The sequence below is a fragment of the Aythya fuligula genome, chromosome 13, assembly GCF_009819795.1.
Source record: "Aythya fuligula isolate bAytFul2 chromosome 13, bAytFul2.pri, whole genome shotgun sequence".
Taxonomy (NCBI): Eukaryota; Metazoa; Chordata; class Aves; order Anseriformes; family Anatidae; genus Aythya; species Aythya fuligula.
In genome coordinates, this window is record NC_045571.1 from 5,995,041 (window position 1) to 6,131,865 (window position 136,825).

The following is a 136,825-nucleotide window of genomic DNA, read 5'->3' on the forward strand; positions in this document are numbered from 1 at the left end:
TTTGGTTTAATTTTAGCCGGGTTTGGGTTTAATTTCAGTAGGGTTTCTTTTTTTTTGTTTTGTTTAATTTCTGTAGGGCTGTTGGGTTTAATTCCAGCAGGCTTTCGGTGTAATTTCGGCAGCGTGCTTTGCTATAATTTCAATATTTACTTATATTTTTGGTGCGATTTCAGCCGGGTGCTTTGGCTCAACTCCGACGTTTCTTGTTTTTTCTTTGGTGCGATTCGGGCACGGCGCTTTTGGTTTAATTTCCTCCTTTCTGTCCCCCCAGCAAGGCAGCAGGCCCAGCCCCGCAGCGGAGGAGCGATGCCCCCCGGGGACACCCCCCGGCACGGCCCCCACGGCCCCTCGGACACCGGGCCCCGGCTCTGCGCCCTCCTGTAGCTCCCCCAGGCCCAGGTAAGGATGCTGGCAGCCGGCTGTGCCTCACACCACAGCTCCTTTAAACCCTTTCCCTTCCCAATTGCATCCCCTCCCTGCCTGGGAACGCTGCTTGGCACGTCTTAGGGCACGCAGAAGGCAAAGGGGGTGTTTTAATAGCAGTTCACCCCGGTAAATGTGCGTCCCTATTGGGGTCACGCCACTGGGGCTGGCTGCCCGTGCTGCAGAAGAGCTTTTTAGAGTCCAGCTGGGAGGCTTTGCCTTCGAGGTAGGTGAAGGTGGTGCAGTGAGGAAGGCGTCTGGAGTCCGGCGGTTGGTGCCGAACCTGGGGGGAGCGGGTAATTGATTTTTTTATTTTTTTTTTAACTTCTAGGAAAATGAAGGAGCTGCGAAGCTGGCAGTGTCTGTGATGTCTTCATTAGGCTGCTTAATTTAATTGAAAATTTTCTGTTGCTGGGAAGGGCTGGAAGGGGAATCTGATACCTGACAGCTGAGATCTAATAGAGCTGTCTGCCACAGCAGCGCAGGCCTTTCTCAGCAGGGGACAGCCGCTCTGCCTTTTGTTTCTTTTGTAATTAATAGGTAAGCTGGGCCAGCCTGGGCTGTTAAACTGTAAGCTCTGCTGACAAAGAAGCGTCTGTGTGTGCGTCTGTGTGTGCGAGACTCCTGTTCCAGGGGACTTGACCCACCGCAGGGGTTCATCTCTTAGGTTTGGTCGTGTCCCTCGGGTGGTTCTGGGGCAGCAGCCCCCCTCTTGTCGGTACCCTCTTTTTGAAGGCTGCCGTTGCTCAGGCATTGGCACTGTGTGGTGTTTGGGTGCCTCCTCCAAAGCTTCTAGAAACAAAAGATTAAAAACCCAGCCAAGTGAGTAAGGGTTTTTTTTTTTTTTTTTTTTCTGCTATTGAAATCTCTGCGTTTCTTATAGACCAGAAAGCTTTGCTTTAGACTGAGAGACTGGACCTTTTGAAATGCTTGATGGAAAATAGATTTTTTTTTTTTTCAGATGCCAAATAAGCTTGAAAAACAGGCTGGGCATGCTGTCACGGAGTGATGGAACAGGTCCGTTCACAGCTCCAGCAGCAGAGCAGCTTGCTGAACACCAGCAGGGCGCTCTCACGATGCTCTGGGAAGTTTTTGCTAAAGGCTGGATGAAGTCCACAGAGTAGAGTTGTTCCTCCTTCCATATATATAGATAGATAGATGGAAAATACTTAGTTACTAATTTTGTTCAACTTGGTATGTTTTTATTTCTCAGAATGGGAATTGTGGCTTTTTTTTTTCTCCAAGAGCTTCAAGCAGCACGATTCGTTACTCTGATTGCTTCTTGCATTGGCAGTGAGCAGACCACTGAGGGACCGGGAGGAAAAGTCTCCTGGACAAACAAGCCCCTTATGAGGCTCTTCCTTCCTCCTCTCACAGCATGTCTCTTGTCTTCACGCTCTCAGGAGCCTCACAGTGTTCTTCAAAGCACAATATATTCAAGTTTTCTGCCTTTCCTGCATCTCTGTGCTTCCTGCTCAGCCTGTCACCTCTATTCATTCACCAGGTGGTGGGCTCTTGGATGAGATCAGGCAAGCAAGATGCTCTGTACAGTGTCTGCACAGGACCTTGTCTTGCTTTGACAGAGGGGCAGAGTTGGAAACTGAAGAGCTCACCCTTCTGAAAGTCAGTTTGCCTTTACATAGATTGCTGTCTCCTTCTTCCTGAGTGTTCTTTATGGATTTCAAGGGAAATTTGGTCTTGAAACCTTGCAGCTGGTGCATTTCAGTGGTGTCCAGGTGAGGTGTGTGTGATGTGGAGAACAGAAAGGTCAGAAGGGTAGACATGAGGTGAACAGGAGGAGTGGGAGAAAGAGTGAGCTGTTCACATAACTGATCTCAGCCAGGAGAGAGCTGTTAGCTTCGGTTAAACAAGCTCAAAGACAAAATGGCAATTCTCTCTAATCATGTAGATTTGTGTGTGTGTGTCTTCAGCTCCTCTTACTTTTAGTGTCTTTTGGAAAGATTTAATTTATGGCTTCTCTGAGCTGTTCGTGGTGTCTGCTTCCAGCAAGACCAGCAGAGGAGCGAGAGGTCTCATTGATTAGATTAAATATCTGGGTCACTTACCATTACCTGTGTTTATCCTCTGGTAAGTTTTGATACTGGAAGAAGACAGAGATAAAAAGAACATGTGCAGAAAGATAACTACGGCTGGAGCTGCCCCAGGCAGAGGCCACTTTCTAAATGGATTTATAGATGTGCTTTTCCTATCAGCTTTGTGTCCTGCGCGGTCCTGTGTGAGGAGATAGGAAGCTTATTTGCACACGCCTGCTTCTTTTTATCCCCTCTGAGTTAGTGGGTATTCTTGAGATCCAAAAGGTGAAAAGGAGCGAGTCTGCCCTCGTGTTTTTCTTTCAGAAAGCATGGTCTTGAGCTTTGTGAGTGGTAACCTGTGGCTTGGTTCTCAGCAGTCTGCTTAGGTGGGAATATTGCACTTCAGCAGCCCCAGGAATCAGAACCTTCTTTCTGCAGCTCTCAAGCTGTTGGTGGCTCGTGCAGATTGTGGCCGAGCACCTTGCAGAACACAGTGGTTTGCATATTACTCTCAAACTGCATTATCTTGATTTCTGCTTTTTTTTTTTTTTTTTTTTCCTAGGGTTCTCAGTCTCTTCAAAATAGTTTCAGCAAATTGAAACAGCAGATTGTTTTCCATGAGTGTGCCATGTCTGTACCGATCTTACTGTTCCTACTACGTTCTTACTAACTTTTGAGATCTCTGTAGTAAGTCAGCTATGAAGGGGAGAAGCAGGTCGGACAGCTGAGGCACCAGTCTGTGCTCTCCAGATAGAAAGTGAAGGGCAGTCAGAAAACTGGGATAAGAAATTCTTCCTGTGCCTGTGTGCTGTCCAGCGATACTGAATTCCTACGTGCTCCAGATCAAAGCGTTGTTGAAATCCTGCTGGGTTTAGACCTGTCCTCTGTAACTTAATGAACACGTGACAGAGCATTTAGTGTGGTTTCACGTCTTAAAACTTGCAGGGTTTCTGCCTTTGATCGCATTGAAGCGTTACAAACCAGCCTGTGGGAAGTCACCTTCTCATCTCTGGTCAAAAGTTAACTGTGGCTGGTTACTCTTCCATTCTGGCTGTGCCCTTTGGCAGAAAGAGAGATCTTTCTCCTCCTCCTCCTCGTTGTTTTGCATACTTTTTCTAGAACTGCCCTAATTACTGGATTCCTCTAAATCTTGCTTCTGTAACCAAGGTTGATCTTCTCTGCTTCCCTGGTCAGCTCTGTCCGGGAAGGGGAAATTCATATTGGGAAGGCCAAAGAGGGGGAAAGACCTGCAGCAGGTGAGGTTTTGCCAGTGTTTTGTAAAGAGCATTGAACACCACAGCTGTCTCTTCTGGAAGTGATAAATCCTGAGATCTCATTTACTTCTTCTCAGGACTATTTTTCTGCTGGGGATTATGGTGGTCACAAAACAAGCCAGATTCCCCGCTCTCTCCTCCGTTTCCACCTGGTGTGCTTGGATTGGATTAGCTTGTTTTACAAAAATCATCACTCCCCTGATGATTAATTCCTTGCGGCTTCCATTACACCCAGTTTTTAAGGGCAACCTGTTTTCCCTTGCCAGCTTCGTGGCCCTTCTGCGTGTTGGTGTTTTCTACAGAAGTATCCGCTGCTGCTGACTGAAATTTTGCAGAGATCACCGTGTAGGCTCTGTGATTCCACCAGTAACAGCAGCACAGCTGTCTCACCTTGTTCTCCTTCTTCTCGTCCTCAGGATGTGGTGCCGGAGGCTGGCGTGCCTGCTGGGCCTGCCGTGCTGGCAGACCCGACGTGCTGGGCACAGCTCACTGGGGCTGCCCCACAGCACAAGGACCGTCCCCACTGCTGCAGCTCGCTGCCACCACACGGCCCCGGAGTCCCTGAGCTGTGCCTGGCAGCTGCACGGCGATCACCTGGGTAGGTGTGTGGTTTTGGGCCTGTTTCTGAGCTTCCTGGGGAGAGGAGCGAGGTTTTCCTGGCCTCTCATAAGTCCCTTATGAGAAACGAAGAGATGCTAACTGAGAAATCGAGCAATTCCTGAACTCTGACTGCACCTGAACCTTGCCCCGTCCATCAGTTGTTCACTGTGTGATGTTCGGGGCTCTGACTTGCAGCTGGGGTGGCTGGCTCAGTGTGTCCCCGGCTCGGTGTGTCCCCAGCTCTCTGCCTTGCCCCCGCTTGCAGATTTTGCTTAAAACAACATGTTGAAACACAGTAGTTAGAGCAGGTTTGTAAGCAGCCTTTTAGTGTGGCTGGATGGCACGAGCACAGAAGGCTTTTTGATGCCAGTCATCCCTCACTGCGAGACAGCTTAAGGAAAAGTTAAGGCACACCTTCCTTGCCGAAAGCAAGCCAGTTACAAATTCAGTCTAATGCTGCTTTGTCCTCTGGTTTTTGGAGACAACTTAGCAACCAAAGCACATTTCTCCATAGTCTGCTTCGTTTGGTACCTTCAGATACCCAGCATCAGCCTGGTGATGTCTGCTGAGGCTGGTTTGAAGGCTTGGTACTGTGGAATCCCTTGTGAGCATCTCTCTAAAGGGGATTGCTGAGTGTTTTATCGAGCATAGTGGCCCCCTGAAAAAGGATGTTGTTGTTTCATCCATTGGATACTTAGACACTCACAGATGAGCAGCAGGAAGGGCTCTCCTGTTGCCCATCCTGGCTCTGACCCCCCTCTGAAGGCCTTTGGGCTGTCCCAGGAGGGAACAAGAAGGAGAGGCTTCGTAGTAATGATAAACGGAGGTCATGGTGTTGTCTCGTGTTTGGTTTGCATGTCGATGTGATTAGTTGGTTGATTCTTGTCTGTATTGGTGTGTTGGGGTCTGCTCCTACATGGGAGGGAGAGAGGGAACCTTGTTGTGTGCAGCAGCTGCTGGTTAGATCCTAATTCTCTTCTTGAAGAGAGAAGATAGACATAAATAAATGAGCAGTGTGTGTGTTAGCCACGCTCCTTCTCCCTGTTGCAGGATGAGGCTGCCTGTGGATGGTCTTCAAGTGAGAAGCTAGCTTCACTTGCACCGAGAGGTGCTAAGTCGAACAGCCTCTGTGTCCCCTGGAAGTGGGATCATAACTTGTGGGGTTTTCCTGTTGTATTTCTCTCACTGTTCACACCGGTGCGTCTTCTGTGCCCGTCTCTTTGCAGAGCTCAGGTATGCAAACACGCTGATGCGCTTCGATTTCGTCTGGCTGCGGGACCACTGCCGCTCAGCTTCCTGCTACAACGCCAAGACGAACCAGCGCAGCTTGGACACGGCTAGCGTGGACCTGGGGATCAAGCCCAAGGCCGTCCGAGTGGATGAGACCACGCTCTTCCTCACGTGTGAGTATCAAAACACTCATCTTTCATGGGCCCACCAGCCCTGTTTGGAAGGAGGCTGGTGGATAGATCCTGCTCTTCAGGCTGCCCTCTCCTAGCAAGCCTTATCTCTAAATCAGGAGCTGTTTTGGGAGGAGATGTAGCTCTAAGCACATCTTAAACACTGCTCTTCTGAGCAGGGCTGTTGCTGTAAACACAACTCAGCCTTATTTATGTCTGGTTTTCTTCTCCCTCTTACTTTCTCCCTCCCCTCTTGAGTGCATCTCCAGTGTCTGGGTAGTTTATTGGTTTGTTTGAACGTGGGAGCCGTGCAGATAGTGAAGAGATCAGTCAAGAAATGGTTGACTATCTTATCCTTGCTCTGTCCTATTTGAACTGGTGTCTCTGATTAGAATTCACATCTTGTGTCCTTTCTCCTCTGCTTCCCAGCTGTTTAAATCGCAGCAGAACAAAGAACTTTCATTTATGGTACCCTCATTTATGGGGTTGTCATCAGTGCTTCTTCAGTGTCCTGTCACTAGAAAACAAAACCCATAAAGTAGAAACGCTTAGGCCTGGATTTGGGGTTGTTGACAATACTTGTAGGACTTGCAGCCTGAACCAGGTAATACTTTAAGCTTTCAGCAAGGTTCTAAAGAGTCTGTCATGAGGCAAAATTAGGAGGGGATTGTCCTAGACTGATGGTTGCAGTGGCTGTGATCTCTCTCGGTCTGTTCAGTGCGATTGCAGTGACCGTGACCCTGCTCGTTTGCCACAGGGCCGGACGGGCACGTTACGCGGTACGGGCTGGAGTGGCTGGTGAAGAACAGCTACGAGGGGCAGAAGCAGCGGGTCATGCACCCGCGGATCCTCTGGAACGCCGAAATCTACCGCCAGGCCCAGGTCCCGTCCGTCGACTGCCGGAGCTTCCTGGAGACAGACGAGGGGCTGAAGGAGTTCCTGCAAAACTTCCTGTTGTATGGGATCGCTTTTGTTGAGAACGTCACCCCCACCAAAGAGGACACGCAAATCTTAGCAGAAAGGATCAGCTTAATCAGGTAACGGGGGCTGCCCCAGGAAGGCCACGGGCAGCTTTGTAGAGGAGCCCTGAATGGGAGGCTGTTGCTTCCTTTTTCTTTGGAAAGGTGCTGCCCTCATATCCTACGCGTTGTGCAGCGTGGCCTGGTTTGCAGATGAAGGGTCCAGGTCATCTGCAGTCCCTGGGCAGTCCCCGGGAACAGAGATGTGGTACAGCACTGTGGGATCTGGCCTCTTTTTGGGGGGAGGCCTGGAGTCAGTAGGTTACAGAGCTGCCTCAGGAGCACGTGGTGACTTTTGTGATAGTGGGACTGTGCACAGAGAGGAGTGACTGAGGGAAGGAGCCAGTCTGGGAAGACTTGAGCTTTGCAAGGAGAGACATTTCCTGTTATGACTTGAAAGGTTAGGAGGTCAGCCCTGGCCCTGGGAGCCAGGGAGATCAAAAACAATTTGTAGCTCTCACCAAAGAAAAATACTGGGAAATTTTTCTTCTGTGTTTAAAACACAACAACAGCATGGCAAGCCTGGGTTTGAGCGAGTTTTATCCAAGCTGCACAAACGGCTAAACTTGCCATGGTCCTTTAGGAGAGGAGGGATTTCTATTGATGAATAGCCACTCCAAAGAGAAATAAAGGTCTCGAGGAATATCCAGCCAATGTTTTTCTCTAGATTCTTACCCTCCTCCTGTAGCCCCTGAGTACTGTTTGTTGCTGCTGGGTCCTTGCCTTCCTGCCATGCACATCGCAGGGGGAGGTGGGTGAAAATGGAGCATCTTAAGAACAGAGATGGGGGTTGTACTCAGGGTGGGTACAAGCGAAGGCACAGACCCGTACAATAAGGTACAAACCTGGGCTCTGGTAACTCCTAACGTTGCTCAGTGTTTCCTTGATTTGGCAGGCTGATCTTCAGAGTGAAGTTGTGTATTTGTGGAGGAGAAGACTTGTTGCCATCGGTCTTCTCAACGAAGAAATAAATTGAATACTAGGAGGAGGCATTAGAAGCACCAACTCTTTGACAGCATGAATCCTGTTACTCGGGATGATTTGCTGTTTGAATTCACTCTGTACATGCTGTGTGTAAGATAAAGGGGAGTAACCTCAAGAGGAAGAGAGAGGATCTGGTTTACCTCAGTGCTGACCCCTGCAGCGCTCTGATAACTGCCCACCTCTCTTGCAGGGAGACCATTTATGGCAGAATGTGGTACTTCACCTCCGACTTCTCCCGGGGAGACACCGCCTACACCAAGCTGGCTCTGGATCGGCACACCGACACGACCTATTTCCAGGAGCCCTGCGGGTACGTGCTGCTGCTGCTCCATACACACAGTGCAGAAGGCAGGCATCATTCACGGTGATGCAGTTCAGTGTTTTCCAGCTCTGCTGATGGGATTTAGTGGTACTAGTCACACCGTAATTCTGGATCTTGCCTGATTCCTCTGGAGTGGGGTAGTCTTTCCTGTGCTTCAAACTCCAAGGTCCTCCAGAATGAAGGCAGTGAAGGAGCTGGCTGTTAGCTTCAGTGGTAGCCTATGGGGAAGGAGGGAGCAGCTCGCCTCTGCACAGCCTGCAGCAAATGTCTCTGCCCTCCCAAGCTGCGTGAGTGGTACCAGATGTACGTGCTGTCCTCACGTATGCCCTGTGCATTTGCTCTCCTTCAAACTGGTTGGGATTTGCATTTTGGCAATGGTGCAGCCCTGGAGGTAGTCAGAAACCAGGCTTCTCCAGCCCTTCAAAGTTCACACCTGTCTGTGCTTTTATAAAAAAAAAAAAAAAAAAAAAAAAAAGTTTGTAGCTACAGTTGTTTCCCAAATGCTGTTTTGCAAACTGCTTTTCCAGTATAGCCTGCGGGCTGCAAGTTTTGTACCTGGTTGGAGAAAGAAAGGCAGCAGCCAGGAGCGTGATTCCCACTGAAGTGCAGGAGGTTTAATTTCTACCTTCATTCTCTTTTTTTGTCTGCTTTCATCTCAATGAAGAAAAGAATCAATGAAATGGCCCTGGGGGAGAACTGATGGAAGGACTGTGACTTCATATGGAAGTAGCACTACAAAGGCTAGGAGAAGCCATCTAGTCTACACCTCCTGCCCTAGGGCAGGATTAGCTCTTCCCAAGTGAGGCCGTTAAGTTGCTAAGCATCTTAATGGGAAGGGGCTGTGAGGCAGAGCTGGAAAAGTAGAGGAGGGCCAAGGGGTGGGATCTACTGCCTGCGTGTGGGTTTCAGAGCAGTCCTTCAGACCAGGAAGGATCGTGCCAGCCAAGGAGACACCCTGGTTGCCCATGCCTAATGTAGCCCAAAGCTTTTGGGTGGTAGCTTTTGCTCTGAAGCAGCAAGGTCCCAGAAGCAAGGTATGCAGTTTTTAGTGTGCTAGAAGTAGATAAATAAAACTTAAATCCAGACGCATCTTTCAAGACTGATCTAGTTGGCTTCTGTGTTTTTGGTGAACAGCTGACTGTAGAACCCATGTGCTTTCGTGGCCTGTGCAGTTACCTGCTTGCCTGACTTGTTTTAGGAGCTCACCAAATCTCCCCCAAAGTCAAACGCTGAAGTAACCAGTAATCAGAGCTTCAGCCTACAGATACGCTTTGATTAAGCTGCTCAGTGTGAGAACTACAGAGCTCATCAGCTATTTTCATACCTTTGTTTTCTACTTGGAAAAGTTCCCTTTCTTTCAGGTAGGTATATTCTCAGCTGCAGTAAGCAATGACACTGTGGACCAGGCTAGTAGGGCTAACCATTAATGCTTGCAATCCTGCAAAACCTTAGCTGTGCAGGAAGAACATGAATTTCTTGCTTTCCTGAGCCCCTATCTGCCAAAAATCCCTTCTGCTCAGACTGCTTCAGAAACAGTTTAAACTGTCTTTGACCTGCTTCCAGAGGAAAGGTGATGTTTTTTTCAAGAAAGATTTGTTCATTTGAATGTCTGCTTTCCCTACCGCTTTGGGTGAAATCAGCTAAATCTGACAAGTCTCGAGTTACCTTTTTGTAAAGGGTAGAGGAGAGGAACTCCTCAAGGCATGGGAAAGACTGCGGCATTGTCTCACTCAGTGGGCAGCAAAGAGCCTGCCTTCAAAAGAGACTTTCTCAGTGCCCCAAGCTGCACGAGAAGGTGCCTTCAAGGAGCAGAACCACAAGGGCTCGGGCATCCTGAGCTCCCATCCTTGTGGACTGACTGAAATTATTCTAAATCTTCTGTGGTTTAAAGGGTTCATTGAACCAAGGTGAAAAGGTGCCGGTGAGGATGGAACTGGGAGCTTGTGCCACATCACTTGCAATGGGACTGGGTTAAGAGGCCTCAAAGGAGATCAGGAGATGAAACCCCAAAAGGTTGTGTTTGTCTTCTGACAGGTGAAGTTAGTACACCATGAAAACCGGCAGTGCGTGGCTCAAGGCAGCTCCTGGGCATTTGTTTCTGAGAATGCAAGGTCTAACAGGCTTGGATGAAGGAAGGGAAAGAACGAATCTTTAGAAAAGTAAAAAAGCAAAAGCTGTTTAGCTGAGTTGGACAGCTTCCTGCTAGGGAGGCAGTGCCCCTGTCTGTAGGTAGGGTTCTCATTCGGGACTCCCCTGCTCCAGGCTTCTCAAGGGGTCTTTAACATGTCGACTCAGGAGGTTCCTGATTAGCTGTGAGACCCTGATTTACATGCCTTTGTGTGAGAGTCACCCTGAGCTCCCCATGCAGTTGCTGGAGACCTCAGCAGTACCACCAGCATGTCTTCAGCTGCCCCCTTGTTCTAGGGAAGTTAGTTTTGTGCTTTTGAACCTCTCCATCCTGCAGCCCAGATGGACCTTGTGGTACAGACACGTGCCTGCACCACTTCAAGTCTCCCAGCTCGCATAGTTTCATCTGGGAGATGGTGTAAGCAGTAGACCTCTTCTCAGAAGTCAAAACGCATGAGAGCTGAAGAAACATCGGGCAGAGCTGCTGCTTGCTGGGCAGTCTCCATTCCTTAGCAGGTGTTAGTGAAATGAAGGAGACAACAGATAAGCCTGTCGTAAGCGGCAGATACATCAGTATGTGTTGTCTGGGTCTGGGGAAACACATTGTCTCCACAGGACAGACATCTGAGGTCTTTTCTCTTGTGCTCTGCATCCTCTCCCCCCTGCAGCATCCAGGTGTTTCACTGCCTCAAGCACGAGGGGACGGGCGGGCGCACGCTGCTGGTGGACGGCTTCTACGCGGCGGAGCAGGTTCTCCGGCAAGCCCCCGATCAATTTGAGCTGCTAAGCAAGGTGCCCCTGAAGCACGAGTACGTCGAGAACGTGGGCGACTGTCACAACCACATGATCGGAGTTGGGCCAGTCCTCAACGTCTATCCCTGGAACAACGAACTTTATCTGATCAGGTAAGATCAGTGAGAGGGAGGGAGGCCTTGTGCATACAGGGATAGGGTTCTGTCAAAATGTAGTGGTTTGCAGAAGAAAATTCAGACAGAAAACCAATGTATGCTTGATGGAGGGAGTGAAACCACAAAAACACCGTGTGTTTCCTCCTGGGTTTTGTAATGCTGCCTTTGAGGAAGTGTCAGAACCACTGATGCAAAGAGGGGCATCGCTGCTGAGCTTTGCTTTTAGCTCCTGTTACCTTTAGCTCCGTGCCCTCGGCCCCACTGAGGGCTAGTTCAAGGGCTTGGCTTCAGGCATTTTTGCCACTGTGTGTGTTATGTAGGAGCAGCACCGTTAGATCTGGGTATGAGCAAATGCCCATCCTACTGCCAGTCGTTAGAGCCTCACTGGGGTGACCCTGATCCTGCCCCATGTGAAGTGTCCAAGCTCACGTTACTTCATTTGAGAGCTGCTTTTTGAAATTCCATCTTGGCTTAGCACAGGAGGTCATCCAGCACTATTTTGCACTTCTGTGCTAAAAAACACACTGAGTCTCATCCTTTGCTGTGTCTGTAGCACCAGCTAGAGCGAGTTGCTGGCACTAGTGCCCCCTTATCCACGTGAGCAGCCTGCCTCTGTTTAGAGCCTGGCCTTTCCTCAATAGCTTGGAGCTTCTGGCTGACCAGACAGCAAGCTGCTAGGTTGTGTGGGCTCCATTTCCACTGGGGAAAGAAGTTTTCAATATACCTCGCTGCTGATGGGCTTCTCTTTCATTCCCACTTTTCCTTTCCCACCACCGAGATTGCATGGGGCAGCCTTCCATGAGAAACAGCAAAACCTGTGGTACAGCTGGCAGCAAACTCTCCCTTGATCCAAATGCTGTGTAGTCTCCCCAGAGTCCTGCAGCATAACCTGCCCACACATCTCACAGCCTCCCTTAAATGCTGGCTAATTTGTGCCTTCAGATCTTCGGAGGCTCCCTCTGGGAACGCCTGGCTGCTCTTGGGGCCCCATAAGCAGTCTTTTTTCTGTCTCCTTTACCTCCAGATACAATAACTACGATCGTGCAGTCATCAACACGGTGCCATACGATGTGGTGCATCGCTGGTACACCGCTCACCGCACACTCACCGCCGAGCTCAGGAGACCAGAAAATGAGCTGTGGGTCAAACTGAAGCCAGGCAAGGTAGGACTCGGAGGCTCACCCGTGTTTGGTACGGGCAGGGAGGCAGGGTGCTCTTCTGGATGTTGCCGCAAAGGTAAATGCTTCAGGCAAACCCTGTGCTGAAATTTTCCTCCTTACGGCTGTTTTAAGGTGCCTTGTATTCCAGTGATGGCATCTGTTGTATGTATGTTCCTACTTTTGTGAAAGAATATACAGTTAGCTCAGACCAGGGGAGAGGAGGAAGGTATTTTCAGTCACTGAACAAGGACCCTTGGAAGCATGCACTGTTTGGCCTCTGACTTGTCCCAGAAGCAGAAAATCTTCTTTTAATTGAAAAGTAAAGGGAATGTGGAAAGCTGAATTTACTTCTATTCTGAGGTTATGTCTGAATCCCTACATTGCCAGCAAATCACAGGAGACCTGAGCTCTCCTCGCTGTCCCAGAAATATCTTAGCACGTCTTAGGACTAAAAGGGAAAAGCTCTGCCCTGGGTTTGAAAGGCCGATGCTGGGTGCAGTTTTGGAAGAGGTTGAAGGGCTAGAGCTTCATTCACAGACTTAGAGGCTTCTTCCACCAGCTGTGCCTGCTTGAAAGGGTTTTTATTCCTACAGGGCCTAGATGGGTCTAGATTCAGTGTGAACCCAGGGCCCCAGGTATGAAAGAATGAAGATGCTCACATCAAAGAGCCCCTACAGCTCTCTGTTCTCAAGGATGCCTGGGGAAAAGTGACACATTGGAGGCTGAAGATGGCCAGTTTCTGTTGCTGGTGCGCTGTTGCCCAACCTCTGCAGCACAAAAGCAAAGCAATGACCCAGAAATACTTTGCTAGCTGACCCGTTTTAACCTGTGGTTAGCAGTGGAGCCGAGCCGCTGGCTTCAGGTACTAGAGCTGTGCTAGATCAGATCAGCCATCTGCGTACGGTTTCATGCTGAACGGGAAGGTTACAGCTCCAGCTCCAGCACCTGTGGTGTCAGCGGGTCCTGGCTCAGCTGCGGTGCTCCCCCTCGTCCCGACCACCTCTCCTCTTCCCTTGCAGGCACTCTTCATAGACAACTGGCGCGTCCTGCACGGGCGGGAAGCGTTCACGGGGTACCGCCAGCTCTGTGGCTGCTACCTGACGAGAGACGACGTGCTGAACACCGCGCGCCTGCTGGGACTGCAAGCCTAGCGCCGGCCACCTGCCGCGGGGAGGCAGAGCTCCGTGCTGCTGTGTCACCACGAGGAAGGCGTTGCACGTACCTCAGACACCTCCGCCCTCTCAGAGCAGTTCTCTCTGCCTGCCCGGGAGAGGGAGCAGGTGGAAGCCCAAGGTTATGGGAGCTTTTTGGGACCGCGTTCTGCCTTTGTCCGAGCAGGGTCAGCTCGTGCTGTCTGTGCAGCCAGCCAGTTTGTCTCAGCTGCAGTGAATCGGGGTTAAGCATGCTGTGAGAAGTGCTCCCGGCACCTGTTGATGTGAAGTGCTCCTCTAATCAAGTGCCTTCAGGATCTGAAATCTGTTTCTCTCTGTTGTTCAGCCTTTCCTGTCATTTCTATGTTTTTTTTTTGTTTGGCATAGCAGAGCAGAATGGATATACCTGGGGTCTCGTCTCACCCCAGGCTGGACTTCAAACTTCTAGAGAAAATGTAAAGTCAGGACTTTACACCTTCTAGAGAAATTTTTTTCTCTAGGGGGGGGAAAAAATTCCTTATTTTGATGGAAGTGCCACTACTCAAACTGAGGGCTGTTGGCATGTATCAGTGAATTCTTTCCTCTTAAACATACTGCGTACCCTTATAACAGGCACTGATACAATCCGTGCTGCTTGAGGGGTGGCCTGGAAAGAGAAGCTCTTGTACTTAGGGTATTTCTGAAAAGGCTTACGGTAGAAGGAAAAGGGGAAGTAGTAAAATCTGCATGTTGGGAAGGAGAGGTGTGTTGGATGGGGGGTGTGTTTCTCATGTTTTCTTGACCTCAGTGATGTAATGCTGTCTGGTGTTCTTTCTGCCTGTTGCACCATGCTTATATTGAGAGTCAAGGCTCAACAGCCGCAGTGTTTACTGACATTTCCCACTGTGCCTACTCTTTCATCTTTTCTGAAGGAGGAATTTGTCTTAGGGCATCTTTACACTGGCTGCTGGATGAGGCTGACTCTTTTTCACCAGATTTTTCTACATATGAAGGTAACAAACACAGAGGTGCCTTTCAACTCGTGGTGGTAGGGAGGATAAATTGGAGAGTTTGGCACACTGAACAACCATAGTGCAAGGAACAAAAATAAATCCCATATTACTAGAAAAATAGAAGCTGTAAAACCAAGAGGGGACTTCAGGTTTTATTCTTCTGTTCTTCCTTATCTTTGAGGATATCCACTCTGCTCTGACTGGACCTGAAAGCAGGGCTGGTCCTGTTCCCTCCTGGCTTTCCTGTGCAAGCAAAATGCTGTTATGCCTAAGGTACAAGTGCAGTGCAGATGCACGTGTGCTAAACCTGCTGCCCTCATTGAATCTAAATACTGAATGTATAGATCCTAGTGCTAGGAGGCACTCTTAAAAGCTTCTGTTCTTGTGGACTGAGCTACCTTGTGCTGTCTTCTGCAGCACGCCCTGCCTGCAGTGAGCCGTCAGGAGATGAAAGGGGTTTCAGAGCCAAGGCTCAGGAAGCTGTTGATCAGAGGACACGTAAGGAAGTGAAACCTGGGCCACGTGGCAGCAGGCACGGAGCGAGCTGGCTTCTGTCAGGTCCTGTTCTCACAAGGGCTGCGGATGGCATGGGCAGGAGCTTGAGTTTTCCTCTAGGCTGAGCCACTGGGTTCCTCAAGCAGCCTCCAGTATACATTACTTCTGTTACTTTTCTTTGCCAAACACTTGATTTATAGCTTCTCCTCTAGATGCCAGTTATGCCAGCGTAACTCGAGTATGAAGTTTTGAAAGTCTTCATTAATCTCGTTGAAGTAGCAGCCCCCTGTGGTTACGTACGCTTCTTGCACAACCCATCTCAGATGCTCCAGTGTGGTTCCACCTTGTACTTCTGGGTGAAGCCAAGGCCTGGAGCATGTGAGGAGAGGTCGTGACAAAATCAGCCTCTGTTAAATGACACAGGAGGGGACAGAAGAGCCTGATCGGTATTTCAAAACCTGTTGAGGGTTCCTGAGTGGCTCTTGTCTCCCTGTGCTCCCTGAGAATAAGAGGGAAAAACACTTGGGTTCATGTGGAACCCATCCCTTAGTCACTGAGACCAGCTTTACCTTCCTCTGTGCAGGGGATCTCTGTTTTTATCAGCTGCAAGCCAAAAATCTGCCGCTGCCCCGAGCTGGAGCGTGCAGGGCAAGGCTAGCACAAAGGAGAACTGACCAAACCGTGTTGACAATTGTAGCGATACCTGTGCCTTTGGTGAGGAACGTGGTTATGGTATCTGCCTCCCGCTGAGCGGTGTGGGGCTGCCAAGAGCTGTGGTCTTCAGCAACCAGACTCCTCTTCTGAGCCACCTCCAAGCCAGCGCAGTCCTCAAGGTGATTGTGTCATGCGTTTGGGGGAAAATTATCCACCGTGAATGTAGCAGACACACATTTTCTCATAGGTGTTCAGCTTAATTTAGCCACTTCAATAATAAAATGGGGAGGGGAGAGAGCTTTCTTTAGTGTTACATTCCCCCTCTTCCCCGCTTCCCAAGTGGACTAAGTTCTTCCTAAGCATCTTGTGAGCAGCAAAGCCTTATTTGTAGAAACAGGAGTTCTGGGCAATTGCAGTCTGATGTGGATATCTGTTGCAGAACTGGTTGTTTGCTGTAATGAGATCGGATCAGTTTTTATAATCCAGCTCTTTCAGTCCTTTCAGCCAATAAATGATGAACTGCTTCCTTCTCCCTCCCCGTGCACTAGGGTACCACTGTATGTGTTTTTAAGACATTTTTCAAAGGTAAGAAATGGAGTAAGTGGTGATGTATTTTACTAAATGAGTTATATAGTGGTCAGGTTAACAAGACCTATATTTCAAGCAATCTTGAAGTCTGTATTACCCATCAAAGGTGAAATAAATCTGAGAGGGGTAAATCAATGGCTTCTCTGTGGTCATTCTCTTCACTGGCCACATGATGGCAGAAGAGGCAAGGAACAGTGTAAAAATGAGTAATAAAAACTGAGTGACACCTCACATCCACCTGTGACTCTAGGCCTGAAGCATCTTCTGTTTCTTGCAAAAGATAAAGGATAATAAGAAGGGTTTTTAAAGTATGTAAACAGTAAAAGGAAGACTAGGGATAATGTGGGTCCCTTGCTGAACAAGGGGATGTCCTGGTAACGGGAGATGCCAAGAAGGCGGCGATACTGAATGCTTTCTGTGCTTCAGTCTTTGCTTTAAGGACTCCCCCCAGGATTCCTGGACCCTGTACAGAGGAGAAAGGGTCTGGGAAGTGGAGAGCTCCCCCGTTGTTGACAAGGGAGTGGTTTGGGAGCATCTGAGTGGGCTCAGCACACAGAAATCCATGGGTCCCAATGGGATGCATCCACCTGTGCTAAGGGAGTTGGCAGAGGTGATCGCCAAACCGCTCTCTTATCTTTGAAAGGTCCTGGAGAGCAGGAGAGGTGCCTGAAGACTGGGGGAGAGCCAGGGTCACTCGTGTCTCCAAGAAGGGCAAGAAGGAGGAACTACAAACTACAGGCCAGTCAGTCTCACCTCTGTCCCTGGAAAGGTGTTGGAGCAGCTTGTTCTGGATGCCATCTCCAAGCAGTTGGAAGAGAAGAAGGTTATGAGGAGTGGTCAGCATGGATTCACCAAGGGGAAGTTGTGCTCGACCAACCTCGTTGCCTTCTATGATGGCATCACCAGCTGGGTAGATGGGGGGAGAGCAGTGGATGTCATCTACCTTGACTTTAGCAAGGCTTTTGATACTTTCTCCCACAACATCCTGATAGGAAAGCTGAGGAAGTGTGGGATAGAGGAGTGGACGGCATGGTGGGTTGAGAACTGGCTGACTGGCCGAGCTCAGAGGGTGGTGATCGGAGGAGCAGAGTCTGGCTGGAGGCCTGTGACTGGCGGTGTTCCCCAGGGGTCAGTGCTGGGTCCGGTCTTGTTCAACATCTTCATCGACAACCTTGACAAGGGAATAGTGTCTGCCCTCAGCAAGTCCACCACTGACACAAAGCTGGGAGGAGTGGCTGACACACCAGGAGGCTGTGCTGCCATTCAGCGAGACCTGGACCGGCTGGAGAGATGGGCAGGAAGAAACCAAATGAGGTTTAAGGAGAGCAAGTGTAGAGTCCTGCACCTGGGAAGGAACAGCCACATGAATCAGTACAGGTAAATTTCCCACCCGTGCATGTCCGAGGACCTGCAGTTTGCCACAGGGTCCATCTCTCCCTAAACACGTGCACCTGAACTCATTCCCTCACTGCATACACACCTTCAGTTGCCTCTGCTTGCCCTCTGGTCCCTTCTGGACACCTCCTTTTGGCCTGCAGTGACACCCACGTCTTTCTTTGGTGTCTTGTCCCCTTGGCATCGTTCAGCTTTTGGTGCTCCCTAGAGCAATCTCTCAGTGAAAGCAAAGCCTCCCCCTGGAAAACATCTTTCAGTTTTGTGCTTGCCATCCTGAAATCTTCTTTACTTAGCTGAAAGCCATTTACCATTTTACTACTTGAAAACATAGAAGCTATTTTAACAGGCTCCTTTATCTAAGTAAACTGGAAAAAATATTACCTAGAGTTAATTATTAACATAATTAAAACACTTTAGTTCAAACCAGAACTGTCAGGATCACGCAGACACGGAGGGATTTCATGGGGCTTTCATATTGCTTCATGGGGCGATACAAAGTCACAGAAGAAATGAGGTGGGAGCAAGTCTGGAATATTTGGAAAGTATTATGATTTTGAGAAAAGACGGATGGGTCAGGAGGAATTCCTTGTGATGAAACTCAGATGCTCAGGGAGGGCGGACTGCTGCTTATAGTATGGGAAATGCTACAAGTGACGTGCACACCATGCAGTAACCATGACAGGAACCAGCTGGCCCTGAATCTCTTCCTTTCACCTCCCATTTTACAGATGCTCTGCAGATTCTTAAATGATCCACAGGGATACAGATGTCTGAGTTGGTACTTTACAGCAGCAGCGTCAGCAGTCTCCATCCAATGGGCCCTTTGTATAAAAATATAAAACATAAAACGGCCCTGTGGAGTGGTTTGGGAAAGCAGGGAGAATTCTGCACAAAGAACGATGCCAAGCCTCTCATCACTGAACTGAACAGGTCTCAGAGCAAGGGTCCTGCTGCAGCCCGGACCTACGGTGTGATTTTAGTCGTGCAAAAGCTGTGGTTGGAAACACCCCACCCACGCGCTGCGAGGGTGGCGATGGAGCTGGGCGAAGGTGGCACGGCTGAACCCAGCACCCCGAGCCTACCACCCAAAGCCGTGGAGATCACACGTCACAGCTGCAGGCTGACCTGCGGGAGGAAGGTCTGAAAACCACCTCGACCGGCTGTGAGCAAAGGGCTGAGTTACAGCCAAGTATGGAGGGGTGTGAATTTTCTGGTTGGTGCTGAAGCTTTGTTGTTCGAGCTGTGGGTGCTGCGGCTTTGAAGTCCCCCACAGCAGTCAGCCACTCTTCCCTCCCAGGTGAGCTGTTTGACCAAGTGAAAACCAGAGCCCGGTGCTGAGCACTGGGAATGGGAGAAGAGATGTGCAATGGGTACCGTGCGCCGGAGGTGGGATGGCCGTGCATCTCTTTCGTCTGCTGTGAAGGCTGAATTGTGGAAGGAATGCACGGGGCACAAGAAATGGAGAAGGATGGTGGCCCAAATCCTGTGGTCCTGACCAAGGAAGCCAGGACTCCAAGCCAAGATCTCAGCAATGATCTGTTTGCGAACGAATTAATATTAAGAACAATAATAGTTCTAATTCTTACAGCTCCTCGCTCTTTGTCCAGTTCAGAGCTTCCTAAAATCCTCCTAAACTTCTGCTGCCCCAGCCTGCAAGCTGCCACCAGCACGCTTTGCTTGCAGCTCCCTGCTGAGCTCCCAGCCCCTTTGACCATCAGCCATATCCTATCCTACCCACTGCAAGCGTGCTCAGTGCAACAGGAAGGAAGAGGAAGAGGGAGGATAGTGTGAAATCGCTCACCATCAGCAGAGCACTGCTCTTGAAGGTGCAGGTTGGGGGACCTTTGAAGCTCTTGGTGTTTTGCAGAGCTCCCTGCTACCCCAAATGTGGTCAGTGCCTGCCAGAGTCCTTGAGGTCTGCGGCATCTGAGGGTGAACTGCAGCAGGAGGTAGAAAAGCAAAGAGAGACATGGTAAAGGTGAGGGAGAGCTCATCCGACATGGTCCATGCTCACAAACCAGCAGGTCTGTGCCCTCTGCCACGCTTCTGGAGAGACGGCTCCCTGGCATCCTCAGTGCCCCTGCGATATCTGGGCTGCTTTCGGGTCCTTTGCTGCCACCAGTGCTTCCCTTCCAGCTGCCATTCTTGTAGCAGTTGTGGGGAGCGTTGCACATCTCTGCCTGTCAGCTGGCAAAGAAGAAAGATCCAGGGGAAGCTTCTGCCTCTCCGCCTGTGCGCAGGTTGCCCGTGCGTCCCTGTCAGGAGCCCTTCCTTTCTCCATTTCAATACCCAGTATGTTTATATTCCAATAAATATCTGTTATATTTATATTCCAATATCTAGCAATAAACATTTCCAAGAGGGAGGTACAGCTCCTCACCGTGGGAGGAAGCTGCTCTCTTGGGAAGCCCAAGGACCAAATGGCACCGAATGTTTTCACACCAACAGCCAGGGCTGGGCTCCCGTGCAAGAGGCTTGTTTCAGAGCACCACCCTTACCAACCTGTTGGCAGACTGACCTCCTCCCTGAGACGGTCTGCATGCAAATTCTGAGGTCAGCACAGATGCTCAGCTTGTCACGGAGACAGCCTGAGTGCAGCCAAGGGGACGGGATGTCTCCGCAGAGCTGCGCCGTTGTCTGCCTCAGCCTGATGCTGGTGGGTAAGTTGGGATGGGGCGAGTGGAAAGCACCTTGGGTGCTGTGGGAGCTGCGGGTGGGGTAAGCTTGAGCTGATGGAAAGGAAGGGAAAGGAAGAAGCTGGTGATGACCGTGGAGAGCTCTCCTCAAGCACAGATGGCTAGGGACATTAGGGGAAAGATGACTGGGTTGCTGTGCTCATTCCCAAACATCGGCCGAGGGCTGGACCCAGCACAGATGTTCATGGAGCTCCTGCTCCCTGCTCGTGCTGCTGTGCAAGTGCTGCTGCTCCCTGGGTGGCCTGTGAGGGGGGATACCTGCAGGATGGCCGTGCCAGCTGGAGAGCTGCATCCCGTGGGCATCCGACCACCGGGGATGCGAGAGATGCATTTTGCTGAGAGCCAGAGGAGGTGCGTGAGGAAGTGGTGGTGGGGCAGGGGGGGCTGCGAGTGCTGTGCTGCAAGGGGAGAGAATCTGCCACTGATCTGCCTCTTCCCCTCTGCAGGGCGAAACCTGGGCGTCCTTGTGGAAATCCTGCAGGATGCAGTCACTGGCACTGTGGGGCAGTCCGTGCTCCTGCCCGTCTCCTACAGATGCAACAGCACCCCTTGCTTCCCACTGTCAATTAGGTGGATGTTTGGTCACACCTCACAAGTAATCATCGCTTGCTCAGTGCAGAAGTGCTCCCTGGATGATGGGGGGGCTCCCAAGAACTGCACCAAAAAGTGTTACCCCTATCCTGTACATTGGGGCCGTGTTGAGCTCTTCCCCGAGAACGCATCCCTGCTGCTGCGGGACCTGCGGCTCAGTGACAGCGGGGTGTACACCGTCAGATTCCTACAGCACCAAATACAAAGCAGGCACATCACCCTGACCGTGCTTGAGCAACCTGTCACCCCAGACCGTTCCAGCAAAGGTAAGTGTCATGGGGCTGCAGCACCACCTGAAGCAGTTCCAGCAGCAAAGCGAGAGCAGGGAGAGATTCCCAGAGCTTCTGGCTGGCCCCAGGTGGCAGTGGCACCTCGCAGGGGGGCTGGAGACTCCAAAGGCTGCTTTTGTGGGGCAGGGGCTGGGCGGCTGCTGAGGCTAAAGGGTGACAGCTGCAGGAGGGCCCGGTGAGCCATCGAGCTGCATCCCCTGGAAAATCCCCCCAAAAATGGGGATGCGATGGACGCATTTTCTGGCAGCTCCCTGCTGTGAGCGTGGAAGGTGCTGGGGCAGAAGCAGCGCCCGCAGTGGGGGCACAGGGGACACCCCACAGCCCCCTCTGTCCCCGCAGCCCCAAAGCGTGCAGGTGGCACAGGAAGGAGCCGGGGCTCGCCCGCCCGCCCGCAGCGAACCCCACGGCGCCGAGGGGCTGAGCGAGAGCCTCCGACTTCCTCCTGGCCCAGGCGAGCGCAGCAGCCGCAGGCGATGTGTCCCGGCCGGCGCTGCTGGGGCCTCGGCTCCCTCCTGCTGCTGCTGCTGCTGCTCGGTGAGCTGGGGACGGGGCCACTGCGGCTGGAGAAGCCAGCGGGGAGGAGGCTGGGGCCAAGGGGGTGTCAGGGCAGGTGATGCAGGGAGCCCACTTTCCGGCAGCTACATCCAGTGGGGTCCCCAAAATCAAGGGCACCGTGCTGAGGTCTGGGCGTGAGGCTCCTGTCAGGGGGCGGTGTGCTGTGCTGCGTCTGGCTGGGATGTTAGCTTTCCCTGCAGCAGCCCACACAGTGCTGGGCTCTGCACTTGCAGCTGGAACAGCAGTGGGATCAGCCCAGCGTTGTGTCTGCTGCTGAGCAGAGCTGGCACGGCACCGGGGCTCTCTCTCACCCTCCTGGGGGTGGGCAAAAAGGGAAAAAGGAACATCCCCAGGGCAGCTGCCCTAAACCAACCAAAGGGATACTCCGTACCACCTGATGGCACACTCAGCAATATTGGGTGGAAAAAGGAGGAAGATGGGAGGTCTGGGCTCTTGTTGCGAAAACATCGGTCCTCTTGAACACCGGCTACGTGCGCTGAGGCTCTGCTGCAAGGACGTGGTCAAGCACTGCTCACTTGTGGGAAGTAGAGAGTAATTTCATTCCTCTGCACTTCAACATAGCCTTTACAAGTTTTTTACAAGTTTTGTTTGGCTTTGTTCTTCCCCTTTCCCCCTCCCTTTTCCCCTTTCCTTTTTTTCCCTTTAGCTGAATTGTTCAATTAATGATAACCTTTCCTTCATAATTATTTTCTCCCTTTAATAAAATGATCTTTATCTCAACCCGCGAGTTGTTCTTTCCTTTACTTCTTCCCCTCCTCTTCTAAGGAGGGGGAGAGACAGACATGTTGTGGTGTTCGCTGCCTAGCACGGTAAAACCAGCACACGGGGCAGGGTGGGCTGAGCGCTGTGCTCCAAGGGGGGAGAATCTGCCGCTGCCCTGCTGAGCTGCTGAGCTGCCTCTTCCCCTCTGCAGGGCGAAACCTGGGCTTCCTCGTGGAAATCCCGCAGGATGCAGTCACTGGCACCGTGGGGCAGTCCGTGCTCCTGCCCGTCTCCTACAGATGCAACAGCACCCCTCACTTCCCGATGTCTATTAAGTGGACATTTGGTCACCCCTCACAAAAAATCAGCATTTGCTCTGTGCAGAAGTGCTCCCTGGATGATGGGGGGGCTCCCAAGAACTGCTTCACAAACTGTTTCACCAATCTTACACATTCAGGCCGTGTTGAGCTCTTCCCCGAGAACGCATCCCTGCTGTTGCGGGACCTGCGGCTCAGTGACAGCGGGGTGTACACCGTCAGCTTCTTACAGCAAAGACAAAGCAGGAACATCACCCTGACCGTGCTCCAGCAACCTGTCCACACAGAACCTTCCAGCAACAGTAAGTGTCCCTGTGCTGCCCTGGCAGCATTCCTGCCCCTCCTGATGGGGACAGCACGGGACCCCTGCAGAGGTGTCCTGGGGAGGTGGCAGCCTCCCGATGCCACATCTCCTCTCTCCTACCGCAGGCACTTCTCAAACAGCAGGAAGAATAGCCACACGCATCCCTTGCTGCATCCTCGGAGGCTGCTACTGCTTCATCCTGCTGCTCCTGCAGCTGCTCTTCCACCTGTGCTGGCTGCGGGGCAGCCGTGGGGAAGCCTGCGGCTGCTGCTGGGGAGAAGGGAGCCAGCGTGCGGGAGCAGCCAGGGCCGGGGCAGAATGAAGTGCCCACAGTGCCCGGGCACAAGGAAGGCGCTCAGCTGCTGCCTCGGGGCTGCTTTTCCCTCTGGCACCTGCCCCTCTGCTGGGCAAACCGGGCTCCAGGTCCCTGCCTGTGCCCAGGCACCGTCCTGCCCCCAGTGCACAACCACTCCCCATGCTCACATACCCCTGCTGTGAAATTCCTGCTCCTGCAGGCAAATAAACACCTTTCCTCTGGCATCCCTGTCTCCAAAGTGCCTGGCATGGGGCTGCAGCACCACCTGAAGCAGTTCCAGCAGCAAAGCGAGAGCCGGGAGAGATTCCCAAAGCTTCTGGCCGGCCCCAGGAGACTCCAAAGGCTGCTTTTGTGGGGCAGGGGCTGCTTGGCTGCTGAGGCCAAAAGGTGACAGCTTCAGGAACATCCTCCAAGTGATTGAGCTGCATCCCATGGAAAATCCCCCCAAAAATGGGATGCGATGGACGCATTTTCTGGCAGCTCCCTGCTGTGAGCGTGGAAGGTGCTGGGGCAGAAGCAGCGCCCGCAGTGGGGGCACAGGGGACACCCCACAGCCCCCTCTGTCCCCGCAGCCCCAAAGCGTGCAGGTGGCACAGGAAGGAGCCGGGGCTCGCCCGCCCACCCGCAGCGAACCCCACAGCGCCGAGGGGCTGAGCGAGAGCCTCCGACTTCCTCCTGGCCCAGGCGAGCGCAGCAGCCACAGGCGATGTGTCCCGGCCGGCGCTGCTGGGGCCTCGGCTCCCTCCTGCTGCTGCTGCTGCTGCTCGGTGAGCTGGGGACGGGGCCACTGCGGCTGGAGAAGCCAGCGGGGAGGAGGCTGGGGCCAAGGGGGTGTCAGGGCAGGTGATGCAGGGAGCCCGCTTTCCAGCAGCTACATCCAGTTGGTTCCCAAAAACAAGGTCACCGTGCTGAGGTCTGGGCGTGAGGCTCCTGTCAGGGGGTGGTGGGGCAGGGTGGGCTGAGCGCTGTGCTCCAAGGGGGGAGAATCTGTCGCTGCCCTGCTGAGCTGCTGATCTGCCTCTTCCTCTCTGCAGGGCGAAACCTGGGCGTCCTCGTGGAAATCCCACAGGATGCAGTCACTGGCACCGTGGGGCAGTCCGTGCTCCTGCCCGTCTCCTACAGATGCAACAGCACCTCTTGCTTCCCACTGTCAATTAAGTGGATGTTTGGTCACACCTCAAAAGGAACCATCACCTGCACCATGCAGAACTGTTCCCTGGATGATGGGGGGGCTCCCAAGAACTGCTCCACAATCTGTTTCCCCAATCTTACACATTCAGGCCGTGTTGAGCTCTTCCCCGAGAACGCATCCCTGCTGCTGCGGCACCTGCGGCTCAGTGACAGCGGGGTGTACACTGTCAGCTTTGTACAGCAAAGACAAAGCAGGAACATCACCCTGACCGTGCTCGAGCAGCCTGTCACCCCAGACCATTCCAGCGAAGGTAAGTGTCCCTGTGCTGGGCACAGGCACCTCCTGCACTGCCCCAGCAGTGGGAAGCATCGGGCACAGACAGAATTTCGGTCCCTCCTTCCACGGGGCCAAGCTGCTGCAGTGAAGAGAGGATTTCCAGGGGTGTCCTAGGTGCTGCTGGTTGTGCTCCTCCAGTTGTAGCTGGAAGCCCAGCATTCCTCCCTCTGCCACCATTAGCTAGAAGTATGAGTGAGTGCCTCTTGCACAGCCGATTGTCTCTGCAGGAGAAAGGCTCCACAACAGCGTTGCCTTTAGCTGAAAGGAATGGCTGCAGAGAATGAACGGGAGAGGTGGGTTCAGGAACCCAAGCACCAGGTCTGGGTCCTGTACTGGGGAAATTGTTTACGTATTGGGCAAATATATTATGTACTGGGGCAAATATTTCCTGGGGAGAATTGGGCACTTGGGGGTAAATCAGCGGCCACAGAGGCTGAGAAAAAAATGCACCAAATTCTCTCCTACCACTTTGGTGCAACCCGACATGCAACATCCATGAAATAATCACCACGGCAGTACCTGCTGCCACTGCTTTCCTTTAGGAAGCACTTACAGCACCTGTTGTCTTCTAAATGCCAGGCACCCGCAATCAAGACCACATACGTAACTACATAATTGGAGCTTGCTCATTAATCTTCCTCCTTCTGCTGTTCCTGGTCTTCTGCGTTTGGCGCTGGGGTAGGTGGCTCTGCTCCTGCATTGCAAACTTTGAGGTTGCACCTCTGGTTCCTTCGGGCATATTCCCTGGGGATAAAGGTAGTGGGGGGGCTCTGGAGAGGTTCTGCTCTTCACACCAGAATTATTCCTTTGCTGTGAGGTTCCCTTCAGCATACCACCTCCTTCCATCTGTAAAGAGTCACAGTTTCTAGTCTGTGATGCAGCTGAACGAAGCAGAAGCACAGCACGGGGCTGTTGCAAAGCTTTTCTGGAGAGCCCATACCTTCTGGAAAATAAACCAGCAAGGTGCCTGTCTCCATGGCTCCCATCAAAGCCTTCACCCCCGAGGATGCCTTTGTCAGGAGACAAGTTCATTTGTTTCCAAGGGGGAGATTTCACCCGTGCTTGGCTGGAGCAGCCACAGAACTCTCCGTCTTGATGGCAAAATCCTCATCAACCCCCTGGTGAAAGTGCCAGTGTATTATCTCTGGTCCTCCAGGGCTAGGATGGGGAGGGTGCAACCTGTCGGTAACAAAACCTTCTTTTTCTGAGGTGCAGTGCAGAAGAAGAAGATGAGAATCGTTAAACAACAGCAGGTACGGAAAAGAAAAAAAAAAAAAAAAAAGAAAGCTCTTTGATTAAATGCTAACTGCTGGCTTGAATAAGATGCACTGAGCTACAAGAATTGGTTGCTGAATTTAAAATTAGGATGTTAATTCCGTGTTGTAAGGGCAAGCTGCAAAGTGGTAAGTGACCCTGGGGTACTGCTTTCTCCCAGCTGCACCCTTCCCCTTTGCCTCCCTCCCTGACTCCAAAAGGACCTGATTTTACCTTCGTGGCTGAGAAGCCTAGGGACAGCTTTGGCTGACGGCAGCAAGGAGGGTGCAAAATGGTTAAATGCAGAGCAATGTGCAGATAATCACCCTTCCCTGCCTGGCAGCCTCACGGGTTTCTGTCAGGGCACTACTTGAGGGGTCTCTGTGGGCCGTGCAGACAGCCAGGATCAACCCCGACCCTCCCATGGGCAAAGCCACCTGGGCTTTACATAGCTCCTGCTCCTGCTGAGTCCTCCTGGCTTGCAGTTAGCAGCTCCAGACCCCTCCTGATCCTGACATCCTCTGGAGAAGGCGCTCTCTCACCCTGGGTGTTTTCTCTGTGCTTCTCAGGAGCCCCCCGAGGATAACACTGCGGCAGGGGAAATAACAACCATTTATTCCAGAGTCGGAGACAGCTTTGAACATCCAGGGCTGAGAGAATCACCACAGGTCATCTACTCATCCATAACCTCCCTCAATTCCTGAGGACAGGACTGGGCACCACCAGCTCCTGCTTTGGCTGCGGGAGCTGCCCGCAGAGCTCTGAACTTTGCAGGAGAGAGCCCTGCCGCAAAGGTGGCAGGTGATTTTGTCACTGACCAGAGAAAGGGGCCCAAGGTAAAGGCAAATCAGCAGTGCATCCGTGGGAAGCCTGATTCCACTGACTCACCTTAATCTGAGGGCTAACGGAGAGCACTGGATGTATTTCAGTCCTGTGCTCCAGGGTCACTTACCAATTGTCTTGTCATACTGAAAGAATGCATGAAGAAGACCTTTTGACCTGGAAAGCTGTCCATATTTTTAGGAGTATGCCAAGTCACTGGAGAGCAGACCCTTCCTGCCATGAAATCTGCTTGGCCTTGGGATCCCAGGGCAAATGGTTCCTCTGCTGATCATTTGAAAAGTCCCCTTGAAGGGCAAGGAGTTGGGGCTTTCTGTGCAATGGAGTTCCTGGCACATGGTGACGTTCCTTTAAAACTGTACAGGTGGAAGAAAGCTGCGATGCCTAACTCTGTTTTAAAATTAAAGGCCACATCTCCCCTAGCAGCACCAGCTTTTTTAAAATGCAGTAAGGGCATAAATTGTTTTGGTTTTGCTCCGGGCTTCATGGAAAACAAGAGAGAACATACCGAAACGTGGGGCCCCATCAGTAATAAACGGATGCTAGGACAGGACAAGAGTGCTAGGCATCTCCCGACCACAGCCTGACCCAGAGAGGGTACGGAAACTGCTGCTGCTGCCTTTCTCTTTGTGTGCTCCTGTGTTGGCTGGGATGATGTTCAAGAGGGACAATGATGATGACAGTGGTGGTCCAAGCCCCCAGCATCAGCAGCCCCTCCCCTGGCTCCAGGTGAAGGACGTGGCTGCTCTGCTCTTGGAAAGCCCTGCTAACCTTCACGACAGCAGAGTTTTTTTTTCTCCAGAAGATAGAAGCTCCTTGTGACTTAATAAAACCGCAAAAGCTGAAAAGTTGCCTTGGGTATGCACAAAGCTTTTGCAGTGGTTACCGTGAAGCCTTAAGTAGCAGGAGAGAAGAAAGTACTAAAAAATGTGAAGCAGTAGAAGATAATTGCACAGGAAATGTGACTATCAGTCCTCAGCCATATGTGGTCACTGGCTGTCCCCTCAGCAGACCTCATGTTGTTCCTGACCCCTGCTGAAGGATTTGGAAACACCGTCCCCGGAGAGCACGGCAGGACAAGGGAGGACTGCTGACATCTGCTCCTCCACAGCGGTGAGTGGAGCCCACCCCCAGCAGAAAAACCTCTTGATCTCCCTGGTGCCTGCTAGAGCACAAACTAACCTGCAGCAAAATGAAGACCGAGGTCTGAATTTGGACGCCCAGAAACACAACCACCCCTTTCCGAGCTTTGTGTGTCCCAGAGCAGCTTCTTCTCAGAGAAGGCACCTTTGGAGAGCCCAGTCCCTGAAACGTCATCTGCGAAGAAGACCTGCAAGGCAGGGGGGATTAAATCCTCCCTGTGGGACCAGGGCCTTGGGGGGGCACCAGGGAGCCCTTGCAGGAGGTGATGTCCTGCTGCACCCATGCTCAGCTAAGGCACAGGGAGCAAAGTGCCCCTTCTGCTTCCACGGGTTTTCTCAGCTAAAATAAAGTTTTGCAAGAGTTCCCAGACTTTTGCCTTATTCTCCTGCTCTTTGGTAGCATTAAGGCACGTTGTGCTTTCTTTTTGGCAACTCACTTGCTTTTGAACTAAAATTCTCTTTCTGACGTCCTTGGTCTCAGGCAGGTGAGTTTGCCCTGCTGGACCAGTGCCATGCAGAAGGGGCTGCAGAACTTGGGGTGCCAGAGGAACTGCAGTGCCCAGTTCTGGAGGTTTTGGGAAGCGTTTAGTCCATGCATCTCGAGAGAAAGGCCAGTGTCTGCTGGTGCTGCATTGGCACTGATTTGGCCCAGTTTTGTGCTCGCGAGGCCTGCTGAGACCTGCCCTCCAGGGTGGGCCATATGCAGAGGGGATCCCTGCATTTGTGGCGTGATGAGGTTGAAACTCCACACTTTTTGGGGGGCTACACGTGTAGGCCAGGGGAGGGGAAAGCAGGCCCCATGCGTGCCTCACACAGCAGCACAGTGCAGGCAGACCTCACAGCAAGCCCACAGCTCCTCTCGTGACCCACGCTGCGTGCAGAGCACAAAGGGAACTGCAGAAACCGAAGGGAAAAAGAAACGAGCAGAAGGGGGCTGGACGGCCACACAGGCTACGTGGTGCTTTGCGTGCTTCCCTGTCCCTGCCTGACTCTCCCCCCTGCTTGCCCCAAGCTCCCACCACCAAAGGCCTTTTGTTCTCACCCACACCGCCTGTCTCTGCCTCTAGCCCCCACGCTGCAGCCCCGCCAGCTGCCTCTGCCGTTTCATTTCCTTCTCTGAGCGGCTTCCTCGCAGGCCTCTATCTCCCAGGCCCCTCCTTTGCTTGCTCTTTGCAGCTCTTAAAGGTCAGTGTGGGTTTCTTTGTGGCTGCAGGCGGCTCGGTGCTTGCAGGTCTTGCAGGTGCTTCTCAAACACTCGCTAGCTACACCTCAGAGCAGCTTCCTCTGCTGGATACACGCGACCTTTGAATTAACGATTCAGGTAGTGCACCGGTCCTCTCCGTGGCCTTGCCGCTCATCCTAGTTTATTCTTCCATGGTTTAGTCACAGAATCACAATATTAGGGATCGGAAGTCCATCCCACCTGTCTGAAAGCCATCTTCTGGGGCTGACAATGAGTGGGGCAGGGGGCCTGGTAACAAGAGGGGTGGAAAATGCCAAGGTACCCAGTGCCTTCTTCACCTCGGTCTTCACCAGTACTTGTGTTCAGCGATCCAAGGGCCTGGAGAAGGTCTGGAGCAAGGAAGGTGTGTTCTTGGTGGGAGGGGACCAGATCAGGGAGCACTGAAGCCAACTGGGCATATATAAGCCCATGGGGCCTGAAAGGATGCACCCACAAACTCTGAGGGAGCTGGCTGATGGCAGTGACAGGCCACTGCTGATCATCTCTGAGAGGCTGTGGAGAGGTTTCTGAAGGCTGGTGGAAAGCAAATGTCACCCCTACATTCAGAAAGGGGCAAGGAGGACATGAGGGAAATACAGGACGGACAGATTCACCTCAATTCCTGGGCAGCATTTCCCAGCACATGATGGGCAAGAAGGTGATTGGAAGGAGGTAGCATGGATTTAGGAATGAGAAATCCCATGTAACCAACCCAATAGCCTTCTGCAATGAAGGGGCTGATTGATGGACGAAGGGAGAGCAGGGGATGTCACCTATTTCTGTATCAGTAAGGCTTTTGACACCATCTCCCCCAGCGGTGGCACCACAGCATCCTCACAGAGAAGCTGACAAAGTATGGGTTTGATAAGTGAATTTATCAGTCTGGTGGGGCTGGAAACTGGGTAAACAGCCAGGCCCAGACATTCAAAACCCAACAGGACATGGTGGTGGGTAACCAGCTCTAGGAGACCCTGCATGAGCAAAGGGTAGACTAGATGACCTCCAGAGGTGCCTGCAGACCCACACTCTTCTGCCTTTCTTGGACTCTGGTGCTGTTTGGTCAGAGGGAAAGAGTGTCCCAGGGCTTCACCAGGACTGATCAGGTAGAGGAGTCTCTTTACTGGTTTTTTTTTTTTTTTTTTTTTTTTTTTTTTTTTTTTCCTTCCCCTCTCATTTAACCCTAGATGGAGAATTTAGGAGTGTTCTGTGTGAACAATCAGCCGAGCACCTCCTTGGCAAAGTCCGAGGTCCTCAAAACACTGCCGCAGAGACGCTGAGATCGACCAGCAAATGTAATTATCTTTTTTACTCAGGCATTTCTGTTTTCTAGCAGAAAACAATGACCATCCCTTCACAAATATTTGGGTTGCGGCAGTGTGTGAGTGGGAGAGAGAGGCCTGGTGCTGTGCTTTTTGATAGGCTGTGGCATGAGATTCGCATCTGCTGGTGGTCAGACACTCTGCTCATCTTTCTCCAACCGCAATAAGCTGCACTGCCCCGAAGCAGCATGTGTGGAAAATCTTCCTCACAGACAATATTTATAGTGTTGTGCTGCTGTGTTTGGTGTTTAATCTCTTCCATCCCCTTGAAAGGTGCAAGTGCAACAAATGCCAGAAAGTATGTGCCAGAAAAGCTTTTAAAAGTTCATGTGAAAGGAGTTAGCTTGCCTCGTTTTTCCTGCAGTTCATCCAAGATTAAGTGGAAAACATAATTTTAAAGTTTTCTTCCAAAAAGTTGTGGAAGGAATGATGCTAGAGTAGCCTGATACAGAAAAATGTCTCTTTGGAGCGGTGGGTCTGGATGATGGGGGCATGGTGGGACAGGTGGGTGGACTACCTTCATCTGCGACAGTTCATCCTTCCGGCAAACAAGTAACACATCTGCCCAGAGATAGAAAGCTTCATCCTGTCACATATTCTTGAAGGCAACTTCAGCTGAATTGTCACCCTGATGGCTGTTGTCGCACATTGATGCATCCATTGCAGCTGCAAGGGGCTACCCAAGCGATGTGCTTCTTTAGGGAGGGGACAGAGCTGCTTCTCCCTGTGACAAATCACATTTTTCTGCTGCTGTTTTGCACCAGCACCCTTACACTTCTATCAGTTGCTTTTAGTTTTGCAGCTCTCCAAGCTCACAGGATGCAGCAGTGCTTCACTATGACAGAATGCACATGGCCTGTGCTGTGACCTTACGTGGAGGAACCAAGATGGGAACAGAGAGCCTGCACTTTGATAGCCACAGGGAGAAAGAGAAGTTCACTTAAAAAAGAAAATACGGAATTGTGAAATGACTGGCTGCACAGACAGCTGTCTTGGCTCAGCATCCATCTTGCTCCAGTTTTGGTGGTCACTCTCGGCAGGGCAGGAAAGCTTTCTTTGCTGCTCTGGGGCAGAGCTCCAACCTTCCCGAGTCTCTCATCTCTCTGCTCCTCAGCCTAGAGCATGAAACTTGGTCCTTAGGTGCTCCTCCAGTGCAAACCCCCTTAAAATGAAATTCCCTTTGTGGAAAGCTTGTGGCACATGAGTGATCCCATTCTGCACCTGTCTTGGTGGAGGAGAACGCCCCTGGCAGTGGAATAAGTGTCTCTGAGCCCCTGCCAATGCTAGAAGCAGGTTAGAGGACCAGAAACAGGCTTAGGGAGCTGAGGCCCTCTCCCAGGGGCAGGATGGAAGATGCTTCAGCTGCAAGAAAGGGATGGGGATGATGGATCTTTGGCCTCAGGGCATGGAAACAACCTTGGGCATCACCTGCAATTTATATTGCTGCCAGCATGGACATAAGAAACCCCTCCTAGGAGAGAAGTCAGATGGGTTCTTCTCCCTGGGTTTTCCTGGCCAGCAGGCACTGCATTTCTTGTGGTGGGGCCGCTTCTGGGGTGCAGCGCTGCTCTGCCCAGCTGCAGCCTGGCTCCTCGGAACGCAGTGCCACTCCTCCCCGCAGGAACAGCAGCGGCTTCGCGGCACGCCGGGGCGGGAGTGGCTGCTGGCAGCAGAAAACCTCCCAGGAAAGAGGAGAAGAGGCAGCAGGAACGGAGAGGAGCCATCAGCAGGGAAACGGTGAGCCTGGCGCCAGCCCACCCTCGGCACTGCCCTCCTGAGCATCAGCAATCCAGCCCCCTGCAAGCAACTACCTGACTTGCGATCATCATTACTTTCAAAACACAGGATTTTTTGAGCCTTTTCTCCTTGGCAGATGCAGCTGCACCGTCCCATAGAGCTGCTGGGGACCAGCTGGATGCTCCTGGCAGGTAAAGTAGGGGATGGTGCCACCCAGCAGGCTCGGGGCTGGATTCTCACCTGCTGCAAACCAGCAGAGGTTTCAGCAGAGCTTTGCAACTGTGCATGGGTAGCGCTGGTCCATGTGGATTAGGCTTTTTAAATGGGACAAATTGCTTGTCCTGCAAGGACAGGCATCTCTGCTCCACTATCCAAAGGCAGAGGAGGTAGAAGCAACTCAGAAGCATGGAACCGGGAATAAACATCCTCTGCGGGTAGGTTTATCTGAGACCAGGATATGTAACAACACAGAATTTATTGCAGATATGGAAATAATCTCACTGTGGTCTTTATCAAAGCACCGGCTGGCTTGAAGCACAAATGTACAAAGCTTTTCAGGGTGAGCAGCTGAAATGGAAACCAAACCTGTTCAGGTATATGCAGTGTTTGCCAGATGCCATGGTGTCAGGGAGTGCTGAGTATCTACAGGAGGAGTTTTGCGTATTGCAGGCGTACAGAGATGCTTGTAATTAAATATTTTCTCTTATTTTGTGCTGACAATAGCGTGTAAAGAGTGCTCTTCTAGAGCATGGGGATTTTCAATTATAAGCTTGTTTCTTCTCCTCGCACACATCTCTCACAGTTTGGGGGGCACAAAAATAAAAACCGATGGCTGTTCCTAGAGGTCACGAGCCTGAGAAGTGCAGAGCCGACAGCAGGGCTTTTTTTGCATTCTTACTCCTAACGCCTGTCCTTGCGCTGCAAAATCACCGGGAGAGATTACCGGCCGGGGCCAGTTCCCAGGGGCTTTGCAGACAGCAGGCGGCAGTGTGAGGCACGCCAGCAGCTGCGAGAAGGGAGGATGCTGAGCCTGCGCTGCCGGCTGGGGCTCCTGCTGCTGGCCCTGCTCCGAGCATCTCGCCCGGACACTCAGGGGCAGCCTGGCAGCCCCGAGGGGAGAGGAGCTCGGGCAGAAGTCCCAGCGTCTCCATCAGGAGAGGCACAGGACAGGAGCTCTTGTGGTGCTGGGATTGCACCGGCCATTTCGCAGCTGGTTAGTGAGCCTACCAGGAGTGGCGCCCCGCTAGACCTTCTCTTCACAAACAGAGAAGGACTGGTGGGAGATGTGGTGGTCAGGAGCTGTCTTGGGCAGAGTGACCACGCAATGGTGGAGTTCTCTATTCTTGGGGAGGTCAGGAAGGGGACCAGTAAAACCGCTGTATTGGACTTCCAGAGGGCTGACTTTGAGCTGCTCAGGACACTGCTTGGCAGAGTCCCTTGGGAGGCGGTTCTGAAGGGCAGGGGGGTCCAGGAAGGCTGGGCGCTGTTCAAGAGGGAAATCTTAATGGCGCAGGAACGGTCTGTCCCCACGTGCCCAAAGATGACCTGGCAGGGAAGAAGACCGGCCTGGCTGAACAGAGAATTGTGGCTTGATCTTAGGAGAAAAAAGAGGGTTTATAATCTTTGGAAAAGTGGGCAGGCCACTAGGGAGGACTATAAGGATGTTGTGAGGCAATGCAGGGACAAAATTAGGAAAGCCAAAGCTCATCTGGAGCTCAATCTGGCTACTGCCGTTAAAGATAACAAAAAACGTTTTTATAAATACATCAACACAAAAAGGAGGACTATGGAGAATCTCCATCCTTTACTGGATGCGGGGGAAAACTTCGTTGCAAGAGATGAGGAAAAGGTGGAGGTGCTCAATGCCTTCTTCGCCTCAGTCTTTAGCGGCAATACCGGTTGTTCTCTGGATACCCAGTACCCTGAGCTGGTGGAAGGGGATGGGGAGCAGGATGTGGCCCTCACTATCCATGAGGAAATGGTTGGTGACCTGCTACGGCACTTAGATGTGCACAAGTCGATGGGGCCGGATGGGATCCACCCAAGGGTACTGAGGGAACTGGCAGAGGAGCTGGCCAAGCTGCTTACCGTCATTTATCAGCAGGCTATCGGGGGAGGTCCCAGTTGACTGGCGGCTAGCAAACGTGACGCCCATCTACAAGAAGGGCCGGAGGGCAGACCCGGGAAACTACAGGCCTGTCAGTTTGACCTCAGTGCCAGGGAAGCTCATGGAGCAGATCCTCCTGAGAGTCATCACACGGCACTTGCAGGGCAAGCAGGCGATCAGGCCCAGTCAGCATGGCTTTATGAAAGGCAGGTCCTGCTTGATGAACCTGATCTCCTTCTATGACAAAGTGATGTGCTGGGTGGATGAGGGAAAGGCTGTGGATGTGGTCTACCTTGACTTCAGCAAGGCTTTTGACACCGTCTCCCACAGCATTCTCCTCAAGAAACTGGCTGCTCTTGGCTTGGACTGGCGCACACTTCGTTGGGTTAGAAACTGGCTGGATAGCCGGGCCCAAAGAGTCGTGGTGAATGGAGCCAAGTCCAGTTGGAGGCCAGTCACTAGTGGCGTCCCCCAGGGCTCGGTGCTGGGGCCGGTCCTCTTTAATATCTTCATCGATGATCTGGACGAGGGCATTGAGTGCACCCTCAGTAAGTTCGCAGATGACACCAAGTTAGGTGCGTGTGTCGATCTGCTCGAGGGTAGGAAAGCTCTGCAGGAGGATCTGGATAGGCTGCACCGATGGGCTGAGGTCAACTGCATGAAGTTCAACAAGGCCAAGTGCCGGGTCCTGCACCTCTGGATGCAATAACCCCAAGCAGAGCTACAGGCTGGGAGATGAGTGGTTGGAGAGCTGCCAGGCAGAGAAGGACCTGGGAGTGATGGTGGATAGTCGGCTGAATATGAGCCAGCAGTGTGCTCAGGTGGCCAAGAAGGCCAACAGCATCCTGGCTTGTATTAGGAACAGCGTGACCAGCAGGGCTAGGGAGGTGATCGTCCCCCTGTACTCAGCTCTGGTGAGGCCGCACCTCGAGTACTGTGTTCAGTTTTGGGCCCCTCGCTACAAGAAGGACATCGAGGTGCTTGAGCGGGTGCAGAGAAGGGCGACAAAGCTGGTGAGGGGCCTGGAGAACAAGTCCTACGAGGAGCGGCTGAGGGAGCTGGGCTTGTTCAGCCTGGAGAAGAGGAGGCTCAGGGGCGACCTTATCGCTCTCTACAGGTACCTCAAGGGAGGCTGTAGCGAGGTGGGGGTTGGTCTGTTCTCCCACGTGCCTGGTGACAGGACGAGGGGGAATGGGCTTAAGTTGCGTCAGGGGAGTTTTAGGGCGGATGTTAGGAAGAAATTCTTTACTGAAAGGGTTGTTAGACATTGGAACAGGCTGCCCAGGGAAGTGGTGGAGTCACCATCCCTGGAGGTCTTTAAAAGACATTTAGATGTAGAGCTTAGGGATATGGTTTAGTGGAGGATGTGTTAGTGTTAGGTTAGAGGTTGGACTTGATGATCTTGAGGTCTCTTCCAACCTAGAAATTCTGTGATTCTGTTATTCTGTGATACTGTAATTCATTGGATCCGTGCCTGGGTGGATAACTGCTATGTATTTAATGGCTATTTTTATTTCTAAGTAAACAATTACCCTTCCTTTCATTTCCTCTGCCTAAGCCAGATCGTTCCTCCTAAGCTCTTTGCAATCATCAATTTTGTTTGCTTGTTTTTAAAGTATCCGCTGTACAGGCTGGGATTTTAGCAGTGATTTTTGCCTGGCTTTTCCCAAAAACTCTTTTTCTCCACTCGGGGCTGGGCGCTGTGACCGCTTGCAGTCCTTGGAGCGTCACTTAGAGCCCAAGCTATGACAAAGCCATAAACTGCCAGGCACCTGGGGGAAGCAGCTCCATCCTGCTCAGGTGTTCACAGGTAGATGTTTTCAGCTCCAAAGAAGACCAGGTGCTGGGGATGAGATGCTTGGGAAGCCCCTTCTAGGCACAGACGGGGAGGGGAGGCCACCCCCACCCCCACACAACTCGAGCAGAAAAGGTCTCAGCCCTGCAGCCAGGCTTCTTCAGCCACCCCTAGCAGCTCAGGCTGGGATGCCTCACTGCCTGCTGACGTGATGGTTGCTGGCAGTGCTTTGTGAGACGTGATCACCAAGCTGTCCAGGAGCCACCTGTGTGCCCTTGGCACAGCTTCTCCCAAGACTTGCTCCAGCTCCCAGCCCTGTCTTCTCTCCATCCTCTGCCATCCAGGGCTGCTGGTGCCTTTGCAGCAGGCCGCGGAAGCAGAGGGAGCCCTGCAGAGAAGAGTGGTCGTGGTGGGATCCTCCGTGCTGCTTGCTGGGCCAGCTGATGCTGTGCACATCCACTCCGCGCGCTGGGAGTTCCTCAATGGCTCCGTGTCCCGCGCCGTCGTGCAGTACGATGAGGGGTCGCACTCCGTGGCCATCCACCCACCCTACGTGGGACGAGCCCTTTTCCATCCACCCAATGGATCTCTCCTCCTGGAGGACCTACAGGAAAGCGACAGCGGCATCTACAAAGTGACCATCAACCTGGCAGAAAGGGAGAGCCTGAAGGTCTTGCTGGATGTCCTCAGTAAGTGGTGGGCACGGGAGGGAGGAGCGGGGTGATGGATACAAGCGGAGGAATGTTTCTTGGCTGATCATGAGGAGCTTGGACCAGCCATGGATGGAGACATGGCAAGGGGAACTTGGGGCAGAGCCTCCTGGAGACCTCTGGGCGACCACCAGGTCTGGTGGTGCTGCCCTGAGAGACCTCCTGGAGCTGTGACAAAGGGCTGGCCCCCATCCTGGAAGGTCCCTTCCATCCCCTGTTCTCTGCTCTCAGTGGAAGGACGGAGGGACCGGTGGGATTGTGTCCATTGCTAGCTCTGCAGCATCTTTAGCAAGGTTCTGGTGGGACTGATGGAGCGAAGCCCAGCAGGGTGCTCTTTACGGAGGAGTCACCAAAAACCTCCCCCTCAAACCACACTGGCTGAGCAGCTGTCTGCCATTTGCAGGCGCCAGCCGCCGTTGCAGAGCTAAGAGCACATTGTAAACAACACAGAAGCTCGTCCTGCTGCTCCTGCCAATTCCCTTAATTTGCTCATGTGCTCAATTTCCTTCCTAATAAGGCTGTGATCATGATGCTACCGCAGCTCCCCACCATTCATTTTCCCTTTCTGTTACACAGAAGTCTGCCTGGGGACTGTCTTACAGTTAGGAAAAATTAATAAATACCAGAAAGCACAGCAGCTCCCAACAGCGCAGGACCTTCTGGAGGAGGGCAACTGTGATTGCATCCTTGCAGACTGAAGGATGCAGTGGGGAAACCTGCTCCAGCTCATATCTGAGAGAAGTGCTGGTGTTTCTGTCCTCTTCCCAGAGCCCGTGTCTCGCCCTCAGCTCTGGAGCAGTGGCCTGGTGGCCAAGGCCACCGGTGAGGTGCTCTGCGAGGTGGTGGAGGGCAGGGTGGACACCATCACCTGGAAGAAGGACGGGCAGGCGCTTCCCCGGGGCAGAGGTTTCCACGTCTCCGGCAGCCTCAGCATTTTGCACCTGAGGGCGGTGAAGAAGTCGGACTGCGGCTCCTACTCCTGCAACGCCAGCAACGGGATAAGCTGGCAGGAGACCTCCCTGAACGTCACTGTTGCAGGTGCTCACCAAAACGACGGCTCAAGTGGCACTTTCCATGGGCCCAGGGAAATGGGGAGATGCTGCTCCCCAGCTCCCAGCACTCGTCCTGCTCTCCACCCATCCCCAGCACCCCGGAGTGCTCCCAGCCCCTTCTTCTTCCCCCATGCCCCAAGGCCTGGCCCCCATCCTGTGAGGCGGTGGCCGACACGTGTCATTGAGTGGAGCTCCCCATCGTACGATGCTCAGCAGCAACTCCCCGTCTCCCTTCACACCTCTGCCTGCCCCCAAGTCCCGGATCTTGGCGGGGTGGGCAGCAGGAGGTTGGCCATTCCCTCTTGGAGGAGGTCCCAAGGCCCTTGGCCAAGGCGATGGTGGGCAGGATGTGGGCAGAGGGCGGTGGGCAGGGTGCCTGTGGGCAGCACACAGCCCGGCGTGGGTGTTTCATGGAGCAGGGCCTCTAGCAGAGGCTCTGATCCACCAGCTGGCAAAGCAAACCCATGGCAGCCACGGTGGATCTCCACGGCCCAGCAGTGCCATCCGTGCTGGTCCTGTCGGTGGCCTCATTCCCAGAGCCGTGGGTTGTTTGTTTCCAGGTCTCTCTCCTCCCCTGAAGGATGTGCTGAGGATTGCAGTGGTCGCCGTGGTCTTTGCTGCTGTCTCGGGATGGGGATTAGTTTTTCCTGTCTGCCAGTCCGAAAAGCTGCGAATAAGTGAGTCTGCAGCGAGGGGCAGCCGAACCCCCAGTCCCCGTACCCAGCGGGGCAGAGCCAGGAGCGATGCTGCCAGAGGAGCCGGTAACTGGCTCATTCCCCTTCCAGCTGCCCGAACTTCTCACCTTCTCCTCGTCTGGCAGGTCTTTTAAGAGTAAAGAGAGAAACCTTCCTTGGTGGATTTTGTTTTTAAGGGAGAAAACTTGTTTTTCTCTGTTTTCAGGCTAGGTTAAACCCTGGCATTTCCTACGCATCTTTGCTCAGAGGATTGAAACGACTGAGTGACACTCATAGAAATGAAGCATCTCAAAGCATTATTTTTACGAGAAGGCTCCATTTTAATAGTGTTTAGCACACGCTGTGCCGTGGGCACAGAGCCCCTCCCAGCTCCCCTGCCTCCGGAGCAGGTCAACCCCTCCATGCCCCCGGCAGGGACCCCCCAATGCTGCGTCCCACCCAGGGGAGGGCTGGGGGCTGGCGTGGGATCCCCCGTGGGGACACGGATGTCACCTTGCACTGCTCTGGGTGTCTAGGGGGGGAGCTGTGGCGGTGGCTCAGCGCCTACACCTGCGGGCTGGTGTGCGTCTCCTCCATCCTGGCTGGCACTGCCGGGCTCCTCTGGATGCGAGAAGAAGGTACGGGGCGTTTTGGGGGGCGGTGCGGCGCGGACCCCTCTGCTTTCCCCCATGCAGGGTGCAGCATGCAAGAGCAATCCTTGCTGTGCCATACAGGGAGCTGCTTGCAGGGAGAGATTAAAAAGGCCTGAGGGGTGGGAAGGGGAAGAAGTGATGCTCAGCCCTGAAACGTTTTCTTTCAGGCCCATCCATTGCCGTCATATTGCCAGAGATTGTCCTTCTGTACGTGATTGTGGTCACCTTCCTGGTGGCCGCCAACGTGACCTTCCAGCCTACCAAGCTCATCCAGCTCAAAAGCACAACAGGTGAGCTGTTCAAGCATGGCAGGGATGGAGATCAATAAAAAACAGGTGTGGGGAGGTGTTCTTTTGTGCAAAATCTCATCCTTCCTGTGCCAATTCATGCCGGTGGGTCCCCAGCAGACTGTGGTCTAAAGGAGCCCTCGTCCACCTCTGGCAGCACACGCTGACGTCTCTGTGTCCTCTTTTTCACGGCCAGCACAGCGCACGATGGGCTACGCAGCTCCCGGCGGGGTGCTCTTGGTGGTGCTGACGAGCAGCTTCCACATAAAGAACATCCACCATCGCCACGGTGAGAAGCTTCTCTGCAATAGCCCTTCCACGTGGCCATCCGGAGCTGGAGCCGCTCAAAGAAAACGCAAAAGATTGCTTTTATTTTTCAGGACAATTTCACTTTTTTATATATACGCACGTTCTCACAGTGTCAATCCGCCTTTCTCTTTTCCTTTTGACCGAGTTTTCTTCTGCTTTTTTGCCTGTCTGACCTCAGAGGACGGCTGCACGGCGTTTGTGGACGTGACTGCCCTCGCAGTGAGCACGGCAGCAGTGTCAGCCCTTCCGCTCCTCGCCATCTTCCTCTGCTGTAAGTGCCCCCTCCTCCACTTCCTTCTCTACCTCTGCGGTCTAGCAGCAGTGTGAACTACACACAACTCGGCTTTCTGCTTTAGAGAAGAGCCCACAGCCTCTCTGGTGACCGTTTCCCTTCCCCGTTTGAGCCCCGGGTGCCGTCCCCCAAAACGCTGTGCCCCGCAGGCGCTTTGCCCAGTGCCCACGAGAGGACTTGTCTTTTTGCAGATCACACCACACAGGGGTGGCAGAATGAATGTGACTCCAGCTGTGCCGAAAAGGAAAGGTAGAGCCTTCTTTGCCTTTTTCTGTATAAATTCACACCATCCTGGAGTGCAAAGAGCGAGATATGGAAATTATCCCATGCCTTGTTTTAAGTCCTAGACCCCATGAAAGGTGCAGCCCAGCTCTGCCCTCCCAGCCCCTGATTTTACGCAGGATTTGGAGTGGGATGCTCCAATGGGGTCCGTGCTTGAGCACCTGCTCAAATCTCTCCACAAATGCATCACTCGTGGCCCCAGCTTGAAGATTTAAGCCTTAATTCCTTCTGGTTTCATCCACGCCCTTTGGATTTTGGTGGTGCTGTAGGCTCATGGGGGCTTAGCCCTGGGGTAAAGCCCCCAGTGCCCGTCCTGCTCATCACAGCCTCAGTCAGCATCTCCGTGCCCCAGCCAAAATCATCCGGGGCTGGAGGAACAAGTGTTAGACCCATGTGTAGGGTCTTGTTGGGTTTTGGGGCCATGCAGGGGTGGGTGAGAAGAGAGGCCCCCACAGCTCACGCCTCTGCCTGGTGTGGGGCAGGTCTGGACTGATGGACCAGACCTTTGGCTCCACTGATGTTCAGCACGTGGGATTACAGCACGGTTTGGGTTGGAAGGGACAATTAGAGACCATCCCGTCCATCCCCCTGCCATGGGCACGGACATCTCTCCCAAGATCAGGTTGCTCAAAGCCCCGTCCAACCCAACTTTGAACGCCTCCAATGATGGGGCACCCACAGCTCCTCTGGGCAGCTGTTCCAGTGCCTCACCACCCTGACTGTGAAAAATTTCTTCCCTGCAGGTCCTCCAGGTCCTTTGAAATGTCCCTGCCCAACATCAAGTATCCTGTTCCCACCTGCTAGACACTGGGGGTGTTTCACACTTGGCTGACTCAACCCAATTTCTCCCCAACACTGAGTTTCAGTAGGTCTGAGTCTCCAATGTGTTGGTGATAAACAGCAAATAAATTAATTAATTCTGCCTGTTTTTTATATTTTTATTTTTTATACAATGCAGAACCAGCGGGTCCAAATGCAAACTTCCTCTTTTATTTTCCTCTTTAAAAGCAGGACATGGGGGAGAGAAGGGCTTTTAAGAGTAGTTGCAAGTGTCTCTCTCAGTAGTTCATTGTTTCAATGCGGATGCAGCTGTGTGTGCCGTTAACCCACCCCTTCCTTCTGGTGTGTGAGGCCACACTCCACTGCTCGCTCCCCATGTGCAGATGATTTCAATGTGCTTTGGAAGGGGAGGTCAGGCCGCTTTCCTCCACATCCACAGCTCTGTGTCCTCCCTGTCCACCCCTGATGCCCTTTGCAGATGGGACAGCATCTCCAAGGACCACTGTCCCCACCAGCAGCAGCACCCACACCTGCAGCGACCTTGGCGTGCTTCTGAAGCTATTTGCTTAAATGCAAATCCCTCTGCAGAATTCCCGCTGTCACTGCGTGTTGACAGTAGCTGCTCTGTTCTCTTATGGGTTTTTCTGCCCAGGAGGGAAAATATGAGGTATTATTTTGAGGGGGCATCATGGAGGCCAGGCTTTGGGTGTTGCCATGCTACAGGGCTGGGGAAGGTAAGGGCTCACTCCATGCAGTCAGCAGGAATCAGGGTCCTCAACCATGCCTTGTTGTTTTTCCTGCTCCTCCCGTCCGGTTATTGTATCAGCTAGAGCAGGAACCATATTTCCTTCCTCCAAACGCAATCTAACCTGGCACGAGAAAGCAACTGAACATAAGCAATTGAATAAGATGAGAAAAATATGCATGAGAAAAAAGCATGAGAAAAATACACACTAAAATACACACTAAAATACATGCTGAAATACATGCTGAAATACATGCTCAAATCAAAAGTGGAGGTTGGATTCTGAGCATCATGGGTTCCCCCCTCAGCTCAGAAGTGATGCGGGGCTGGTTTTAGCTGCTAGGAAACAAACTGCAATGTGAGATACTCTCAGGTTGAGTCTTCTGATTTCAGACACGTTTATTGAGCATTAAACTGAGAGGTCACAGAGGTCACTATGGCCTCAGCCAGTTGCACAAAGCAAGGTAACTCATGGACTTAGCAAATGTTGAAAGGCTTTTTAGGCCAGACGCCCCTATCCCATCAGGATGCCGGTGCAATATTCATCTTTTTGCTGGTACTTGAGAGCAGCCTCTGCTCTACCAGACTGCAGCTGTTTCAGGGGTAAGGGTTAATAATTCACCCACTTTTTTGGCTTTCTAAAGTTTGCCTTTCAGTGCCCCCGACCCCTAAGTATTCCCGCAAAGGCAGCTGGGCCCTTGTAGTTCTGCACGTGGGAAACCTCCGGGCTGGCCAAGGGGAGGCAAACACAAATCAGACAGGTGATGAGGCCTCGCTGCCCTTTGTGAGGGTGATGTACTCCACGTGAAAACCAAGGTAACAAGATTTGGTTGGTCACGGATGGCAGTAGCTTCTCCAGGGGGCATGCGCCATGTGTGCTTATCTCCAGCCTTCTGTCACAGATCCCGGTTGCCCCGGTACCACTGAGTGTCTGAATTATTTATTCACTTTGTGTTTGCTTAGCTTTTGTTAGCAGTCTTTTGTTTCTCTGCAATTCCATTTAGGTAAGTGTTGGACAATACTGGCCCCCGTATCGACCCCTGGGAAGCACCGGTAGTGACTGGCCTCCAGATGGACTTTGTGCTGCTGCTCCCAACCCAGCTGCTCAGCTGCCTTTCCGCCCACCCCACTGCCCCCTTACCAGCCCCTGCTTTGCCAGCTTGTCTGTGAGGATGCTAGGAGAGACGGTGTCCTTAACGCATCTTGCCCAGCGCCATGAGGACAGGCAGAGTGTACCTAGTGAGGTCCCTGGGAGCGGGTTGGGCTGGAGATATTTCCTAGAGCCAGAACTTCTCTCGTGGGGCAGGAAGCCAAAGGTCCAGGTCCACACGGGGTGGGCACTTCGGTCAGAGCGAGCATCTCGGTGCGTGGCAGAGAAGCTGCTGCTTCCCATTGCTTAGCAAGGGCGGGAGCCTGGGGGGAGCCGGGGCTGAGCCCAAACCTGCACACGGCAGCTTTCAGGACCTCTTGCCACCATGGAGCTGGCTTTGGGTAACGCTGGTGTGTTGGCTTTATGTGCCAAGGTTTGGTATGTGGCTGCCAATTGGGTGATGCTGATTCAAAGATCGAAGCCAAAATTTCTAAGTGACAAAGTATCCTTTATTGTCAGCGCTGGATGCACGGGGGATCCTTCCACCTAACATGCATGTTCGAAGTAACAAACTATCTCATATTTATACAGCATAACAATGAATATTCAATTAACGCCTATACATATTCATTACTGAAACCCGCCTACTCTCACTTCGTATGCTAATTAGCTTATCAGTCCTTGTGCTTACACAAAGCCTCCCAAGAATTGTGGGCAGGGATCTTTGGGACGTGGGCAGTGGTATTTGGGAGTTAGACTGTAGGTCTTGCTCCTGATGTACTTTTCTTCTTTTACTAAAGAATGCCAAGTTGGCTGAATCAGTTGTCTTCCAAGTCCCAGGAACGCAGACTTTGCTCAAGTTAGCTCAAGTTTCAGCATAACTGAAGTTTGACATATAACGAGATGTTGAATATTTTGTTCTCATTACATTTTCAACTACAAGATTTATTCTACCCTAAAGTGAGTTTATACAACATCAATGCTGATTGTGCCTCGGGGAGAACAGACTTCAGAAAAGAAAGGAAAAAAAAAAAAAAAAAAAAAAAAAAAAAAAAAAAAAAAAACACAAACTACTGTGAACAACTGCTGAAAACAGCAGCTGAGAAGAGGAAGGAGGAACACAGACAGAAACAGCCTCGCAGCCCCCAATGTCAGTGCAGCAGGAGGGCAGGAGGGGCTCCAGGCACACAGCAGCAGTTCCCCTGCAGCCTGTGGAGAGGCCCCTGGTGGAGCAGGCTGTCCCCCTGCAGCCCATGGGTCCCACATGGAGCAGATCTCCACGCTGCAGCCCGTGGAGAGGAGCCCACGCAGGACCAGGGCATCTGGGGGAGCTGCTGCCCACGGGGTACCCACGTTGGAGCAGTTTGCTTCTGATGGGTGCACCCTGTGCTATGGACCCGTGTGTGGAGCAGCTCCTGGGGAGCTGCATCCTGTGCGAAGCACATCTGGGAACAGTTTGGGCGTTTTATGGGAGGAACTCCACGCTGGAGCAGGAGGAGGAAGTGGCTTCGTCCGCAGACAAACCATTTGTTTCACTATATTTCCCCTCCCTGCACTTCTGAGGAGGGGGAGGAAGGGGGAGGATTCAGTGTGCTGAATCTGAGCTGGTGCTAGGACAGCTGTGCTGGGGCTCCGCGGAACCGCAAGGTGGGGTTAATTGGTTAATGGCTGGGAGGGTGGAGCAAGGCTGCAGGGAAGGCACAGCCCTGCGCTGCTGCTGCTACTTTAGGAGAACAACGGGACCGAGGTGAGTACAGGGTTAGGAACGCAAAAAGGGGTTGGGGACAGGGAGGTGGGGACTGGGATAAAGCCAGGGGGACGGAGCCATGGGGACAGAGCGACCCCCCTGCTTTCCCCTAGGGCTTCAGCTGCTCTCCCCCACAGGGATCTGCTCCCCCAGCTCAGCTTCCCCTCCTATCCAGCCCCTTAAATACCAAATAAACACTTACTGCGTGTAAGTGCTCTGTGGAGTTCAGAGCTCATAAACGTCCCGTCTGCCTCCACTCAGCCCATTCCTGTGTTTTTCCACGGCTCCAGCATCTTGCAAGGCTTTACACTTAACTCAGAGGTTAACGTAAAAGCTCCTGACAACCATTGCTGTGTTTTCCCTGCCTCCAGCGCCATGGGTGGGACTGTGAGAAGCCTCCTCACCCCAGCTATGTTCATCATTGAGCTTACGGCTGAAATTTTGCATTAAACGTTCATGACACATTTTTTCTTTTTGCGTATTCTCTCTTTTGTTTTGACCACAACCTGCAGGATGAAAAAGAATTTCCCTGCCAGTTTGCGTTAGCTGCGAAGAGCCATGCTCCTCTACAGTTGTGCTGCTACTTTTAGAAGACAAGGCAAGATTTTTCCTTCTGTTTAATTACCGGTGAGTAGCATTTTTTTTTCTGCTTTTCACCAGTTTTGGTAGTCCTTTTTGCTCTGTGAGACAGGGATAGCTGATCTACATCTCTCTCACAACAGGGATTCGTATTTGCTAACTGGATATTTGACCTGAAGCTGTGGGATGATTTGCATCTTTTTTCATATCGGTAGAGTCCAATAGATCATTCCAGATAATTCATCTTGCAGTGATGTTTTTATGTTTGAGCTGTCAACAAGAAGAAATATTTGCCTGTATATATCTGCCCCCTCCTGATAAGCGCACCTGAAAGTACCAGCTTGTACCAAGTGCTGTGGGAAAATAACTGTGGTCCTGAGTGCAAGAGCTGAATTTGTACATAGCTACTATTTCATTCCATTATGAGGCCTATTTCTTCCCTGTCTGAGCCCTTGGTGAGGGCTGATAATGACTGACCAGGTCTGCTCCTTGCCCATCCTCTGTGCTTGCCCTGCACAGCTGCTGCAAAGTGATAACAGAAGGGAACACAGCAGTGAGGGGCCCATGAGCAATGCTGGGCAAAGCTGGCTGCAGACAATCCTGCTTCTGTCAGCCCGCACACATTTTTTTTTGATTGTTTTTGAAGCTGTTAGAGCCGCTGCAGCTGGCGCAAAGCAGTTCCTTTTTCTAAAGGCTGTGCTGGCTCCCCAGCCTGCAAAGAAAGACCCTGGGCTGCTGTTGCTCCTCTGGCACAAATAGTGTTCCTATTTGTTGGGGTGGCTGCTGGTAGTGTAGCCCTGCTCCCTGTAAGGAGCTCTTTTCAACATGCAGCTCATCCCTGCAAGAGGCTTGATAGGCGCTGCTGATGCATCTCCCGGGGCTGATAGGCTGGAAGCACACGCCTTACAAAGTACTCTTTGTGAATCACTAGCGGGCTAATGGGCTTCTGCTTCATTTTTTCCTCATGAGTGTTTTGTAGAAATGAAAGACAAGGCACAGAAGAGATGCTAATCGTAGTCTTATGTCCATCTGTCTTCATGAGCCTGTCCTCCCTCGTCTGTTGTAGCTAAAATTCTTGAAATATCTGCCCTCATCAAAAGTCTCTGTGTTTGCAACTGCCTCTCATGCCACAAATATCTGTGGGAGGTGTTTGTCTCACTGAGAATCAATGGCCTGTGTGATCACTGTTACACAAAACCACCTGCCTGCCTTATGCAGTCATTTCCTTCCAAGGGCTCTTCTCTGTTTCCCCCAGGTTTCTGAGGAATGAGATTTTATCTGCTGGAGGAGGGATTCATTTTTAAAAAAAGTCACACGAGAGCTGCATTGCACGCCCTTCTTCCAAATTTTCCTTACTCTCCGTCACCTGGGGATCCTCAGTGCGTCTCCATGAGCACAGGGAGAGCTGGGAGGGACTCCAGCCCCCAGCAGGAAAATAGGGCGTTTCCATGCTGGTTGGGATGTGCCTGGAAAAAGGAAATTCTCCATCTATAAATGGTGCCAGCTTTCTGCACAGCCACTGTTCTTACATCCTTAAAATAGTTGCATACGCCATAAACCAAAATATCTTTCCCATTTTCCTGTCAAAAACCACAACACTTTATTGCCCAAACTTTGGAGGATACCAGAGAAAAACAGCCAAAAAGTGGCTGATTGTGGCACCAGCATGGGGAAGAAGCAAGAGGAGTTAGGAATCCGTGTTTTGTCAGGAGATGATGACCTGGTGGCCATTCCACAGACATGGTGAGACAGCTCACAGGGCTGGGCTGTGGCCGAGGACTGGTATGTTCTGCTGAGGACAGGCAGGCCATCAAGGCGAGGTGGAGGAGTTGCTCTTCATGTGAGAGAGCAACTACGTTGTATTGAGTTCTGCCCAGGGGAGGATGAGGAGAGAGCTGAGAGTCTGTGGGAGAGAATTAAGGGGCAGGCTGGTGTGGGGAATAGTGTTGTGGGTGTCTGTTACAGGTCACCAGACCAGGATCAGGAAGCTGACGAGGCCTCCTACTGATAGCAGCCTCACGATCACAGGCCCTGCTTATCCTGGGGGATTTCAGCTACCCTGACATTTACTGGAAGGCCTCAGCCAGCCACTCACAGTCCCGGAGGTTCCTCCTGTAATAAATGAAGTCTCAACCGAATCTGAATTTAGTAATATTTATAAAAGGCAAGTAAACAGCGCTGAGTGCGCGGGGAGTCTATGCTCTACCAGCATGTACACACTAACATCGAACTTTCTAAATATACAGAACACTGCTTTTACATATTAACCCCGAGTATGCCTATAGATATGAATCATAAACATGGCAACGTTTTAAAAAGCAAGTGTTTCACAAACAATCCTTAAAGGCAATTACTATTAATGTCCATGACTGTGGGAGCAGAATTGGAGTTGGTAATCCTGGTTGGAGTGCTCCCATATCTTCCATCGCTTCATTAATTTTTCTCAGATCATATAACAGTCTCCATTTTCCGTTCCTTTTCTTGATTACAAACACCGGATAATTCCAGAGTTAGTCGTGGGAACAACACGTCTCACTTTCAGCCTTTGAGCCTTATGTATCCTGTTCCTCCTGGATCGAAGGGAAACATTTCCGTCTCCTTTTCAAGGCCAATAACCCTGGGTCAAAAGGCTTGTCCAGGTCAGCAGGGGGTATAACAGCAAAGGCCTGTGATGGCTGTAGTGGTGGGGGGGGCGATGGTGTAGCAGAAGGATCTGTGGACAAGCCTGCAGCTCCCTCAACTCTCTGGCAAACCCCACGTTTCTGACTGTGGTCCCACACGGCTCTTTAAGGCCTCAGAGACAGCTCACCAGGTGCCGAGCAATCCTACTGCAACCTTGTCGTTTTTAGTTGCACAGTCCCACACCTTGAACTCAATTTGGTCCCATATTTGAGGCTCATAAACTGTCTGATTGTTAATAAAAGGAATAAGCTGTAAGGTTACCAGGACAGTCTTTGTTCCTAAGGACGTATGATTCCCCATAATGCGCAACTGCTGACCAGCGAGGGGCAGTTGTGTGCACAGGTTCGCTTCTCTCAGCTCGAGCTTCTCTCCAGCTCCAGTGTGCCCATTTCCAGCGACTTTCTGTATGAGCTTCTCTGAGTGGTTTGTTGAGTTTGGCCGAACCCATCTTCATGAGCCAATCAATGTGCCTGATCCCATCCTGGTCTCTGTTCTGCTAGCCTGTCCCTATTCATTCCTTCTTTCTACTGTTGCGAGGACATTTGTTGTCGACGGAAGGAAGACACAGACGCTCAATATGAGTGATCAGTGAACTTCGATTTATTGGATAGCTCAGTCGTCTTTATCTAATTCAATATAATTAGCTCATACATATTGCAAAAGCTAAGCTCATGATTGGTTAGTGCATTTCTCTATTTTATCAGCTAGTTTCTCACTCCCATCAACCGAAATAACACAGTCAGTACTTTCCCAAACCACCAACAGATATCATGTCCTTGTGCCTGATTAGCTCCCAGGCGTTACGTACTTTCTCAGACTCATATGAGCTGCGTTCGATACTTTTTTAGCTCGCGACCTCCTAGTTGCTCAACATTCACATGACCTACTTCACTTAACCGTTCCTCCACATTCTACTTCTTTATTGATGACGTAACTTCATTACATTGTGTTGCCTTTTTATCCTGAAGGCAGGCTCAACTCTTATACTCTTTGCCCCAGTTGTTTCTTTTGAAAACAACTTTTCATTGGTCAAAGAACTTTGCATAGAACAGCAACAGCAAACACCCAGCAACTTCCATGGCTGGAGAACTTCCAACTTAATGGCTGGAGAAGAAGAAACCGGAGACTGCATGGTGTCTCCTGAATCACCCTTCTTTAATCCCTCTAAACTCTTTTACATTCCTGATGGCTTCATCGTTGACAGTCTGATATTGTCATTAACCATGTGGTTTGCCGACTGTTGCAGGAAGAACGGCCAAAAACATCACAGACGCTAGTATGGTCAGATCATGCTGCCCTTTATTACCCGAATAGCCTGACTTCTATAGTAAACTTAACAGGGGCGGATAGTGCCTCACACAAGATTATCGGTCAAAAACACTCAGACAAACAACTGCACGAAAACAACCCCACCTGCAAGAAAACAACCCCCTTGGAATTAGCAGTCACGTACATCCCGTCCTTGAAGCCAGCTGCTGGCAACAATATTTTTCTAAATTCCTCAATTGGGCTGTGTGGGAACTTCTCATAGTCGTCCTGGTAGCTTGGTTTGCTCAGCTGCAGCAAGCCATGGGATCTTTGCTGTTTCAAAAATCCTTCAATAGCCCACCCCCATGGCCACACTCCCACATCTCCCCCTTCTTTATTAATATCAACCATTTTCTTGACACGAATTATCACTCCATATATCACACTCCAGTGCACTGATGATAACTTCCAGATGCAAATGGTGGACGTGCCAACTAGGAGAGGAGCACTGCTGGGTCTTGTCCTCACCGGCAAGGAGGGGCTGGTTGAAGTGGTGAAGGTTGAGGGCAGCCTTGGCTGCAGCGACCCTGAGATGGTGGAGTTCGGGATCTCATGTGGCACAAAGAGAATATCGAGCAGAATCGTGTCCCTGGCCTTCAGTAGGGCCAACTTTGGCCTTTTCAAGCAATTGCTAGGGGAAATCCCACGGGAGAGGGTACTTGAAGGAAAAGGAGCCCAGGAGAGTTAGTTAGCATTTAGGGACTGCTTCTTCCGAGCTCAAGATCAGAGCATCCCAACAGGTGGGAAGTCAGGAAAGAGAGCCAGGAGACCTGCGTGGCTAAACAGGGAAGTGCTGGACAAACTCCAGTGGAAGAGGAGGGTCTACAGATCATGGAAGGAGGGCTGGCCACTTGGGAGGAATATAAGGGTGTTGTCAGAGAATGTAGGGAGGCAACCAGGAAAGCTCCGGCCTCCCTAGAATTACACCTCGCGAGAGGGGTCAAGGACAACAGAAAGGGCTTCTTCAAATTCATTGTGGATAACACTAACACTAGAGGCAATTTAGGGCCACTGCTGAATGAGGTGGGTGCCCTGGTGACAGAAGATGAAGAAGAGAAGGCAGAGACACAAAACTGGGAGGAGTGGCTGACAGGCCGGAAGGCTGTGCTGCCATCCAGATCGATCTGGCAGGGAGAAATTCAATGAAATATGAGGGCAAGTCCTGCACCTCTGAAACCTCATTTCTCAAAATCCTTTTAGCAGGGCAGAAGCCAGGCCATCAGCTCCATCACAGGGGTGAACACAATGTGCATGGCCTGTTTCCTCTTCCCTTGGGTTTTGGCTGCTCTTGGGGTGAGGATGCTGGGCTGGGCACCTGCTTGGAGTGATCCAGAAGCAGCTCCATGGTTGAAAAGGCTTTTTTCTTCTTTTCCTTCAGATGCTGCTCTGATGTTTGCAGGGGTCCATGGAAGCCAGCTGGATGCTGCCAGGAGGTAATGTCTCTCTGGAGTGGGCCCATCCTCCTGCACAGGTTCTCGTCTCTGCATGAGAAGCTCCTTTCCCACCAGCCTCAGGCTGTCTCTAAAACAGACCATGTCTCTAAAAAATCTTAAAAAAAAAAAATCTTAAAATCTTTGTGTCCCATCTGAGACTCTAATTACAGGTCATTACATTTTGTCCCTTTGACAAAAATATCTGCTCCTCCCACGTCATCTTTGCTCCAGTGCTTTGCAAAACAGTAGGAAAAAAAATAAAAATACTAAAAAAAAAAAAAAAAAAAAAGAGCAGTAAATTTGGTCTCTGTCATCCAAAAGCCAATGATTACATCTGAGCTCTGCAAGCCAGCCTCGAGCAGTGTTGCACCCCACTGCAAAATGTGTTAGGTGCAGACAGTTTGTTCTTGTGATCAGTTGCACAAAGGGAACGGGATGTGATTGGGGTTTTCCAAGTCACCACGATGACGGATATGGCAGGTGCAGAGCCTGCAGCCACACACAAGCTCAGGAGCTAAATCTTCCTGAGGAAGTGAGGGAGGGAGCTCAACCAGAGAAGTGTTTCTGTACAGGCAGGGGCACGGCCGTCACAGGCAGCAGCTCTACAAATGGGTGTTGAAGGGATGAGGCAGAGCTGTAGCACTGCCAAGCTGCAGTGAAGGGAGGGCTGCAGAAAGCACCAGCACTGCTGCCTGTGTTGCCATCAGCTGGCAGTGCGTGGGAAGTGCTGATGGTGCTGAGGGTGCTTTTCACGGTGTCATTCCCAGGCTGGTCCATCGCTGCTAGTGACCCTCCTGAGAGCGTTGCTGCAGAAGGAGCTCCACCCTCGTGCCGGTTTGAAAGCCCCTGTGGCTCTTTGCCATGTCCTTCGCAGGCTGTGAGTGTGAGAGGGGACTTGTCCTTGGGCTGGGTACCACCGCGCAGCCCTCCTGCTGCAGCAGACCTGGGAGAGGTGGAGAGCGGGCACCTGCAGCATTTCCACGCTCGCTTGCACCTCTGTGCTGCAGAAGGGCTGGTCGAGGCGTGAGCATCCTGGCAGGAGCCTCCCAGTGCTGCAGCCTCACCGTGCCTGGGTCCCACCAGGTTCGGGTGCTGAGGGAACTGGGTGAGGTCCGGGGGTGAAGCCACGCTGAACGTGGTCCCACTGAGCAGCTCCTGACATGCAGAAGCCCCGAAGGAGCCTGATTCCTGTTGTTTTCATTCCAAAAAGCAAGGAAATACTTGAACCAGTTACGAACCATTTTTATAACGTGCCCATAATGTTATGATTTTTTTCTTATAAAGAAAAAAGGGAGGACGGAAATCAGATGTGCACAATGGGTTTCAAGAAGGCAGTTGGGGCCTTTCCAAGAAGAGCATAAGAGCAGCTTGATTTGTCCTTTGGCTTTTGCTTAGAAGTAACCCACCCTGCTCTGGCTTCTCTCCTGTTTCCAGACCTGCTGCTGCTTTTGCAGGTGTCCTGTCTTGCAGCAGAAATGATAGAGCTCTGGGCAGAGGAGGGATCCTCTGTCACGATGCACGCACCGGCTATCAGGAACATCAGCTTGGCCGAGTGGGAATACATAAGAGAGAACATCCCCGAATTAATCCTGCAGTACTACGCAGAGTCACAGTCAGTAACCATTTACCCAGCTTACAAAGGCAGAGTGGATTTCTACCGAAACAACGGCTCCCTTGTCCTGCAAGAGCTGCGAGAGACGGACAGTGGCATCTATAAAGCAACAGTTAACTTGTTGCAGGACAAAGCAACAACAACCACTCTTAGAGTGATCGGTAAGTCAAAATTGGTTGAAAGGATGTTTTTCTCTGACCATCAGTAGGATTTGCCATCAGTAGGGTGCACAGGTATGCCTCCCGTGAAGTGGACTAGAGGAGGACTTTCTGGTTTCATTACTGCCTTGAATGACATGGACTGTCATTCAACCACTCCTGTCGGTATCCCACAGCAGCAGCAAGGGGTATGCCTATGGGAGCTGTGCCCAGGTAGAAGAGCTGCTCAGTTAGGTTGCGGAGCTTTGGGGGGAGGTGAGCAGGCTCTGGAGCATCAGGGAGTCAGAAAGGGAAATTGACTGGTGGAAGCATACTCTGCCCTCCGTGAGACAGGCTCACGAGCCTGCCACAGCACGAGTGTCTCCTGCCATGCAGAAGACAGAAGTTCCCCCATCCTGACAGGGAATAGGAGGGGACCTAGGCCAAGGGGGTGAATGGAGGCAGGTTCCTGTTCGGGGTGGTAGGCGAGCCCTGTCCTTGTCCACCTCACCCCTATATAACAGGTATGAGGGTCTAGAACACGACAATCAGAACAGCGATGTAGACAAAAGCCTGTCCCAGTTGGAGAAAGTGCCTAAGGCAAGGCAACCTACCCACCGCATTGCTACATCATCTGTCAAGAAAGACAGAAGGGTTATTGTCCTGGGGAACTCCCTTCTGAAAGGGACAGAGGGCCCGATATGCCAACCAGACCCACCCCACAGGGAGGTCTGTTGCCTCCCCGGAGCTTGGGTGAGAGACTTCACTAAGAAAGTCAAGCGCCGGGTATGGCCCACCAACTGCTACCTACTGCTGGTCTTTCAGGCTGGTAATGACAAGGTAGCAACGAGAAGTCTGAAAGCAATCAAAAGGGACCAGGGGCACAGGTTGTGTTTGCCTCTGCCCTTCCAATAGGGGGGATCGATGCTGACAAGCGGGCTCACCACATTAACATGTGGCTTTGCGACTGGTGCAACCAGAAGGAATACAGGGATGCTGTTCGTGTTTGCAGGGAGAAAATTTGTGTGGGCAAAGCCCAACTAGAGTTGAAGCTGGCCATGTCTGTGGGAGACAATAACAAAGGTTTTTTTAGATATGTGAACAGAAAAAGGAGGACCAAAGAAAACATAGGTCTGCTACTTGATGGGGAAGGTCTCCTCACAGACAATGACATAGGCAAAGCAGAGATGTTTAATGCCTTCTTCGCCTCTGTCTTCAACACTGATGATGGGCTTCGGGACCCAGGGTGCCCTGAGCTGGAGGACCATGACGGTGGGAATGACAAACTCCCAACCAACCCTGAACGTGTGTCGGATTTGCTGCTCCACCTGGAGCCATACAAGCCCATGGGTCCAGATGGGATCCATCCCAGGGTGCTTAAGGAGCTGGGTGATGTCATCACAGGACCTCTCTAAATTATTTTTCAGTGATCTTGGGAATCTGGAGAGGTCCCTGTAGACTGGAAGCTGGCAAATGTGCCAATTTTCAAGAAGAGCAAGAAAGAAGACCCTAGCAATTACAGGCCTGTCAGTCTCATGTCAATAAATATTATTGGTAAACTGGTAAGATTATGGAGAAGATGATTCTTGAAGTTACTGAAGTGCACCTGGGGGACAATGCAGTCATTGGTCCCAGCCAACATGGGTTCATGAGGGGCAGGTCCTCCCTAACAAATTTGTTTTCCTTTTATGATAAGATCACCTGTCTAGTTGACCAAGGGAAACCAGCTGATGTGATCTTTTTGGACTTCAGCAAGGCTTTTGACACGGTTTCCCATAAGATCCTACGGGACAAAATGTCCAGCATACAACTTAATAAAAACATCATCCGATGGGTGAGCAATTGGCTGACAGGCAGGGCTCAAGGGCTTGTGGTAAATGGGGCCGCATCTGGCTGGTGGATGGTCACTAGTGGGGTCCCTCAAGGCTCCATTTTAGGGCCAGTCCTCTTCAATGTCTTTATAAACAATTTGGATGTAGGACTAGAAGGAGTTCTGAGCAAATTTGCCGACGACACCAAACTCGGGAGAGTTGTGGATTTGAATGAGGATGGAAAGGCCTTGCAGAGAGATCTGGACAGATTGGAGAGCTGGGCGATCACCAACCGCATGAAGTTCAACAAGAGCAATTACTGGGTCCTGCACCTGGGACAGGGCAACCCTGGCTGTTCATACTGACTGGGTGATGAGATGCTGGAGAGCAGCCCTGCAGAGAGGGATCTGGGGGTTGTGGTTGACAGCAAGCTGAATATGAGCCAGCAGTGTGCCCTGGCAGCCAGGAGGGCCAATCGTACCCTGGGGTGCATCAAGCACGGCATCTGGGGTTTGACCAGTTTAAATGCAGGCAACAGTGGAGTCCTATTTTAGATCCCATGAACCACAGAATGGTTTGGGTTGGAAGGGACCTTACAGCCCACCCGGTGCCAGCCCCCTGCCACGGGCAAGGACCCCTCCCACCAGCCCAGGATGCCCAAGGTGACATCCAGCCTGGCCTTGGGCACCTTCAGGGATGGGGCACACAGAGCTTGTCTTGGCAGCCTGTGCCAGTGCCTCACCATCCTCATAATAAAGATTTTTTTCCTTGTATCTAATCTAAAGCTACCCTTTTTTAGTTTAAAGCCCTTACCCCTTGTCCTATCACTCCACTCCCTGGCAAAGAGTCCCTCCCCAGCTTTCCTGTAGCCCCCTTTAGGTACTGGAAGGTTGGTAAAAGGTCCCCCCGGAGCCTTCTCTTCTCCAGGCTGAACACCCCCAACTCTCTCAGCCTGTGTCCATAGCAGAGGTGCTCCAGCTCCTGATCATCTCTGTTGTGGCCATTCTCTGGACTCTTCTAATACGTCCATGTCCTTGTGCCAGAGCACCCCTCCACCCCACTGCTGTGCGGGGGCAGCTTTCTCCTCTTGGAAGTGTCCATAAAGTCCCCGTCATCACTTCCCAGCATAATCCCAAGGTGCAGCTCTGTCGGGTCGGTGTCCGTGGCCCCAGGGTGCCATGCCTGAGCTCCAGGGGCCGGTGCTGCCCACCCCTGGGGAGGTGCCGTGGCTTAAGGGCAGCGGCTGGGACATCGGCTCTGAGCTTGGTGGATGCTGCCCTGCTCCTGCACTGTCTTCTCCCCTGCCAGACTCAACCGAGGCACTGAGCTGAGGTGTGAATGAGAAGGGGAGGTGCTGCTCACCCCGCGTGGGGCTTGCTGTTCTGGCATTTCATGCGGGGCGGGTTTAAGGTGGGAGGAGAGGCAATCCCAGGCAGTGCTGCCATGTCGCTCTCTGCTTTCCAGAGCCCTTGCCCCAGCCCAAGCTCCTGAGCAGCTCAAACCTGGCTGGTTCACTCATCAACCTGACCTGCGTGCTGCCAGAAGGAACGGTGGCTGATGTCTCCTGGAAGAAGGATGGACATCCCCTTCCTCCCGAAAAGTTCAGTCAGATCACTGGGAAGACCACTGTGCTGCAGATCAGGAAGGCAGAGAAGTCGGATTGCGGCTCCTACACCTGCATAATCAACAACTCCATAAACAGGAAGGAGGCAGCCCTCAACCTGACCGTGACAGGTTAGCATTGCCCTGCCAGGGTGGGTCCGGTGGTTTGCCACCTTGTCACACCAGCCCTGAGCCCACAGGTACCTGGACGAGACCCCCAGCAGCTCTGCTGTGCTCCTGGGGCTGGCAGATGTTTTGTTTGTTGGCTGTTGTCTCACTTGGACCTGCAGCCTTTGTGCATTTAGGTGCCAGCTCAAGCCTGCTCTTTGAGGCACCAGCACTTTGTCCCTGAGACCCTCGCAGGTTTCAGCTGCCTCTTGTGGGATCTGCCACGCAAGGAAACCCAGTAATCCTTTAGGGTTTCGAGCTTGTTGCAGACTCCTGGGATAGCTGCTCCATGTTGTGGGGTTGTCCTCCATGCAGGTCTTACACCTCCTGCCCGTGCTGCACAGATGACGTCCGCTGCTGCGCTGGTGCTCACGGTCATCTCTGCCGTCCTCTTCATTATCCGGCTCTCTCAGCTGGGGAAGCTCAGACTCGGTGAGTGCCCACGCCTGAGCTCCTCTCTCCATGCCGTGGAGAGGGCAGGGGGCGAGGCAAGCCCCTTCTCTCCAAACTCACCGCGGTAGTTGGAGGAAGCTTGCTCGATGGTCGTGGAGTTCATGCACTTCTTCTTATGCTTCTGTGGCTTGAACAGAAAACAAAATTTCCTAGCAGCAGTAATCCCAAATGGCTTTGGGAGAAATTGGGCCACCCGCAGGTATCATGGTATGAGGCATAGGAGTTGTTCCTCTCTGTTATCAGGAGTCCCTGGGGAGAAATAGAAAGGGCAGGACACAAAGAGCTTCCTGCGTGGAGGTGCTGAGAGCTGACCAAGGGCCACGTGGCATTGGGTTTGGCGACCAAGCACACTGGTGTTTGGGTCAGAATGGTGCAAACTGCTGTGCACCCATACCCAAGCTTACGGGTTGATGTGGGTGCTTCTGTAGCAGCATGATGGTTAGCAGAAAAGAGACCATAAGACCTAGCCAACAGCAAGTCCTCCCATCTGGCTCGCATCTCATGGTTCCTCCAAAAGTCAAACAAAGCCCTTTAGAAGCCTACCAAAAGCCTTTGAAATCCACCAGCGTTTGTCTTTGAGGTTTCCAAATCTCGGGAATTTGATTCTTTACAAGGGAAATGTGTGCTTGGTGTTCACCTTCCCTTCCCAGGCTGCACCCTGGATCCCTTGGTGAGGTTCCGAGCCCTAACTCAAAGATATTTGCCTTTTTCCCAGGAAAGGAAGCGTGGGAATGGTTAGTGATGTCCATCCTGGGGCTGCTGTGCACCTCTTCTCTCCTCCTGTTGGCTGCCTCTGTCATCTGGATGCAGGAAGATGGTAGGATTCATTTAAACTGAGTTGTTCTTCATTTCTCCCGTGTCTTATCTTTGATGACACCAAAGACCTCCAGGTCTCTCCAGCAGCATCCTTGTCTGATGCAGTGCTGTTGGGTTTGGAGAATCAATGTCAGGGTTCCCTGCTCTGTAGTGTCTGCCTTGGCCAGGAGAAGCTTTCCCATCTCACCTCCTTGTTTAATTCTGCTCCCCACAGGTCATTCTGCTGCCTTCATCCTGCTCGGGCTTATCCTCTCGGCTGGGATCGTGGCCATGGCACTGACGGCGGTGGCGATGGCGCCGTGCAGACCAGCAGTGCTCACATACTTCAGGTCCAAAGACTGTGAGTTGCTGTCAGTGGCCTAAACCTCCAGTGCAAAAGGCCCAAGGAGAGCCTGGGAGCAAACTCCCCGTGCTGGCCTGCCCTCCTCTCCCATTTCTCTCCCATCCACCAGAACTTCTCCCCTCTCCCAGGGCACCATGTCATCCTGTGCATTACAGCCACGACGCTGGTAGTCAACCTGCTGTTCACCAGCCTCCTGCTCCACAACTTCCATCAGCTCCACGGTAATGGGCGGCCGGGTTGGCACCACGTGTGGCCTTGGTCGCCTTCCTTCTGGGGAGAGGTGGGGTGTTCGGGGTGGGACTGGCCTCAGCCAGGGAAGAGAAAGTCCTTGGGTGGCTTTGTAGGCTGTAGTTGATGCAGTCATGGCAAGCCTTGTGCTTAGCTGGGAGGTCACAGCAGGGCAAGATTTGCCCCTGGAGCTCCAGAGCATGAAACACCAGGATGCTCTGAATGACCTTCATGTTCTGTAGATGTTCAAGGGGGGCAGGAGAGCAACCACTGACAAGTTCTCACTGTCTCCTTGGCAGAGCGGGGCTGCTCAGAGGATGTCAATCTGACCATTGGCTTCGTCATTCCTGCTGTGGCAGTCCTCCCCATGCTGCTGCTCCTCTTCCTGTGGTGTAAGTAGCCCACTGGTTTCCATCCAGCCACACCAAGTACCTGCTCCATCACTGAGACCCCGCTCTCAGCTCCCTCCCCCTGGCAGCAGGTCTTGAGACAAGAGGCAATGTGCCTCTGCTTCACTCAGGGATGCTCAAGGAGGTGTTCGTGGAAAGCGAGTTTCTCCTCCCAAATGTGGAGGATGCTCTTCCTCTCTCCTACTGACCCAGGAGATGTGGGCTGGTGCCTAGCTGGCCACTAACCTGAAGAGTAGTGAGCCCATGGTGTGCCTCACCGGCTCCATGATGTGTTGAGGAGAGGGCGGGAAGAGGACCCCTGCTTTGCCAGGGTGTGCAGAACAATTGGGAATCTGAAACACAAGAAATATTGCACTAACCTACCAAGGGCTCGTAGGTTAGAGGTGCAGGGGCTTGCAGGCAAGGTGGGTGTCCATCTCTGTGCTGCCTTCTGGCTCTCCATCCAAAACAGAGATCTGGTTTTGGACACAGAGGGGTTTGGCCACGTGAAAGCCTCCAAAACCCATTCTTCCCTGCAGTCGCATTTTCACATGTCCCCATGAAGCTCAGGGTGGTGTTGGAAACCCAGGAGCTGATGCCCTCTCCTTCGTTTTCAGCTTTCAAGAAAAATCAGGAGAAGCAGCAGCAGCCGGACCCCCAGGAGGTCACCCACAGCTTACAGACCACGTCCACCTTGGTGACTTCCAGCACACGTTAGCTGTCCCCTTCTCTGGTTGCTGCAGATACTCGTCATGTAACAAGGAATATTTAATACTCACCGGGAAGCATCCATCTGCCTTCCTGCAGAACGGCACGGGCAGCTTTTTCACCACACGGGGATGACATCAGAAGAACCAGTCATTGGAAAAGCTGGTACATTCCTCCTAGGCCAGTCCAGAAACTGAACTAGTGCCAAAGTGTATAGTGGATGTTTTTGAGTCTTAAAGATTCTTTGTAATACATCTAGGTTAGATTGCTGCTCTTTTGTAAGGGAGCTTCCCGTAGTTCCCGACCGCTCATCTCCTGTCCTCCAGATCAGTGATGGTGCTCAAGAGCCTTTCCTGGGCCTCGTGGCAGTCCTTGCTCTTACCTCCTCTTGTTATTCCCGTATGCCTCAGACTCTGTGGTGACTCGCAACCCCACATTTCTCTTGTCTTCAGCACTCCCTTCCTGGATTCTCACTAGTCTTATCCACATTTCTAACTAAACCTACTTTTTCTACTTTTCCCACAATTTATCCATATACATGGATAATTAAACCTACATTTTCTGCATAGAATCATAGAACCATAGAATATCCCGAGTTGGAAGGGACCCATGAGGATCATCAAGTCCAACTCCTGGCACCGCACTGGTCTACCCAAAAGTTTAGACCATGTGCCTGAGTCCGATCTCTTCTTAAATTCAGACAGGCTTGGTGCAGTGACTGCTTCCCTGGGGAACCTGTGAAGAACCTCACCCTGATGTCCAGCCTAAACCTCGCTTACCTCAGCTTAACACTGTCCCCCCTGCACTGGTGTTTACACAGAACAGGTCACCTGCCTCTCCACTCCCCCTCACAAGGAAGCTGCAGACTGTGATGAGGTCCCCCCTCAGCCTCCTCTTCTCCAGGCTGACCAGGCCCAGTGCCCTCAGCCGTCTTCCCCTCTAGGCCCTTCACCATCTTCATCACCCTCCTCTGGACACTCTCCAACAGTTTGGTGTCCTTGTGCTGTGGTGCCCAGAACTGCACACAGCACTCGAGGTGAGGCCGCACCAGCACAGGGCAGGCAGGCAGGACAATTCCTTCCCTCGACCGACTAGCGATGCCGTGCTTGGTGCACCCCAGGGTACGGCTGGCAATATGTGATTACAGATCCCGCACTGGTCTACCTCTTTGCAGGTGCTCTTTCCTGGGTATTATCCATTATTGTGGTTGGGAAGCTCTCATATTCCAGTTTTATATATTCATATATATATACATATATATATATATATACATATATATATATATATACACGTATATTCTGATTTTTTATGTATATTTATAAGCACCTGTGACCTAGCCTGTGCTGATTTCCCTTACACAGGCTCTTAACTGACCTTGTGGTCACACCACAGCTGTCAGTGGCTTTACATCCTTTGTGGACTGTAGTGTTTTAGGTGGATCTGAAGGTCCCCCTTTTTTGTCCCCCTGGTATCAGCTGAGAAATATGTTCATACATGAAAAAAACTAGTGAAAGGAAAGGAAAAAAGAAAAGGAAGGAAAGAAGAAAGGAAGGAAGGAAAACAAACAAACAAAAAAAAATTACAGAAAAAGGAAGGAAGGAAAGAAAGTAAAGAAGGAAAGAAAGAGAATGAAAGAACGAAAGAAAGAATGAAAAAGAAGGAAAGAGAAAGAAGGAAAGATATAGAGAGAAGGAAGGAAGGAAAGAAGGAAGGTAGGAAAGAAAGAAAAAAGAGAAAGAAAGAGAAAGGAAGGAAGGAAGGAAGAAAGAAGGGAAGAAAGAAGGAAAGAAAGAAAGACGTCCTACCTTAGGTCACCTTTTCCTTTGCTTTGCTAGAGCCGCTGCAATAGAAGGATTCCATTTGGATCCTCTGCTGGTGTCCCCGCTGTGTCTCCTCAAGCACAGGATAGCTCAGTGCTATCTGGGCTCCAGCTCTGGGGCCAGATCCTGCCTTGGCCAGCTCTGGACCAGGTTTCTCGAGGGGGTGCGGGCCAGGGCAGACTGCTTTACAGACCAAACTAAAGCTGAGCAGTGCCCTGGGTTGCAACAAATCCCGTCCCAAGGGAAAGCGCATCCCCGGGGCAAGGAAAGCCCCTGTCCCAGCCAGGCCGGAGCACAGCTTGCCAAGATGCCTCCTCCAGGCCAGGGCAGGAGCTCGTGGGGCCAGGACCCAGGCGCTGACAAGGGCTCAGCCTCGTGGCACTTGAGAGAAGAGCAGAAAAGCTTTTCTGCTTGCCTTAGCCCCCGCCTGGGACGCACCAAGCCGTGGTGCTCGGAGGTGCCCGCAGCACCCTCCCGGTGAGGTTACGTGGTCCGAGAGAGGACAGGGGCAGCACGCGTCCCCTTTCAAGGGGTCTGGGGGGGCTCTGCAGGCCAACAAGGGCACCAGCGGTGGGAAGAGCACCGTCAGAGGCGGCAAAACTAAACCAGGTAAGGAACCAAGATCTTTCTGGCTTTCTGGATACCTGGCAGTGCGTGACCAGGTGACAGAGTCCCACACGGTGGCTCAGACTCGTCCTTCTCCTCTTTCTTTCTCCGTGCAGGAAGATGCCCACTGGCAATGACAAGCAGGGGAGAGCCCCAAGGACACATCGCCCATCTCCGCATCCCTCCACCTTCTCCCTTGGCCTGTCCCTCTCAGGCTACCAAAGTCTCCGGTCACTGATTGTGGACCACTGAGAAACGGTGAGCACAGCTTTGGAGAGGGCTTTAACCTGGAGTAGCCAGGGGAGGAGAACCTCAACCTATCCCGCTCCTCCCGACTGGATGCCAGTGTCAGTGACAGACGCCCAGAGCCTGGAGAAGGGCCTGGAGTGCACTGATGACAAATTCCTTCTCCAAGTGACAGAGGGGCCAATGTGGAGATGTGCTATGCTGGATCCAGTTCTCACCACCCACGAGTTGCAGGTGGGGAATGTGAAGCTCAAGGGCAGCCTCAGCTGCGGTGATCATGAGACGGTGGAGTTTTGGACTCAGAGGGCAGCGAGGAGGGAGAACAGCAAGCTCACAGCCCTGGAATTCAGGAGAGCAGAATCTGGGCTCTGGGCCCCCCAGCACAAATTGGGCATGGAAGTATTAGAATGAGTCCAGAGGAGGGACATAATGGAGATGATCAAGGGGCTGGAGCACCTCTCCTATGGAGACAGGCTGAGGGACTTGGGGTTGTTCAGCCTGGAGAGAAGGCTCTGGGGGGACCTTACAGCAACCTGCCAGTGCCTAACGGGGGCTACAGGACAGCTGGGGACAGGCACTTTGTCAGGGTTCCAGTGATAGGACAAGGGGGAATGGCTTAATACTAAAAGAGAGTATGGTTAGATTAGATATAAGGAAGAAATTCTTTGCTCTGAGTGCAGTGAGGCTGTGGCCCAGGCTGCCCCAGAAGCCATGGGTCCCCATCTCTGGCAGTGCCCAAGGCCAGGCTGGATGGGGCTGGGGGTAGCCTGGGCTGCTGGGAGGGGTCCCTGCCCATGGCAGGGGCTGGAATTAGATGGTCATAGAAACACAAGGTTGGAAAGGACCTACAAGGTCATCTAGCCCAACCGTCCTGCTGTCACCAGTACTACCGCCTAAGTTACTAAATCATATCTCGTAGCACCTCATCCAGGCACTTGTTGAACACTGCCAGGGACGCTGATTCCACCACCTCCCTGGGCAGGCCATTCCAGGGCGTGACCACTCTTTGAGAGAAAAAGCTTTTCCTGATACCTAAATCTCCCCAGGAGCAACTGTTGGCCATTTCTTCAAGTCCTATCATTAGTTATCTGAGAGAAGAGGCCGGCTCCCTCCTCATCACAACCTCCCTTCAGGCAGTTGTAGAGAGCAATGAGGTCTCCTCTGAGCCACCTCTTCCCCAGACCAAAAAACCCCAGTTCCCTCAGCCGCTCCTCACAGGACTTGTGCTCCAGGTCCTTCACCAGCTTTTGGCCCGTCTCTGGACACGCTCCGGGGCCTCAATGTCCTTCTTGTAGTGAGGGGCCCAAAGCTGAGCACAGCACTCAAGGTGCAGCCTCGCCAGAGCAGAGTACAGGGGGGCGATCACCTCCCTGGTCCTGCTGGCTGCACTGTTGCTGATACAAGCCGGGATGCTGTTGGCCTTCTTGGCCACCTGGGCGCACTGCTGGCTCACGTTCAGGCAAGCATCGACCAACACCCCCAGGTGCTTTCCCTCTTCACAGTCCTCTAGCCACTCTGCCCCAAGCCTGTAGCTCTGAATGGGGTTTGGCCGAAGTGCAGGACCCGGCACTTGGCCTCGTTGAACTTCTTCCCATTTGCCTCAGCCCAGGAGTCCAGCCTATCCCGACCCCTCTGAAGGGCCACCCTACCCTCAGACAGGTGGACGCTACCTCCCACCTTGGTGCCATCTGCAAACTTTCTGAGGGTACACTCAATGCCCTGGTCTAGGTCAACAATAAAGGTATTAAGCAAGATAGGCCCCAGTACTGACCCCTGGCGGACAACACTTGTGACGGGACACCAGCTGATCCTCAGAAGCTCTGCCGGAAGCCAAATACACAAGTCTTTCATACAAAAACCTCATCGACCTAGTCGATCTTGCTCTCATGCCGTCCTCTATGCCGATTAATAGCAGCAATGCATTGCAAATGAGACAACTGGGCCAAACTCCTCAGAAGAGTCCATAAGCCCGGCTCTTAGGTCTTTTTTTTTTTTTTTTTTTTTTTTTTTGACTTGTTAAGTTGATAAGACTTTCTGTTGCAGGGAAGTCCACCATCTGGACATCAAGCTCGGGCCTGAAGGCAGAGCTGGGTGCTGGGGGTGCAAGGGTGACCAGATGGATGCACTCTTTAAGCAAGATGCCAGGTTGCAAGAGGAGCTCGGCAGGCTGCAATGCATCCAGGAATCCAAGCAACAGATCAATGCGTGGTACCATGTGCTGCCGCAGGCTGAGCAGCCCTGCCTTAAGTCCTGGCAAGAGTGAGGCGTCTCCCCCTTGCCCCTCAGGTTCCCCTGTGCAACAGATAGGATGCTCTGGGGCTCACAAAAGGAGAGGGTGCCAACAACAGCAATGGTAATGCTCAAGGCCCAGGCAGGGCAACGGAGCATGCAGCTGGCAGAAGGTGGAGCAGGGGGCTCTGGGGCTCACCCCCCCCACCTCCAGAAGGTGTGGAGCAGAACATGGGCTCGGTTCGTGCAGATAAATAACGGTCTGTAAGACAGATCTCTAAGGCACACGACGTTATATCCAGCCTGGGCTGCTTTTGCAGCCGCAGAGCTCCTGGGCACCCTGAGCCTGCTGCACCCCACAGCCCCCGGCCTTGTGGTGCGTGCCGTGCCCGGCGTCCTGGTGCCCCGTGCCGAGCCCAGCCGCGTGTCGGGGCCTGAGTGACGGCGACAGGAGGCGGTGGCACCCGGTCCCGGTCCCGGTCCCAGCCCTGCTGCAGGCCGCGCTGCACCCCAGGTCTGCCATGCTCGCCCTTCCCCTCCTCGTCCTCCTGGCCTCCGCCGGGACAGGCCCAGCGGCCGGCCTGGCTGTCATAGGCAAGTCCTGGGGCTGGGGGCGGTGGTGGTGGAGGTGGAGGTGGTGAGTGTGGTGGTGCTGGTGGTGTTGGTGCTGGTGGTGGCTGTGGTAGGCCAGGCGGTGCAGGTTCCCCCCCCCACCATGGAGCTTCTCCTGGCTGCTTTTCCCACCCCAAAGCCCCTGCTGCGTGCTCGCAGCCTCAATAACAACTTTCAAAATGTTTTGGGGAGCAAATGGGTGGTTGGGAGGGGGCTGCCCTGGCTCCAGTTGCGACTCCCTGGGGCTCCTTTGCTTCCAAGCCCCCCCCATAGAGCAGGGCCAGGAGCAGGCGGCTCTCGCAGCCGTACCCACGCTTGGAAACTCCTCAGGCAGAAGCCGGCTGCGAAGCGAAGCAGTGCAGGCATTCAGGGAGATGAAGGCAGCGCCTCCCCAGCCTCCTGCTTCTCCGTGGTGCTGCTTAAAGCCCCGCCGTGAGGCCCCCCCCAAAATAATCCCGTCCCCAGCACCGCCGCTTGCGCGGGAGCCGAGCCAGGGCGGCTCTCCCTGCCCAGCTGCCTGCTGGATGCCGGTGCGTCCCGCTAGCCCCGCGCTGCGTTCCTCCCTTCCAGCCCGCACGCTCTTCCCGTGCTACTCTGCCGACCTCAAGCCGGTGTCCGAGGTCCTGGTCTCGGCCAGGGGCTGCACTGTGCTCTTCAGCGTCGAGCCGAGGGCAGCCGGCACCACGGCGTCCTGGGAGTACGAGTCCGGCGCGCGCAAGGAGCTCATCGCCACGTTCGTTCCCAACAAGTCGGCCGAGATCTCCCGCGCCTACGTGGGCCACGCCAGGCTCAGCGAGATGGACTTCTCGCTGCAGCTGGTGCTGCGCTGGTGGGACGGGGGGTTCTACCGCTTCCGCTCCGAGTCGGAGGCCACGGGCTGGTTGGAGCTGCGCGTGGTCGGTGAGTGCCAAACCCTGCGCCGCAGCCGGGGAGCTGGAGCTGCTGCCCGGGTGCTGGCACCCTCGAGGCGGGGGTGTCAGTGCCGACGGGTGCTCCATCTGCGCAGAGCCGCTCTCCGAGCCAGAAATCCTGGGCAACTCGTTCGTGGAGGTGGGAGGCGACACCAAGCTGTACTGCAACGTGCTGGAGGGGCAGGTGGACATGTACCGGTGGAAGAGGAACGGGAAGCTGCTGATGGAGAGCAACGGCCTCCAGTTCATCCACAACAACACGCTGGAGATCCACCGAGCCCTGATGAACGACACCGGCTACTACACGTGCATAATCAGCAATGCGGTCAGCCACAACGAAACCTCCTTCCTGCTGCGCGTCCACAGTAAGTGGGGTTTTCTTCCCCAGGCACGGGAATGGAAAGCTGGGGAATGGCCCCAAAATGTTCGCTCTGGCCCCGTTCCCTGAGGTCTCATGGCTTCCCAGCACAGTCTGAGATGAGGAGTGGGAACAGCAGGGCTTCATTGAGGACTTGTGTCTCTGCACCAGCCTGCCCAGTGGCAGGAGTTTTTCTTTCTCTGGGCAAAATTCTGGGAATTTTGGGTTTTGTTTATTTTTTTCAGACAACGACAGGGCATTTTTCATCCTCATCGTGGTATTCGTTAGCATCGGCTTGCTGGCAGGTGAGTGCTGGGACCAGTTTCGCAGAGGTGAAGCACCCAAACTGGGGCCCAAGGAGTGAATATGGTGGCTGAAAATAGGAAGGTCCTTGCAGGCAGTGAAAATAGCCTCCAGGCTTGAGGCTTCTTGCCTGAGTGTTGCCACTCGTTGAGCATCTTCATCCCTGGGGTGTTTAACAGAGGTCATATTTGTCCACAGGGATCTTCAACTGGTGGAGGTTGAGGAACTCCCCGGATTATGCCGTTCATTTTTGAAAATTTAGCACTGAAAAGCCAGAAGTTTCATTGTCCTCAGCATTAACCCTATGGAGATATATCTTTGGAGTGGAAGTGCATTCAGGAGGTCAAATCACATCCTATGGTGGAAGTGATTGCTACACCATCCTACACCATTTTCATGGTGAAATCCTAGCAGAGTTCTCTGTAGGGGGAGTCAAAGCTGACATGCAGAAGAACAAAATTTCAGTGAAGCTGTTTTCTTTAAAAAAAAAGAAAAAAAAAAAAAAGTTGGATATAGTTTGGTGCTTGTTTGTGTTGCTGAATGGTTCTGGCTGTGTTTGTGCTTGTTGCATTGTGGCAGGATGAGCTGGAAGGTGCAGCTGGGCTCTGCATGGCACAAGTCCTGGAAACATCCAGTGTAAAGTAGGTTGGCAGCAAAATGTCATCTCTCAACCACGTCACAAATGAAATATTAAAGGAAGTGAAGCAAACTGGATGTATTAGAGTAGTTTTCAGGCTAATTTTTAAGCTGTGTTAAAAGTTGTTCAGATCACTGCAGTGCTTGTGCGTGTTCAGGGGAGCCAAATGTTACAGAAAAAAATATATTTTCAAACTGTTTTGAGTGTTGTCTATAAATCATTTGGGAAAAGTGTAGTTTTTCATGTCTCTTGCTACAAATAAAAGCGCACATGTTCTCCCTGTTATATTGCTGTTGTCTGTGGCTATGGGAAATAAGCCCTGTGCGGCACCCAAAACCCACAGCAGGGTAGGGATGTGCAGGCAGGAGGGGCAGCCAGAGCATCAGGTGGGGAATGGGGGATGATGATGACAAAAATGTCGTGTCTGTCTGGCTTTAACAGCAGCTGGGCTGGCCAGGGCCTCACCACACACAGGTCAAAGAATTTCTTCCTTGTATCTCATCTAACCCTAACCTCTTTTAGTTTAAGGCCATTCCCCCTTGTTCTACAACTTATTTGGCTTCCGGCAGAGCTTCTGAGGATCAGCTGGTGTCCCGTCACAAGTGTTGTCCGCCAGGGGTCAGTACTGGGGCCTATCTTGCTTAATACCTTTATTGTTGACCTAGACCAGGGCATTGAGTGTACCCTCAGAAAGTTTGCAGATGGCACCAAGGTGGGAGGTAGCGTCCACCTGTCTGAGGGTAGGGTGGCCCTTCAGAGGGGTCGGGATAGGCTGGACTCCTGGGCTGAGGCAAATGGGAAGAAGTTCAACGAGGCCAAGTGCCGGGTCCTGCACTTCGGCCAAACCCCATTCAGAGCTACAGGCTTGGGGCAGAGTGGCTAGAGGACTGTGAAGAGGGAAAGCACCTGGGGGTGTTGGTCGATGCTTGCCTGAACGTGAGCCAGCAGTGCGCCCAGGTGGCCAAGAAGGCCAACAGCATCCTGGCTTGCATCAGGAACAGTGCAGCCAGCAGGACCAGGGAGGTGATCGCCCCCCTGTACTCTGCTCTGGCGAGGCTGCACCTTGAGTGCTGTGCTCAGCTTTGGGCCCCTCACTACAAGAAGGACATTGAGGCCCCGGAGCGTGTCCAGAGATGGACTACAAAGCTGGTGAAGGGCCTGGAGCACAAGTCCTGTGAGGAGCGGCTGAGGGAACTGGGGTTTTTTGGTGTGGGGAAGAGGTGGCTCAGAGGAGACCTCATTGCTCCCTACAACTGCCTGAAGGGAGGTTGTGATGAGGAGGGAGTCGGCCTCTTCTCTCAGATAACTAATGATAGGACTTGAAGAAATGGCCAACAGTTGCTCCTGGGGAGATTTAGATATCAGGAAAAGCTTTTTCTCTCAAAGAGTGGTCACGCACTGGAATGGCCTGGAGGAGGCATCTTGGCAAGCTGTGCTCCAGCCTGGCTGGGACAGGGGCTTTCCTTGCCCCGGGGATGCGCTTTCCCTTGGGACGGGATTTGTTGCAACCCAGGGCACTGCTCAGCTTTAGTTTGGTCTGTAAAGCAGTCTGCCCTGGCCTGCACCCCCTCGAGAAACCTGGTCCAGAGCTGGCCAAGGCAGGATCTGGCCCCAGAGCTGGGGCCCAGATAGCACTGAACTATCCTGTGCTTTAGGAGACACAACGGGGACACCAGCAGAGGATCCAAATGGAATCCTTCTATTGCTGCAGCTCTAGCAAAGCAAAGAAAAAGGTGAGTGTAGGATTTCTTTTTTTATTATTTATTTAATTTTTTCATGTTTGAATATTTCTCATCTGATACCAGGGGGGACAGCAAAGGACCTTCACCTGAACCCAAAAGTCTACAGCCCACAAAGCATGGAAACCACTGACAGCTGTGGTGCGACCACAAGGTTAGTTAAGAGCCTGTGCAAGGGAAATCAGCACAGGCTAGGTCACTGGTTCTTTTAAATATATATAAAAAATCAGAATATATATATATATATAATTTTATTTTTATATATATATATATATATATATATATATATATATATATATATATATATATATATGTTGCAGGAAGAATGGCCGAAAACATGACAGACACCAGTATGGTCAGATCATGCTCTCTCTTTATTACCAAAATAGCCTGATTCTCATAGCAAACTTAACATGGACGGATAGTGTCTCACACAAGATTATCAGTCAAAATGCACTCCGACAGACAGCTGCAAGAAAACAACCCCCTTGTGATTAGCAGTCACACAGATCTTGTCCTTGAAGCCAGCTGCTGGCAACAATATTTTTCTAAATTCCTCAATTGGGCAGTATAGGAACACTGTCATGGGAACTCCTCGTAGTCGCCCTCGTACCTTGGTTTGATCAGCTGAAACAAGTCATGGTCTCCTTGCTGTTCTAAAAATCACTCAACATTTATATAAATATATATATGAAAATATTTATATATATATAAATATATAAAAATAGAAAAGGAGAGCTTGCCAACCACAATAATAGTCAGTACCCAGGAAAGGGCACCTGCAAAGAGGTAGACCAGTGTGGGATCTGTAATCACATATTGCCAGCCGTACCCTGGGGTGCACCAAGCACGGCATCGCTAGTCGGTCGAGGGAAGGAATTGTCCTGCCTGCCTGCCCTGCGCTGGTGCGGCCTCACCTCGAGTGCTGTGTGCAGTTCTGGGCACCACAGCACAAGGACACGAAACTGTTGGAGAGTGTCCAGAGGAGGGTGATGAAGATGGTGAAGGGCCTAGAGGGGAAGACGGCTGAGGGCACTGGGCCTGGTCAGCCTGGAGAAGAGGAGGCTGAGGGGGGACCTCATCGCTGTCTGCAGCTTCCTCATGAGGGGGAGTGGGGAGGCAGGTGACCTGTTCTGTGTAAACACCAGTGCAGGGGGGACAGTGTTAAGCTGAGGTAAGGGAGGTTTAGGCTGGACATCAGGGTGAGGTTCTTCACAGGTTCCCCAGGGAAGCAGTCACTGCACCAAGCCTATCTGAATTTAAGAAGAGATCGGACTCAGGCACATGGTCTAAACTTTTGGGTAGACCAGTGCGGTGCCAGGAGTTGGACTTGATGATCCGCATGGGTCCCCTCCAACTCGGGATATTCTATGGTTCTATGATTCTATGCAGAAAATGTAGGTTTAATTAGCACCATATATGGATAAATTGTGGGAAATGTAGAAAAAGTAGGTTTAGTTAGAAATGTGGATAAGACTCGTGAAAAAACAGGAAGGGAGTGCTGAAGACAAGAGAAATGTGGGGGATGCGAGTCACCACAGAGTCTGAGGCATACGGGAATAACAAGAGGAGGTAAGAGCAAGGACTGCCACGAGGCCCAGGAAAGAGGAAAGCTACAAAGTGTGACCAAAACCCAGCATGGGAACAGGAGGTTGCAATAAGGTACCCACCAGCCTGAGAAATACAAGGATCAAAGGACTGTAAACGGGGCTGGAGGATTTGTGGAAGGAAAACCTCTGGAAGGAAAGTGTGTAAAAGGAGCATAGCCGGGTTGCAATAGAGACTTGATCACACGAAGAGTCTGTGCACTCGGTCACCACAAATGGCACCCAACGTGGGGCACAACGAGTGAGGCTGTAGCAGCCCATTCCAGTGGCAATGCCCAACCCAACCGCAGCTGGAGGAAAAGGAAAGGCTCTTGAGCACCATCACTGATCTGGAGGACAGGAGATGAGCGGTCGGGAACTACGGGAAGCAAAAAGAGCAGCAATCTAACCTAGATGTATTACAAAGAATCCTTAAGACTCAAAATCATCCAGTATCCACTTTGGCACTAGTTCAGTTTCTGGAATGGCCTAGGAGGAATGTACCAGATTTTCCAATGACTGATTCTTCTGATGTCACTCCCCAGGTGGTGATAAATCCACCCGTGCTGTTCTGCAGGAAGGCAGATGGATGCTTCCCGGTGAGTATTGAATATTCATCGTACCATTACAAGTATCTGCAGCACCCAGAGAAGGAGACACCTGATCTGTACAGGAAGTCACCAAGGTGGACGTGGTCTGTAAGCTGTGGGTGACCTCCTGGGGGTCCGGCTGCTGCTGCCTCTCCTGATTTTTCTTGTAAGCTGAAAACAAAGGAGAGGGCATCAGCTCCTGGGTTTGCAACACCACCCTGAGCTTCATGGGGACATGTGAAAATGCGACTGCAGGGAAGAATGGGTTTTGGAGGCTTTCACGTGGCCAAACCCCTCTGTGTCCAAAACCAGATCTCTGTTTTGGATGGAGAGCCAGAAGGCAGCACAGAGACAGACACCCACCTTGCCTGCAAGCCCCTGCACCTCTAACCTACCAGCCCTTGGTAGGTTAGTGCAATATTTCTTGTATTTCCGATTCCCAATTGTTCTGCACACCCTGGCAAAGCAGGGGTCCCCTTCCCACCCTCTCTTCAACACGTAATGGAGCCTCCTCCGCACTCATTCTTGCAGGAGATGAGAGTTGAGCACACATTTCTGGGGAGTCACACTGTGGGCTCACTACTCTTCAGGTCAGTGACCAGCTGGGCACCAGCCCGCATCTCCTGAGTCAGGAGGAGAGCAGAAGAGCATCCTCCACATTTGGGAGGAGAAACTCGCTTTCCACGAACACCTCCTTGAGGATCCCTGAGTGAAGCAGAGGCACATTGCCTCTTGTCTCAAGACCTGCTGCCAGGGGAAGGGAGCTGAGAGCGGGGTCTCAGTGATGGAGCAGGTACTTGGTGTGGCTGGATGGAAACCTCTGGGCTACTTACACCACAGGAAGAGGAGCAGCAGCATGGGGAGGACTGCCACAGCAGGAATGACGAAGCCAATGGTCAGATTGACATCCTCTGAGCAGCCCCGCTCTGCCAAGGAGACAGTGAGAACTTGTCAGTGGTTGCTCTCCTGCCCCCCTTGAACATCTACAGAACATGAAGGTCATTCAGAGCATCCTGGTGTTTCACGCTCTGGAGCTCCAGGGGCAAACCTTGCCCTGCTGTGACCTCCCGGCTAAGCACAGGGCTTGCCATGACTGCATCAACTACAGCCTACAAAGCCACCCAAGGACTTTCTCTTCCCTGGCTGAGGCCAGTCCCACCCCGAACACCCCACCTCTCCCCAGAAGGAAGGCGACCAAGGCCACACGTGGTGCCAACCCGGCCGCCCATTACCGTGGAGCTGATGGAAGTTGTGGAGCAGGAGGCTGGTGAACAGCAGGTTGACTACCAGCGTCGTGGCTGTAATGCACAGGATGACACGGTGCCCTGGGAGAGGGGAGAAGTTCTGGTGGATGGGAGAGAAATGGGAGAGGAGGGCAGGCCGGCACGGGGAGTTTGCTCCCAGGCTCTCCTTGGGCCTTTTGCACCGGAGGTTTAGGCCACTGACAGCAACTCACAGTCTTTGGACCTGAAGTATGTGAGCACTGCTGGTCTGCACGGCGCCATCGCCACCGCCGTCAGTGCCATGGCCACGATCCCAGCCGAGAGGATAAGCCCGAGCAGGATGAAGGCAGCAGAATGACCTGTGGGGAGCAGAATTAAACAAGGAGGTGAGATGGGAAAGCTTCTCCTGGCCAAGGCAGACACTACAGAGCAGGGAACCCTGACATTGATTCTCCAAACCCAACAGCACTGCATCAGACAAGGATGCTGCTGGAGAGACCTGGAGGTCTTTGGTGTCATCAAAGATAAGACACGGGAGAAATGAAGAACAACTCAGTTTAAATGAATCCTACCATCTTCCTGCATCCAGATGACAGAGGCAGCCAACAGGAGGAGAGAAGAGGTGCACAGCAGCCCCAGGATGGACATCACTAACCATTCCCACGCTTCCTTTCCTGGGAAAAAGGCAAATATCTTTGAGTTAGGGCTCGGAACCTCACCAAGGGATCCAGGGTGCAGCCTGGGAAGGGAAGGTGAACACCAAGCACACATTTCCCTTGTAAAGAATCAAATTCCCGAGATTTGGAAACCTCAAAGACAAACGCTGGTGGATTTCAAAGGCTTTTGGTAGGCTTCTAAAGGGCTTTGTTTGACTTTTGGAGGAACCATGAGATGCGAGCCAGATGGGAGGACTTGCTGTTGGCTAGGTCTTATGGTCTCTTTTCTGCTAACCATCATGCTGCTACAGAAGCACCCACATCAACCCGTAAGCTTGGGTATGGGTGCACAGCAGTTTGCACCATTCTGACCCAAACACCAGTGTGCTTGGTCGCCAAACCCAATGCCACGTGGCCCTTGGTCAGCTCTCAGCACCTCCACGCAGGAAGCTCTTTGTGTCCTGCCCTTTCTATTTCTCCCCAGGGACTCCTGATAACAGAGAGGAACAACTCCTATGCCTCATACCATGATACCTGCGGGTGGCCCAATTTCTCCCAAAGCCATTTGGGATTACTGCTGCTAGGAAATTTTGTTTTCTGTTCAAGCCACAGAAGCATAAGAAGAAGTGCATGAACTCCACGACCATCGAGCAAGCTTCCTCCAACTACCGCGGTGAGTTCGGAGAGAAGGGGCTTGCCTCGCCCCCTGCCCTCTCCACGGCATGGAGAGAGGAGCTCAGGCGTGGGCACTCACCGAGTCTGAGCTTCCCCAGCTGAGAGAGCCGGATAATGAAGAGGACGGCAGAGATGGCAGTGAGCACCAGCGCAGCAGCGGACGTCATCTGTGCAGCACGGGCAGGAGGAGTAAGACCTGCATGGAGGACAACCCCACAACATGGAGCAGCTATCCCAGGAGTCTGCAACAAGCTCGAAACCCTAAAGGATTACTGGGTTTCCTTGCGTGGCAGATCCCACAAGAGGCAGCTGAAACCTGCGAGGGTCTCAGAGACAAAGTGCTGGTGCCCAGACCTGCTAGAGATGAGAAGACAGAGCGGGCTTGAGCTGGCACCTAAATGCACAAAGGCTGCAGGTCCAAGTGAGACAACAGCCAACGAACAATCCATCTGCCAGCCCCAGGAGCACAGCAGAGCTGCTGGGGGTCTCGTCCAGGTACCTGTGGGCTCAGGGCTGGTGTGACAAGGTGGCAAACCACCGGACCCACCCCAGCAGGGCAATGCTAACCTGTCACGGTCAGGTTGAGGGCTGCCTCCTTCCAGCTTATGGAGTTGTTGATTATGCAGGAGTAGGAGCCGCAATCCGACTTCTCTGCCTTCCTGATCTGCAGCACAGTGGTCTTCCCAGTGATCTGACTGAACTTTTCGGGAGGAAGGGGATGTCCATCCTTCTTCCAGGAGACATCAGCCACCGTTCCTTCTGGCAGCACGCAGGTCAGGTTGATGAGTGAACCAGCCAGGTTTGAGCTGCTCAGGAGCTTGGGCTGGGGCAAGGGCTCTGGAAAGCAGAGAGCGACATGGCAGCACTGCCTGGGATTGCCTCTCCTCCCACCTTAAACCCGCCCCGCATGAAATGCCAGAACAGCAAGCCCCACGCGGGGTGAGCACCACCTCCCCTTCTCATTCGCACCTCAGCTCAGTGCCTCGGTTGAGTCTGGCAGGGGAGAAGACAGTGCAGGAGCAGGGCAGCATCCACCAAGCTCAGAGCCGATGTCCCAGTCCCTGCCCTTAAGCCACGGCACCTCCCCAGGGGTGGGCAGCACCGGCCCCTGGAGCTCAGGCATGGCACCCTGGGGCCACGGACACCGACCCGACAGAGCTGCACCTTGGGATTATGCTGGGAAGTGATGACGGGGACTTTATGGACACTTCCAAGAGGAGAAAGCTGCCCCCGCACAGCAGTGGGGTGGAGGGGTGCTCTGGCACAAGGACATGGACGTATTAGAAGAGTCCAGAGGAGGGCGACAACAGAGATGATCAGGAGCTGGAGCACCTCTGCTATGGACACAGGCTGAGAGAGTTGGGGGTGTTCAGCCTGGAGAAGAGAAGGCTCTGGGGGGACCTTTTACCAACCTTCCAGTACCTAAAGGGGGCTACAGGAAAGCTGGGGAGGGACTCTTTGCCAGGGAGTGGAGTGATAGGACAAGGGGTAAGGGCTTTAAACTAAAAAAGGGTAGCTTTAGATTAGATACAAGGAAAAAAATCTTTATTACAAGGGTACAGAGGCACTGTCACAGGCTGTCAGGACAAGCTCTGTGTGCCCCATCCCTGGAGGTGCCCAAGGCCAGCTCAGATGGGGTTGGGGGCAGCCTGGGCTGGTGGGAGGAATCACTGCCCATGGTGCCTGCAGCATTTGGGGTTGCTCTTAGCTACATCTGGACCTCCACCTGGGAGCAACCACATGCTCCTGAAATCTTTCTTCCCTGGATGTCCTACATGCAGGGTGCTCCTGCAGTGCTGCTGAGCTCCAGGAAAGGGCAATGCAAACCAGGGTGAGCTCTCGTTTCTGTTTGTCCTGCAGGGAAGTGCAGAGGAAGAGGAAGGCAATGCTGGTGTGAAGGGAGAGGCTGCAACGCTTGGTGAGAAATCCTGTCTCTGGAGGGCATTTTATGACATTCACCTCCTGTGAGCAGCTGCTCGTGGTGAAGGAAGCAGGTACAAGAACGGAGGCACTGAGCAGCCACGATTCCCAACCCATAGCTCAACCCACAGCCAGATTCAGTCTCAGAATACATTACAACATTTCCCAGCAATTCTTCTGGGGTCTCCAGTCCATGTCATTCAAGGCAGTAATGAAACCAGAAAGTCCTCCTCTAGTCCACTTCGGGGGAGGCATACCTGTGCACCCTACTGATGGCAAATCCTACTGATGGTCAGAGAAAAACATCCTTTCAACCAATTTTTGACTTACTGATCACTGTAAGAGTGGTTGTTGTTGCTTTGTCCTGCAACAAGTTAACAGTTGCTTTATAGGTGCCACTGTCCGTCTCTCGCAGCTCCTGCAGGACAAGGGAGCCGTTGTTTCGGTAGAAATCCACTCTGCCTTTGTAAGCTGGGTAAATGGTTACTGACTGCGACTCTGTGTAGTAATCCAGGATTAATTCGGGGATGTTCTGTCTTATGTATTCCCACTTGGCCAAGCTGATGTTCCTGATAGCCGGTGCGTGCATCGTGACAGAGGATCCTTCCTCTGCCCAGAGCTCTGTCATTTCTGCTGCAATAGAGGACACCTGCAGAAGCAGCAGCAGGTCTGGAAACAGGAGAGAAGCCAGAGCAGGGTGGGTTACTTCTAAGCAAAAGCCAAAGGACAAATCAAGCTGCTCTTATGCTCTTCTTGGAAAGGCCCCAACTGCCTTCTTGAAACCCATTGTGCACATCTGATTTCCGTCCTCCCTTTTTTCTTTATAAGAAAAAAATCATAACATTATGGGCACGTTATAAAAATGGTTCGTAACTGGTTCAAGTATTTCCTTGCTTTTTGGAATGAAAACAACAGGAATCAGGCTCCTTCGGGGCTTCTGCATGTCAGGAGCTGCTCAGTGGGACCACGTTCAGCGTGGCTTCACCCCCGGACCTCACCCAGTTCCCTCAGCACCCGAACCTGGTGGGACCCAGGCACGGTGAGGCTGCAGCACTGGGAGGCTCCTGCCAGGATGCTCACGCCTCGACCAGCCCTTCTGCAGCACAGAGGTGCAAGCGAGCGTGGCAATGCTGCAGGTGCCTGCTCTCCACCTCTCCCAGGTCTGCTGCAGCAGGAGGGCTGCGCGGTGGTACCCAGCCCAAGGACAAGTCCCCTCTCACACTCACAGCCTGCGAAGGACATGGCAAAGAGCCACAGGGGCTTTCAAACCGGCACGAGGGTGGAGCTCCTTCTGCAGCAACGCTCTCAGGAGGGTCACTAGCAGCGATGGACCAGCCTGGGAACGACACCGTGAAAAGCACCCTCAGCACCCCCCACGCACTGCCAGCCGATGGCAACACAGGCAGCAGTGCTGGTGCTTTCTGCAGCCCTCCCTTCACTGCAGCTTGGCAGTGCTACAGCTCTGCCTCGTCCCTTCAACACCCATTTGTAGAGCCGCTGCCCGTGACGGCCGTGCCCCTGCCTGTACAGAAACACTTCTCTGGCTGAGCTCCCTCCCTCACTTCCTCAGGAAGATTTAGCTCCTGAGCTTGTGTGTGGCTGCAGGCTCTGCACCTGCCATATCCGTCATCGTGGTGACTTGGAAAACCCCAATCACATCCCGTTCCCTTTGTGCAACTGATCACAAGAACAAACTGTCTGCACCTAACACATTTTGCAGTGGGGTGCAACACTGCTAGAGGCTGGCTTGCAGAGCTCAGATGTAATCATTGGCTTTTGGATGACAGAGACCAAATTTACTGCTCTTTTTTTTTTTTAATATTTTTATTTTTTTTCCTACTGTTTTGCAAAGCACTGGAGCAAAGATGACGTGGGAGGAGCAGATATATTTGTCAAAGGGACAAAATTTAATGACTTGTAATTAGAGTCTCAGATGGGACACAAAGATTTTAAGATTTATTTTTTTTTTAAGATTTTTTAGAGACATGATCTGTTTTAGAGACAGCCTGAGGCTGGTGGGAAAGGAGCTTCTCATGCAGAGACGAGAACCTGTGCAGGAGGATGGGCCCACTCCAGAGAGACATCACCTCCTGGCAGCATCCAGCTGGCTTCCATGGACCCCTGCAAACATCAGAGCAGCATCTGAAGGAAAAGAAGAAAAAAGCCTTTTCAACCATGGAGCTGCTTCTGGATCACTCCAAGCAGGTGCCCAGCCCAGCATCCTCACCCCAAGAGCAGCCAAAACCCAAGGGAAGAGGAAACAGGCCATGCACATTGTGTTCACCCCTGTGATGGAGCTGATGGCCTGGCTTCTGCCCTGCTAAAAGGATTTTGAGAAATGAGGTTTCAGAGGTGCAGGACTTGCCCTCATATTTCATTGAATTTCTCCCTGCCAGGTCTATCTGGATGGCAGCACAGCCTTCCGGCCTGTCAGCCACTCCTCCCAGTTTTGTGTCTCTGCCTTCTCTTCTTCATCTTCTGTCACCAGGGCACCCACCTCATTCAGCAGTGGCCCTAAATTGCCTCTAGTGTTAGTGTTATCCACAATGAATTTGAAGAAGCCCTTTCTGTTGTCCTTGACCCCTCTCGCGAGGTGTAATTCTAGGGAGGCCGGAGCTTTCCTGGTTGCCTCCCTACATCCTCTGACAACACCCTTATATTCCTCCCAAGTGGCCAGCCCTCCTTCCATGATCTGTAGACCCTCCTCTTCCACTGGAGTTTGCCCAGCACTTCCCTGTTTAGCCATGCAGGTCTCCTGGCTCTCTTTCCTGACTTCCCACCTGTTGGGATGCTCTGATCTTGAGCTCGGAAGAAGCACTCCCTGAACGCTAACCAACTCTCTTGGGCTCCTTTTCCTTCAAGTACCCTCTCCCGTGGGATTTCCCCTAGCAATTGCTTGAAAAGGCCAAAGTTGGCCCTACTGAAGGCCAGGGAGGCAGTTCTGCTCGATATTCTCTTTGTGCCACATGAGATCCCGAACTCCACCATCTCAGGGTCGCTGCAGCCAAGGCTGCCCTCAACCTTCACCACTTCAACCAGCCCCTCCTTGCCGGTGAGCACAAGACCCAGCAGTGCTCCTCTCCTAGTTGGCACATCCACCATTTGCATCTGGAAGTTATCATCAATGCACTGGAGTGTGATATATGGAGTGATAATTCATGTCAAGAAAATGGTTGAAGTTAGTAAAGAAGGGGGAGATGTGGGAGCATGGCCATGGGGGTCGGCTGTTGAGGGATTTTTGAAACAGCAAAGATCCCACGGCTTGCTGCAGCTGAGCAAACCAAGCTACCAGGATGACTATGAGAAGTTCCCACACTGCCCAATTGAGGAATTTAGAAAAATATTGTTGCCAGCAGCTGGCTTCAAGGATGGGATCTACATGACTGCTAATTCCAAGGGGGTTGTTTTCTTGCAGGTGGGGTTGTTTTCGTGCAGTTGTTTGTCTGAGTGTTTTTGACCGATAATCTTGTGTGAGGCACTATCCGCCCCTGTTAAGTTTACTATAGAAGTCAGGCTATTCGGGTAATAAAAGGCAGCATGATCTGACCATACTAGCGTCTGTGATGTTTTTGGCCGTTCTTCCTGCAACAGTCGGCAAACCTCATGGTTAATGACAATATCAGACTGTTAACAATGAAGCCATCAGGAATGTAAAAGAGTTTAGAGGGATTAAAGAAGGGTGATTCAGGAGACACCATGCAGTCTTGGGTTGCTTATTCTCCAGCTATTAGGGCATGGAAGTTGCTGGGTGTTTGCTGTTGCTGTTCTATGCAAAGTTCTTTGACCAATTAAAAGTTGTTTTCAAAAGAAACAACTGGGGAGAATGGTATAAGAGGGGAGCCTGCCTTCAGGATAAAAAGGCAACACAATGTGATGAAGTTATGTCATCAATAAAGAAGTAGAAAGAAGGAATGAATAGGGACAGGCTAGCAGAACAGAGACCAGGACGGGAACAGGCACATTGATCACCTCACGAAGAGATGTTCGGCCGAACTCAGCAAACCACTCAGAGAAGCTCGTACAGAAAGTTGCTGGAAATAGGCGCACTGGAGATGGAGAGAAGCTCGAGCTGAGAGAAGCGAACCTGTGCACACAACTGCCCCTCGCTGGTCAGCAGTTGCGCATTATGGGGAATCATACGTCCTTAGGAACAAAGACTGTCCTGGTAACCTTACAGCTTATTCCTTTTATTAACAATCAGACAGTTTATGAGCCTCAAATATGGGACCAAATTGAGGTCAAGGTGTGGGACTCTGCAACTAAAAACGACAAGGTTGCAGTAGGATTGCTCGGCACCTGGTGAGCTGTCTCTGAGGCCTTAAAGAGCCGTGTGGGACCACAGTCAGAAACGTGGGGTTTGCCAGACAGTGAGGGAACTGCGGGCTCATCCACCGATCCTTCTGCTACACCATCACCCCCCCACCACTACAGCCATCACAGGCCTTTGCTGTTATGCCCCCTGGTGATCTGGACGTGCCTTTTGACCCAGGCCCTATTGGCCTTGAAAAGGAGACGGAAATGTTTCCCTTTGATCCAGGAGGAACAGGATACATAAGGCCCAAAGGCCGAGTTGCTTAACTTAAAGCATGATGTGTTGTTCCCATGACTAGCCCTGGAATTCTCTGGTGTTTGTAATCAAGAAAAGGAATGGAAAATGGAGACTGTTATATGATCTGAGAAAAATCAATGAAACGATGGAAGATATGGGAGCACTCCAACCAGGATTACCAACTCCAATTCTGCTCCCCCAGTCATGGACATTAATAGTAATTGCCTTTAAGGATTGTTTGTGAAACACTTGCTTTTTAAAACTTTGCCATGTTTATGATTCATATCTATAGGCATACTCGGGGTTAATATGTAAAAGCAGTGTTCTGTATATTTAGAAAGTTCGATGTTAGTGTGTACGTGCTGGTAGAGCATAGACTCCCCGCGCACTCAGCGCTGTTTACTTGCCTTTTATAAATATTACTAAATTCAGATTCGGTTGAGACTTCATTTATTACAGGAGGAACCTCCGGGACTGTGAGTGGCTGGCTGAGGCCTTCCAGTAAATGTCAGGGTAGCTGAAATCCCCCAGGATAAGCAGGGCCTGTGATCGTGAGGCTGCTATCAGTAGGAGGCCTCGTCAGCTTCCTGATCCTGGTCTGGTGACCTGTAACAGACACCCACAACACTATTCCCCACACCAGCCTGCCCCTTAATTCTCTCCCACAGACTCTCAGCTCTCTCCTCATCCTCCCCTGGGCAGAACTCAATACAACGTAGTTGCTCTCTCACATGAAGAGCAACTCCTCCACCTCGCCTTGCTGGCCTGCCTGTCCTCAGCAGAACATACCAGTCCTCGGCCACAGCCCAGCCCTGTGAGCTGTCCCACCATGTCTGTGGAATGGCCACCAGGTCATCATCTCCTGACAAAACACGGATTCCTAACTCTTCTTGCTTCTTCCCCATGCTGGTGCCACAATCAGCCACTTTTTGGCTGTTTTTCTCTGGTATCCTCCAAAGTTTGGGCAATAAAGTGTTGTGGTTTCTGACAGGAAAATGGGAAAGATATTTTGGTTTATGGTGTATGCAACTATTTTAAGGATGTAAGAACAGTGGCTGTGCAGAAAGCTGGCACCATTTATAGATGGAGAATTTCCTTTTTCCAGGCACATCCCAACCAGCATGGAAACGCCCTATTTTCCTGCTGGGGGCTGGAGTCCCTCCCAGCTCTCCCTGTGCTCATGGAGACGCACTGAGGATCCCCAGGAGACGGAGAGTAAGGAAAATTTGGAAGAAGGGCGTGCAATGCAGCTCTTGTGTGACTTGCTGCTACTTTTTAAAAAAATGAATCCATCCTCCAGCAGATAAGATCTCATTCCTCAGAAACCTGGGGGAAACGGAGAAGAGCCCTTGGAAGGAAATGACTGCATAAGGCAGGCAGGTGGTTTTGTGTAACAGTGATCACACAGGCCATTGCATCTCAGTGAGACAAACACCTCCCACAGATATTTGTGGCATGAGAGGCAGTTGCAAACACAGAGACTTTTGATGAGGGCAGGTGTTTCAAGGAGTTTAGCTATAACACAGGTAAGGGAGGACAGGCTCATGAAGACAGATGGACATAAGACTACGATTAGCATCTCTTCTGTGCCTTGTCTTTCATTTCTACAAAACACTCATGAGGAAAAAATGAAGCAGAAGCACACTAGCCTGCTGGTGTTTCACAAAGAGTACTTTGTAAGGCGTGTGCTTCCAGCCTATCAGCCCTGGGAGATGCATCAGCAGCGCCTATCAAGCCTCTTGCAGGGATGAGCTGCATGTCAGCTGTTGAAGAGAGCTCCTTACAGGGAGCAGGGCTACACTACCAGCAGCCACCCCAACAAACAGGAACACTATTTGTGCCAGAGGAGCAACAGCAGCCCAGGGTCTTTCTTTGCAGGCTGGGGAGCCAGCACAGCCTTTAGAAAAAGGAACTGCTTTGCGCCAGCTGCAGCGGCTCTAACAGCTTCAAAAACAATCAAAAAAAATTGTGTGCGGGCTGACAGAAGCAGGATTGTCTGCAGCCAGCTTTGCCCAGCATTGCTCGTGGGCCCCTCACTGCTGTGTGCCCTTGTGTTACCACTTTGCAGCAGCTGTGCAGGGCAAGCACAGAGGATGGGCAAGGAGCAGACCTGGTCGGTCGTTATCAGCCCTCGCCAAGGGCTCAGATAAGGAAGAAAAAGGCCTCATGATGGAAAGAAATAGCAGGAATGTGAAAATTCAGCTCTAGCACTCAGGACCACAGTTATTTTGGGGGGGGTTGGGGAGGGCACATACACAGCAGTCAGATATTTCTTCTTGTTGACAGATCAAATATAAAAACCTCACTGCAAGATAAATTATCTGGAATGATCTATTGGACTCTCCTGACATGAAAAAAGATGCAAATCTTCAGGTCAAACATCCAGTTAGCAAATACGAATCCCTGTTGTGAGAGAGATGTAGATCAGCTATCCCTGTCTCACAGAGCAAAAAGGACTACCAAAACTGGTGAAAAGCAGAAAAAAAACGCTACTCACCGGTAATTAAACAGAAGGAAAAATCTTGCCTTGTCTTCTAAAAGTAGCAGCACAACTGTAGAGGAGCATGGCTCTTCGCAGCTAACGCAAACTGGCAGGGAAATTCTTTTTCATCCTGCAGGATGTGGTCAAAACAAAAGCGAGAATGAGCAAAAAGAAAAAATGCGTCGGGAACATTTAATGCAAAATTTCAGCCCTAAGCTCAATGATGAACATAGCTGGGGTGAGGAGGCTTCTCACAGTCCCACCCATGGCGCTGGAGGCAGGGAAAACCCAGCAATGGTTGTCCGGAGAATTAGCTTTTACGTTAACCTCTGAGTTAAGTGTAAAGCCTTGCAAGATGCTGGAGCCGTGGAAAAACACAGGAATGGGCTGAGTGGAGACAGACGGGACGTTTATGAGCTCTGAACTCCACAGAGCACTTACAGGCAGTAAGTGTTTATTTGGTATTTAAGGGGCTGGATAGGAGGGGAAGCTGAGCTGGGGGAGCAGATCCCGGTACCCTGTGGGGGAGAGCAGCTGCAGCCCTAGGGGAAAGCAGGGGGGTCCCTCTGTCCCCATGGCTCCATCCCCCTGGCTTTATCCCAGTCCCCACCTCCCTGTCCCCAACCCCTTTTTGCGTTCCTAACCCTGTACTCACCTCGGTCCCGTTGTTCTCCTAAAGTAGCAGCAGCAGCGGAGGGCTGTGCCTTCCCTGCAGCCTTGCTCCACCCTCCCAGCCATTAACCAATTAACCCCACCTTGCATTTCCGCGGAGCCCCAGCACAGCTGTCCTAGCACCAGCTCAGATTCAGCACACTGAATCCTCCCCCTTCCTCCCCCTCCTCAGAAGTGCAGGGAGGGGAAATATAGTGAAACAAATGGTTTGTCTGCGGACGAAGCCACTTCCTCCTCCTGCTCCAGCGTGGAGTTCCTCCCATAAAACGCCCAAACTGTTCCCAGATGTGCTTCGCACAGGATGCAGCTCCCCAGGAGCTGCTCCACACACGGGTCCATAGCACAGGGTGCACCCATCAGAAGCAAACTGCTGCAACGTGGGTACCCCGTGGGCAGCAGCTCCCCCAGATGCCCTGGTCCTGCGTGGGCTCCTCTCCACGGGCTGCAGCGTGGAGATCTGCTCCATGTGGGACCCATGGGCTGCAGGGGGACAGCCTGCTCCACCAGGGGCCTCTCCACAGGCTGCAGGGGAACTGCTGCTGTGTGCCTGGAGCCCCTCCTGCCCTCCTGCCGCACTGACATTGGGGGCTGCGGGACTGTTTCTGTCTGTGTTCCTCCTTCCTCTTCTCAGCTGCTGTTTTCAGCAGTTGTTCACAGTAGTTTTTGTGTTGTTTTTTTTTGTTTGTTTGTTTGTTTGTTTTTGTTTTTTTCTTTCTTTTCTGAAGTCTGTTTTCCCCGAGGCACAATCAGCATTGATGTTGTATAAACTCACTTTAGGATAGAATAAATCTTGTAGTTGAAAATGTAATGAGAACAAAATATTCAACATCTCGTTATATGTCAAACTTCAGTTATGCTGAAACTTGAGCTAACTTGAGCAAAGTCTGCATTCCTGGGACTTGGAAAACAACTGATTCAGCCAACTTGGCATTCTTTAGTAAAAGATGAAAAGTACATCATGAGGAAGACCTACAGTCTAACTCCCAAATACCACTGCCCCGAAGATCCCTGCCCACAATTCTTGGGAGGCTTTGTGTAAGCACAAGGACTGATAAGCTAACTAGCATACGAAGTGAGAGTAGGCGGGTTTCAGTAATGAATATGTATAGGCGTTAATTGAATATTCATTGTTTTGCTATATAAATATGAGATTGTTTGTTACTTCGAACATGCACGTTAAGTGGAAGGATCCCCCGTGCATCCAGCGCTGACAATAAAGGATACTTCATTGTTGCAGGAAGCACGGCCGAAAGCATGACAGACACCAGTAGAGTCAGATCATGCTCCATTTTATAGCCCGAATAGCCAAGAACAGAGAACTCCACCATTTCGTGGTCACTCTGCCCAAGACAGCTCCCGACCACCACATCTCCCACCACTCCTTCTCTGTTTGTGAAGAGAAGGTCTAGCGGGGCGCCACCGCTGGTAGGCTCACTAACCAGCTGCGAAATGGCCGGTGCAATCCCAGCACCACAAGAGCTCCTGTCCTGTGCCTCTCCTGATGGAGACGCTGGGACTTCTGCCCGAGCTCCTCTCCCCTCGGGGCTGCCAGGCTGCCCCTGAGTGTCCGGGCGAGATGCTCGGAGCAGGGCCAGCAGCAGGAGCCCCAGCCGGCAGCGCAGGCTCAGCATCCTCCCTTCTCGCAGCTGCTGGCGTGCCTCACACTGCCGCCTGCTGTCTGCAAAGCCCCTGGGAACTGGCCCCGGCCGGTAATCTCTCCCGGTGGTTTTGCAGCGCAAGGACAGGCGTTAGGCGTAAGAATGCCAACAAACCAAGCCCTGCTGACGGGCTCGTGACCTCTAGAAACAGCCATCGGTTTTTATTTTTGTGCCCCCCAAACTGTGAGAGATGTGTGCGAGGAGAAGAAACAAGCTTATAATTGAAAATCCCCATGCTCTAGAAGAGCACTCTTTACACGCTATTGTCAGCACAAAATAAGAGAAAATATTTCATTACAAGCATCTCTGTACGCCTGCAATACGCAAAACTCCTCCTGTAGGTGCTCAGCACTCCCTGACACCATGGCATCTGGCAAACACTGCATATACCTGAACAGGTTAGGTTTCCATTTCAGCTGCTCACCCTGAAAAGCTTTGTACATTTGTGCTTCAAGCCAGCCGGTGCTTTGATAAAGACCACAGTGAGATTATTTCCATATCTGCAATAAATTCTGTGTTGTTACATATCCTGGTCTCAGATAAACCTACCCGCAGAGGATGTTTATTCCCGGTTCCATGCTTCTGAGTTGCTTCTACCTCCTCTGCCTTTGGACAGTGGAGCAGAGATGCCCGTCCTTGCAGGACAAGCGATTTGTCCCATTTAAAAAGCCTAATCCACATGGACCAGCGCTACCCATGCACAATTGCAAAGCTCTGCTGAAACCTCTGCTGGTTTGCAGCAGGTGAGAATCCAGCCCCGAGCCTGCTGGGTGGCACCATCCCCTACTTTACCTGCCGGGAGCATCCAGCTGGTCCCCAGCAGCTCTATGGGACGGTGCAGCTGCATCTGCCAAGGAGAAAAGGCTCAAAAAATCCTGTGTTTTGAAAGTAATGATGATTGCAAGTCAGGTAGTTGCTTGCAGGGGGCTGGATTCCTGATGCTCAGGAGGGCAGTGCCGAGGGTGGGCTGGCGCCAGGCTCACCATTTCCCTGCTGATGGCTCCTCTCCGTTCCTGCTGCCTCTTCTCCTCTTTCCTGGGAGGTTTTCTGCTGCCAGCAGCTGCTCCCACCCCGGCGTGCCGCAAAGCCGCTGCTGTTCCTGCGGGGAGGAGTGGCACTGCGTTCCGAGGAGCTGGTTGCTCACCACCATGTCCTGTTGGGTTCTGAATGTCTGGGCCTGGCTGTTTACCCAGTTTCCAGCCCCACCAGACTGATAAATTCACTTATCAAACCCATACTTTGTCAGTTTCTCTGTGAGGTCTGCCTGCACTGTGCTGCTGTGTGAGGCACGCATGGGGCCTGCTTTCCCCTCCCCTGGCCTACACGTGTAGCCCCCCAAAAAGTGTGGAGTTTCAACCTCATCACACCACAAATGCAGGGATCCCCTCTGCATATGGCCCACCCTGGAGGGCAGGTCTCAGCAGGCCTCGCGAGCACAAAACTGGGCCAAATCAGTGCCAATGCAGCACCAGCAGACACTGGCCTTTCTCTCGAGATGCATGGACCAAACGCTTCCCAAAACCTCCAGAACTGGGCACTGCAGTTCCTCTGGCACCCCAAGTCCTGCAGCCCCTTCTGCATGGCACTGGTCCAGCAGGGCAAACTCACCTGCCTGAGACCAAGGACGTCAGAAAGAGAATTTTAGTTCAAAAGCAAGTGAGTTGCCAAGAAGAAAGCACAACGTGCCTCAATGCTGTAATACACAATAAATGTTTGTTCATTGTCTTTTGTATTATAAAAACAAGGAGTTCTGTTTGAGGAGCGGGAGTTGTGAGAGCTCCCTGCTGAAGTAAGGAGCTGTATAATACTTGCCTAGACACTATGAAAATTCTTTTGCTTAATATAACAAAAAAGAGAACCCCCTACCCTTATCTCCTTCTGCATCTCAGTTTCCTCTTTTGTTCAAAGACACTGCTGCAAAGCTCATGTAACCATCTCCTGATAAGCTGCTAAACTAGTGTATCAACATCCTGCCTTCCTGTCTCACACTAGGCCAACATGACCAAATAAAACAAGAAGTTGAACCACAACGCCAAGGAAGACTACGGCCTTCATCTTCACAAGCACCAGAGGGACAGAGACGACCCCCTAGCAACAGTGCGCGCAGTCGCAGAATATCCCAGGATGTGCTGCGTAATCCCGGAATTACCAAGATACAAAAAGGGACCCTGGCGGGGGTGAGGTGCGCGCCGTTGGCGGAGCCGAGACTCCCCAGCCGCCCAGCGCTGTTTTGCTTGCTGTTGCTTACTCAGTAAATTCCTTTCTATTATTAATGCAATGCTCTCTGAAAATTAACTAAGGGGGCAACTTATAACAAATGCTACCAAAGTGCAGGAGAATAAGGCAAAACTCTGGGAACTCTTGCAAAACTTTATTTTAGCTGAGAAAACCCGTGGAAGCAGAAGGGGCACTTTGCTCCCCGTGCCTTAGCTGAGCATGGGTGCAGCAGGACATCACCTCCTGCAAGGGCTCCCTGGTGCCCCCCCAAGGCCCTGGTCCCACAGGGAGGATTTAATCCCCCCTGCCTTGCAGGTCTTCTTTGCAGATGATGTTTCAAGGTATCAGGCTCTCCAAAGGTGTCTTCTCCGAGAAGAAGCTGCTCTGGGACACACAAGGCTCATAAAGGGGTGGTTGTGTTTCTGGGCGTCCAAATTCAGACCTCGGTCTTCATTTTGCTGCAGGTTATTTTGTGCTCTAGCAGGCACCAGGGAGATCAAGAGGTTTTTCTGCTGGGGGTGGGCTCCACTCACCGCTGTGGAGGAGCAGATGTCAGCAGTCCTCCCTTGTCCTGCCGTGCTCTCCGGGGATGGTGTTTCCAAATCCTTCAGCAGGGGTCAGGAAAAACATGAGGTCTGCTGAGAGGACAGCCAGTGACCACATATGGCTGAGGACTGATAGTCACATTTCCTGTGCAATTATCTTCTACCGCTTCACTTTCAGTAGGGCAGATTCTCCCCCCTTGAAGCACAGCGCTCAGCCCACCCTGCCCCACTGCCCCCTGACAGGAGCCTCACGCCCACACACCAGACCTCAGCGTGGTGCCCTTGATTTTGGGAACCAACTGGACGTAGCTGCCGGAAAGCGGGCTCCCTGCATGACCTGCCCTGACACCCCCTTGGCCCCAGCCTCCTCCCCGCTGGCTTCTCCAGCCGCAGTGGCCCCGTCCCCAGCTCACCGAGCAGCAGCAGCAGCAGCAGGAGGGAGCCGAGGCCCCAGCAGCGCCGGCCGGGACACATCGCCTGCGGCTGCTGCGCTCACCTGGGCCAGGAGGAAGTCGGAGGCTCTCGCTCAGCCCCTCGGCGCCGTGGGGTTCGCTGCGGGTGGGCGGGCGAGCCCCGGCTCCTTCCTGTGCCACCTGCACGCTTTGGGGCTGCGGGGACAGAGGGGGCTGTGGGGTGTCCCCTGTGCCCCCACTATTCTTGGCGAGGCCAGGAAGGGGACCAGTAAAACCGCTGTATTGGACTTTCGGAGGGCTGACTTTGAGCTGCTCAGGACACTGGTTGGCAGAGTCCCTTGGGAGGCGGTTCTGAAGGGCAGAGGGGTCCAGGAAGGCTGGGCGCTCTTCAAGAGGGAAATCTTAATGGCGCAGGAACGGTCTGGCCCACGTGCCCAAAGATGACCTGGCGGGGAAGAAGACCAGCCTGGCTCAACAGAGAATTGTGGCTTGATCTTAGGAGAAAAAAGAGGGTTTATAATCTTTGGAAAAGTGGGCAGGCCACTAGGGAGGACTTTAAGGATGTAGCGAGGCTGTGCAGGGACAAAATTAGAAAGGCCAAAGCTCATCTGGAGCTCAGTCTGGCTACTGCCGTTAAAGATAACAAAAAACGTTTCTATAAATACATCAACACAAAAAGGAGGACTAAGGAGAATCTCCATCCTTTACTGGATGCGGGGGGAAACTTAGTTACAAGAGATGAGGAAAAGGCGGAGGTGCTCAATGCCTTCTTCGCCTCAGTCTTTAGCGGCAATACCGGATGTTCTCTGGATACCCAGTACCCTGAGCTGGTGGAAGGGGATGGGGAGCAGGATGTGGCCCTCACTATCCATGAAGAACTGGTTGGTGACCTGCTACGGCACTTGGATGTGCACAAGTCGATGGGGCCGGATGGGATCCACCCAAGGGTACTGAGAGAACTGGCAGAGGAGCTGGCCAAGCCACTGTCCATCATTTATCAGCAGTCCTGGCTATCGGGGGAGGTCCCAGTTGACTGGCGGCTAGCAAATGTGACGCCCATCTACAAGAAGGGCCGGAGGGCAGACCCGGGAAACTACAGGCCTGTCAGTTTGACCTCAGTGCCAGGAAAGCTCATGGAGCAGATCCTCCTGAGAGTCATCACGCAGCACTTGCAGGGCAAGCAGGCGATCAGGCCCAGTCAGCATGGCTTTATGAAAGGCAGGTCCTGCTTGACGAACCTCATCTCCTTCTATGACAAAGTGACGCGCTGGGTGGATGAGGGAAAGGCTGTGGATGTGGTCTACCTTGACTTCAGCAAGGCTTTTGACACCGTTTCCCACAGCATTCTCCTCAAGAAACTGGCTGCTCTTGGCTTGGACTGGCGCACGCTTCGTTGGGTTAGAAACTGGCTGGATAGCCGGGCCCAAAGAGTCGTGGTGAATGGAGCCAAGTCCAGTTGGAGGCCGGTCACTAGTGGCGTCCCCCAGGGCTCGGTGCTGGGGCCGGTCCTCTTTAATATCTTCATCGATGATCTGGACGAGGGCATCGAGTGCACCCTCAGTAAGTTTGCAGATGACACCAAGTTAGGTGCGTGTGTCGATCTGCTCGAGGGTAGGAAAGCTCTGCAGGAGGATCTGGATAGGCTGCACCGATGGGCTGAGGTCAACTGCATGAAGTTCAACAAGGCCAAGTGCCAGGTCCTGCACCTGGGGCGCAATAACCCCAGGCAGAGCTACAGGCTGGGAGAGGAATGGTTGGAGAGCTGCCAGGCAGAGAAGGACCTGGGAGTGATGGTGGATAGTCGGCTGAATATGAGCCAGCAGTGTGCTCAGGTGGCCAAGAAGGCCAACGGCATCCTGGCTTGCATAAGAAACAGTGTGACCAGCAGGGCTAGGGAGGTGATCGTCCCCCTGTACTCAGCTCTGGTGAGGCCGCACCTCGAGTACTGTGTTCAGTTTTGGGCCCCTCGCTACAAGAAGGACATGGAGGTGCTTGAGCGGGTGCAGAGAAGGGCGACGAAGCTGGTGAGGGGCCTGGAGAACAAGTCCTGCGAGGAGCGGCTGAGGGAGCTGGGCTTGTTCAGCCTGGAGAAGAGGAGGCTCAGGGGCAACCTTATCGCTCTCTACAGGTACCTCAAGGGAGGCTGTAGCGAGGTGGGGGTTGGTTTGTTCTCCCACGTGCCTGGTGACAGGACGAGGGGGAATGGGCTTAAGTTGAGCCAGGGGAGTTTTAGGTTAGATGTTAGGAAGAACTTCTTTACTGAAAGGGTTGTGAGGCACTGGAACAGGCTGCCCAGGGAAGTGGTGGAGTCACCATCCCTGGAAGTCTTCAAAAGACATTTAGATGTAGAGCTTAGGGATATGGTTTAGTGGGGACTGCTAGCGTCAGGTCAGAGGTTGGACTCGATGATCTTGAGGTCTCTTCCAACCTAGAAATTCTGTTATTCTGTGATTCTGTGATACGGGCGCTGCTTCGGCCCCAGCACCCCTTCCACGCTCACAGCAGGGAGCTGCCAGAAAATGCGTCCATCGCATCCCCATTTTTGGGGGGATTTTCCATGGGATGCAGCTCAATCGCCTGCAGGGCCCTCCTGCAGCTGTCACCCTTTAGCCTCAGCAGCCGCCCAGCCCCTGCCCCACAAAAGCAGCCTTTGGAGTCTCCAGCCCCCCTGCGAGGTGCCACTGCCACCTGGGGCCGGCCAGAAGCTTTGGGAATCTCTCCCGGCTCTCGCTTTGCTGCTGGAACTGCTTCAGGTGGTGCTGCAGCCCCATGCCAGGCACTTTGGAGACAGGGATGCCAGAGGAAAGGTGTTTATTTGCCTGCAGGAGCAGGAATTTCACAGCAGGGGTATGTAAGCGTGGGGAGTGGTTGTGCACTGGGGGCAGGCAGGGACCTGGAGCCCGGTTTGCCCAGCAGAGGGGCAGGTGCCAGAGGGAAAAGCAGCCCCGAGGCAGCAGCTGAGCGCCTTCCTTGTGCCCGGGCACTGTGGGCACTTCATTCTGCCCCGGCCCTGGCTGCTCCCGCACGCTGGCTCCCTTCTCCCCAGCAGCAGCCACAGGCTTCCCCACGGCTGCCCCGCAGCCAGCACAGGTGGAAGAGCAGCTGCAGGAGCAGCAGGATGAAGCAGTAGCAGCCTCCGAGGATGCAGCAAGGGATGCGTGTGGCTATTCTTCCTGCTGTTTGAGAAGTGCCTGCGGTAGGAGAGAGGAGATGTGGCATCGGGAGGCTGCCACCTCCCCAGGACACCTCTGCAGGGGTCCCGTGCTGTCCCCATCAGGAGGGACAGGAATGCTGCCAGGGCAGCACGAGGGACACTTACTGTTGCTGGAAGGTTCTGTGGGGACAGGCTGCTGGAGCACGGTCAGGGTGATGTGCCTGATTTGTCTTTGCTGTACAAAGCTGACGGTGTACACCCCGCTGTCACTGAGCCGCAGGTCCCGCAGCAGCAGGGATGCGTTCTCGGGGAAGAACACAAAATTGCCCGAATATGTAGGATTGGTGACACATTTTGTGAAGCAGTTCTTGGGAGCCCCCCCATCATCCAGGGAGCACTTCTGTACTGAGCAGTTGTAGATTGCTTCTGAGGTGTGACCAAACAGCCACTGAATTGCCACCGGGAAGCAAGAGGTGCTGTTGCATCTGTAGGAGACGGGCAGGAGCACGGACTGCCCCACGGTGCCAGTGACTGCATCCTGCGGGATTTCCACGAGGAAGCCCAGGTTTCGCCCTGCAGAGGGGAAGAGGCAGATCAGCATCTCAGCAGGGCAGCGGCAGATTCTCCCCCCTTGGAGCACAGCGCTCAGCCCACCCTGCCCCGTGTGCTGGTTTTACCGTGCTAGGCAGCTGAACACCACAACCTCTCTCTCACTCCCCCTCCTTAGAAGAGGAAGGGAAGAAGTAACGGAAAGAACAACTCGCGGGTTGAGATAAGAATCATTTAATTAAAGGGAAAAATAATTATGAAGGAAAGATTATCAGTAATTAAACAATTCAGCTAAAGGGAAAGAAAAAATAAAGGGGAAAAGGGAGGGGGAAAGGGAAAAAACAAAGCCAAATAAAACTCGTAAAGTCGATGTGGAAGTGCAGAGGAAAGAAATTACTCTCTACTTCCCACAAGTGAGCGGTGCTTGACCACGTCCTTGCAGCAGAGCCTCAACGCACATAGCCGGTGTTCAGGAGGACCGACATTTTCACAACAAGAGCCCAGCCTCCCCTCTGCCTCCTTTTTCCACCCAATATTGCTGAGTGTGCCATCAGGTGGTACGGAATATCCCTTTGGTTGGTTTAGGGCAGCTGCCCTGGGGATGTTCCTTTTTCCCTTTTTGCCCACCCCCAGGAGGGTGAGAGAGAGCCCTGGTGCCGTGCCAGCTCTGCTCAGCAGCAGACACAACGCTGGGCTGATCCCACTGCTGTTCCAGCTGCAAGTGCAGAGCCCAGCACTGTGTGGGCTGCTGCAGGGAAAGCTAACATCCCAGCCAGACGCAGCACAGCACACCGCCCCCTGACAGGAGCCTCACGCCCAGACCTCAGCACGGTGCCCTTGATTTTGGGGACCCCACTGGACGCAGCCGCCCCAGGGTGGGCTCCGCACCACCTGCCCTGACACCCCCTTGGCCCCAGCCTCCTCCCCGCTGGCTTCTCCAGCCGCAGTGGCCCCGTCCCCAGCTCACCGAGCAGCAGCAGCAGCAGCAGGAGGGAGCCGAGGCCCCAGCAGCGCCGGCCGGGACACATCGCCTGCGGCTGCTGCGCTCGCCTGGGCCAGGAGGAAGTCGGAGGCTCTCGCTCAGCCCCTCGGCGCCGTGGGGTTCGCTGCGGGCGGGCGGGCGAGCCCCGGCTCCTTCCTGTGCCACCTGCACGCTTTGGGGCTGCGGGGACAGAGGGGGCTGTGGGGTGTCCCCTGTGCCCCCACTGCGGGCGCTGCTTCTGCCCCAGCACCTTCCACGCTCACAGCAGGGAGCTGCCAGAAAATGCGTCCATCGCATCCCCATTTTTGGGGGGATTTTCCAGGGGATGCAGCTCGATGGCTCACCGGGCCCTCCTGCAGCTGTCACCCTTTAGCCTCAGCAGCCGCCCAGCCCCTGCCCCACAAAAGCAGCCTTTGGAGTCTCCAGCCCCCCTGCGAGGTGCCACTGCCACCTGGGGCCAGCCAGAAGCTCTGGGAATCTCTCCCTGCTCTCGCTTTGCTGCTGGAACTGCTTCAGGTGGTGCTGCAGCCCCATGACACTTACCTTTGCTGGAACGGTCTGGGGTGACAGGTTGCTCAAGCACGGTCAGGGTGATGTGCCTGCTTTGTATTTGGTGCTGTAGGAATCTGACGGTGTACACCCCGCTGTCACTGAGCCGCAGGTCCCGCAACAGCAGGGATGCGTTCTCGGGGAAGAGCTCAACACGGCCCCAATGTACAGGATTGGGGAAATATTTTGTGGAGCAGTTCTTGGGAGCCCCCCATCATCCAGGGAGCACTTCTGCACAGCACAAGCGCTGATTTTTTGTGAGGGATGACCAAATGTCCACTTAATAGACATCGGGAAGTGAGGGGAGCTGTTGAATCTGTAGGAGACGGGCAGGAGCACGGACTGCCCCACGGTGCCAGTGACTGCATCCTGCGGGATTTCCACGAGAAGGCCCAGGTTTCGCCCTGCAGAGGGGTCAGCAGGTCAGCGGCAGATTCCCTCCCCTTGCAGCACAGCGCTCGCAGCCCACCCTGCCCCATCGCCACTTCCTCACGCACCTCCTCTGGCTCTCAGCAAAATGCATCTCTCGCATCCCCGGTGGTGGGATGCCCACGGGATGCAGCTCTCCAGCTGGCACGGCCATCCTGCAGGTATCCCCCCTCACGGGCCACCCAGGGACCAGCAGCACGAGCAGTGACCAGGAGCTCCATGAACATCTGTGCTGGGTCCAGCCCTCGGCCGATGTTTGGGAATGAGCACAGCAACCCCGTCATATTTTCCCAATGTCCCTAGACTCTTTTGAGGGGTCTGGTCCAGCTGTCTCAATTGCAATGCATTGCTGCTACTGATTGGCACAGAGGATGGCATGAGAGTAATACTAACCAGGTCGATGGGGTTTTTGTATGAAAGGCTTGTGTATTTGGCTTCCAGCAGAGCTTCTGAGGGTGTTTCCTTCCTGCACTGCTTCCTTGCTGTTTCCTTGGCATGTCCCTTTTTAAGGTGTCTTTCTGCCTAGAACCGTGGTGCCATCAGTCTCGACAGCTCTATCACCTTAGTGGTGGGATTTTTTTATATAGACTTAAAAGCATCTATGACCTAGCCTGTGCTGATTTCCCTTGTACAGGCTCTTAACTGACCTTGTGGTCACACCACAGCTGTCAGTGGTTTCCATCCTTGGTGGGCTGTAGACTTTTGGGTTCAGCTGAAGGTCCTTTGCTGTCCCACCTGGTATCAGATGAGAAATATTCAAACATGAAAAAAAAATAAATAATAAAAAAATAAAGCCTACACTCACCTTTTTCTTCACTTTCCTAGAGCCCCTGCAATAGAAGGATTCCATTTGGATCCTCTGCTGGTGTCCCCGCTGTGTCTCCTCAAGCACAGGATAGCTCAGTGCTATCTGGGCCCCAGCTCTGGGGCCAGATCCTGCCTTGGCCAGCTCTGGACCAGGTTTCTCGAGGGGGTGCGGGCCAGGGCAGACTGCTTTACAGACCAAACTAAAGCTGAGCAGTGCCCTGGGTTGCAACAAATCCCGTCCCAAGGGAAAGCGCATCCCCGGGGCAAGGAAAGCCCCTGTCCCAGCCAGGCCGGAGCACAGCTTGCCAAGATGCCTCCTCCAGGCCAGGGCAGGAGCTCGTGGGGCCAGGACCCAGGCGCTGACAAGGGCTCAGCCTCGTGGCACTTGAGAGAAGAGCAGAAAAGCTTTTCTGCTTGCCATAGCCCCCGCCTGGGACGCACCAAGCTGTGGTGCTCGGAGGTGCCCGCAGCACCCTCCCGGTGAGGTTACGTGGTCCGAGAGAGGACAGGGGCAGCACGCGTCCCCTTTCAAGGGGTCTGGGGGGGCTCTGCAGGCCAACAAGGGCACCAGCGGTGGGAAAAGCACCGTCAGAGGCGGCAGAACTAAACCAGGTAAGGAACCAAGATCTTTCTGGCTTTCTGGATACCTGGCAGTGCGTGACCAGGTGACAGAGTCCCACACGGTGGCTCAGACTCGTCCTTCTTCTCTTTCTTTCTCCGTGCAGGAAGATGCCCACTGGCAATGACAAGCAGGGGAGAGCCCCAAGGACACATCGCCCATCTCCGCATCCCTCCACCTTCTCCCTTGGCCTGTCCCTCTCAGGCTACCAAAGTCTCCGGTCACTGATTGTGGACCACTGAGAAACGGTGAGCACAGCTTTGGAGAGGGCTTTAACCTGGAGTAGCCAGGGGAGGAGAACCTCAACCTATCCCGCTCCTCCCGGCTGGATGCCAGTGTCAGTGACAGACGCCCAGAGCCTGGAGAAGGGCCTGGAGTGCACTGATGACAAATTCCTTCTCCAAGTGACAGAGGGGCCAATGTGGAGATGTGCTATGCTGGATCCAGTTCTCACCACCCACGAGTTGCAGGTGGGGAATGTGAAGCTCAAGGGCAGCCTCAGCTGCGGTGATCATGAGACGGTGGAGTTTTGGACTCAGAGGGCAGCGAGGAGGGAGAACAGCAAGCTCACAGCCCTGGAATTCAGGAGAGCAGAATCTGGGCTCTGGGCCCCCCAGCACAAATTGGGCATGGAAGTATTAGAATGAGTCCAGAGGAGGGACATAATGGAGATGATCAAGGGGCTGGAGCACCTCTCCTATGGAGACAGGCTGAGGGACTTGGGGTTGTTCAGCCTGGAGAGAAGGCTCTGGGGGGACCTTACAGCAACCTGCCAGTGCCTAACGGGGGCTACAGGACAGCTGGGGACAGGCACTTTGTCAGGGTTCCAGTGATAGGACAAGGGGGAATGGCTTAATACTAAAAGAGAGTATGGTTAGATTAGATATAAGGAAGAAATTCTTTGCTCTGAGTGCAGTGAGGCCGTGGCCCAGGCTGCCCCAGAAGCCATGGGTCCCCATCTCTGGCAGTGCCCAAGGCCAGGCTGGATGGGGCTGGGGGCAGCCTGGGCTGCTGGGAGGGGTCCCTGCCCATGGCAGGGGCTGGAATTAGATGGTCATAGAAACACAAGGTTGGAAAGGACCTACAAGGTCATCTAGCCCAACCGTCCTGCTGTCACCAGTACTACCGCTTAAGTTACTAAATCATATCTCGTAGCACCTCATCCAGGCACTTGTTGAACACTGCCAGGGACGCTGATTCCACCACCTCCCTGGGCAGGCCATTCCAGGGCGTGACCACTCTTTGAGAGAAAAAGCTTTTCCTGATATCTAAATCTCCCCAGGAGCAACTGTTGGCCATTTCTTCAAGTCCTATCATTAGTTATCTGAGAGAAGAAGCCGACTCCCTCCTCATCACAACCTCCCTTCAGGCAGTTGTAGAGAGCAATGAGGTCTCCTCTGAGCCACCTCTTCCCCAGACCAAACAACCCCAGTTCCCTCAGTCGCTCCTCACAGGACTTGTGCTCCAGGCCCTTCACCAGCTTTTGGCCCGTCTCTGGACACGCTCCGGGGCCTCAATGTCCTTGTAGTGAGGGGCCCAAAGCTGAGCACAGCACTCAAGGTGCAGCCTCGCCAGAGCAGAGTACAGGGGGGCGATCACCTCCCTGGTCCTGCTGGCTGCACTGTTCCTGATGCAAGCCAGGATGCTGTTGGCCTTCTTGGCCACCTGGGCGCACTGCTGGCTCACGTTCAGGCAAGCATCGACCAACACCCCCAGGTGCTTTCCCTCTTCACAGTCCTCTAGCCACTCTGCCCCAAGCCTGTAGCTCTGAATGGGGTTTGGCCGAAGTGCAGGACCCGGCACTTGGCCTCGTTGAACTTCTTCCCATTTGCCTCAGCCCAGGAGTCCAGCCTATCCCGACCCCTCTGAAGGGCCACCCTACCCTCAGACAGGTGGACGCTACCTCCCACCTTGGTGCCATCTGCAAACTTTCTGAGGGTACACTCAATGCCCTCGTCTAGGTCAACAATAAAGGTATTAAGCAAGATAGGCCCCAGTACTGACCCCTGGCGGACAACACTTGTGACGGGACACCAGCTGATCCTCAGAAGCTCTGCCGGAAGCCAAATACACAAGTCTTTCATACAAAAACCTCATCGACCTAGTTGATCTTGCTCTCATGCCGTCCTCTATGCCGATTAATAGCAGCAATGCATTGCAAATGAGACAACTGGGCCAAACTCCTCAGAAGAGTCCATAAGCCCGGCTCTTAGGTCTTTCTTTTTTTTTTTTTCTTTTTTTTTTTTTTTTTTTTTTGACTTGTTAAGTTGATAAGACTTTCTGTTGCAGGGAAGTCCACCATCTGGACGTCAAGCTCGGGCCTGAAGGCAGAGCTGGGTGCTGGGGGTGCAAGGGTGACCAGATGGATGCACTCTTTAAGCAAGATGCCAGGTTGCAAGAGGAGCTCGGCAGGCTGCAATGCATCCAGGAATCCAAGCAACAGATCAATGCGTGGTACCATGTGCTGCCGCAGGCTGAGCAGCCCTGCCTTAAGTCCTGGCAAGAGTGAGGCGTCTCCCCCTTGCCCCTCAGGTTCCCCTGTGCAACAGATAGGATGCTCTGGGGCTCACAAAAGGAGAGGGTGCCAACAACAGCAATGGTAATGCTCAAGGCCCAGGCAGGGCAACGGAGCATGCAGCTGGCAGAAGGTGGAGCAGGGGGCTCTGGGGCTCACCCCCCCCACCTCCAGAAGGTGTGGAGCAGAACACGGGCTCGGTTCGTGCAGATAAATAACGGTCTGTAAGACAGATCTCTAAGGCACACGACGTTATATCCAGCCTGGGCTGCTTTTGCAGCCGCAGAGCTCCTGGGCACCCCGAGCCTGCTGTACCCCACAGCCCCCGGCCTTGTGGTGCGTGCCGTGCCCGGCGTCCTGGTGCCCCGTGCCGAGCCCAGCCGCGTGTCGGGGCCTGAGTGACGGCGACAGGAGGCGGTGGCACCCGGTCCCGGTCCCGGTCCCAGCCCTGCTGCAGGCCGCGCTGCACCCCAGGTCTGCCATGCTCGCCCTTCCCCTCCTCGTCCTCCTGGCCTCCGCCGGGACAGGCCCAGCGGCCGGCCTGGCTGTCATAGGCAAGTCCTGGGGCTGGGGGCGGTGGTGGTGGAGGTGGAGGTGGAGGTGGTGAGTGTGGTGGTGCTGGTGGTGTTGGTGCTGGTGGTGGCTGTGGTAGGCCAGGCGGTGCAGGTTCCCCCCTCCACCATGGAGCTTCTCCTGGCTGCTTTTCCCACCCCAAAGCCCCTGCTGCGTGCTCGCAGCCTCAATAACAACTTTCAAAATGTTTTGGGGAGCAAATGGGTGGTTGGGAGGGGGCTGCCCTGGCTCCAGTTGCGACTCCCTGGGGCTCCTTTGCTTCCAAGCCCCCCCCATAGAGCAGGGCCAGGAGCAGGCGGCTCTCGCAGCTGTACCCACGCTTGGAAACTCCTCAGGCAGAAGCCGGCTGCGAAGCGAAGCAGTGCAGGCATTCAGGGAGATGAAGGCAGCGCCTCCCCAGCCTCCTGCTTCTCCGTGGTGCTGCTTAAAGCCCCACCGCGAGCCCCCCCCCCCCAAAATAATCCCATCCCCAGCACCACCGCTTGCGCAGGAGCCAAGCCAGGGCGGCTCTCCCTGCCCAGCTGCCTGCTGGATGCCGGTGCGTCCCGCTAGCCCCGCGCTGCGTTCCTCCCTTCCAGCCCGCACGCTCTTCCCGTGCTACTCTGCCGACCTGAAGCCGGTGTCCGAGGTCCTGGTCTCGGCCAGGGGCTGCACTGTGCTCTTCAGCGTCGAGCCGAGGGCAGCCGGCACCACGGCGTCCTGGGAGTACGAGTCCGGCGCGCGCAAGGAGCTCATCGCCACGTTCGTTCCCAACAAGTCGGCCGAGATCTCCCGCGCCTACGTGGGCCACGCCAGGCTCAGCGAGATGGACTTCTCGCTGCAGCTGGTGCTGCGCTGGTGGGACGGGGGGTTCTACCGCTTCCGCTCCGAGTCGGAGGCCACGGGCTGGTTGGAGCTGCGCGTGGTCGGTGAGTGCCAAACCCTGCGCCGCAGCCGGGGAGCTGGAGCTGCTGCCCGGGTGCTGGCACCCTCGAGGCGGGGGTGTCAGTGCCGACGGGTGCTCCATCTGCGCAGAGCCGCTCTCCGAGCCAGAAATCCTGGGCAACTCGTTCGTGGAGGTGGGAGGCGACACCAAGCTGTACTGCAACGTGCTGGAGGGGCAGGTGGACATGTACTGGTGGAAGAGGAACGGGAAGCTGCTGATGGAGAGCAACGGCCTCCAGTTCATCCACAACAACACGCTGGAGATCCACCGAGCCCTGATGAACGACACCGGCTACTACACGTGCATAATCAGCAACGCGGTCAGCCACAACGAAACCTCCTTCCTGCTGCGCGTCCACAGTAAGTGGGGTTTTCTTCCCCAGGCACGGGAATGGAAAGCTGGGGAATGGCCCCAAAATGTTCGCTCTGGCCCCGTTCCCTGAGGTCTCATGGCTTCCCAGCACAGTCTGAGATGAGGAGTGGGAACAGCAGGGCTTCATTGAGGACTTGTGTCTCTGCACCAGCCTGCCCAGTGGCAGGAGTTTTTCTTTCTCTGGGCAAAATTCTGGGAATTTTGGGTTTTGTTTATTTTTTTCAGACAACGACAGGGCATTTTTCATCCTCATCGTGGTATTCGTTAGCATCGGCTTGCTGGCAGGTGAGTGCTGGGACCAGTTTCGCAGAGGTGAAGCACCCAAACTGGGGCCCAAGGAGTGAATATGGTGGCTGAAAATAGGAAGCTCCTTGCAGGCAGTGAAAATAGCCTCCAGGCTTGAGGCTTCTTGCCTGAGTGTTGCCACTCGTTGAGCATCTTCATCCCTGGGGTGTTTAACAGAGGTCATATTTGTCCACAGGGATCTTCAACTGGTGGAGGTTGAGGAACTCCCCGGATTATGCCGTTCATTTTTGAAAATTTAGCACTGAAAAGCCAGAAGTTTCATTGTCCTCAGCATTAACCCTATGGAGATACATCTTTGGAGTGGAAGTGCATTCAGGAGGTCAAATCACATCCTATGGTGGAAGTGATTGCTACACCATCCTACACCATTTTCATGGTGAAATCCTAGCAGAGTTCTCTGTAGGGGGAGTCAAAGCTGACGTGCAGAAGAACAAAATTTCAGTGAAGCTGTTTTCTTTAAAAAAAAAAAGAAAAAAAAAAAAGAAGAAAAAAAGTTGGATATAGTTTGGTGCTTGTTTGTGTTGCTGAATGGTTCTGGCTGTGTTTGTGCTTGTTGCATTGTGGCAGGATGAGCTGGAAGGTGCAGCTGGGCTCTGCATGGCACAAGTCCTGGAAACATCCAGTGTAAAGTAGGTTGGCAGCAAAATGTCATCTCTCAACCACGTCACAAATGAAATATTAAAGGAAGTGAAGCAAACTGGATGTATTAGAGTAGTTTTCAGGCTAATTTTTAAGCTGTGTTAAAAGTTGTTCAGTTCCCTGCAGTGCTTGTGAGTGTTCAGGGGAGCCAAATGTTACAGAAAAAATATATTTTCAAACTGTTTTGAGTGTTGTCTATAAATCATTTGGGAAAAGTGTAGTTTTTCATGTCTCTTGCTACAAATAAAAGCGCACATGTTCTCCCTGTTATATTGCTGTTGTCTGTGGCTATGGGAAATAAGCCCTGTGCGGCACCCAAAACCCACAGCAGGGTAGGGATGTGCAGGCAGGAGGGGCAGCCAGAGCATCAGGTGGGGAATGGGGGATGATGATGACAAAAATGTCGTGTCTGTCTGGCTTTAACAGCAGCTGGGCTGGCCAGGGCCTCACCACACACAGGTCAAAGAATTTCTTCCTTGTATCTCATCTAACCCTAACCTCTTTTAGTTTAAGGCATTCCCCCTTGTTCTACAACTTATTAGGCTTCCGGCAGAGCTTCTGAGGATCAGCTGGTGTCCCGTCACAAGTGTTGTCTGCCAGGGGTCAGTACTGGGGCCTATCTTGCTTAATACCTTTATTGTTGACCCAGACGAGGGCATTGAGTGTACCCTCAGAAAGTTTGCAGATGGCACCAAGGTGGGAGGTAGCATCCACCTGTCTGAGGGTAGGGTGGCCCTTCAGAGGGGTCGGGATAGGCTGGACTCCTGGGCTGAGGCAAATGGGAAGAAGTTCAACGAGGCCAAGTGCCGGGTCCTGCACTTCGGCCAAACCCCATTCAGAGCTACAGGCTTGGGGCAGAGTGGCTAGAGGACTGTGAAGAGGGAAAGCACCTGGGGGTGTTGGTCGATGCTTGCCTGAACGTGAGCCAGCAGTGCGCCCAGGTGGCCAAGAAGGCCAACAGCATCCTGGCTTGCATCAGGAACAGTGCAGCCAGCAGGACCAGGGAGGTGATCGCCCCCCTGTACTCTGCTCTGGCGAGGCTGCACCTTGAGTGCTGTGCTCAGCTTTGGGCCCCTCACTACAAGAAGGACATTGAGGCCCCGGAGCGTGTCCAGAGACGGGCCAAAAGCTGGTGAAGGACCTGGAGCAAAAGTCCTGTGAGGAGCGGCTGAGGGAACTGGGGTTGTTTGGTCTGGGGAAGAGGTGGCTCAGAGGAGACCTCATTGCTCTCTACAACTGCCTGAAGGGAGGTTGTGATGAGGAGGGAGTCGGCTTCTTCTCTCAGATAACTAATGATAGGACTTGAAGAAATGGCCAACAGTTGCTCCTGGGGAGATTTAGATATCAGGAAAAGCTTTTTCTCTCAAAGAGTGGTCACGCACTGGAATGGCCTGGAGGAGGCATCTTGGCAAGCTGTGCTCCGACCTGGCTGGGACAGGGGCTTTCCTTGCCCCGGGGATGCGCTTTCCCTTGGGACGGGATTTGTTGCAACCCAGCTCAGCTTTAGTTTGGTCTGTAAAGCAGTCTGCCCTGGCCCGCACCCCCTCGAGAAACCTGGTCCAGAGCTGGCCAAGGCAGGATCTGGCCCCAGAGCTGGGGCCCAGATAGCACTGAGCTATCCTGTGCTTGAGGAGACACAGCGGGGACACCAGCAGAGGATCCAAATGGAATCCTTCTATTGCAGCGGCTCTAGGAAAGCAAAGGAAAAGGTGAGTGTAGGATTTCTTTTTTTATTATTTATTTAATTTTTTCATGTTTGAATATTTCTCATCTGATACCAGGGGGCACAGCAAAGGACCTTCAGCTGAACCCAAAAGTCTACAGCCCACAAAGCATGGAAACCACTGACAGCTATGGTGTGACCACAAGGTCAGTTAAGAGCCTGTGCAAGGGAAATCAGCACAGGCTAGGTCACTGGTTCTTTTAAATATATATAAAAAATCAGAATATATATATATATAATTTTATATATATATAATTTTATATATATATATATATATATTGTCCTGGTTTCAGTTAGCACAGAATTAATTTTCTTCCTAGTAGCTGGTGGAATGCTGTGTTTTGGCTTAGAATGAGAAGAGTGCTGATAACACCCCGATGCTTTAATTGTTGCAGAGCAGTGCTTATACTAAGCCAAGGACATCTCAGCCTTTGCTCTGTCCTGCCAACGGGCAGGCTGGGGGGTGCAGTAAGAGCTGGGAGGGGACAGACCCAGGACAGGTGACCCAAACTAGCCAAAGGGGTATTCCATACCATCTGACGTCATGCTAAACAATATATAGGGGTGGCTAGCCGGGGGGAGGGGGCCGGACTGCTCGGGGTTAGGCTGGGCATCGGTCAGCGGGTGGTGAGCAATTGCATTGTGCATCACTTGTTTGTACATACTATTATTACTTTCGTATTATCACCATTGTATCATCATTATTATTATTATTATTATTATTTTCCTGTCTTATTAAACTGTCTTTATCTCAACTCACGGGCTTCACTTTCCATTTCTCTCCCCCGTCCCAGAGAGGGAGGGGGGAGGGTGAGCGAACGGCTGCGTGGTGTTTAGCTGCCAGCCGGGTTAAACCACGACAGTCTTTTTGGCGCCCAACGTGGGGCACGAAAGGTTGAGATAACGGCAGATCTGACCAGAGTGTGTTAAACTAAAATTGGTATAAGTATTAGACCTGCTTAATAGTCACTTGTCATAATGCTGATTGCTTTAATCTCAACTGTGCTGCGCCTGTTTTCCAAATTGAGTATTATAGCACGTTATTTTCCGTATGTGCTCTCTGTCATGTTGTTTATCCTCTCCGGGCCCTGGTTTCAGACCATTATGGTACTGTGTGTTGTATCAGTGGCTTATGAGATGATGAAATATCTGGCCATGACTCTAACCTGGTATTTGTACTCAGTAACATCTTCGATTCTATACTTTGGAAACTGTATTTTGGAAACTATTAGCAATTGTATCTGTTGCCTTTTTTCATTAGGGAGTCAATCTGTGGAGGGGAAAGGGGAAGATAATTTTTCTTACTTGATCACTCTCCCTTTCTCCTTCACCACCCCTGTACCCTCCTTGATCACTCTCCCTTCCTCCTTCACCACCCTCTTATCCTCCGAGTTTATTACAATAGCTCTCCAAGATATTGAATATCCTTGGGATACTCAGACCAGCATAGTCCTGTTGTTCTGCCTCCTGAATGCACTTCAGGTTCTGCTTAAAATTAAACAACTACTTAGGAAGCTCATCCGGAGATCTGCCCGGAGGCAGTATAGTTGTGGGTGGCAGGGAGTATGGGAGGATATGGGCAGGCATCTAGACCAGTTGGCACCCCCAGTGTTTTGGAAATTCACCCCTGAACAAGTGCAAAATCCTCAAAAACTGGCAGAATGCTTGAATAAAAGGTGTCGCGATTCGGGAAGTTCCAAAGTAACACAAATCATTGTAACATGCTGGGGCCTGGCTTACGCCTATCGAGCTGCCATGGATACTGCTATCAACTTAGTGACAGACCCTGCGGCCACTCCAAGTCCCGTGACAGATCCAACGGCCACTGTGACCCCTACGGTGGACTCTGCAGCCGCTCCAGTCCCAGCTTCTGCAGATGCTCCAGTCCCAGCTTCTGCAGATGCTCCAGTCCCAGCTCCTGCAGCTGCTCCAGTCCCAGTTCCTGCAGTCGCTCCAGTTCCAGCTCTGGCCGCTACTCCAGTCCCAGTTCCTGCAACTGCTCCAGTCCCAGCTCCTGAAGTCGCTCCAGCTCCAGCTCCTGAAGCCGCTCCAGCTCCAGCTCCTACTGCTGCTCCAGTCCCAGCTCCTGCAACTGCTCCAGCTCCAACTCCAGCTCCTGTAGCCGCTCCAGCTCCGGTTCCTGCAACTGCTCCAGCTCCTGTAGCCGCTCCAGCTCCTGTGGCCGTGTCAGAGAAACGAGCTGTAGCAGTGCAAGTTGACCCTGCAGAGGGCATTCCAACCCCTGTGGCAGACCCTGTAACAAAGTCAGAGAAACGAGCAGTAGCAGTGCAAGCTGCCCCTGTAGAGAAGGTGAAAATATGGTATAGAAATTCAAGTCGTTTAGAACGCAGAGAGTCTTCTGCCAATCCAGGTAAGGCTTCTGCCAAAACTAAGTATAGAGATGACGAAGATGATGACGACGCTGGGCCGTCAAGGATTCAGGAGGAGGAAGATGAGGATGCCGAAAGAGCAACAGTAACTACCCGAAGCCTAAACGAGCGCGAGCTACGAGATGTGCGAAAAGATTTTGGTCGCTGTATAGGTGAGCAGCTTGTCACCTGGCTGCTCCGGTGCTGGGACTCTGGAGCCAATTGTGTGGAATTAGACGGCAGGGAAGCCAAGCGGCTGGGATCCCTTGCTCGAGACGCCGGCATTGACAAAGCAATTGCAGATGGAGCACGACCCACCAGCCTCTGGAGGCGTCTCCTCTCAGCTGTGAGGGAAAGGTATCCCTTCAAGGAAGATATTTTATGTCTACCAGGCAAGTGGACCACTATGGAGAAGGGAATCCAGTACCTGAGGGAATTAGCCGTACGGGAAGTGATTTATGAGGATCCAGACCTCAAACAAACATCCACAGATCCAGATGAAGTCAAGTGTACACGACCCATGTGGCGGAAGTTTGTACGGAGTGCACCGTCATCATATGCCAGCTCATTGGCAATAATGGCCTGGAAAGAGGATGAGGAACCCACAGTGGGTGAAGCGGCTAAACAACTCCGGCAGTACGAAGAAAGTCTCTCCTCTTCCTTACAGGCCTGCGTCTCAGCTGTGGAGAAACTTTCTGAAAAGGTTCACCAACTTGAAGAGAATCTATTGTCCTCCCCACCTGAACCAACCAGTGCCCACCGACCAAAGGAGAACACTTGGGAGAAACTTTCTGAAAAGGTTCACCAACTTGAAGAGAGATTATTCTCCTTCACACCTGTACAAAGCAGTGTCTCAGCTGTCAGGGGTAGGCGTTCACCCACACAAGGAAGACGATATGGTGGGTACTCACCCCGTGCCACCCTGTGGTTTTACTTACGAGACCATGGAGAGGACATGAGAAAGTGGGATGGAAAATCTACCGCGACCCTAGAGGCACGGGTACGTGAGTTGCAAAAGAAAACAATCAGGAAAAAGGGATTCTCCGAAAAGTTTGCTGCTCCAACTTCCAGCAGACAGTCCTTCAAACACAGAAACGAGGAAGATTCTGACCAGGATTAGGGGGGCCCTGCCTCCAGCCAGGGGGAGGAAAGGGACAATCGAGTTTATTGGACTGTGTGGATTCGATGGCCTGGCACATCACGCGCACAGAAGTATAAGGCTTTAGTAGACACCGGTGCACAATGTACTATAATGCCATCGAGCTATAAAGGACCAGAGCCCATCTATATTTGTGGAGTGACAGGGGGATCTCAGCAGTTGACTGTATTGGAGGCTGAAGTGAGTCTGACTGGGAATGAGTGGGAAAAGCACCGCATTGTGACTGGTCCGGATGCTCCATGTATCCTTGGCATAGACTATCTTAGAAGAGGATACTGCAAGGACCCAAAAGGGTTCCGGTGGGCTTTTGGTATTGCTGCCTTAGAGACAGAGGGCATTAAACAATTATCTACCTTGCCTGGTCTCTCAGAGGACCCTTCTGTTGTGGGGTTGCTGAGGGTCGAAGAACAGCAAGTGCCAATTGCTACCACAACTGTGCACCGGCGGCAATATCGCACCAACCGAGACTCCCTGATTCCCATCCATAAGCTAATTCGTCAATTGGAGAGCCAAGGAGTGATCAGCAAGACTCATTCACCTTTCAATAGTCCCATATGGCCAGTGCGAAAGTCTAATGGCGAGTGGAGACTAACAGTGGACTATCGCGGCCTGAACGAAGTCACGCCACCACTGAGTGCTGCAGTGCCGGACATGCTGGAACTTCAGTATGAACTTGAATCGAAGGCAGCCAAGTGGTACGCCACAATTGATATCGCTAATGCATTTTTCTCCATCCCTCTAGCAGCAGAGTGCAGGCCACAATTTGCCTTCACTTGGAGGGGAGTCCAATATACCTGGAATAGGCTGCCCCAGGGGTGGAAACACAGCCCTACCATTTGCCATGGGCTGATCCAGTCTGCACTAGAGCAGGGGGAAGCTCCTGAACACCTGCAGTACATCGATGACATTATTGTGTGGGGTGACACAGCAGAGGAAGTTTTCGAGAAAGGGAAGAAAATAGTCCAAATCCTTCTGAAAGCCGGTTTTGCCATAAAACAAAATAAAGTCAAAGGACCTGCACGGGAGATCCAGTTTTTAGGAATAAAATGGCAAGATGGACGTCGTCAAATCCCAATGGATGTGATCAACAAAATAACAGCTATGTCTCCACCAACTAACAAAAAAGAAACACAGACTTTCCTAGGTGTTGTGGGGTTTTGGAGAATGCACATCCCAAATTACAGTCTGATTGTAAACCCACTCTACCAAGTAACTCGTAAGAAGAATGAGTTTGAATGGGGCCCTGAACAACGACAAGCCTTTGAACAAATCAAGCAGGAAATAGTCCATGCAGTAGCCCTTGGGCCAGTTCGAACAGGACCAGATGTAAAGAATGTGCTCTACACTGCAGCCGGGGAGAACGGCCCCACCTGGAGCCTCTGGCAGAAAGAACCTGGGGAAACTCGAGGTCGGCCTCTGGGGTTTTGGAGTCGGGGATACAGAGGATCTGAGGCCCGCTATACTCCAACTGAAAAGGAGATATTGGCAGCATATGAAGGAGTTCGATCTGCTTCGGAGGTGGTCGGTACTGAAGCGCAGCTCCTCCTAGCACCCCGATTACCGGTACTAGGCTGGATGTTCAAGGGAAGGGTCCCCTCTACGCATCATGCAACTGATGCTACATGGAGCAAGTGGGTTGCACTGATTACTCAGCGGGCTCGAATAGGAAACCCCAGTCGCCCAGGAATATTGGAAGTGATCATGGACTGGCCAGAAGGCAAATACTTTGGGATATCATCAGAGGAGGAGGTGGGTCGTGCTGAAGAAGCCCCACTGTACAACCAGTTGCCAGAGAATGAAAAGAAATATGCCCTGTTCACTGATGGGTCCTGTCGTATTGTGGGGAAGCATCGGAGATGGAAGGCTGCTGTATGGAGTCCTACGCGACGAGTTGCAGAAGCTGCTGAGGGAGAAGGTGAATCGAGTCAGTTTGCAGAAGTGAAAGCCATTCAGCTGGCTTTAGACATTGCTGAACGAGAAAAATGGCCAGTTCTCTATCTCTACACCGATTCATGGATGGTAGCAAATGCCCTGTGGGGATGGTTACAGCAATGGAAGCAAAACAATTGGCAGCGTAGGGGCAAACCTATCTGGGCTGCTGCATTGTGGCAAGATATTGCTGCTCGGGTAGAGAACCTGGCTGTGAAAGTACGCCACGTAGATGCTCATGTGCCCAAGAATCGGGCTACTGAAGAACATCAAAACAACCAGCAGGTGGATCAGGCTGCTAAGATTGAAGTAGCTCAGGTGGACCTGGATTGGCAGCATAAAGGTGAATTATTTATAGCCCGATGGGCCCATGACACCTCAGGCCATCAAGGTAGAGATGCAACATACAGATGGGCTCGTGATCGAGGGGTGGACTTGACCATGGACGCTATAGCACAGGTTATTCATGACTGTGAAACATGTGCTGCAATCAAGCAAGCCAAACGGTCAAAGCCTCTTTGGTATGGAGGACGATGGCTGAAATATAAATATGGAGAGGCCTGGCAGATTGATTACATCACACTCCCTCAAACTCGCAATGGCAAGCGCCACGTACTTACAATGGTGGAAGCAACCACCGGATGGCTGGAAACATATCCTGTGCCTCATGCTACCGCCCGGAACACCATCCTGGGCCTTGAAAAGCAAGTCCTATGGCGACATGGCACCCCAGAAAGAATAGAATCAGACAATGGGACTCACTTCCGAAACAACCTTATAGACACTTGGGCCAAAGAACATGGTATTGAATGGGTGTATCACATCCCCTATCATGCACCAGCCTCCGGGAAAGTTGAACGATACAATGGCCTGTTAAAGACTACCTTGAAAGCAATGGGCGCTGGGACGTTCAAAAACTGGGATACGCATTTGGCAAAGGCCACCTGGTTAGTCAATACTAGGGGATCTACCAACCGAGCTGGACCTGCCCAATCAAACCTGTTACGTACTGTAGATGGGGATAAAGTTCCTGTAGTGCATGTAAAAAATATGCTGGGTAAAACAGTCTGGGCTACTCCTGCCTCAGGAAAAGGCAAACCTATTCGTGGAATTGTTTTCGCTCAGGGACCTGGATATACTTGGTGGGTAATGCAAAAGAACGGAGAGGTCCGGTGTGTACCTCAAGGAGATTTAATACTGGGTGAGAATAGCCCATGAACTGAATTGCACCATGTTAAATAGTATATTATACTGTATGTTATCACTACCATGATTACTATAGGTGACTAATTAGAATGTATGGAAAAGAGTGTAACCTGAGCATGACATAAATGGTATGGAATAAGGGGTGGATAGATGTCCTGGTTTCAGTTAGCACAGAATTAATTTTCTTCCTAGTAGCTGGTGGAATGCTGTGTTTTGGCTTAGAATGAGAAGAGTGCTGATAACACCCCGATGCTTTAATTGTTGCAGAGCAGTGCTTATACTAAGCCAAGGACATCTCAGCCTTTGCTCTGTCCTGCCAACGGGCAGGCTGGGGGGTGCAGTAAGAGCTGGGAGAGGACAGACCCAGGACAGGTGACCCAAACTAGCCAAAGGGGTATTCCATACCATCTGACGTCATGCTAAACAATATATAGGGGTGGCTAGCCGGGGGGAGGGGGCCGGACTGCTCGGGGTTAGGCTGGGCATCGGTCAGCGGGTGGTGAGCAATTGCATTGTGCATCACTTGTTTGTACATACTATTATTACTTTCGTATTATCACCATTGTATCATCATTATTATTATTATTATTATTATTTTCCTGTCTTATTAAACTGTCTTTATCTCAACTCACGGGCTTCACTTTCCATTTCTCTCCCCCGTCCCAGAGAGGGAGGGGGGAGGGTGAGCGAACGGCTGCGTGGTGTTTAGCTGCCAGCCGGGTTAAACCACGACAATATATATATATATATATATATATATGTTGCAGGAAGAACGGCCAAAAACATGACAGACACCAGTATGGTCAGATCATGCTCTCTCTTTATTACCAAAATAGCCTGATTCTCATAGCAAACTTAACATGGACGGATAGTGTCTCACACAAGATTATCAGTCAAAATGCACTCCGACAGACAACTGCAAGAAAACAACCCCACCTGCAAGAAAACAACCCCCTTGTGATTAGCAGTCAAACAGATCTTGTCCTTGAAGCCAGCTGCTGGCAACAATATTTTTCTAAATTCCTCAATTGGGCAGTATGGGAACACTGTCATGGGAACTCCTCGTAGTCGCCCTCGTACCTTGGTTTGATCAGCTGAAACAAGTCATGGTCTCCTTGCTGTTCTAAAAATCACTCAACATTTATATAAATATATATATGAAAATATTTATATATATATAAATATATAAAAATAGAAAAGGAGAGCTTGCCAACCACAATAATAGTCAGTACCCAGGAAAGGGCACCTGCAAAGAGGTAGACCAGTGTGGGATCTGTAATCACATATTGCCAGCCGTACCCTGGGGTGCACCAAGCACGGCATTGCTAGTCGGTCAAGGGAAGGAATTGTCCTGCCTGCCTGCCCTGCGCTGGTGCGGCCTCACCTCGAGTGCTGTGTGCAGTTCTGGGCACCACAGCACAAGGACACGAAACTGTTGGAGAGTGTCCAGAGGAGGGTGATGAAGATGGTGAAGGGCCTAGAGGGGAAGACGGCTGAGGGCACTGGGCCTGGTCAGCCTGGAGAAGAGGAGGCTGAGGGGGGACCTCATCGCTGTCTGCAGCTTCCTCATGAGGGGGAGTGGGGAGGCAGGTGACCTGTTCTGTGTAAACACCAGTGCAGGGGGGACAGTGTTAAGCTGAGGTAAGGGAGGTTTAGGCTGGACATCAGGGTGAGGTTCTTCACAGGTTCCCCAGGGAAGCAGTCACTGCACCAAGCCTATCTGAATTTAAGAAGAGATCGGACTCAGGCACATGGTCTAAACTTTTGGGTAGACCAGTGCGGTGCCAGGAGTTGGACTTGATGATCCGCATGGGTCCCCTCCAACTCGGGATATTCTATGGTTCTATGATTCTATGCAGAAAATGTAGGTTTAATTAGCACCATATATGGATAAATTGTGGGAAATGTAGAAAAAGTAGGTTTAGTTAGAAATGTGGATAAGACTCGTGAAAAAACAGGAAGGGAGTGCTGAAGACAAGAGAAATGTGGGGGATGCGAGTCACCACAGAGTCTGAGGCATACGGGAATAACAAGAGGAGGTAAGAGCAAGGACTGCCACGAGGCCCAGGAACGAGGAAAGCAACAAAGTGTGACCAAAACCCAGCATGGGAACAGGAGGTTGCAATAAGGTACCCACCAGCCTGAGAAATACAAGGATCAAAGGACTGTAAACGGGGCTGGAGGATTTGTGGAAGGAAAACCTCTGGAAGGAAAGTGTGTAAAAGGAGCATAGCCGGGTTGCAATAGAGACTTGATCACACGAAGAGTCTGTGCACTCGGTCACCACAAATGGCACCCAACGTGGGGCACAACGAGTGAGGCTGTAGCAGCCCATTCCAGTGGCAATGCCCAACCCAACCGTAGCTGGAGGAAAAGGAAAGGCTCTTGAGCACCATCACTGATCTGGAGGACAGGAGATGAGCGGTCGGGAACTACGGGAAGCAAAAAGAGCAGCAATCTAACCTAGATGTATTACAAAGAATCCTTAAGACTCAGAATCATCCAGTATCCACTTTGGCACTAGTTCAGTTTCTGGACTGGCCTAGGAGGAATGTACCAGCTTTTCCAATGACTGGTTCTTCTGATGTCACTCCCCAGGTGGTGATAAATCCACCCGTGCCGTTCTGCAGGAAGGCAGATGGATGCTTCCCAGTGAGTATTAAATACTCATCGTACCATTACAAGTATCTGCAGCAACCAGAGAAGGAGACACCTGATCTGTACAGGAAGTCACCAAGGTGGACGTGGTCTGTAAGCTGTGGGTGACCTCCTGGGGGTCCGGCTGCTGCTGCCTCTCCTGATTTTTCTTGTAAGCTGAAAACAAAGGAGAGGGCATCAGCTCCTGGGTTTGCAACACCACCCTGAGCTTCATGGGGACATGTGAAAATGCGACTGCAGGGAAGAATGGGTTTTGGAGGCTTTCACGTGGCCAAACCCCTCTGTGTCCAAAACCAGATCTCTGTTTTGGATGGAGAGCCAGAAGACAGCACAGAGACAGACACCCACCTTGCCTGCAAGCCCCTGCACCTCTAACCTACCAGCCCTTGGTAGGTTAGTGCAATATTTCTTGTATTTCCGATTCCCAATTGTTCTGCACACCCTGGCAAAGCAGGGGTCCCCTTCCCACCCTCTCTTCAACACGTAATGGAGCCTCCTCCGCACTCATTCTTGCAGGAGATGAGAGTTGAGCACACATTCCTGGGGAGTCACACTGTGGGCTCACTACTCTTCAGGTCAGTGACCAGCTGGGCACCAGCCCGCATCTCCTGAGTCAGGAGGAGAGCAGAAGAGCATCCTCCACATTTGGGAGGAGAAACTCGCTTTCCACGAACACCTCCTTGAGGATCCCTGAGTGAAGCAGAGGCACATTGCCTCTTGTCTCAAGACCTGCTGCCAGGGGGAGGGAGCTGAGAGCGGGGTCTCAGTGATGGAGCAGGTACTTGGTGTGGCTGGATGGAAACCTCTGGGCTACTTACACCACAGGAAGAGGAGCAGCAGCATGGGGAGGACTGCCACAGCAGGAATGACGAAGCCAATGGTCAGATTGACATCCTCTGAGCAGCCCCGCTCTGCCAAGGAGACAGTGAGAACTTGTCAGTGGTTGCTCTCCTGCCCCCCTTGAACATCTACAGAACATGAAGGTCATTCAGAGCATCCTGGTGTTTCACGCTCTGGAGCTCCAGGGGCAAACCTTGCCCTGCTGTGACCTCCCGGCTAAGCACAGGGCTTGCCATGACTGCATCAGCTACAGCCTACAAAGCCACCCAAGGACTTTCTCTTCCCTGGCTGAGGCCAGTCCCACCCCGAACACCCCACCTCTCCCCAGAAGGAAGGCGACCAAGGCCACACGTGGTGCCAACCCGGCCGCCCATTACCGTGGAGCTGATGGAAGTTGTGGAGCAGGAGGCTGGTGAACAGCAGGTTGACTACCAGCGTCGTGGCTGTAATGCACAGGATGACATGGTGCCCTGGGAGAGGGGAGAAGTTCTGGTGGATGGGAGAGAAATGGGAGAGGAGGGCAGGCCAGCACGGGGAGTTTGCTCCCAGGCTCTCCTTGGGCCTTTTGCACTGGAGGTTTAGGCCACTGACAGCAACTCACAGCCTTTGGACCTGAAGTATGTGAGCACTGCTGGTCTGCACGGCGACATCGCCACCGCCGTCAGTGCCATGGCCACGATCCCAGCCGAGAGGATAAGCCCGAGCAGGATGAAGGCAGCAGAATGACCTGTGGGGAGCAGAATTAAACAAGGAGGTGAGATGGGAAAGCTTCTCCTGGCCAAGGCAGACACTACAGAGCAGGGAACCCTGACACTGATTCTCCAAACCCAACAGCACTGCATCAGACAAGGATGCTGCTGGAGAGACCTGGAGGTCTTTGGTGTCATCAAAGATAAGACACGGGAGAAATGAAGAACAACTCAGTTTAAATGAATCCTACCATCTTCCTGCATCCAGATGACAGAGGCAGCCAACAGGAGGAGAGAAGAGGTGCACAGCAGCCCCAGGATGGACATCACTAACCATTCCCACGCTTCCTTTCCTGGGAAAAAGGCAAATATCTTTGAGTTAGGGCTCGGAACCTCACCAAGGGATCCAGGGTGCAGCCTGGGAAGGGAAGGTGAACACCAAGCACACATTTCCCTTGTAAAGAATCAAATTCCCGAGATTTGGAAACCTCAAAGACAAACGCTGGTGGATTTCAAAGGCTTTTGGTAGGCTTCTGAAGGGCTTTGTTTGACTTTTGGAGGAACCATGAGATGCGAGCCAGATGGGAGGACTTGCTGTTGGCTAGGTCTTATGGTCTCTTTTCTGCTAACCATCATGCTGCTACAGAAGCACCCACATCAACCCGTAAGCTTGGGTATGGGTGCACAGCAGTTTGCACCATTCTGACCCAAACACCAGTGTGCTTGGTCGCCAAACCCAATGCCACTTGGCCCTTGGTCAGCTCTCAGCACCTCCACGCAGGAAGCTCTTTGTGTCCTGCCCTTTCTATTTCTCCCCAGGGACTCCTGAGGACAGAGAGGAACAACTCCTATGCCTCATACCATGATACCTGCAGGTGGCCCAATTTCTCCCAAAGCCATTTGGGATTACTGCTGCTAGGAAATTTTGTTTTCTGTTCAAGCCACAGAACCATAAGAAGAAGTGCATGAACTGCACGACCATCGAGCAAGCTTCCTCCAACTACCGCGGTGAGTTCGGAGAGAAGGGGCTTGCCTCGCCCCCTGCCCTCTCCACGGCATGGAGAGAGGAGCTCAGGCGTGGGCACTCACCGAGTCTGAGCTTCCCCAGCTGAGAGAGCTGGATAATGAAGAGGACAGCAGAGATGGCAGTGAGCACCAGCGCAGCAGCGGACGTCATCTGTGCAGCACGGGCAGGAGGCGTAAGACCTGCATGGAGGACAACCCCACAACATGGAGCAGCTATCCCAGGAGTCTGCAACAAGCTCGAAACCCTAAAGGATTACTGGGTTTCCTTGCGTGGCAGATCCCACAAGAGGCAGCTGAAACCTGCGAGGGTCTCAGGGACAAAGTGCTGGTGCCCAGACCTGCTAGAGATGAGAAGACAGAGCGGGCTTGAGCTGGCACCTAAATGCACAAAGGCTGCAGGTCCAAGTGAGACAACAGCCAACGAACAAAACATCTGCCTGCCCCAGGAGCACAGCAGAGCTGCTGGGGGTCTCGTCCAGGTACCTGTGGGCTCAGGGCTGGTGTGACAAGGTGGCAAACCACCGGACCCACCCCAGCAGGGCAATGCTAACCTGTCACGGTCAGGTTGAGGGCTGCCTCCTTCCAGCTTATGGAGTTGTTGATTATGCAGGAGTAGGAGCCGCAATCCGACTTCTCTGCCTTCCTGATCTGCAGCACAGTGGTCTTCCCAGTGATCTGACTGAACTTTTCGGGAGGAAGGGGATGTCCATCCTTCTTCCAGGAGACATCAGCCACCGTTCCTTCTGGCAGCACGCAGGTCAGGTTGATGAGTGAACCGTCCAGGTTTGAGCTGCTCAGGAGCTTGGGCTGGGGCAAGGGCTCTGGAAAGCAGAGAGCGACATGGCAGCACTGCCTGGGATTGCCTCTCCTCCCACCTTAAACCCGCCCCGCATGAAATGTCAGAACAGCAAGCCCCACGCGGGGTGAGCAGCACCTCCCCTTCTCATTCGCACCTCAGCTCAGTGCCTCGGTTGAGTCTGGCAGGGCAGAAGACAGTGCAGGAGCAGGGCAGCATCCACCAAGCTCAGAGCCGATGTCCCAGCCGCTGCCCTTAAGCCACGGCACCTCCCCAGGGGTGGGCAGCACCAGCCCCTGGAGCTCAGGCATGGCACCCTGGGGCCACGGACACCGACCCGACAGAGCTGCACCTTGGGATTATGCTGGGAAGTGATGATGGGGACTTTATGGACACTTCCAAGAGGAGAAAGCTGCCCCCGCACAGCAGTGGGGTGGAGGGGTGCTCTGGCACAAGGACATGGACGTATTAGAAGAGTCCAGAGAAGGGCCACAACAGAGATGATCAGGAGCTGGAGCACCTCTGCTATGGACACAGGCTGAGAGAGTTGGGGGTGTTCAGCCTGGAGAAGAGAAGGCTCTGGGGGGACCTTTTACCAACCTTCCAGTACCTAAAGGGGGCTACGGGAAAGCTGGGGAGGGACTCTTTGCCAGGGAGTGGAGTGATAGGACAAGGGGTAAGGGCTTTAAACTAAAAAAGGGTAGCTTTAGATTAGATACAAGGAAAAAAATCTTTATTACAAGGGTACAGAGGCACTGTCACAGGCTGTCAGGACAAGCTCTGTGTGCCCCATCCCTGGAGGTGCCCAAGGCCAGCTCAGATGGGGTTGGGGGCAGCCTGGGCTGGTGGGAGGAATCACTGCCCATGGTGCCTGCAGCATTTGGGGTTGCTCTTAGCTACATCTGGACCTCCACCTGGGAGCAACCACATGCTCCTGAAATCTTCCTTCCCTGGATGTCCTACATGCAGGGTGCTCCCGCAGTGCTGCTGAGCTCCAGGAAAGGGCAATGCAAACCAGGGTGAGCTCTCGTTTCTGTTTGTCCTGCAGGGAAGTGCAGAGGAAGAGGAAGGCAATGCTGGTGTGAAGGGAGAGGCTGCAACGCTTGGTGAGAAATCCTGTCTCTGGAGGGCATTTTATGACATTCACCTCCTGTGAGCAGCTGCTCATGGTGAAGGAAGCAGGTACAAGAACGGAGGCACTGAGCAGCCACGATTCCCAACCCATAGCTCAACCCACAGCCAGATTCAGTCTCAGAATACATTACAACATTTCCCAGCAATTCTTCTGGGGTCTCCAGTCCATGTCATTCAAGGCAGTAATGAAACCAGAAAGTCCTCCTCTAGTCCACTTCACGGGAGGCATGCCTGTGCACCCTACTGATGGCAAATCCTACTGATGGTCAGAGAAAAACATCCTTTCAACCAATTTTTGACTTACTGATCACTCTAAGAGTGGTTGATGCTGCTTTGTCCTGCAACAAGTTAACTGTTGCTTTATAGATGCCACTGTCCGTCTCTCGCAGCTTCTGCAGGACAAGGGAGCCGTTGTTTCGGTAGAAATCCACTCTGCCTTTGTAAGCTGGGTAAATGGTTACTGACTGCGTCTCTGTGTAGTACTGCAGGATTAATTCGGGGATGTTCTCTCTTATGTATTCCCACTCGGCCAAGCTGATGTTCCTGATAGCTGGTGCGTGCATCGTGACAGAGGATCCTTCCTCTGCCCAGAGCTTTGTGATTTCTGCTGCAATAGAGGACACCTGCAGAAGCAGCAGCAGGTCTGGAAACAGGAGAGAACCAAAGTAGGGTGGGTTAGTTCTAAGCAAAAGCCAAAGGTCAAATTCTTATGCTCTTCTTGGAAAGGCCCCAAATGACTTCTTGAAACCCATTGTGCACGTCTGATTTCCGTCCTCCCTTTTTTCTTTTTAAGAAAAAAATCATAACATTATGGGCACGTTATAAAAATGGTTCGTAACTGGTTCAAGTATTTCCTTGCTTTTTGGAATGAAAACAACAGGAATCGGGCTCCTTCGGGGCTTCTGCATGTCAGGAGCTGCTCAGTGGGACCACGTTCAGCGTGGCTTCACCCCCGGACCTCACCCAGTTCCCTCAGCACCCGAACCTGGTGGGACCCAGGCACGGTGAGGCTGCAGCACTGGGAGGCTCCTGCCAGGATGCTCACGCCTCGACCAGCCCTTCTGCAGCACAGAGGTGCAAGCGAGCGTGGCAATGCTGCAGGTGCCCGCTCTCCACCTCTCCCAGGTCTGCTGCAGCAGGAGGGCTGCGCGGTGGTACCCAGCCCAAGGACAAGTCCCCTCTCACACTCACAGCCTACGAAGGACATGGCAAAGAGCCACAGGGGCTTTCAAACCGGCACGAGGGTGGAGCTCCTTCTGCAGCAACGCTCTCAGGAGGGTCACTAGCAGCGATGGACCAGCCTGGGAACGACACTGTGAAAAGCACCCTCAGCACCATCAGCACTTCCCACGCACTGCCAGCTGATGGCAACACAGGCAGCAGTGCTGGTGCTTTCTGCAGCCCTCCCTTCACTGCAGCTTGGCAGTGCTGCAGCTCTGCCTCGTCCCTTCAAAGGGCAGCATGATCTGACCATATCAATGCTCAAATGACCATTGCAATGATAATGTTGAATTGCTTGGTGTTGCAGCTAGAGCTATTGGCAATTTTAGTGCCAGGAGTGGCATCTGTGGCTGCTCTTAACAACTTAGAAAAATTGGTATGCTGGGCCGAGAAGCAAGCCCATGCCATGACAGAGAGCTTCCTTATCCTGGTCTGGTGACCTGTAACAGACACCCACAACACTATTCCCCACACCAGCCTGCCCCTTAATTCTCTCCCACAGACTCTCAGCTCTCTCCTCATCCTCCCCTGGGCAGAACTCAATACAACGTAGTTGCTCTCTCACATGAAGAGCAACTCCTCCACCTCGCCTTGCTGGCCTGCCTTTCCTCAGCAGGACACACCAGTCCTCGGCCACAGCCCAGCCCTGTGAGCTGTCCCACCATGTCTGTGGAATGGCCGCCAGGTCATCATCTCCTGACAAAACACGGATTCCTAACTCCTCTTGCTTCTTCCCCACGCTGGTGCCACAATCAGCCACTTTTTGGCTGTTTTTCTCTGGTATCCTCCAAAGTTTGGGCAATAGACTGTTGTGGTTTTTGATAGGAAAATGGGAAAGATATTTTGGTTTATGGTGTATGCAACTATTTTAAGGATGTAAGAACAGTGGCTGTGCAGAAAGCTGGCACCATTTATAGATGGAGAATTTCCTTTTTCCAGGCACATCCCAACCAGCATGGAAACGCCCTATTTTCCTGCTGGGGGCTGGAGTCCCTCCCAGCTCTCCCTGTGCTCATGGAGACGCACTGAGGATCCCCAGGAGACGGAGAGTAAGGAAAATTTGGAAGAAGGGCATGCAATGCAGCTCTTGTGTGACTTGCTGCTACTTTTTAAAAAAATGAATCCATCCTCCAGCAGATAAGATCTCATTCCTCAGAAACCTGGGGGAAACGGAGAAGAGCCCTTGGAAGGAAATGACTGCATAAGGCAGGCAGGTGGTTTTGTGTAACAGTGATCACACAGGCCATTGCATCTCAGTGAGACAAACAACTCCCACAGATATTTGTGGCATGAGAGGCAGTTGCAAACACAGAGACTTTTGATGAGGGCAGGTGTTTCAGGAGTTTAGCTATAACACAGGTAAGGGAGGACAGGCTCATGAAGACAGATGGACATAAGACTACGATTAGCATCTCTTCTGTGCCTTGTCTTTCATTTCTACAAAACACTCATGAGGAAAAAATGAAGCAGAAGCACACTAGCCTGCTGGTGTTTCACAAAGAGTACTTTGTAAGGCGTGTGCTTCCAGCCTATCAGCCCTGGGAGATGCATCAGCAGCGCCTATCAAGCCTCTTGCAGGGATGAGCTGCATGTCAGCTGTTGAAAAGAGCTCCTTACAGGGAGCAGGGCTACACTACCAGCAGCCACCCCAACAAATAGGAACACTATTTGTGCCAGAGGAGCAACAGCAGCCCAGGGTCTTTCTTTGCAGGCTGGGGAGCCAGCACAGCCTTTAGAAAAAGGAACTGCTTTCCCCCAGCTGCAGCGCCTCGCACACAGCTTCAGGTCTTAAAAACAATAAAAAAAATTGTGTGTGGGCTGACAGAAGCAGGATTGTCTGCAGCCAGCTTTGCCCAGCATTGCTCGTGGGCCCCTCACTGCTGTGTGCCCTTGTGTTACCGCTTTGCAGCAGCTGTGCGGGGCAAGCACAGAGGATGGGCGAGGAGCAGACCTGGTCGGTCATTATCAGCCCTCACCAAGGACTCAGACAGGGAAGAAATAGGCCTCATAATGGAATGAAATAGTAGCTATGTACAAATTCAGCTCTCGCACTCAGGACCACAGTTATTTTCCCACAGCACTTGGTACAAGCTGGTGCTTTCAGGTGCGCTTATCAGGAGGGGGCAGATATATACAGGCAAATATTTCTTCTTGTTGACAGCTCAAACATAAAAACATCACTGCAAGATGAATTATCTGGAATGATCTATTGGACTCTACCGATATGAAAAAAGATGCAAATCATCCCACAGCTTCAGGTCAAATATCCAGTTAGCAAATACGAATCCCTGTTGTGAGAGAGATGTAGATCAGCTATCCCTGTCTCACAGAGCAAAAAGGACTACCAAAACTGGTGAAAAGCAGAAAAAAAATGCTACTCACCGGTAATTAAACAGAAGGAAAAATCTTGCCTTGTCTTCTAAAAGTAGCAGCACAACTGTAGAGGAGCATGGCTCTTCGCAGCTAACGCAAACTGGCAAGCAAGTTCTTTTTCATCCTGCAGGTTGTGGTCAAAACAAAAGCGAGAATAAGCAAAAAGAAAAAATGTGTCATGAACGTTTAATGCAAAATTTCAGCCGTAAGCTCAATGATGAACATAGCTGGGGTGAGGAGGCTTCTCACAGTCCCACCCATGGCGCTCGAGGCAGGGAAAACCCAGCAATGGTTGTCCGGAGAATTAGCTTTTACGTTAACCTCTGAGTTAAGTGTAAAGCCTTGCAAGATGCTGGAGCCGTGGAAAAACACAGGAATGGGCCGAGTGGAGACAGACGGGATGTTTATGAGCTCTGAACTCCACAGAGCACTTACAGGCAGTAAGTGTTTATTTGGTATTTAAAGAGCTGGATAGGAGGGAAAGCTGAGCTGGGAGAGCAGATTCCTGTGGGGGAGAGCAACTGAAGCCCTAGGGGAAAGCAAGGGGGTCCCTCTGTCCCCATGGCTCCGTCCCCCTGGCTTTATCCCAGTCCCCATTGCTCTGTCCCCATCTCCCTGTCCCCAACCCCTTTTTGCGTTCCTAACCCTGTACTCACCTCGGTCCCGTTGTTCTCCTAAAGTAGCAGCAGCAGCGCAGGGCTGTGCCTTCCCTGCAGCCTTGCTCCACCCTCCCAGCCATTAACCAATTAACCCCACCTTGCATTTCCGCGGAGCCCCAGCACAGCTGTCCTAGCACCAGCTCAGGTGCAGCACACTGAATCCTCCCCCTTCCTCCCCCTCCTCAGAAGTGCAGGGAGGGGAGATACAGTGAAACAAATGGTTTGTCTGCGGACGAAGCCACTTCCTCCTCCTGCTCCAGCGTGGAGTTTCTCCCACAAAACGCCCAAACTGTTCCCAGATGTGCTTCGCACACACGGGTCCATAGCACAGGGTGCACCCATCAGAAGCAAACTGCTCCAACGTGGGTACCCCGTGGGCAGCAGCTCCCCCAGATGCCCTGGTCCTGCGTGGGCTCCTCTCCACGGGCTGCAGCGTGGAGATCTGCTCCATGTGGGACCCATGGGCTGCAGGGGGACAGCCTGCTCCACCAGGGGCCTCTCCTCAGGCTGCAGGGGAACTGCTGCTGTGTGCCTGGAGCCCCTCCTGCCCTCCTGCTGCACTGACATTGGGGGCTGCGGGGCTGTTTCTGTCTGTGTTCCTCCTTCCTCTTCTCAGCTGCTGTTTTCAGCAGTTGTTCACAGTAGGTTTTTTTTAATTTTCTTTCTTTTCTGACGTCTGTTCTCCCCCAGGCACAATCAGCATTGATACTGTATAAACTCACTTTAGGATAGAATAAATCTTGTAGTTGAAAATGTAATGAGAACAAAATATTCAACATCTCGTTATATGTCAAACTTCAGTTATGCTGAAACTTGAGCTAACTTGAGCAAAGTCTGCGTTCCTGGGACTTGGAAAACAACTGATTCAGCCAACTTGGCATTCTTTAGTAAAAGAAGAAAAGTACATCAGGAGCAAGACCTACAGTCTAACTCCCAAATACCACTGCCCATGTCCCGAAGTTCCCTGCCCACAATTCTTGGGAGGCTTTGTGTAAGCACAAGGACTGATAAGCTAACTAGCATACGAAGTGAGAGTAGGCGGGTTTCAGTAATTAATATGTATAGGCGTTAATTGAATATTAATTGTTATGCTGTATAAATATGAGATAGTTTGTTACTTCGAACACGCACGTTAGGTGGAAGGATCCCCCGTGCATCCAGCGCTGACAATAAAGGATACTTTGTCACTTAGAAATTTCGGCTTCGATCTTTGAATCAGCATCACCCAATTGGCAGCCACATACCAAACCTTGGCACATAAAGCCAACACACCAGCGTTACCCAAAGCCAGCTCCATGGTGGCAGGAGGTCCTGAAAGCTGCCGTGTGCAGGTTTGGGCTCAGCCCCGGCTCCCCCCAGGCTCCCCCCCTTGCTAAGCAATGGGAAGCAGCAGCTTCTCTGCCACGCACCGAGATGCTCGCTCTGACCGAAGTGCCCACCCCGTGTGGACCTGGACCTTTGGCTTCCTGCCCCACGAGAGAAGTTCTGGCTCTAGGAAATATCTCCAGCCCAACCCGCTCCCAGGGACCTCACTAGGTACACTCTGCCTGTCCTCATGGCGCTGGGCAAGGTGCGTTAAGGACACCGTCTCTCCTAGCATCCTCACAGACAAGCTGGCAAAGCAGGGGCTGGTAAGGGGGCAGTGGGGTGGGCGGAAAGCCAGCTGAGCAGCTGGGCTAGGAGCAGCAGCACAAAGTCCATCTGGAGGCCGGTCACTACCGGTGCTTCCCAGGGGTCGATACGGGGGCCAGTATTGTCCAACACTTACCTAAATGGAATTGCAGAGAAAAAAAAGACTGCTAACAAAAGCTAAGCAAACACAAAGTGAATAAATAATTCAGACACTCAGTGGTACCGGGGCAACCGGGATCTGTGACAGAAGGCTGGAGATAAGCACACATGGCGCATGCCCCCTGGAGAAGCTACTGCCATCCGTGACCAACCAAATCTTGTTACCTTGGTTTTCACGTGGAGTACATCACCCTCACAAAGGGCAGCGAGGCCTCATCACCTGTCTGATTTGTGTTTGCCTCCCCTTGGCCAGCCCGGAGGTTTCCCACGTGCAGAACTGCAAGGGCCCAGCTGCCTTTGCAGGAATACTTAGGGGTCGGGGGCACTGAAAGGCAAACTTTAGAAAGCCAAAAAAGTTAACCCTTACCCCTGAAACAGCTGCAGTCTGGTAGAGCAGAGGCTGCTCTCAAGTACCAGCAAAAAGCTGAATATTGCACCGGCATCCTGATGGGATAGGGGCGTCTGGCCTAAAAAGCCTTTCAACATTTGCTAGGTCCATGAGTTACCTTGCTTTGTGCAACTGGCTGAGGCCATAATGACCTCTGCGGCCTCTCAGTTTAACGCTCCTTAAACGTGTTGAGATCTGAAGACTCAACCTGAGAGTATCTCACACTGTAGTTTCTGTTTCCTAGCAGCTAAAACCAGCCCCTCATCACTTCTGAGCTGAGGGGGGAACCCATGATGCTCAGAATCCAACCTCCACTTTTGATTTGAGCATGTATTTCAGCATGTATTTCAGCATGTATTTTAGTGTGTATTTTAGTGTGTATTTTTCTCATGCCTCCATCTTATTCAATTGCTTATGTTCAGTTGCTTTCTCGTGCCAGGTTAGATTGCGTTTGGAGGAAGAAAATATGGTTCCTGCTCTAGTTGATACAATAACCGGAGGGGAAGAGCAGGAAAAAAAACAAAGCATGGTTAAGGACCCTGATTCCTGCCGACTGCATGGAGTGAGCCCTTATCTTCCCCAGCCCTGTAGCATGGCAACACCCAAGGCCTGGCCTCCATGATGCCCCCTCAAAATAATACCTCATATTTTCCCTCCTGGGCAGAAAAACCCATATGAGAACAGAGCAGCTACTGTCAACACCCAGTGACAGCGGGAATTCTGCAGAGGGATTTGCATTTAAGCAAATAGCTTCAGAAGCACGCCAAGGTCGCTGCAGGTGTGGGTGCTGCTGCTGGTGGGGACAGTGGTCCTTGGAGATGCTGTCCCATCTGCACACCAGAAGGAAGGGGTGGGTTAACTGCACACACAGCTGCATCTGCATTGAAACAATGAACTACTGAGAGAGACACTTGCAACTACTCTTAAAAGCCCTTCTCTCCCCCATGTCCTGCTTTTAAAGAGGAAAATAAAAGAGGAAGTTTGCATTTGGACCCTCTGGTTCTGCATTGTATAAAAAATAAAAATATAAAAACCAGGCAGAATTAATTAATTTATTTGCTGTTTATCACCAACACATTGGAGACTCAGACCTACTGAAACTCAGTATTGGGGAGAAATTGGGTTGAGTCAGCCAAGTGTGAAACACCCCCAGTGTCTAGCAGGTGGGAACAGGATCCTTGATGTTGGGCAGGGACATTTCAAAGGACCTGGAGGACCTGCAGGGAAGAAATTTTTCACAGTCAGGGTGGTGAGGCACTGGAACAGGCTGCCCAGAGGAGCTGTGGGTGCCCCATCATTGGAGGCGTTCAAAGTTGGGTTAGACAGGGCTTTGAGCAACCTGATCAAGATGATCAAGATGATCAAGAGAGATGTCCGTGCCCATGGCAGGGGGATGGACGGGATGGTCTCTAATTGTCCCTTCCAACCCAAACCGTGCTGTAATCCCACGTGCTGTACATCAGTGGAGCCAAAGGTCTGGTCCACCAGTCCAGACCTGCCCCACACCAGGCAGAGGCGTGAGCTGTGGGGGCCTCTCTTCTCACCCACCCCTGCATGGCCCCAAAACCCAACAAGACCCTACACATGGGTCTAACACTTGTTCCTCCAGCCCCGGATGATTTTGGCTGGGGCACGGAGATGCTGACTGAGGCTGTGATGAGCAGGACGGGCACTGGGGGCTTTACCCCAGGGCTAAGCCCCCATGAGCCTACAGCACCACCAAAATCCAAAGGGCGTGGATGAAACCAGCAGGAATTAAGGCTTAAATCTTCAAGCTGGGGCCACGAGTGATGCATTTGTGGAGAGATTTGAGCAGGTGCTCAAGCACGGACCCCATTGGAGCATCCCACTCCAAATCCTGCGTAAAATCAGGGGCTGGGAGGGCAGAGCTGGGCTGCACCTTTCATGGGGTCTAGGACTTAAAACAAGGCATGGGATAATTTCCATATCTCGCTCTTTGCACTCCAGGACGGTGTGAATTTATACAGAAAAAGGCAAAGAAGGCTCTACCTTTCCTTTTCGGCACAGCTGGAGTCACGTTCGTTCTGCCACCCCTGTGTGGTGTGATCTGCAAAAAGACAAGTCCGCTCGCAGGCACTGGGCAAAGCGCCTGCGGGGCACAGCGTTTTGGGGGACGGCACCCGGGGCTCAAACGGGGAAGGGAAACGGTCACCAGAGAGGCTGTGGGCTCTTCTCTAAAGCAGAAAGCCGAGTTGTGGGTAGTTCACACTGCTGCTAGACCGCAGAGGTAGAGAAGGAAGTGAAGGAGGGGGCACTTACAGCAGAGGAAGATGGCGAGGAGCGGAAGGGCTGACACTGCTGCCGTGCTCACTGCGAGGGCAGTCACGTCCACAAACGCCGTGCAGCCGTCCTCTGAGGTCAGACAGGCAAAAAAGCAGAAGAAAACTCGGTCAAAAGGAAAAGAGAAAGGCGGATTGACACTGTGAGAACGTGCGTATATATAAAAAAGTGAAATTGTCCTGAAAAATAAAAGCAATCTTTTGCGTTTTCTTTGAGCGGCTCCAGCTCCGGATGGCCACGTGGAAGGGCTATTGCAGAGAAGCTTCTCACCGTGGCGATGGTGGATGTTCTTTATGTGGAAGCTGCTCGTCAGCACCACCAAGAGCACCCCGCCGGGAGCTGCGTAGCCCATCGTGCGCTGTGCTGGCCGTGAAAAAGAGGACACAGAGACGTCAGCGTGTGCTGCCAGAGGTGGATGGGGGTTCCTTTAGACCACAGTCTGCTGGGGACCCACCGGCATGAATTGGCACATGAAGGATGAGATTTTGCACAAAAGAACACCTCCCCACACCTGTTTTTTATTGATCTCCATCCCTGCCATGCTTGAACAGCTCACCTGTTGTGCTTTTGAGCTGGATGAGCTTGGTAGGCTGGAAGGTCACGTTGGCGGCCACCAGGAAGGTGACCACAATCACGTACAGAAGGACAATCTCTGGCAATATGACGGCAATGGATGGGCCTGAAAGAAAACGTTTCAGGGCTGAGCATCACTTCTTCCCCTTCCCACCCCTCAGGCCTTTTTAATCTCTCCCTGCAAGCAGCTCCCTGTATGGCACAGCAACGATTGCTCTTGCATTTTTTGCCCTGCATGGGGGAAAGCAGAGGGGTCCGCGCCGCACCGCCCCCCAAAACACCCCGTACCTTCTTCTCGCATCCAGAGGAGCCCGGCAGTGCCAGCCAGGAAGGAGGAGACGCACACCAGCCCGCAGGTGTAGGCGCTGAGCCACCGCCACAGCTCCCCCCCTAGACACCCAGAGCAGTGCAAGGTGACATCCGTGTCCCCACGGGGGATCCCACGCCAGCCCCCAGCCCTCCCCTGGGTGGGACGCAGCATTGGGGGGTCCCTGCCGGGGGCATGGAGGGGTTGACCTGCTCCGGAGGCAGGGGAGCTGGGAGGGGCTCTGTGCCCACGGCACAGCGTGTGCTAAACACTATTAAAATTGAGCCTTCTCGTAAAAATAATGCTTTGAGATGCTTCATTTCTATGAGTGTCACTCAGTCGTTTCAATCCTCTGAGCAAAGATGCGTAGGAAATGCCAGGGTTTAACCTAGCCTGAAAACAGAGCAAAACAAGTTTTCTCTCTTAAAAACAAAATCCACCAAGGAAGGTTTCTCTCTTTACTCTTAAAAGACCTGCCAGACGAGGAGAAGGTGAGAAGTTCGGGCAGCTGGAAGGGGAATGAGCCAGTTACCGGCTCCTCTGGCAGCATTGCTCCTGGCTCTGCCCCGCTGGGTACGGGGACTGGGGGTTCGGCTGCCCCTCGCTGCAGACTCACTTATTCGCAGCTTTTCGGACTGGCAGACAGGAAAAACTAATCCCCATCCCGAGACAGCAGCAAAGACCACGGCGACCACTGCAATCCTCAGCACATCCTTCAGGGGAGGAGAGAGACCTGGAAACAAACAACCCACGGCTCTGGGAATGAGGCCACCGACAGGACCAGCACGGATGGCACTGCTGGGCCGTGGAGCTCCACCGTGGCTGCCATGGGTTTGCTTTGCCAGCTGGTGGATCAGAGCCTCTGCTAGAGGCCCTGCTCCATGAAACACCCGCGCCGGGCTGTGTGCTGCCCACAGGCACCCTGCCCACCGCCCTCTGCCCACATCCTGCCCACCATCGCCTTGGCCAAGGGCCTTGGGACCTCCTCCAAGAGGGAACGGCCAACCTCCTGCTGCCCACCCCGCCAAGATCCGGGACTTGGGGGCAGGCAGAGGTGTGAAGGGAGACGGGGAGTTGCTGCTGAGCATCGTACGATGGGGAGCTCCACTCAATGACACGTGTCGGCCACCGCCTCACAGGATGGGGGCCAGGCCTTGGGGCATGGGGGAAGAAGAAGGGGCTGGGAGCACTCCGGGGTGCTGGGGATGGGTGGAGAGCAGGACGAGTGCTGGGAGCTGGGGAGCAGCATCTCCCCATTTCCCTGGGCCCATGGAAAGTGCCACTTGAGCCGTCGTTTTGGTGAGCACCTGCAACAGTGATGTTCAGGGAGGTCTCCTGCCAGCTTATCCCGTTGCTGGCGTTGCAGGAGTAGGAGCCGCAGTCCGACTTCTTCACCGCCCTCAGGTGCAAAATGCTGAGGCTGCCGGAGACGTGGAAACCTCTGCCCCGGGGAAGCGCCTGCCCGTCCTTCTTCCAGCTGATGGTGTCCACCCTGCCCTCCACCACCTCGCAGAGCACCTCACCGGTGGCCTTGGCCACCAGGCCACTGCTCCAGAGCTGAGGGCGAGACACGGGCTCTGGGAAGAGGACAGAAACACCAGCACTTCTCTCAGATACGAGCTGGAGCAGCTTTCCCCACTGCATCCTTCAGTCTGCAAGGATGCAATCACAGTTGCCCTCCTCCAGAAGGTCCTGCGCTGCTGGGAGCTGCTGTGCTTTCTGGTGTATATTCATTTTTACTAGCTGAGTCATTGTAAGACAGTCCCCAGGCAGACTTCTGTGTAACAGAAAGGAAAAATGAATGGTGGGGAGCTGCGGTAGCATCATGACCACAGCCTTATTAGGAAGGAAATTGAGCACATGAGCAAATTAAGGGAATTGGCAAGAGTAGCAGGACGAGCTTCTGTGTTGTTTACAATGTGCTCATCACTCTGCAACGGCGGCTGGCGCCTGCAAATGGCAAACAGATGCTCAGCCAGTGTGGTTTGAGGGGGAGGTTTTTGGTGACTCCTCCGTAAAGAGCACCCTGCTGGGCTTCGCTCCATCAGTCCCACCAGAACCTTGCTAAAGATGCTGCAGAGCTAGCAATGGACACAATCCCACCGGTCCCTCCATCCTTCCACTGAGAGCAGAGAACAGGGGATGGAAGGGACCTTCCAGGATGGGGGCCAGCCCTTTGTCACAGCTCCAGGAGGTCTCTCAGGGCAGCACCACCAGACCCGGTGGTCGCCCAGAGGTCTCCAGGAGGCTCTGCCCCAAGTTCCCCTTGCCATGTCTCCATCCATGGCTGGTCCAAGCTCCTCATGATCAGCCAGGAAACATTCCTCCACTTGTATCCATCACCCCGCTCCTCCCTCCCGTGCCCACCACTTACTGAGGACATCCAGCAAGACCTTCAGGCTCTCCCTTTCTGCCAGGTTGATGGTCACTTTGTAGATGCCGCTGTCGCTTTCCTGTAGGTCCTCCAGGAGGAGAGATCCATTGGGTGGATGGAAAAGGGCTCGTCCCACGTAGGGTGGGTGGATGGCCACGGAGTGCGACCCCTCATCGTACTGCACGACGGCGCGGGACACGGAGCCATTGAGGAACTCCCAGCGCGCGGAGTGGATGTGCACAGCATCAGCTGGCCCAGCAAGCAGCACGGAGGATCCCACCACGACCACTCTTCTCTGCAGGGCTCCCTCTGCTTCCGCGGCCTGCTGCAAAGGCACCAGCAGCCCTGGATGGCAGAGGATGGAGAGAAGACAGGGCTGGGAGCTGGAGCAAGTCTTGGGAGAAGCTGTGACAAGGGCACACAGGTGGCACCTAGACAGCTTGGTGATCACGTCTCACAAAGCACTGCCAGCAACCATCACGTCAGCAGGCAGTGAGGCATCCCAGCCTGAGCTGCTAGGGGTGGCTGAAGAAGCCTGGCTGCAGGGCTGAGACCTTTTCTGCTCGAGTTGTGTGGGGTTGGGGGTGGCCTCCCCTCCCCGTCTGTGCCTAGAAGGGGCTTCCCAAGCATCTCATCCCCAGCACCTGGTCTTGTCTGGAGCTGAAATCCTCTATGTTATCTATGGAGTGGTAATTCGTGTCAAGAAAATGCTTGATATTAATAAAGAATGGGGGAGATTTGGGAATATGGCCATGGGGGTTGGAAAGCCCCGTGGTTGAGAAACATTAGACTCTTAATGATGAAGCCATCAGGAATATAAAAGAGTTTGGAGGGATCAAAGAAGGGTGATTCAGGAGACAACGTGCAGTCTCCGGTTTCTTGTTCTCCAGATGGTTTCTTGTTCTCCAGCCATTAAGGCATGGAAGTTGCTGGGTGTTTGCTGTTGCTGTTCTATGCAAAGTTCTTTGACCAATTAAAAGTTGTTTTCAAAAGAAACAACTGGGGAGAAGGGTATAAGAGGGGAGCCTGCCCTCAAGATAAAAAGGCAACACGATGTGATGAAGTTATGTCATCAATAAAGAAGTAGAAAGAAGGAATGAATAGGGACAGGCTAGCAGAACGGAGACCAGGACAGGATCTGGCACATTGATTGGCTCATGAAGATAGGTTCGGCCAAACTCAGCAAACTGCTCAGAGAAGCTCGTACAGAAAGTCGCTGGAAATGGGTGCACTGGAGCTGGAGAGAAGCTCAAGCTGAGAGAAGCGAACCTGTGCACACAACTGCCCCTCGCTGGTCAGCAGTTGCGCATTATGGGGAATCATACGTCCTTAGGAACAAAGACTGTCCTGGTAACCTTACAGCTTATTCCTTTTATTAACAATCAGACAGTTTATGAGCCTCAAATATGGGACCAAATTGAGGTCAAGGTGTGGGACTCTGCAACTAAAAACGACAAGGTTGCAGTGGGATTGCTCGGCACCTGGTGAGCAGTCTCTGAGGCCTTAAAGAGCCGTGTGGGACCACAGTCAGAAACGTGGGGTTTGCCAGAGAGTGAGGGAGCTGTGGGCTCCTTTACTGATCCGACTGCTATGCCATGGGCCCCGCTGCTGCTACAGCCATCGAAGGCTTTTGCTGTTATGTCCCCTGCTGACCTGGACGTGTCTTTTAACCCTGGCCTATTGGCCTTGAAAAGGAGATGGATATGCTTTCCTTCGATCTGGGAAGAATGGGATACATAAGACCTGAAGACCAAGTTGCTTGACAACTTAAAGCGAGATATATTATTCAAAAGGAATGGAAAATGAAGACTTGTCTGTAATCAAGAAAAGGAATGGAAAAATGGAGACTGTTAAGTCATGGAACTTAAAGGATTGTTTGTTACCTTTTCTGATTGTACGTATGTATAGGTGTACTTGAGTTTAGTAAGTCATGGAACTTAGAGGATCGTTTGTTACCTTCCCTGATTGTACGTATGTATAGGCATACTCGGGTTTAGTATGTAAAGCAATGTTCTGTATATTTAGAATGTTTGATGTTTGTGTGTGCGTGTTGGTGGAGCGTAGACTCCCCACACACCCAGCACAGTTTACTTGCCTTCTATATCTTTTATACATTTATAAGTATAAATATTACAAAATTCAGATTGAGTTGAGACTTCATTTGTAACAATCTACCTGTGAACACCTGAGCAGGATGGAGCTGCTTCCCCCAGGTGCCTGGCAGTTTATGGCTTTGTCATAGCTTGGGCTCTAAGTGACGCTCCAAGGACTGCAAGTGGTCACAGTGCCCAGCCCCAAGTGGAGAAAAAGAGTTTTTGGGAAAAGCCAGGCAGAAATCACTGCTAAAATCCCAGCCTGCACAGCGGATGCTTTAAAAACAAGCAAACAAAATTGGTGATTGCGAAGAGCTTAGGAGGAACGATCTGGCTTAGGCAGAGGAAATGAAAGGAAGGGTAATTGTTTACTTAGAAATAAAAATAGCCATGAAATACATAGCAGTTATCCACCCAGGCACGGATCCAATGAATTACAGTATCACAGAATAACAGAATCACAGAATTTCTAGGTTGGAAGAGACCTCAAGATCATCGAGTCCAACCTCTGACCTAACACTAACATGTCCTCCACTAAACCATATCCCTAAGCTCTACATCTAAATGTCTTTTAAAGACTTCCAGGGATGGTGACTCCACCACTTCCCTGGGCAGCCCGTTCCAATGTCTAACAACCCTTTCAGTAAAGAAGTTCTTCCTAACATCCAACCTAAAACTCCCCTGCCTCAACTTAAGCCCATTCCCCCTCGTCCTGTCACCAGGCACGTGGGAGAACAGACCAACCCCCACCTCGCTACAGCCTCCCTTGAGGTACCTATAGAGAGCGATAAGGTCGCCCCTGAGCCTCCTCTTCTCCAGGCTGAACAAGCCCAGCTCCCTCAGCCGCTCCTCGTAGGACTTGTTCTCCAGGCCCCTCACCAGCTTCGTCGCCCTTCTCTGCACCCGCTCAAGCACCTCGATGTCCTTCTTGTAGCGAGGGGCCCAAAACTGAATACAGTACTCGAGGTGCGGCCTCACCAGAGCTGAGTACAGGGGGACGATCACCTCCCTAGCCCTGCTGGTCACACTGTTCCTGATACAAGCCAGGATGCCGCTGGTCTTCTTGGCCACCTGAGCACACTGCTGGCTCATATTCAGCCGACTATCCACCATCACTCCCAGGTCCTTCTCTGCCAGGCAGCTCTCCAACCATTCCTCTCCCAGCCTGTAGCTCTGCTTGGGGTTATTGTGCCCCAGGTGCAGGACCCGGCACTTGGCCTTGTTGAACTTCATGCAGTTGACCTCAGCCCATCGGTGCAGCCTATCCAGATCCTCCTGCAGAGCTTTCCTACCCTCGAGCAGATCGACACATGCGCATAGCTTGGTGTCATCTGCAAACTTACTGAGGGTGCACTCGATGCCCTCGTCCAGATCATCGATGAAGATATTAAAGAGGACCGGCCCCAGCACCGAGCCCTGGGGGATGCCACTAGTGACTGGCCTCCAACTGGACTTGGCTCCATTCACGACTCTTTGGGCCCGGCTATCCAGCCAGTTTCTAACCCAACGAAGCGTGCGCCAGTCCAAGCCAAGAGCAGCCAGTTTCTTGAGGAGAATGCTGTGGGAGACGGTGTCAAAAGCCTTGCTGAAGTCAAGGTAGACCACATCCACAGCCTTTCCCTCATCCACCCAGCGCGTCACTTTGTCATAGAAGGAGATCAGGTTCGTCAAGCAGGACCTGCCTTTCATAAACCCATGCTGACTGGGCCTGATCGCCTGCTTGCCCTGCAAGTGCTGCGTGATGACTCTCAGGAGGATCTGCTCCATGAGCTTTCCTGGCACTGAGGTCAAACTGACAGGCCTGTAGTTTCCCGGGTCTGCCCTCCGGCCCTTCTTGTAGATGGGCGTCACATTTGCTAGCCGCCAGTCGATTGGGACCTCCCCCGATAGCCAGGACTGCTGATAAATGACGGTAAGCAGCTTGGCCAGCTCCTCTGCCAGTTCTCTCGGTACCCTTGGGTGGATCCCATCCGGCCCCATCGACTTGTGCACATCTAAGTGCCGTAGCAGGTCACCAACCATTTCCTCATGGATAGTGAGGGCCACATCCTGCTCCCCATCCCCTTCCACCAGCTCAGGGTACTGGGTATCCAGAGAACATCCGGTATTGCCGCTAAAGACTGAGGCGAAGAAGGCATTGAGCACCTCCACCTTTTCCTCATCTCTTGCAACGAAGTTTTCCCCCGCATCCAGTAAAGGATGGAGATTCTCCATAGTCCTCCTTTTTGTGTTGATGTATTTATAAAAACGTTTTTTGTTATCTTTAACGGCAGTAGCCAGATTGAGCTCCAGATGAGCTTTGGCCTTCCTAATTTTGTCCCTGCACAGCCTCGCTACATCCTTAAAGTCCTCCTCTGTGGCCTGCCCACTTTTCCAAAGATTATAAACCCTCTTTTTTCTCCTAAGATCAAGCCACAATTCTCTGTTGAGCCAGGCTGGTCTTCTTCCCCGCCAGGTCATCTTTGGGCACGTGGGGACAGACCGTTCCTGCGCCATTAAGATTTCCCTCTTGAAGAGCGCCCAGCCTTCCTGGACCCCTCTGCCCTTCAGAACCGCCTCCCAAGGGACTCTGCCAACCAGTGTCCTGAGCAGCTCAAAGTCAGCCCTCTGAAAGTCCAATACAGCGGTTTTACTGGTCCCCTTCCTGACCTCCCCAAGAATAGAGAACTCCACCATTGCGTGGTCACTCTGCCCAAGACAGCTCCCGACCACCACATCTCCCACCAGTCCTTCTCTGTTTGTGAAGAGAAGGTCTAGCGGGGCGCCACCGCTGGTAGGCTCACTAACCAGCTGCGAAATGGCCGGTGCAATCCCAGCACCACAAGAGCTCCTGTCCTGTGCCTCTCCTGATGGAGACGCTGGGACTTCTGCCCGAGCTCCTCTCCCCTCGGGGCTGCCAGGCTGCCCCTGAGTGTCCGGGCGAGATGCTCGGAGCAGGGCCAGCAGCAGGAGCCCCAGCCGGCAGCGCAGGCTCAGCATCCTCCCTTCTCGCAGCTGCTGGCGTGCCTCACACTGCCGCCTGCTGTCTGCAAAGCCCCTGGGAACTGGCCCCGGCCGGTAATCTCTCCCGGTGATTTTGCAGCGCAAGGACAGGCGTTAGGCGTAAGAATGCAAAAAAAAAAACAAGCCCTGCTGACGGCTCTGCACTTCTCAGGCTCGTGACCTCTAGGAACAGCCATCGGTTTTTATTTTTGTGCCCCCCAAACTGTGAGAGATGTGTGCGAGGAGAAGAAACAAGCTTATAATTGAAAATGCCTGTGCTCTAGAAGTGCACTCTTTACACGCTATTGTCAGCACAAAATAAGAGAAAATATTTCATTACAAGCATCTCTATACGCCTGCAATACGCAAAGCTCATCCTGTAGGTGCTCAGCACTCCCTGACACCATGGCATCTGGCAAACAGTGCATATACCTGAATAGGTTTGGTTTCCATTTCAGCTGCTCACCCTGAAAAGCTTTGTACATTTGTGCTTCAAGCCGGCCGGTGCTTTGATAAAGACCGCAGTGAGATTATTTCCATATCTGCAATAAATTCTGTGTTGTTACATATCCTGGTCTCAGATAAACCTACCCGCAGAGGATGTTTATTCCCGGTTCCATGCTTCTGAGTTGCTTCTACCTCCTCTGCCTTTGGACAGTGGAGCAGAGATGCCCGTCCTTGCAGGACAAGCGATTTGTCCCATTTAAAAAGCCTAATCCACATGGACCAGCGCTACCCACGCACAGTTGCAAAGCTCTGCTGAAACCTCTGCTGGTTTGCAGCAGGTGAGAATCCAGCCCCGAGCCTGCTGGGTGGCACCATCCCCTACTTTACCTGCCAGGAGCATCCAGCTGGTCCCCAGCAGCTCTATGGGACGGTGCAGCTGCATCTGCCAAGGAGAAAAGGCTCAAAAAATCCTGAGTTTTGAAAGTAATGATGATTGCAAGTCAGGTAGTTGCTTGCAGGGGGCTGGATTGCTGATGCTCAGGAGGGCAGTGCCGAGGGTGGGCTGGCGCCAGGCTCACCGTTTCCCTGCTGATGGCTCCTCTCCGTTCCTGCTGCCTCTTCTCCTCTTTCCTGGGAGGTTTTCTGCTGCCAGCAGCCACTCCCGCCCCGGCGTGCCGCGAAGCCGCTGCTGTTCCTGCGGGGAGGAGTGGCACTGCGTTCCGAGGAGCTGCTTTCTCACCACCATGTCCTGTTGGGTTTTGAATGTCTGGGCCTGGCTGTTTACCCAGTTTCCAGCCCCACCAGACTGATAAATTCACTTATCAAACCCATACTTTGTCAGTTTCTCTGTGAGGTCTGCCTGCACTGTGCTGCTGTGTGAGGCACGCATGGGGCCTGCTTTCCCCTCCCCTGGCCTACACGTGTAGCCCCCCAAAAAGTGTGGAGTTTCAACCTCATCACACCACAAATGCAGGGATCCCCTCTGCATATGGCCCACCCTGGAGGGCAGGTCTCAGCAGGCCTCGCGAGCACAAAACTGGGCCAAATCAGTGCCAATGCAGCACCAGCAGACACTGGCCTTTCTCTCGAGATGCATGGACCAAACGCTTCCCAAAACCTCCAGAACTGGGCACTGCAGTTCCTCTGGCACCCCAAGTCCTGCAGCCCCTTCTGCATGGCACTGGTCCAGCAGGGCAAACTCACCTGCCTGAGACCAAGGATGGCAGAAAGAGAATTTTAGTTCAAAAGCAAGTGAGTTGCCAAGAAGAAAGCACAACATGCCTCAATGCTGTAATACACAATAAATGTTTGTTCATTGTCTTTTGTATTATAAAAACAAGGAGTTCTGTTTGAGGAGCGGGAGTTGTGAGAGCTCCCTGCTGAAGTAAGGAGCTGTATAATGCTTGGCTAGACACTATGAAAATTCTTTTGCTTAATATAACAAAAAAGAGAACCCCCTACCCTTATCTCCTTCTGCATCTCAGTTTCCTCTTTTGTTCAAAGACACTGCTGCAAAGCTCATGTAACCATCTCCTGATAAGCTGCTAAACTAGTGTATCAACATCTTGCCTTCCTGTCTCACGCTGGGCCAACATGACCAAATAAAACAAGAAGTTGAACCACAACGCCAAGGAAGACTACGGCCTTCATCTTCACAAGCACCAGAGGGACAGAGACGACCCCCTAGCAACAGTGCGCGCAGTCGCAGAATATCCCAGGATGTGCTGCGTAATCCCGGAATTACCAAGATACAAAAAGGGACCCTGGCGGGGGTGAGGTGCGCGCCGTTGGCGGAGCCGAGACTCCCCAGCCGCCCAGCGCTGTTTTGCTTGCTGTTGCTTACTCAGTAAATTCCTTTCTATTATTAATGCAATGCTCTCTGAAAATTAACTAAGGGGGCAACTTATAACAAATGCTACCAAAGTGCAGGAGAATAAGGCAAAAGTCTGGGAACTCTTGCAAAACTTTATTTTAGCTGAGAAAACCCGTGGAAGCAGAAGGGGCACTTTGCTCCCCGTGCCTTAGCTGAGCATGGGTGCAGCAGGACATCACCTCCTGCAAGGGCTCCCTGGTGCCCCCCCAAGGCCCTGGTCCCACAGGGAGGATTTAATCCCCCCTGCCTTGCAGGTCTTCTTTGCAGATGATGTTTCAAGGTATCAGGCTCTCCAAAGGTGTCTTCTCCGAGAAGAAGCTGCTCTGGGACACACAAGGCTCATAAAGGGGTGGTTGTGTTTCTGGGCGTCCAAATTCAGACCTCGGTCTTCATTTTGCTGCAGGTTAGTTTGTGCTCTAGCAGGCACCAGGGAGATCAAGAGGTTTTTCTGCTGGGGGTGGGCTCCACTCACCGCTGTGGAGGAGCAGATGTCAGCAGTCCTCCCTTGTCCTGCCGTGCTCTCCGGGGATGGTGTTTCCAAATCCTTCAGCAGGGGTCAGGAAAAACATGAGGTCTGCTGAGAGGACAGCCAGTGACCACATATGGCTGAGGACTGATAGTCACATTTCCTGTGCAATTATCTTCTACCGCTTCACTTTCAGTAGGGCAGATTCTCCCCCCTTGAAGCACAGCGCTCAGCCCACCCTGCCCCACTGCCCCCTGACAGGAGCCTCACGCCCAGACACCAGACCTCAGCGCGGTGCCCTTGTTTTTGGGAACCAACTGGACGTAGCTGCCGGAAAGCGGGCTCCCTGCATGACCTGCCCTGACACCCCCTTGGCCCCAGCCTCCTCCCCGCTGGCTTCTCCAGCCGCAGTGGCCCCGTCCCCAGCTCACCGAGCAGCAGCAGCAGCAGCAGGAGGGAGCCGAGGCCCCAGCAGCGCCGGCCGGGACACATCGCCTGCGGCTGCTGCGCTCGCCTGGGCCAGGAGGAAGTCGGAGGCTCTCGCTCAGCCCCTCGGCGCCGTGGGGTTCGCTGCGGGCGGGCGGGCGAGCCCCGGCTCCTTCCTGTGCCACCTGCACGCTTTGGGGCTGCGGGGACAGAGGGGGCTGTGGGGTGTCCCCTGTGCCCCCACTATTCTTGGCGAGGCCAGGAAGGGGACCAGTAAAACCGCTGTATTGGACTTTCGGAGGGCTGACTTTGAGCTGCTCAGGACACTGCTTGGCAGAGTCCCTTGGGAGGCGGTTCTGAAGGGCAGAGGGGTCCAGGAAGGCTGGGCGCTCTTCAAGAGGGAAATCTTAATGGCGCAGGAACGGTCTGGCCCACGTGCCCAAAGATGACCTGGCGGGGAAGAAGACCAGCCTGGCTCAACAGAGAATTGTGGCTTGATCTTAGGAGAAAAAAGAGGGTTTATAATCTTTGGAAAAGTGGGCAGGCCACTAGGGAGGACTTTAAGGATGTAGCGAGGCAGTGCAGGGACAAAATTAGAAAGGCCAAAGCTCATCTGGAGCTCAGTCTGGCTACTGCCGTTAAAGATAACAAAAAACGTTTCTATAAATACATCAACACAAAAAGGAGGACTAAGGAGAATCTCCATCCTTTACTGGATGCGGGGGGAAACTTCGTTACAAGAGATGAGGAAAAGGCGGAGGTGCTCAATGCCTTCTTTGCCTCAGTCTTTAGCGGCAATACCGGATGTTCTCTGGATACCCAGTACCCTGAGCTGGTGGAAGGGGATGGGGAGCAGGATGTGGCC

The 136,825-nt window shown here is 52.6% G+C and overlaps 8 protein-coding genes and 1 long non-coding RNA gene across 13 annotated transcripts in view; 5 read left to right on the forward strand and 4 right to left on the reverse strand.

Annotated features, from left to right (window-relative positions):
* TMLHE (trimethyllysine hydroxylase, epsilon) overlaps positions 1–16,265 on the forward strand; it is a 16,801-nt gene extending 536 nt beyond the window's left edge. For both annotated transcript variants that reach the window (XM_032196361.1, XM_032196359.1), the window contains exons 2-9: positions 272–399; positions 4,147–4,328; positions 5,557–5,733; positions 6,488–6,767; positions 7,924–8,043; positions 10,851–11,087; positions 12,115–12,253; positions 13,270–16,265. In XM_032196361.1, coding sequence (XP_032052252.1) covers positions 4,148–4,328; positions 5,557–5,733; positions 6,488–6,767; positions 7,924–8,043; positions 10,851–11,087; positions 12,115–12,253; positions 13,270–13,401 — 1,266 coding nt within the window. In that variant the 5' untranslated portion in view covers positions 272–399; position 4,147 and the 3' untranslated portion in view covers positions 13,402–16,265. The remainder of the gene's footprint in view (positions 1–271; positions 400–4,146; positions 4,329–5,556; positions 5,734–6,487; positions 6,768–7,923; positions 8,044–10,850; positions 11,088–12,114; positions 12,254–13,269) is intronic.
* Positions 16,266–32,262: 15,997 nt separating this feature from the next.
* On the forward strand, positions 32,263–41,264 carry LOC116494481. The gene is made up of 11 exons (XM_032196396.1): positions 32,263–32,299; positions 32,436–32,490; positions 36,546–36,890; positions 37,680–37,949; positions 38,524–38,640; positions 39,174–39,275; positions 39,458–39,580; positions 39,774–39,866; positions 40,065–40,157; positions 40,370–40,427; positions 41,204–41,264. Exons 2-11 carry the CDS (start codon positions 32,436–32,438, stop codon positions 41,262–41,264), a joined length of 1,317 nt encoding a protein of 438 aa, XP_032052287.1. The 5' UTR covers positions 32,263–32,299.
* A 3,815-nt stretch (positions 41,265–45,079) lies between these two features.
* Positions 45,080–59,101, forward strand: LOC116494483 (Down syndrome cell adhesion molecule-like protein 1 homolog). The gene is made up of 11 exons (XM_032196397.1): positions 45,080–45,449; positions 50,770–50,824; positions 51,592–51,701; positions 52,259–52,597; positions 55,849–56,118; positions 56,470–56,586; positions 57,323–57,424; positions 57,638–57,763; positions 57,895–57,987; positions 58,294–58,386; positions 59,001–59,101. Exons 3-11 carry the CDS (start codon positions 51,686–51,688, stop codon positions 59,099–59,101), a joined length of 1,257 nt encoding a protein of 418 aa, XP_032052288.1. The 5' UTR covers positions 45,080–45,449; positions 50,770–50,824; positions 51,592–51,685.
* A 4,735-nt stretch (positions 59,102–63,836) lies between these two features.
* LOC116494546 lies at positions 63,837–67,421 on the forward strand. Of its 4 annotated transcripts, none has more exons than XM_032196466.1 (5): positions 63,837–64,022; positions 65,175–65,504; positions 65,611–65,880; positions 66,119–66,178; positions 66,375–67,149. In XM_032196466.1, the coding sequence occupies exons 1-5, from the start codon at positions 63,884–63,886 to the stop codon at positions 66,428–66,430; spliced, it is 855 nt and encodes a 284-aa protein (XP_032052357.1). In that variant the 5' UTR covers positions 63,837–63,883; the 3' UTR covers positions 66,431–67,149. The 4 variants fall into 4 exon arrangements, with proteins under 4 accessions (XP_032052357.1, XP_032052358.1, XP_032052355.1 ...); XM_032196467.1 differs by having other exon boundaries at positions 63,837–63,971; XM_032196464.1 differs by lacking the exon at positions 63,837–64,022 and having other exon boundaries at positions 64,716–65,504.
* A 2,471-nt stretch (positions 67,422–69,892) lies between these two features.
* Positions 69,893–75,695, reverse strand: LOC116494468. Its single transcript, XM_032196384.1, has 8 exons — positions 75,533–75,695; positions 73,850–74,119; positions 73,362–73,478; positions 72,524–72,625; positions 72,185–72,310; positions 71,961–72,053; positions 71,562–71,654; positions 69,893–70,899 (listed from the first exon to the last, which is right to left on the reverse strand). The coding sequence occupies exons 3-8, from the start codon at positions 73,447–73,449 to the stop codon at positions 70,673–70,675; spliced, it is 729 nt and encodes a 242-aa protein (XP_032052275.1). The 5' UTR covers positions 73,450–73,478; positions 73,850–74,119; positions 75,533–75,695; the 3' UTR covers positions 69,893–70,672.
* A 49-nt stretch (positions 75,696–75,744) lies between these two features.
* Positions 75,745–82,975, reverse strand: LOC116494469. Its single transcript, XR_004253880.1, has 5 exons — positions 82,889–82,975; positions 82,249–82,363; positions 77,290–77,344; positions 76,429–76,538; positions 75,745–75,871 (listed from the first exon to the last, which is right to left on the reverse strand). It is a non-coding gene; the product is annotated as an uncharacterized LOC116494469 (long non-coding RNA).
* Positions 82,976–98,447: 15,472 nt separating this feature from the next.
* LOC116494484 lies at positions 98,448–99,980 on the forward strand. The gene is made up of 4 exons (XM_032196398.1): positions 98,448–98,823; positions 98,930–99,199; positions 99,438–99,497; positions 99,694–99,980. Exons 1-4 carry the CDS (start codon positions 98,448–98,450, stop codon positions 99,747–99,749), a joined length of 762 nt encoding a protein of 253 aa, XP_032052289.1. The 3' UTR covers positions 99,750–99,980.
* An 11,077-nt stretch (positions 99,981–111,057) lies between these two features.
* On the reverse strand, positions 111,058–116,983 carry LOC116494485. Its single transcript, XM_032196399.1, has 9 exons — positions 116,878–116,983; positions 115,991–116,329; positions 114,308–114,577; positions 113,820–113,936; positions 112,982–113,083; positions 112,643–112,768; positions 112,419–112,511; positions 112,020–112,112; positions 111,058–111,357 (listed from the first exon to the last, which is right to left on the reverse strand). Exons 1-9 carry the CDS (start codon positions 116,891–116,893, stop codon positions 111,203–111,205), a joined length of 1,311 nt encoding a protein of 436 aa, XP_032052290.1. The 5' UTR covers positions 116,894–116,983; the 3' UTR covers positions 111,058–111,202.
* Positions 116,984–126,432: 9,449 nt separating this feature from the next.
* On the reverse strand, positions 126,433–133,810 carry LOC116494486 (HEPACAM family member 2-like). The gene is made up of 5 exons (XM_032196401.1): positions 133,774–133,810; positions 133,583–133,637; positions 127,674–128,018; positions 126,607–126,876; positions 126,433–126,452 (listed from the first exon to the last, which is right to left on the reverse strand). The coding sequence occupies exons 2-5, from the start codon at positions 133,635–133,637 to the stop codon at positions 126,433–126,435; spliced, it is 690 nt and encodes a 229-aa protein (XP_032052292.1). The 5' UTR covers positions 133,774–133,810.
* Positions 133,811–136,825: the final 3,015 nt, after the last annotated feature.

Coding starts and splice junctions, on each gene's coding strand:
- LOC116494481 (XM_032196396.1), top strand. CDS start 32,436: ATGCAGCTGCACCGTCCCATAGAGCTGCTGGGGACCAGCTGGATGCTC. Junction 37,950..38,523: donor CCTGAACGTCACTGTTGCAG/GTGCTCACCAAA, acceptor GTTTGTTTCCAG/GTCTCTCTCCTCCCCTGAAG. Junction 39,581..39,773: donor CCAGCTCAAAAGCACAACAG/GTGAGCTGTTCA, acceptor TTTCACGGCCAG/CACAGCGCACGATGGGCTAC.
- LOC116494483 (XM_032196397.1), top strand. Junction 56,587..57,322: donor GCTGGGGAAGCTCAGACTCG/GTGAGTGCCCAC, acceptor CCTTTTTCCCAG/GAAAGGAAGCGTGGGAATGG. Junction 57,425..57,637: donor CATCTGGATGCAGGAAGATG/GTAGGATTCATT, acceptor TGCTCCCCACAG/GTCATTCTGCTGCCTTCATC.
- LOC116494546 (XM_032196464.1), top strand. CDS start 64,784: ATGTTTTGGGGAGCAAATGGGTGGTTGGGAGGGGGCTGCCCTGGCTCC. Junction 65,505..65,610: donor GTTGGAGCTGCGCGTGGTCG/GTGAGTGCCAAA, acceptor CCATCTGCGCAG/AGCCGCTCTCCGAGCCAGAA. Junction 65,881..66,118: donor CTTCCTGCTGCGCGTCCACA/GTAAGTGGGGTT, acceptor TATTTTTTTCAG/ACAACGACAGGGCATTTTTC.
- LOC116494468 (XM_032196384.1), bottom strand. CDS start 73,449: ATGACGTCCGCTGCTGCGCTGGTGCTCACTGCCATCTCTGCCGTCCTC. Junction 72,626..73,361: donor GCTGGGGAAGCTCAGACTCG/GTGAGTGCCCAC, acceptor CCTTTTTCCCAG/GAAAGGAAGCGTGGGAATGG. Junction 70,900..71,561: donor GCTGCTCCTCTTCCTGTGGT/GTAAGTAGCCCA, acceptor CTTTGTTTTCAG/CTTACAAGAAAAATCAGGAG.
- LOC116494484 (XM_032196398.1), top strand. CDS start 98,448: ATGCCGGTGCGTCCCGCTAGCCCCGCGCTGCGTTCCTCCCTTCCAGCC. Junction 98,824..98,929: donor GTTGGAGCTGCGCGTGGTCG/GTGAGTGCCAAA, acceptor CCATCTGCGCAG/AGCCGCTCTCCGAGCCAGAA. Junction 99,200..99,437: donor CTTCCTGCTGCGCGTCCACA/GTAAGTGGGGTT, acceptor TATTTTTTTCAG/ACAACGACAGGGCATTTTTC.
- LOC116494485 (XM_032196399.1), bottom strand. Junction 112,113..112,418: donor CAACTTCCATCAGCTCCACG/GTAATGGGCGGC, acceptor TCTCCTTGGCAG/AGCGGGGCTGCTCAGAGGAT. Junction 111,358..112,019: donor GCTGCTCCTCTTCCTGTGGT/GTAAGTAGCCCA, acceptor CTTTGTTTTCAG/CTTACAAGAAAAATCAGGAG.
- LOC116494486 (XM_032196401.1), bottom strand. CDS start 133,637: ATGCAGCTGCACCGTCCCATAGAGCTGCTGGGGACCAGCTGGATGCTC. Junction 128,019..133,582: donor CAGCTGGATGCTCCTGGCAG/GTAAAGTAGGGG, acceptor TCTGCCATCCAG/GGCTGCTGGTGCCTTTGCAG. Junction 126,453..126,606: donor CCTGAACATCACTGTTGCAG/GTGCTCACCAAA, acceptor CCATGCCCCAAG/GCCTGGCCCCCATCCTGTGA.